Consider the following 131,736-nt stretch of genomic DNA (forward strand, 5'->3'; position numbering starts at 1 on the left):
ATATATAATTATAACCATCTAGATTCTTTCTGGAGCTTAATTTAAATTTTTCATTAAATATTCCTATTTAAGTTGAAATTTAGTTATCTACAACTAACCAACTTAAATCTGAATATCTTTTGAATTTCAAATTTCAAAATTAAGTTGAGGAATTTTAGACATTGGTTATTAAGATTCTTTAGATATTTTTTAAGTTAATATCTTTTCGAATATTAACTTAAAATGAAATATTTTAGATATTAAGTGGTTACAACTTAATTTTTGATATTAAATTAAATTTAAATTTGAAAATATTTAAGTTCTAGATTTTTTCTAATACAACTTAAATTAGATATTTTTTCAAATTTTGTGGAAAAGATACTTAGTCAAATAAGATATTTTCTAGATAGTTATTTCTAGACTACTTATTATTTCTAATATTAAATAGGAAATATTATACATTGTGAAATTAATTATTTATTAATTAATTTTGGTACAATTTATTTTAAGTATATTTTTCCTAGTATTAAACTAGAGATTAATAATTAAGCATTCTCTACACTTAATTATTTATTTCTTGAATTTAATACATTTAATTAATTTGAAAATTAAATATCTAAGTTGATTTTTATCATCATACTTAAATATTTCTTTTTCATGAAATTTAATTAAATAGAAAATTATTTTTAGTTGAAATTTATTTTTTTCAACTAAATTTAAATAATTTTCAAAATATTTTTTTTCTTTATTTTATTAATCAAAATTCGAAATTGCATTTCTTAAATGCTGTAATTTCAAATTTTATTTGAAAAATAGATTAAGTTGTAAATTAATTATTTATTTTAATTAATTTTTGGATCAACTTAAATCAATGATTTTTTCATTTATTGATTAATTTAAAATAAATTGAATTAAAGTATATTATTAGAAATTGAATTAATTAGTCAAAGGAAATCTAGATAGGTGATATGTTTTGCTTGAAGTATTTTTCTAGTGTATTTAATTAAATTGAAAATTAATATTTAAGTTGATTTTCATCATCATACTTAAATATTTGAAATTTTTCTTATATATATTTAATTAAATAGGAAAATTATATTTTTTGTTGTAAATTAATTTTATTAATTAATTTTGGGCCAACATTAAATTAGAATAATTTTACCAGGATTTATTTTTTATTTTAACATGCATTTTTCGAAAATTGTATTCTTAAATACTTTAATTTTTCGAAATGCAATATATATATTTATAGAAAATAAAATTTGAGTTGTAAATTAATTTAAATTAATTTTGTAACAACTTAAATTGAATATTTTTCTAAATATTTATTGGAAATTATTACTAAGATGGAAATAATTCATGTTATTTTCATAACCATCTAAGTAAAATTTATAAATATTAAATTAAAATTTATATTTAGAATTTTTCATTCTAAATTGGAAATTTTAATTAAATAAATATATATTTAAAATAAATAAATTAAATAAAGAGAATAAAAGAAAATACAACTCACTTTAAATAATGAGCTTGATTATTATTAAGATATTCGATCTCCATTGTTGGTCTTACAAAAGTTAAATGTTTTTAATATAACCTCGAGACGCTAGACTTCGCCCCCCTATGGATGGTTATTCGTTGAACGCATTTAACACCGTAAGATTTCATTTGATAAGTGTTTTGTGAGTTTTCGTCTCTATTTAGACTATCCCCTACGGTGACTACTTAGAGATAAACTCATAAAATATGAAACAATGGTGGAAGCTCATAAAATAAGAATAACCTTGACTCTCGCCTACCGGGACAACGTTGGATTCTTATTTTGATAGAATAAAAAGTTGCTAGAATGGTTTCTATTTTAGATGAGCTGACAACTCTATTCAATAAATGATACTTTGACTCTCGCCTAGGGACAACTTTGTATCGGTTGTTGAAAACCTTGGAAATTATTTAGGGTTGTATGTTTTAGTATTTTCACTAGTCATTCCTACTTGCTATATGCTTATAATTTCTGAATTGTGTATGAATTTATATTGAACCATGTTATTTTCTGTTATTAAGTTGTAGTTTAATTTCGAATCTTCATTGTTGGTCTAACTTGGCTTGTTTATCTAATGAGATAAATCCCTAGTGGATTTTCACCATTAGACATACATAATAGTGTTAGATCTCGAAAGATAAATATTGTATATGCGACATCTAGCTGTTCATCAATTGATGACACCTTAGACTAGTATTTTTACGATATGAAACAAGAAGATTGTATAAATAAGATTACTTTGACATTCGCTAATCGAAGCATCGTTGGATTCTTATTTTAAACGAAATTATCCTAATTCCTCTTAGCTTATTCATTTCGAATTAGCTTTAAAAACATATCATTGGATGAATGGTCTATAAATCATTTCATGTCATTTTATATGACGCATATGATTATAATCCCGAAATTCTATTCCCAATTGATATAAATCCTCAATCTTAGAAATCTCCTACTTGTATGGGCAAATCTGACTTAGAGTTTGTATTAGTAGTGGTGGTCCAAGAAAGAATTACTCATTATATTTGGTTGAATTTAAGTCTTTGACTTTAATTTTAGAATCCAAACAGAAATTTTCTTATATTTATAATTCCAGATACAATACAGTTACACTTTCTCAAGTGTTTAATATCCATCTTTTATTAATGGATTCAAACTGTATGGAATATGAGTTAGGTATTCTGTGACCAAGATCCACTTGCAGTATTCTAAGAACTCTTTGATGTAACTAAACCTAAGTCATCAAAAGACACTACCACATTTTTTTTAATCTATGGCATTTGTATCTTGTTCATAGTGGATTTGACAAGATCAATCTCTGCAAAGAGTTAATATGCCTATATCCAGTGAAAGTAAGTTCATCTCATTCGCAGATGGATGTACATTCAAAGGTGGATATGAGTTTTTCGTTGTATTATTAAAACGATAACTCTAGATTATACCTTTTAGCAAGAAATTTGAAATGTTTGAAAAATTTCATTAATTTCTAGCAATGGTTAAAACCATTAAGGTAAATGGTTAAAGATCTTGCGAACTGATAGGGGTGGAGAAATAGTTAATAGATATGCAGTTCAAAGATCATTAAATTGATTTTTGAATTATATCCAAACTTACCTCCCCAGAAATTTCGAGTTGCATGTTAATGATTAGTTACTAGTCGTTGCCTAATTCCTTCTATGGTAATACAATTTCAGAATGATGTAATAGTTGTATACTTAATGTAAAACATTACTAGATTCATGGATAACCTAATCAAAAATCTTAAGAAAAGCTAGAACTGTTAACCATGGTTTGTTAGCTTTTCTAAGTGATTAGGGGTGGACCATCCCATTGTCAATAGATAAGAAAGTGTTTGTTCAAACAAATACTACTTTTCTAAGAAAATGACTAAGTCTGAAAAACAAGTAGCAAATAAAGGAGATATTTAATTCTTGATTCCAAAAGTGTTCTATCATCTTATATAACATATGATGATCCCACTGCCTCTGTTGTCTTGTCACAACCAAAGAGGTTAATACCATTTTCTTAGACATAATTCACGGTACCTTGTCGTAGTGGGAGAGTTTCTAGGAACTCACCTTCTTATGACTTGGGAGACACTAGTGATTAAAATCCATTGTAAGTTTAAACAAGTAATGGATTGTCAAGATAAGAAACTAAGAAGAAAGCCAATAGAACTATGGTTTAATCCATTCACATGGAGTAACCTAAAGTTTTCTATTACAAGGACATAAAGGAAATTTTTGTTTATAAGTCCATTCAATGGACTTAACAAAACTTCCTGTTCCTAGTATTATAGGTTTGAGTTTATTTAAACCTATGGCTTGTGGTATACCTGGTAATTACTTACTCTAATGCAAGCAACTTATTTTAGTAAGATGCTGAAGCATTTTCTTTCTAATGGCAATCTATAGAAGCTTCACAACTTCTTAGGTATAGATTTTATTTATCTAAGGAAAAGTCTCAACTATTCCAGAAAAGATAAAGCCATGAAAGAATTTCTTAAATCAACAGTGAGAGGTCTTAGATATGCTTTTGTATGCCTTAGACCAGACACCTGCTGTTGAGTGGGAGTAATGAGTAGGTATCAGATTAATCCAGGAGAAGAACATTGGAAGACAATCAAGTAAATCTTAAGATTAAGAAGAGGAACTATATGTTAGTCTATAAGAGTGTGTTTAAAACTCTTAGACTACACCATATCAGATTTCGAAATTTGCCTTTGTGCTAGTAAATCTTTCTAATAAGATGGTGGTTACTCTGGGGGTGGAATAGTGATTTTGGAGAAGTGTAAAAACCTATCTGAAGTCTCTAGGTCTACCAGAGAGAGACTGAATGTTAAAGTTGCAGGAAAGGTACTTATTCAGTCTAAGGAAAGTTCTATACATCTTTGGCACCATTCCAAATTGCCTTAAACTAGTAGTGTTAATTTCCTGATTAACCAAAAGTAGTTGCCAAAGGTATGTATAGAATCCAGTATCCCAAGAGAGTAGACATATAGAGAGGAATTTCACATTATCAATGATTTTGTGATTAAAGGAAGAGTAATGGTGGAGAAAAGGTTGTGGTTAATTCAACCTTTCAGATCCAATTACGAGTAGTTTACTACTACTACACTTGATTTGTATATCAAGGTGTTGAGATTATTTGAAACGCACTTTTTGTTTTATATTAGTGCAAGTGGGAGTTTGTTGGGTTTTATGCCTTAAATAAAACTCATTTCAATATAATCAGATTTACTTATTAATATAGATCAGAAATAACATTTAGTGTTGCATGGTTCACATGATTTATTTCATGATTATATGTACATAATGTATGAATTCATCTGAAACCCTTTTCACATACTTGATCCTATTTATTGTGCTGTCAACACATTGGAAAGTAAACATGACTATGTGAATAAAGTTTCCTAGATTTATCAGACATAGGGTTTTACTGATATGACAATCTACAACAGAGTTTACTTGCATTTGGAGAAATGCTATGTTCTTTCCAGAACATTGGTTAAAGTAAAGCTCAGGTTGGATGCATGGAGTATGCATCGGAAAAGACCGATATTGAACTTTGGCTTAGATTTATTAAACTTACCGTAATATCTATTCAAGTCAATATCACCTAGTTGATCCTAGATCAAATGATCTTAATCCTGATATGATTAGGCTCAATCTTGAAAGGCTATTCGTGTTCTTTGATTTGTTAGTTAAGCCTACTTTTAGGTCAGGGTGATACGTACATTTTGGGAACACGGTAGTGCAATTGAGTGGGAGCGCTAACATAAACATGGAATCTATAGCTTCTATCTGGCGAATAGTAAGCAAAGGATGATCTCTTTCGAGCTTGACCAAACGAACATAAATGGTGGAGTACTCATTTCACATAAGCTGAAATATCATTTATACGGGGTCAAGTGTTTTAAGGATAAAATACATGGTAGGGTGTTACGGTAATCTAATCCCTTTACTGTGTAGATCATTCATATAGAGGATCATTGATCACATTAGGATTATAACAATGGATAACTAATGATGTGTCTATATGGTGGAACATATAGAGCATTCTATATACTGAGAGTGCAATTCTAAGTTCTATGCGTGGATTCAACGAAGAATTAATAAGTTAGTGAATTTTAGTAATAAATTCTTGATCTACTTATTGGAAGCTCGGTTATATAGACCCATGGTCCCCCCCACTAGTTGAGATAATATTTCTTGTAAGACTCATGTAATTGGTTTTGATTAATCAATTATAATTCTCAAATTAGACTATGTCTATTTGTGAAATTTTCACTAAGTAAGAGCGAAATTGTAAAGAAAGAGTTTTAGGGGCATATTTGTTAATTATGATACTTTGTATGGTTCAATTAATAAATATGATAAATGACAATATTATTTAATAATTATTTATAGTTATTAAATAGTTGGAATTGACATTTAAATGGTTGAATTTGAAAATGGGCGTTTTTGAGAAAATCAGATGCAGAAAAGATAAAACTGTAAAATTGCAAAAAGTGAGGCCCAAATCCACTAGTATAGGGCCAGCCACTTTTGTAGGAAATTTAAACTGATATTTTCATTATTTTAATGCCAAATAATCCAAACCTAACCCTAGTGGAATGCTATAAATAGATAGTGAAGGCTTCAGGAAAATTACACTTAAATTTTCTATTTTTCCTTCAGAGAAAAACCTAGCCTTTCTCTCTCCCTATCTTTAGCTGCCACTTCTTCTTTCTCTTCCCTCTTGAAATTTCGAAATTTCTTAGTGTATGAGTAGTGCCCACACACAGCAAGTGATACCTCAATCATAGTGAGGAAGATCGCGAAGAAAGACTTTCAGCAAGAAGGAGTTTCAGCATCAAAGATTCAGAGAAAGAGATCCAGGTTCAGATATTGATAATGCTCTGCTACAGAAAGGAATCAAGGGCTAGATATCTGAACGGAAGGAGTCATTTAATTTCGCTGCACCCAATGTAAGGTTTCTTAAACTTTATATGTGTTTAATTTATCGTTTTAGAAAGTTCTTATTTATGATGTTAATAAACATACTTGTGAGTATATCTAAGATCCTGGTAAAATAATTTCCAACAGTTTACAAACTCAACAACGCTCTTTATGGACTCAAATAGGCTCCAAGGGCTTGGTTTGACAAACTCAAACATTCTCTGACAAAATGGGGTTTTCACAACTCAAAATCAAACACCAGCTTGTTCTTCACCAACACAAATGGGAAACTTCTTCTCCTTCTTGTGTATGTTGATGACATACTTATTACTGGTGCTGATCATGTTGGGTTTTGTGCCTTACATAAAACTCATTTCAATATAATTAGATTTACTAATTAATAAAGACCAAAAATCACATTTTATGCTGCATGGTTCACATGATTTATTTCATGATTATGTTTAATGTATAAATTCTATTAAGTCCAGAATATATATATTTGTTCATGATTATAGTGTCGTTTAGCACAGTGGAATATAATCATGATTATATGTTCAAAAGTTTAATTCCCATGATTTGCCAGTTAACTGAATTTAGACTGGCATGATAATCTACGATAGGTATACTTACACCTTGGATAAGTGTTATGTCATTTCCAGGGCATTGGCAAAGTTTACCAGTATCAGATGTATGGAGTATACATTGGAAGGGACCGATATTGATCTTATATAAGATATCATAAACTTACCGTTATATCTTTCTAAGTCAATATCAATGGTTGATCTTAGGTCCATGGATATTAATCCTGACATGATTAGGTTCGATCTCAAGAGTGTTATTTGTGTTATTTGATTTGTTAGTTAAGTCTACCTTTAGGTCTGGGTGATACGTACATTTTGGGAACATGATAATACAATTGAGTGGGAGCGCTAATCATGATATGGAATCTATAGCTTCTATCTGGACATAGAAGTGAAATGATGATTTCCTTCGAGCTTGGCTGAATAAAGATAAATGATTGAGATCTCATTTCAGTAACTATATTAGTTTACTGAAATATCATTTATAGGTAGCTAAGTGTTTTAAGGATAAAATACATTGAAAGGCAGAACAGTAAATTTGTCCATATGCAGTGTAGATCATCTATAGAGGATCATTGACTATTAGGATTGTAACAATGGATAATCATAACGTATCTATATCGTGGTACATATAGAGCGTTCTATATAACTGAGAGTACAATTCCAAGTTCTATAGTGGTTCAATGAGGAATTAATAAGTTAGGGAATTTACTTGGTAAATTCTAGATCTGCTTATTGGAAGTTCTGTTATATAGGCCCATGGTCCCCTCACTAGTTTAGATAATACTGTTTGCACACTTAGTTAATTGATTTTAATTAATCAATTATAATTCTAAAATTAGACTATGTCTTATTTATGAATTTTCATTAAGCAATGGCTTAATTGTGAAGAAAATAAATTTTGGGGTCAATTTGTTAATTAAGAGACTTTGTATGGTCTAATTAATAAATTACATAAATGACAATTTTATTTAGTAATTAATTATAATTATTAAATAAATAGTTTTGGCATGTACAAGGATTGAATTGAAAAATATGGTATTATTGAAAAGAAGAATAAGTGGTTGGAAAAAGTGGCAAAATTGTAACTAGAGATTGGCTCATTTAATGTGTACGGCCAAATGTGATTTTTGCCCAATTTTTTATTCTTTTTTAATCCATATAATTCAACCCTAAGCCTGTTGCTGAAAATTATTAATTACTACGCAAGTGCACGCAATCAAGTAGTATACTCACGCAAGTGAGGTCGAACCACAGGGAATTGGATTAATTACTACTAAACTATACTTATAATTCTATTTGGCAAATCAAAAGTATTTATGATTAAAAAAGGAAGAAAGAAATTCAAGAAACTTAAAGAAACAAGTGAATATTAATCAAGATGAGAGAATAGGGAGACGAATCCTGTTGTTAAGTTACCAATGTTAATGTCTAATTGCTATCCTTCTCTTGAAGTGAATGACAGATTATAAATTAACCTAGCTCTTTTCAGATCTTCTAGGTTCTAAATCTCATGCTCTCTAATTAATCTCTTAATTAAATTAACATGAAATCAGCATTAAGCAATAATCTAAATGTCACAAAGGCTATGTAAATACTTTCGTTTCACATCAAAACCTAGACTATCCAATTTTAGCATTCTCAATTCTCACTTTTCAGATTTCGAATTGAGATCATAAAACATGTAAAAGGTGATCAATCTTGCACATGGAAATTAAACACAAATATGAATAGTGTTCACAATCAAGATGGAGGAATGACAATTATTCATTAACTAGGAAAAACTTAAACAACATTCATCATTCTCCCTAAATAGGAGTTTAGTTCAAAACATCCATAATCAAATCCATAATTAACATTGAAATAGAAAAGAACATAGAAAAATTAAAGAGAAAAGAAAGAACTAGTTGAAGCAATTGATCCGGGTCGCCACAAGCCGCTCTTCTAGCCTCCTCCTTTGTTTCTAGGGTTCCAATTCTGAATCCCCCCTAATTTTCACGAACCCTTACTATTTAAACCAATTCTCATCTTTAAAATTCGTGAAATTACGAAACTGCCCAAAAATCCCGTCATAAGGGTCCCCGTCGCGACTGGCAAAGCCCCCGTCGCGACGGGAGTCCAACTTCAAATTTTTTGAAACTTTCTGCCAGTTCCCGTCGCGACTGGCAAATTCCCCGTCGCGACGGGAATAGGCAGCGACACCAATCTTGGTTTTTCTTCTCGATTCTTTCACCATTTTTCCTCAATTCTTGTACATACTTTCTTTAAATGCCCGAGGACTTGAAACAAAAGAATCAAGCGTAATATAGCCCTAAAACTAGAAACAAAGAGTGAAAACTAACCGAAATATGACCCGAATCTTAGACTAATTTTAGCCTAACAAAGCCCAAGTTGAAATACCATAAAAAGAATATGATGCTCATCTCATCCACTTGACACTTTGTCAAATTAATGCCTTCAACCAAACCAGATGAGAGAGTTCCTTCCTTAGTGATTTCAATACCTCCTTCGTTGTTCTTCACCTATTCGAACCCTTAGTGAATGAGTGACATGTCCACACATAACAAGTCAAGTACTCAATCATAGTGAGTAAGACGGTGGTAAACAAACCCGAAGGAGAGAAAGAGATCCAAGTTCAGATCTTGATAATAGGGGTGTTCATAAAAACCGAAAAACCGAAACCGACCATCAAACTGACCAGACCGTAACCGAATTTTCGGTTCCACGTCATCACCGAATTTGGCGGTCGGTTTCGGTTTCGGTTTTTTTGACACGGCGGTCGGTTTCGGTTCTTGAAATAAAAAAATAGTTTAACCAAAAAACCGTCAAAACCGCCAAAAACCGCCCAAAACCGCCAAAAACCGCCTAAAACCGCCAAAAACCGCCAAAAACCGCCAAACCGAAAACCGCCAAAAACTGTACGGTCGGTTTTATACGGTTATAATTTCTAAACGGTCGGTTACGGTTTTCGTAAAATAAAAACCGTAACCGACCGGTCGGTTATAAAATTTTAAAAACCGACCATAACCGACCGATTTTCACCCCTACTTGATAATGCTCTGCTACAGAAAGGAATCGAGGGCTTGAACGGAAGGAGTCATATTATTTCGCTGCAACCAATGTAAGATTTTCTTAAACCCTTATGTGTTTATTTCATTGTTTTAGAGAATTCATATTTATTTCAATAAAACATACTTGTAAATAAATCTAGATCCTGGTAAAATATTCCCAACAGATCAAACTCAAGTAACTCAGATTATTGACAAATTTCTTTACTATCGGAGTACCAAGTTGCAGACATCTTTACTAAACCTTTACCTATATCCTCCTTCACTTTCTTCAGGGACAAGTTGACACTTGATATTCACCCGTGTCACGTGAGGGGACTATTGGAAATACTAAACAAAGTGATTTAAGACAGTTAGGAAGTTTGGAACAAACTGTTAGTAATGATTCTAACTAACTTGACCTTGACAACTCACAAAGAGTCTGTTATTCAGTTGTAAAAGCTTTGTTGTAAATATATGTTTAGCTCGCTCTTGCATTTTCAACTGAGCAGTATTTTTCAGTTACCATTTTCTTTCTTCTTCTTTCTCTCCAAGATTTCTGTTCTTGCTTTTTAATAGGCTAGAGAAAAAACGTACATCAGTCGTAGTAACGGCAGTAGAATAGGCAAAACCTAGAGAGAACACCTAGGAGGTGCTTTTTTACTTGGCTATGATCTTGTTGTAACTTGTAAGAGTGATTAGTGCTTTACATAATCAACATTAGCTAGGTTGTTGAATTTTTAATTACTTTTCTTTTGTGGTCGATTTATAGCTCATCTACATGACACTAGTCCATTTAGCTCACTTAAATTTCTAAAAGATAAGATATACATTCCTTTATTATCTCTCAAGAAAAAACAACTCCATGATTAGGAATTATTAGGTCCACTCCACAGTACACGCTGTTAAAAGAAAGATACTGTTGAGATAATGCCTAAAAAATAAACTGAAAAACGGTTATTGAAAGTCGTTGGAAGAGGGAAACGTGGGAGTTTTAGGTTTACACACGTGTCTAAAGAATCATCGTAAAGTTTTTCTTTTTTCCTTAAAATGTTTGGAAAAGGAGACAGTCCTAGTGGAGTCGTTTCAGAAACCTACATGTAGACTTGGACACGTACAATCTCCATAGATATTTCGGCCCACAAAAATTAGATATTTTCGTAACATAGCATAGTATCCCAACACGTGGCGCCGTTTGCCCAATTTTAATAATCCAACCGCTGATGTTATATGAGACATTTCGATTGTCTCTTACGGCATTTTGATTCAATTATAGGTCTACTTAACCAATCAGAAACTGACACGTACTTGTTCCTTGGCATCTTTAAGGCAGATATTCAGACAATAAACGCTACGTGTCAATCGCTGTGGTCTCCACTGTAGGCGCCGTTTTATAATATAATCTCATTTACTCTTCTTCTTCTTCTTCCAGTTCAGAGACGAGCTTTTACCAAACACTTTCTTGATTCTTGTAATTGAAAAAACCCATCAATGAGTGCAAACCAGAGGTTGAGACCGAACTCGCTGAGTCAGGGTTCGGATTCATCGTGTGACTCGGGGATACTCAACGAGCGAATACTCGTGTTGGTTTTCGAATCGATTAAGTGGGATATTCAAACGATCTGTTCAGCTGCGTCTGTGAATCGGAAACTCAGAGCATTGGCGGAGCGATATCTATGGCGGGAGCTGTGTGTGTATCGCGCTCCGCGCATGGTAGCGACATTGACGAACGGTGCGCCGGCTACGCGCATGGGCGGGGGTTGGAATACACTCGCGAAGCTCATGTTCTTTTGCTGTGGGTGCGAGTCGTCTCGGCAATTCCGAGTGAGCAAATCGTCTCCGGGTCACTTCGTGAAGGCTTCCCGGTTCTCGAAAACGTCGGGGCGCAGTTTCTTGGTGAAGGATTGCCGGAGCGATTTACTGTTCGTGAGCGACCCTTGTGAGCATCCGATGGGGGAGAAGGAGGACGATTTGGGGATCTACAGAGGGGTATTTCAGGGATTCTTGAGATCGAAGACGAGGGCGTGCTTGCTCAGGCGACAAGTGGCGCTCGAGGAGAGGGTTCGCTGTCCTTACTGTGGGTCCCGCGTGTGGAGCATGAAGACAGCTCGGCTCATCCCCAAGAGCGCCTCTCGCCGGCTTGGCTCGCACGATGATGGGTTAGAGTATTTCGTCTGCATTAACGGTCACCTCCATGGAGCTTGCTGGCTGGTACCGTTATCTGACGACGACGAAGAGGATGATAACGACAACGAATTAGACAAAAACGACGACGATGGCGATTGTGGAGTTCAAGGACAAGATGAGGCGACGCAGGGATCACTTAATCATTGCGATGATGATGATCGGACGGTGGGATATGGGAAAGTGGTTTCCACGCGAGGCCGAGAGGAAGGTCTTCGGGATGAGTGGGCTTCACAAATTGATATTGGTTGTCTTCCCCGAGCTTCTGTCCTCCCGTTGACTCGTTGACCACGGTGTTTGGAAACATAACGATTTTTGTGCTGATGTCAGAAATTTTGAACGATTTCTTTACGTGAGCTAGTATATAGTTTTTGCTCTTTTTAGTTTTGATCTCTGTATCTGTACAAATATATTTTTCAGTTTCAGTGTCAAACTGTGTCGTTTCAGTTCGTTAATGATTACTATAGTATGATATCAAATTACATGTTTTGGTTTTTTATTCAATATCCAGCCATTATTGTAATTTTTGTCGTTTCTCGTGCTTCTTGTCGTGTTGCTTATTTTGTTTGCGTTTTACCTCTTTTAAATAAATGAGTTAAGGGTAATTTAGTCAAGAAAATATTCAAATATTCCCGTAACGTTTATAAGCGGGAGTGCAGCCAGACCAAACACTCCTCCGAGCTTGTAGCAGCCGTTGACGTGTCTCTTTGTCCGAAAAATTTGACCGTAGAAACTTTAATGGCGTTCACTCTTTCAGCTCTTATTTTCCCTAACCTCCATCTTACCTATATTCACATTCTCAGATTCCAGAACCGCGTTACCAGGTCATAGGTCCGTTTTCGATGCATATCTTCCATTTCCCGCTCATTTTATTTATCTTTTATTTTTTTTTAATGAAATTGGCTCAATTTGATTTTTTTCGAGATTGACATTGTATTTAATTTTGGTTATGGAGAAATTTTTGATTTATTCAAGTTGTTTATATATTAGAACTTTAATTTTGATGTGTTTCCCTTATTTGAATCGAGAGTAATTTTGATCTAACTCGCTTCTCGTTCGGAAATCCCAATTAATTTACATTCCACAAGTTCTAGAATTGGTGAATTGTATTTTTGCCAATTATAGAGGATAAATTTATGGCGAACACTTTCTTGATTCGTAGTTTGATTGAATTTTCAGCTTTTATAAGATGTAGGGTTGTCATAAGCCATCCCTTTTACTAATGTGAATTGGAATAATACTAAATTTTTCACACTAGGAAAACCGTTAGTCTTTACTATGTTTATAATATTAACATATGAGCTTTTGAAGAAAATCTTAGTGAGATAGCATATACCAATTCAGGGACAAGATTGATATGCAACTTGGTTTCTAATTTTACATCAGGAGATGGCTTCTCTTCAAGATATTGGTATGTCAGCAGCTATCAATATCTTATCAGCATTGTCGTTCCTTGTTGCTTTCGCACTCCTGAGGCTTCAACCAATAAACGATAGAGTATACTTCCCCAAGTGGTATCTCAAGGGAATTAGAGGAAGCCCAACAAAATCTGGAGGACTTGTCAAGAACGTTGTCAATTTGGATTTAAAGACATACATAAAGTTCTTAAATTGGATGCCTGCAGCATTGAACATGCCCGAACCCGAGCTTACAGAGCACGCTGGACTTGATTCTACTGCGTTCATGCGGATTTATCTACTTGGGTAAGCTCGTATGTAGGAACTATGTAAAAGTGTCTTTGTTTTGGGTAATGATATGTTCACGGTTCACCCAAACATTATTCATAGTCTTACCTGTGATTAGTTGAAAAACTACCATGCCATTGTGTGTAATATTTGGGTTTACACATCATTACTCTTTTGTTATTTTCTTTTTTGGTTGTTGTTGTTGTTTGAGCTGCGGAGGTCTGATTTATCCGTACTGCATTGCGTTGCTTTTTAGTGCTGATTCACCAAAAGCAGAACTAAGATATGATTTTTTTACTCAGCCTTTATATGATCAATGCCAATATATTTGCTATTGCACATTACCTATTGACCAAACATCTTTACTTGAAAATTTTCGTACTGCAGCCTGAAAATTTTCATCCCCATAACCTTGCTTGCTTTTGTCGTTCTGGTGCCTGTCAATTGGACGGGTAATACATTGGAAAGAATAAAAGATTTAACTTTCAGCAACATTGACAAACTTTCAATATCCAATGTTCCACCCGGATCAAACAGGTACATGTATCTATATAAAATCATATGCAATAATCTGGATTTATTTTTCTAAAAGCAGATCTTCGTAATGACTGTTCATGAATAATAATGTACTACGATTCTCTTCAATACAGATTGACATTATAAAATATGATACTTTTGAGGGTAGTTTGGTTAAGCTTTATAACTAACTAAAAGCATTGAATAATTTGTGCCAATCCTGCAATTAAATTCTGAAGTTGGCCCAAGGAAGCTTCAACTTTTGACTTCTGTAGAAATCTCATTTTGTTTATATCATTTTAAAAAGCTCACTTAAACTGGTCCCTACTCCCTAATGTATCTGTCATATAGAGGAAAAGAAAGACATAACTGTATTTCACCAATTCAAACTCTATCACTGTAGTTAACTGTATTCATGGTAGGAAAATCCTGATTATCATTTAATATATTAGTGAAGAACCTTAACTTTTCCTTAACAAAATGAAGTTTTTTTTAAACTCTCTTTGTCAGTTGTTTTATAGAGAGATATACATTCTTATGCTTCATTAGATCTAAACTCAATTTGCTCAGGTTTGTGCAAAACTAATTAATCCAGGTTTTGGGCTCATTTGTTGATGTCGTATGTCTTCTCATATTGGACATGCTATGTCTTATATTATGAATACAAGACGATAGCTTCATTGAGGCTTCGATATTTAGCATCTGAAAATCGACGTCCAGATCAATTTACTGTAAGTTATTTTCTTTCTTTCTTTCTTTTTTTTTTTTTTTTTAAATGATGGCATCTTCTTGTTGTTGTTCTACTAACACTTTCTTTCCCCTCTGTATTCAGTCCTTTTACTATATTTTGAAGAGAGAGGAACACTCTTCTTCTTCGATTTTGCTAGGCTATTGTACATTAATTATAGGAGAAGTTTGACAGAAAATGACAAATCAACCACTAATCCTCCTGTAGTACAAAATAAATTAATCCCTCAAAATTGGAGATTTAAATAAAAGACTAATTACATCAAATCAGCAAAGGGATTTTAAGTCAGAGATTCTTATCTCTTTATTTTAAGAATAAACCCAAAACTAGAAATAAAATAAACATATTAAAATCTTGTGTGGTGGAGATGTGATTTTTAAGTTAGTACACCAAAGAAACTAACCTCTCCATTTACTTAACTTTAACTATTTTGGTACTATCTTTTATTTTTCCAATTTCACGTTACTAGCTTCACTCTTTTCTATTCTTATGTCTGCCCAATTAATAATAATAATAAAAAGGTAGACGCATATAACTGGGTTTTTTGCTTTATTACTGGTAGTAATTGCCAAGTACACCATTACTCTCAGAAAGTAACTTCTTCACATTTTTGCTTCTTGTTGTTCCCAGGTTCTTGTGAAGAATGTTCCTCCTGATCCTGATGAGTCAGTCAGTGAGCATGTTGAGCATTTCTTCTGTGTAAATCATCCCGATCATTATCTTATGCATCATGTATGTAAATTCTTTCATGTTTGTAATTACACGGTGTAGTTTAACTGCTTGAAGGAAAGGTTTTGTGATAACACATAGTTTCCAATTTGACATGTGAATCATGTGACTGATTGAAGAATTTTGATGTATACAGTATACCATTTTCATTTCCCAATGTTTGCAGGTTGTATATAATGCAAATAATCTTGCAAAGTTGGTTGCAAAGAAAAAGAGCCTGCAGAATTGGCTTGTATATTACCAAAATAAGCATGAGAGACATCCTACAAAGAAGCCCACCACAAAGGTTTCCAGCCTGATCTCTGAACTGTATATGATTTGCAACCGTATCCTTTTTAATGAAGTTTTGTCATCTAATATTTCATGATGTTCTATAGACAGGTTTGTGGGGCCTCTGGGGAAGTAGAGTGGATGCAGTTGGCTATTATACTGCTGAGATTAGTAAGTTAAACCAAGAGGTAAGTGCCATATTTGTTGCTATCTTTTATTTCTTTTTCTTTGTAAATTTGTTATATGAAAAGATTGTGTAGTCTTTTAGGCTTCTTTGCTTTAACACTGTAGTAATATGTTTGATCTGGATATTTGTAGCAGTATATTTGCAATTAGTCTATCACTGTTTAATGTCAATATTGGCATTTTATTCAGACTTAATGTTAGAAATACATCTATTAGAAGATACTATTCATTTTCAATGTTATTTTTTTTTTTGTAAGGATTCATTTTCAATGTTATAGATGTATAAATGACTGGTATACAGGAAAATGCAGAAAGAGAAAGGGTTGCCAGTGATCCAACGGCTACAGTGCCTGCAGCATTTGTTTCTTTTAAAACACGATGGGGAGCAGCTGTTTGTGCTCAAACTCAGCAATCGAGTAATCCTACAATCTGGCTGACAGAGTGGGCTCCTCAGCCACGTGATGTCTTTTGGGACAATCTTGCAATTCCATATGTTGAACTTAGTGTCCGAAGATTGCTCATGGCTATTTGCCTTTTTCTTCTAACTTTCTTTTTTATGATTCCTATAGCATTTGTTCAGTCTCTAGCCAACATTGAGGGGATAATGAAGGTTCTTCCTTTCTTGAAGCCACTAATAGAGAAGTGCGTTCATTCTGCATTATGTTGGAATTTTAATTTCTCATTATGTTCAAAATTTAGTTAATTACTTTTAATTGTGCTTCTTTGTGGCTGAAATTAGCTAAAGATTTATGATGATTCCAAATGGCAAAACACACATAAAAAAAGTTATGAGTTCGTTGGTTTTGTTTTAATGGTTGAAGTATCAGATGCTAAAATTTGTTGTTGCAGGAAGGTTGTGAAGTCTGTTATCCAAGGATTTCTTCCCGGAATAGTATTAAAGATATTCCTTATTCTGCTTCCGACAATTCTCATGACTATGTCAAGAATAGAAGGATTTACATCGTTGTCTTCTCTGGAGAGGAGATCAGCTGAGAAGTATCATTTGTTCATACTTGTCAATGTGTTTCTTGGAAGCATTGTTACTGGCACAGCATTTCAGCAGCTTGAGAAATTCATTAATGAGCCTTCAACAGAGTAAGTTTGCATAATTTTTGTATTCCAATTGATTCAGTTAAAGATTTTGTTATTGAAAGGAAAAGGTGTTGGAACGACTGTCTAGCTTAAGTGGTTAGGTATGTGGGTTGTGTGTATGAGGTCGGGTTCAACTGTCCAAACCCCAGCTGGGGTAATTTTCCAAATGGGTTACTAGCTACTGAATGTTTCTTATAGATGATTGATCAAGAGTTATCCTCACGAATCACGATGGATGACTAGACCCATCATCTATAACTTTAAAAGAGCAACATTATCATTATGTTTTCAATGAGTTTACTATAATTTCTTTTGTTTGTCTATTGGGATCTAGAGAGTGTCCTTGGTTCAGCTTAGATGATGTGCCACTGGCTGTAGTATTAAAGCCAAACTTACAATCTCAATCTCTTATCTGCTTTGGATCCAAGTGTTTCTGTCCTTTATATTTTCTTGAGGTGAAGGTAGATAATACCAATAGCTTTTAGGAAAAATGACATGTTCATCGAATTCTAGTGTGTTAGATTTCAAAGATTTTTTTGAATGATCATTAGGTAATAATCTAACGGAAAAGTTCTTCTGCTCCTACAGATTTACTAAAACTATTGGTGTGTCCATCCCAATGAAAGCCACTTTCTTCATGACTTATGTAATGGTTGATGGTTGGGCTGGGGTTGCTGCAGAGATCCTTAGATTGGTTCCATTAGTTATGTTCCACCTTAAGAACACATTTTTGGTTAAGACAGAGGAAGACAGGGAGCAAGCAATGGATCCTGGTTGCTTGGACTTTGCTACATCAGAACCTAGGATACAGTTATATTTCTTGATTGGACTTGTGTATTCTGTTATTACACCTGTACTGCTTCCTTTTATTGTGGTCTTCTTTGCATTTTCATACATGGTTTTTCGTCATCAGGTATGCCACCTTATCTTTATTGTTTGAATACGTATACAAATACCTGGTTTATGTTTGTGTTATGAATAAGATTAGGAGTTCAAGGAGAGACAAAAATGGAAAGCCAAGAATGTAGGACTATAAGTGAATTTGCATTGACTCTAAGTGGAATTTAACACTAGTTGTCTAACTTTTATTGATGAGAGGCACTTGCAAAGTTTAAAAGGTCCCTTGAAGGTATTTAATGAAATTTCCTGACGAAATGGAAAAACGAATATGGACTAGTAGTACATAATGAATAAGAGTGTGGCAGCACACTAGGTTTCCTGCCTCAATACTTGTTGATGGCATTCATTTCTTTGAACAGTTGAACTTCTTCTTGTTCTGAATAGAAATAGAATTGTGCATTGGTTAGCACTACAGTTTCAATAAAAGTTTCATATTGAACCTTTTTGCTGTTTTACTGAGCACTAAGAAAGTAGGCTGTTCAATATCTACAAATATTGTTTCCTGTGTTCTTTTTTTCATATTGTGATATTGAGTTTTTATTGTCAGATTATCAACGTTTATGACCAAAAATATGAAAGTGCAGCAGCCTTCTGGCCACAAGTTCATAAGCGTGTAATTACAGGGTTAATTATATCTCAACTTCTTCTGATGGGATTGTTTAGCACTAAAGGTGTTGCAAAGTCAACATTGTTGCTTATTGCACAACCAATTATGACATTCTGGTTTCATAGATTATGCAAGGGACGTTTTGAAACTGCATTCATGAAACTTCCATTACAGGTTAGTGATAGATTTACCAAAGAAATGGTCTAGTTTAAGACTTCTATTACTGGTTTGTTTGATTTTTTATGATGGTTTCAGATGCATCTTACTTCACTAGCCTATTAAATCACTAAAGAGGAAGTAATTTACAAAATCTACTTTATGGCTATATTAGTAGGTATGAAGTAAAATGAAAACAATCGAGAGATTCTTTCTAGAAAAGAAAGGAGATAGGAAATGTATCTTTACCTTGTGTTGAAAAAGGAGAGAAGATTTAAATCCTATCTTTAGTTTTTGTATGGAAACTAGGATATGTTCTATTTATATTATAAAATAATCATTTTATCACTTAAATATACATTTCCCTCCTAAAACCAATCCAATTTAGAAAGTAATATTAGCTCAAACTGGAATTTGGAAACTCATTACTTAATCTATTCTCTCCAAAAGTCCTATCCAGAAACTATCTATACTCTGATTCTATTCGCTCAAGCTTCTCCTTCCTTCTCCTTCTTTCGCCTGTCAAACAGGAAGATGTGAAAGGAAGGAGATGAGTAAGAGATTTATTGGATGGGTTTGAGGTGAGGAAATTGTCTGCACTTGAATTGAAGAGTAGAGTTCAGTTGACAAGAAAATCTTAGTGCATGTTTAGCATCATAACTAAAAAACTGTTTTTTGTTTTTAAAAACAGAAAATTGTTTTTAAAAACAATTTGGCTTGTTTGACCTTGTTTTTTAAAAACAGTTTTCAGAAAACAAAGTTACAAAAAACAAGAATTTTGAAAACAATAAAATGTTGTTTTTTATTTTAAAAACCAATTCACTTTTGGTCAATATTGCTTTTAAAAATCACTAACCAAACGTGACTTGTGTTTTAAAAACTTCAAAAACTATTTTTTTGTTCTCATTTCTAAAAACAATTTTTTAAAATAAAAAACAGAAAACAATACCAAACATGCTCTTACATTTCTTCCACTTCTAGGCACGATGATTTTGATCTTCTCAGATACCCTCTCATTCCTTCCTCTCTTTTTTTCTCAAGTATTTTGCTTCTCCTTCCTTCCAACCAAACATAGCCTGAAAACAAAGAATTTTGCTCTCTCCTCAGAATAAGAATCATTGTATCTTGCATTATCTCATGGAGTACAATTAAAGCTAATGAAAGATTTTATAGGGTCTCATAGAAGCTTAGACTACAAATGTATCTGTTTTTCTTTCATAACAGGACCTGATCATGACATTTCATAACAGGAAGCAATGGTGAAGGACACACTTGAAAAGGCTACAGAACCAAACCTCAACTTGAGAGCCTATCTTAAGGATGCTTACGTACATCCTGTCTTCAAAGGTGGAGAGTTAGAGAGACCCGTTGCCATTGATGAAGAAGAGAACAGCCCCCTTGTGGCCACTAAAAGGAACTCTTATCGGAGTAGTAGACATGATTCTGATGCCAGTTCTGAAGTTGGTGTATGAATTTAGATGTATTAACCACTGACAAATAGTCATCATGCTAACTCTCTTTATTTTCTCTTCTTCAAAACTTGGAACATACTTCTGTTTTTTTGTTCATTAACATGATTAATGGTGAGAAATGAGAACAGTGATACAAGGAAATGCGCCTGCTTTTTCAGTTTATAGGCTAGTTTCCACTTCCCAGAAACTATTTTTTTCCCTTCTCCATTTTTATTTCTTCCTCAAATTCCTGAAACATTTATAAAGTTTAGAATATGTAGTCACTTTGTAATTGAACTTTATTGGTCACCAGATTGCTTTAGGGGTAGCCCAAGGCTTGGCTTCTCTTTCTATTTAATTATCAAATTTTTGTCTTTCATATTTAGATAAAAAGAAAATATGCCTCAAAATAAAAAGAGGGAGTAAAAAATAATAAAAGATATTTATTTATTTGCTCTAGTCGTGCTCATATTGATTTCGTGTTGTTAAAAAATCTGATCCGTATTTACAGCACTACTATTATATATTTATTCATTTATCATCACCATTAAATTTATTATCTATGGTTGTAACAACTTTCCTACCTAGATACAATTCTATTCTCATTTTCATGATTTTTTATTTTGTCTTTATTTTCAATACACCCAATAAAAAAAATTGGTATCTCTACAAGTACTACAAGTACTTGTGTAAAGACAAAGAAGCAAATGTCATATAAAACTTTGGAGGAAAAAAAACTAATTTAATAAGCCACGCTAATTTACAAGGATAAGGATTAAAACTATTAAATATTTACAAACAATCTACAATTAAAGGTCCTGAAGATGATAGGCTTTCTCAACCCAGAAGTCATCAAATCAATATCTCCAGAAAGAATTGTAATAAGTTACTTTTTGATAGCTTAAAGGCAAACGAAAATGGTGGTCGAAACCATTAAACATACAACCATACTCTGATTTTGAAAGTGGTAAACTAAAAATAGATGTTCTCTCTCTACAAGGGTACAAATAGTGAAAAGCAGAACCTCAATGGCGGAAGGTTTTCACAACTTGATCAATTCTGCGTCGGCAAAGAGGGCAATTTGTCAATTGTGAGGAGCAGGTTGTGCAACAGCACATATGACCGCACCTGCGAAAATGATAGTACAGAGAAGAAATGGAATACCATGAACAAAATGTCATTTCAACATAAGTTTACTAGAAACTAGATAGAAACAGACCGAGTTAGTGAGTTCTTACGGGACAAAAACAGCATTATAGTCCTGCTCAAGGCATATCACACATAAATCTGGCATTAGAAGATCTTTTTTAGAACCATCCGATCCACTTTCAGCCTTGTCTTCTGAACCTAGGAAAAGAGTTGCAGCATTTTAGTAGAAATATTTAAGCATACACCGTAAGTATTCGTAAATGGAAGACACTAGTCAATCTACCTTCATCGTCATTCGCAGATCTTTTAGCAGCAGCCGCAGCAAGAACCCTGACATGACAGACATAAATGTTTCATTCCATAAAGAGTAGCAGCAGTGATGGTCTACAAAAGAAATAATACAACTTTGTGGTATGCTGTGGACTTGTTAGATACTCATTAGAAAATGTCCATTTATAAATTATAAGTTTTTTACTTTTCCAACCATATTAAAGTTGCTTTAACCAGATTAATTGCCACTAAAAGAAAAAAAAATGTAGTTTAACCAGTACTTGGTTTCTTAATAAACATGACTTGAACTTACCTTCTCTGTAGTTCCCAACGTCGTTTTCTTTCCATAATGTATTGGACGGCATGTTTAGCAATTAGATAAGCACCAAAGGCCGTCAAACCCACAGATGCATACTTGTACCACCTGGTAAATGCATCTTTGTTAATTACACCGATACATAAAAGTACTTAGTACAGTAAGTAAAGGAATGAATAAAGGTCAACCTTGCCCATTTTCCTAAGTTTACGATGAGTTGGTCAAGGGTTTTAGGTGATACGTAAAACGGTCCTTTGTGGGGTTTCTGAATTCGGACAGTTCCAATATCATCTTTGGCAGCCTGATAATAGAATAAATTGGATAAGAGAGAGGCACACATTGGTTAAGGTATACTTGCATCAGAAGCTTAGATTATAAACTAAAATATGGAAGTTCACTAAAGGGGTTTTATAATATAACTGAGCAGATTTGGGGAAAATGTTTAACAAACATTACAATCTTCAAAATACTTATTGTTATTTTTATTTATTTTTTAAACTAAGATCCCCATTTGAACTACCCCTTGAGCAAGTCACATGCCTAACCATTTGAACTACCCCACTTGGGTCGAAATACTTATAATTTCTCTCATATGGACATCCTCGATGTTATATTATATGATATTGAGTGAATGTATATATGCTCAGTAGCAATCAACAGCACAAGGGATATCACACCAAGCAGAACAACTTGAACTAGAATTTTTATGTTAGCACTAAAGACATTGGTATAATGCACTAACTGCTCCATGAAATGTAACACTCCTTGGAAAAAGGCAACAAAGATTAAAGATCACCTCTTAAGAGATTAACGCTGTTCAAGACATCAAATTTGTTATCAGATTTCCTTTTTTTGGTTCTCTATGGAATCTTTTTATAAAAAGATACAATAACTTAAGTTTCACTCCAAGCAAGGGAAAAGGAAAAGCATTTAACAGTTTCATATTACCCTACTGCATACCTCACCAACAACAGTCAAAGAAGTACCAGTTGGAAGTACCCGCTCAATACGTTTAACTCCAAGCATCTACAAGCACATAAATAGCAGAAAGTTCAGTTAACCAAAAGAGAGTCTGAGTATGTGTGTATGTGAAAAATTAAGTAGACAATTACTAATAAACAAGACCTTGAGGCCTTGGAGATAATCTAATGTCCCACGTACAAGGGATCTCCCTGATTCTTCAAACACCTCACTCGCTACTGGCAACACAAAACCTGTGGCAGCTCGAGCTCCCAACACATAAGCACGAGCAGTCCCATCATCCTGGTCCAAAAAATTGATGGAAGAAAAAAAAAATTACTCCATCTATCAACACTACTTTAATGAATCATGAAGCAAAGCACACAAACATGAAGGAATGAGAAATGAGTGAAAGAGAGAGCTTCTCACCAGATACCATGGAACCTCTTTACTCATGGATAACATTAGAGCAGAATCCTGTATCCATGAACCGGCATCATTGTGTTTCAAAAAATGTTGTTCTGCCTAAGTAAGATAAGAATTAGACTGTTAGTGATACAATAATTAAACTGAAGAAAATACCAAAGTGAGAACATATGTTGTAATAAAAGTGTTGTTTTTCTGTAATTACTGTTTCCTCCACAATAACTCCACGTAAACCACTGAACTCGCAGTTGATAGGGCTTTCAGCACTGACTCTCCCGGAAATCGCAACAACCAAAGGTAATACACACTCAGCATCTAACAATTGTGCTGAGAAACAAAAATAATGATTTAGAAATTGTATACAAGCTAAGACCACCATAAGAAGAACAATTATTTGCTGTTTACATCCAAAATGCAATGAATTCTAAAGTTGATGATATGCAGTTTGTGGATGCAGGGCCAGGACTACAACTCAAGTCTGCAGCCGAAAATGAATAAGCGCCCAAACAGTGTTCCACATATCACCCGATTAATAGCAGGCTTGCTAAAGCAAGCAAACACAAAGAACTTAAACAACCAAATGTAAGGCACAAATCAACAACATTAGTTTATATGCCGTTGCCATGAATGTGAAACTCAAAACTTATATGTGAATAATTTAGTTCCAGTACTACCAACCTAGTCATTACAACAAAATAATGACAATAATGAACTTGTATACAAAAGAAAAAAAAAATGAAAAGCACAAAACCTAATTCTTTCAACTGATTGACCCGAGTGACCGATTTCAGAAGCTCCGCATCCCTGCAAATTGTCAGAAATACGAAACAAAATCATAACAAAGAAATTCCAATTACCCAAGGTGTAGCATTACTCTAGAATTTTTCAAATTTTTTGCAGCGTTATAATTCATAATAGCATTAGCAAATTAACAGTGATTGACTGACCTGCCACTGCTCCTGCCGAGAAGGTATAGGGCAGCTGCACTCAAACAGCAACTTAATCCACCCCATGGAAGCATGTTCGATCAGCTCAATTACTAAACCCTAATTTTCTAGCCTTTCAACTAAAACATATGACCATATGTTAAAGCTACAGGTGCATCAATGGCGATTTTCATCCAAAAACTGCCACAATCTGATAGATTTCCAATAGTAATATATGTTATAGATAACGTTAATATTTACATAAAAGAAAGAAAGATTTGATCTTTCTTAGCTGCAGCGAATCGGGTAGATAGAAAATAGGGGAATTAGTGAGGCAGAGAGATGAAAGAGGGGAACTTGTTGGATTGATTATGGAATTGGAATTTTGTGTTTGGTTGTGAAGAAAAAAGAAAAGGAAAACAGAAGAAAATTGGATTGGATTGGATTGGAAGGAAGAGAAGAGATTCGAAGGCTCCTCCGTTGGTAGACTGTGTTAGCAAGCTATCCTCGTGCTTGGGGGGCTTGGAGTTGGAGGAGTGGCCATTACAATTTCAGAAGAACAAAATAAATTTTATTTGATTTAATAAGGACAACAAGTTATTGCAAACTAATAACTAAGTATGAGGTTTATTTATTTGTGTTTGCTACTGACGTTTTCTATTTTAAGCCAATCATTCTCAATTTTTTATTTATTTTTACCACCAATAAACGACAAGATTTTTACGTTTTAGTTTCGCTTCTAACAATGTTATGTACCACTATTTATCCATTCTTCAATCTACAATCAAACATTCTTGTCTTCTCACCACTTATTAAAAAAGATAAATAATTTTCAAATGGCAGTGGGAATGAGATAATAAGAATGAGGTTTCTTCTTAAAATTAATTGGTAATGAAAAGAGTGGCTATTCATTTTATATATGATAATTTATTTTTACCCATAAATAATATAGGACTAACTCTAATACACTATTCTTGGGTCTAGAAAGTGTGAGGATAACGAACAACCTTTAAGAAATCACAAGACCCTTTAAGAAACCACAAGGTTGAACGTGACATTTGAAAGAATTCTACAAGACCAAATATCGAGAAATTTGTAGGTGTACATGTCGTGAAATTTGTGGATTTCGAAACAAGTCAAAGACTCAAAAACTGGAAATTAGTATACATTGGTCGAAAAGTCCCAAATAGAAGTTAAAGGGGAGACCGAGGAAGTATCTTTTTGGACCAGCAACACTTTGGCTCACAACGGATCACAAATGACTTTTTGAACTAGTGACACTTTGGGCTCACAACGGATCACAAGTGGCTCTAATACCATGTTAGAATTTGGGATAAGGTAAATGAGATTCCATCTCAAAACCAATTTCACAAGGAGTAGCTCATTCTTCTTATATATGTCAATTTATTTCCACACATAAACAATGTAAGACTAATTCTAATATATATTTACATCAATTTTTTTGACATATATTTTCATCAATATTTTGTATTGTGTTGAATATATAATTATAAAAATTGATACAAAATTTAATACTTTATTAAAAATATAAAAATAATAACTTATTATATAAAATAATAAAAAATAAATGTAAAAATTTATAACTTAATGCAATAACTAAATTTAGTAATAAAATATTAAAAATGATAAAATTAAGTATAAAAATAGTGTATTTCTTATAATATAAACTTTGTATCATGATATATTGTAATTCAAATTTAGATCAACCTTTATTATGTGACAAATTTAAATAAACTTTTAACAACCCAATTAAGCAATTTTTTAAAGTGAATTATATTTTAGTAATAAATCATAAATTTGCATCTCCAATCTTAGTCTTATTTGTGGTATAATTTTTCAACATCATGTTTAGAAAAGGGGTAAGTTGAAAAATGCCTCTTTTATTTATCAATTAATCAAATTTACCTCTAATTTTATATTTATTTGAAACATACCTCTTTTTATATGTATTGTACTGAAAATACCCTGACATAAGAGAGTCACATGGAAAATATTTTGAAGTGATAGGGGAAAAATTGGTACAATGTTTAAAAAAAGAGGTAAAAATGATAGACTTTAAAAAAGAGGGTAAAAATAAAAAAGGATAATATAAAAAGGGTGTAGAGTGTAATTTCCTCATTAGAAAATAGGATAGAATTAGATTAGATTCAATATTTTTTAATGAAAGGATTTGCTTAAGTAATTAAATTGAAATTAATTAATTTAATCCTATATCAAATTCTCATTGGCCTATAACAAAAAAAAATGGCAACTTTGTATGAAATCTACTTTATTATAATTTATTAACAAAAATTTATTCTTATATCGTTTAATTCAATGACAAATGAATCAGTAGGTATAATAAAAAATTAAAAATAAAACTATTATTGATTAAAAGCCCACAAGTGTGTCACATTACAAATACTTATCAGTATCACTTTTGTAGCGTAAACTCTTATAAATTTGCGACTGCCAACTATACTAATACTATACCAGATTCTATGAGGTCTAAACCACTTAAGGCTAGCTCAAGTAGTCATAGGAGGGTGCGTGTGTTGGAGATTCTGGGTTCGAGTCTCAAGTTATGCATTGTAATATATAAACGCTTAATTCAAAGAAAAAAAAATTCTATGAAGTCTAATTTTAGTAATTTATAAAATGCTAATTTTTTTTATTTTAAAAAATACGATATAGGATTTAGCTGAGGCAAGCAGGAAGCTTATAAAAAGGCCACTAAGATGGCTAGAAAAATAGAACCCGAAAAAAAGAGATAAAAGTCTCCTCCCATCCCATTTAAGTTTTCAAACTGATAATTTTTTTTCCTTTACATTATCCATAGCTTGATTACTGATCAACAAACAATAAACATTCTACTTATTGATTACTAATCTGCTTATTGATTATTGACCTTCAACAATAAGCATTATTAACCTTCCACAAATACATCCCACTTACTGTTCTTCAATAATCTATCTACCCCTTACACAATTATACCACATAATATCCTGGTTTTGTTCATTAAATACCCATTTACGAACTAATTTAATCTGAGCCACTATGCCTAAGGTCAAATTTTCTACTCACTAAGAGGGACATTATCTTGTAATCTCTACCTATTAATAATGAGAATGCAATATTTTTTGAAACAAAAATTAAAACTTTTATTAAAACAAATCAGCTAACAAAATAACTTCTAAATCAGAAGAGACAGACCCCTACTGAAAATACTATCAGCAATTGTCATGTTTCCTTATATATTATAAACATTTCTTTTGTTGGGTTATATACATTTTAAGCTATATATTGTATTAATACTTATGTATTATATTATTTTGTTCTTATTATTAAATATTTAGCTAGAAACCAAGAAGAATATTACATTCAACCGAATGAGAATATGAGATTGAAGAAGACAGATATTCCTTAAATATTTTCGTCAAGTTAAATATTTCAGTTTTTTTGTTGTTGGTGTGCTTGACATGGGTAAGACGGCAAGCTAAAGGTAGTTTGTCTTTTTGCTAAGATGTTTTCTATGGATAATGTTTTTTTATTTATTAACTTCTATGATAATGTTGAGCTTAAATTTAATGGACATAAAAATAAACAATACAGCTAGCTAATACAGTAAATACAAAATTCACATTTAGATCTATACAACCTATGCGATATATGTTTGTAAATGTACAATATTTTTATTTAATTTATTTGAGATGCATGGTATATGAAGGCAGATAAATAAATATATTATAATATATGTACATACAGAGCATACATATTGTTTATGTTAAAAATAAAGTGCTGCTAAGAACTGAAAACATCAGACCACATAAGGTGTAAATTGGAAGAAAGAGGTGGATCAGTGAAATTTCCAGTCAATATTTGTGATGAAACATACTGATTTGCAGCTTCGGTGTAATGATTCCCATCCCAATTAACATACTCTGTTGTATTACTACATGGTGTTGCTGTCACCATGCTCCCATTTAGGCTCTTGCTTACGCCACAAGCAATCCTGCTGTCAAAATTCAATGGCAAACCGCCATAGCCACAGCAAGCTGCTATAGGTTGTTTGAATCCTGTACCCAATTCAAATTCAGAACACAATAGATAGTTTAATCCAAACAAAATTATTAAAATACAGTTCTAAAAAAGTATGTACATTATAAGGGTTCCCTGTTCAGCAATTTTCATAAGGCTAATTAGGATTTTTACTCCCTAAACTTTAACATGTACTAAATTATGTCCCCTAAACTTTTCTAGCCGTTAAAAATTCTCCCTGAACAATTAAAATTGTTAGATTTAAGGACTTTTGTCAAATTTCATTCAACTTTACTATTTCAGTGATTTATGTACTAAATTATGCTCTCCAAACTTTAATATCTACCAAATCATGCGCATCAAACTTTGACTTATACTAAATCATGTCTCCTAAATTTTCACCCATGTTAGATTTTTTTTACTAAAATTAGACAAAAGTTCTTAAATTCAACAATCTCAATAGTTCAGGGGTATTCTTAACGACCTTAAAAATAAGGTGGCATGATTTAGTACATGTCAAAGTTCGGAGGATAAAAATCTTAATTAACCTTTTCACAACAGAAGGGCTATTAGTTCTTTTCTATTTTCTGAAAATAAAGGGCATATTTAAAGAAGGAACAAGATTAAATAATAAAATCTCATGCAAGAAATATTGAGAAAGCAAATGTGAGAGCTTACCAAACTGGGAATAGTTTGCAGTGAGGTTATATTTTATTGAGTAAATGTCAACAAAAGTAACCTTTGCTTCAGGAAATTGTCCCCTGAACTTCTGACAAAGATCATGCAGTTGAGAATTGAAAGCATTAGCAGCGTTATTGTGAGAGGTAACACATCCAAATTTGTCCAGCTTTGATGGGTCTTTACCAAATTGATCAACAATTCTTGGTAAGCATCCGAAAGGACTAGTGTTGTGTATCCAAAAATTTCTAGCGCCCTCACTGTATAATCTCTGTAAGAATGGAAAAAAGGCAAAATAAAGTAAAGGAATGGGGATGAAAATTGCTTCTAATTAAGATCTTAATTCTGCCTTTTTGAGAAGAAAAACTACCTTTAATCCAGTCTCGAATTCTGATAAGAGACTTGGGATTGAAGCAACTACTTGGTCTTCTGATTTCGAATAAAATGCACCATCAAGATCGTTCTGTCCCATATCAAACATGTAGAGACCGTGCCTGAAGTAATTTTCTGAAGGAAGAACTCTGCGAAACCTACTGTCTAAGTAAAGCCACACATGATTTGATACCAATAAATAACACACACACTTAAACAAAAAGATATGCCACCAAAATTAATTAGAAACTGGATAGAGTTTGGTATTTGAAATATTATACCTTTGGCCAGTAGTTGAAGAGCACGGTCCTTGAATCTAACAAATTCAGACACCTGAACCCCAAAGGAGAACGGGCTTAATGAAGCTGCATTGGCTGGAAGTATAGTGGATCCTCCAGTGGCAAAATTACAACCCTTTTGGAAGCTTGGTGCACCGATTGAATCCAAATATGGATTTAAAAAAGGTAACTTTAATGAATCCACTGCACCATGCAGTCAATTAAGGAAAAATATATCACATCAAATATGGATTTGTAAAGTCTAGGACGCATTTCCACAAACAGTTATCGTGCATGAGACCAGAGTGATCGTACAAGAAGTAAATAGAAGACATAAACTTACTAAGAAAATCAATGATGAGACGGCCATCGCAGAAGCGGCCAGAGGGTTTGAGGAAGTAGGTTTGGCCATAGGGTTGCCCAACCGGGAAAGCGATTCCGGCAGCAATTCCGCCGGTGTCAGAATTGGAATCGCCGAAGTTGAAAACCGCCGGATATGTAAAATCAATGGGGCTTACGTGAGGTAATAAGTATGAAAAGCTTAATGCCAATGTTAGAATCAAAAGGGTTAAGAAATTTGTAGTAGCCATGAAATCGGATGGTTTTTTGACCTCAAACGATTTGGACTCATAGATTTTCTTATAGTGATTAGCAGACTTAGTTTGGTGAAAACTGGAAGATGGGTACCTTGTAAGTTTAGCTAAAGTGATAGTTTTGAAACTTTACAATCATAAATTCAACAAGTACAAGCCACAGGTTACTTAAAATGTAAAAATGTCAAAAATATATATTTATTTTTTAATTTCTATATATATAACACACATTTTCATTTCACAAAATTTACACATGCATATGATTTTTGTTTATTTATGATATTTAAAAAATGAAAATTCTAAACGTTTATATAGAAAAACAGTTCCAACAATCCGGTAAAACGCAAAAGGGACCCGTTACTTTTGTCTTTTTATTATTTTTTTTTTTAAAAAAAGAGTGATATAATCTTAAAAATCACACAATTAGTGTGTTTCTTAACGTCATTAAGTTTTTTATTCTACTATTTCAAAATGCATCCCATAATTTTTTAAATATAGTTCATTTTAATAATTTTTATTTTACATAAAATATATATTTTTAATTATATTAATCTTTTTTTTTAATTTATATTCTTAAAAAGTATATTTTTATACTTTCTAAAAAAATATTTATATTTATCAAACAAAAATAAATTAAATTTTAAATATTATAACAAAAAAATTAAAATAAAAAATTATACACAATTTTATTAAAAAAAATAAAAAAAATTATACTATATATTTTTTATTTTAATATTGGATGGTATTGGATGACTATTGGATTGAATCAGTCGGTTGGATTCATTGGATTTACATGTAATTTAAGAACCGACCGATCCAATATTGGATTTTAACCGATCCAATCCAATCTTGATTGGATATTCAATTTTTAGCAGTCGGTTGACATTGAATCAGTCGGTTTGTCTTTAAATTGGATCATTTCTACACAACCCTAACTCGAGGAGAGAGAGTAAGAAAGAGAGATCAATGAGAAAAAGAGAGAAAGAGGAGAAGATAAAAAATTAAATAAAAGATTTATTTATTTATTTATTAATAATTTTATAAATTTAAATTATTCTTTTTAATTTTAAAATAAATTCATAAAAATATTTTTTTTATATAATTTTTTAAATAATTATATTAAGTGGCATGTCAATAGTTAAGTGACAAAAGTTAAACTTGTTAGAATTTAGCAATTTAGAGGGTTTTATCCAAAATTTAAAGTTAAAGAATTAAGTACAAAAGTAAAATAATAATTGAGAAAATTTAACTAAAACTAATCTAAAAAGAATTGAAAGTTTATTAGTATCAATTATTTTTTTTTTCTTTTTCTTTTCTGGGAGTGGTGGACAGCATCGGGAATGACATGTTGTTTTTCATGGTTAGGATAGGAAGCGAGAAAAGGATATTTTGGTAATTGTCGTTTCTCATGTGTAAAACCCTCGAAAAATCCCAATAAGCCCTAAACCCCTAATCCCACTTCTCATCCGCCCCTCTACGCGCGGACCCATTTCCATTTCCATTTGGTTCAGCCTGGTTTCGACAATGGCTTCGGTCGCTCTCCGAAACCCTACCTCCAAGCGCCTTCTCCCATTTTCATCTCAAATATACTCCTGCTCTAGGGGATCGGCTCACACCGGTCTCTCTGTGTCCGAGTCGATCTCTGCAAATGACAAATCTTACTCTCCGATGCCCTGGTGGAGATCTATGGCCACCTTCACCAGAACGTAAGTTCAACTTCTGACTCTTCAGTCATCTATTCAATCGTGTGTATATGGTGATTGGATTATTAAAAGTTTTTGATGTTGTCGCTATAGTGAATTGTTTGATTTTTGGTAACTGTAACTAGAATCAGCTCGCGTTAATGGTAAAATGGGATTGCTTTTGTGCGGACTCGTAACAGTTGCTTGTAATGGAGGATTGGATGTGTACTGTGAATTTTTCTTTTGTTTTGACTAACTAGAATTACCCAAATACTATTCACAAGGTCAATGTTACCTTTGTTATTGTATCTGAATCCAGCTTCGAGAAGAAATGTGGATAACTGCCAATTCTAATTCTGTTTGATGTTTTTTTCTAACAGAAAACCTCATGTGAATGTTGGAACAATTGGGCACGTCGATCACGGAAAGACTACTCTAACTGCCGCAATTACAAAGGTTTGGCTATAAATGTTTGTGATAGTATCACCATGTGGGTCTGTCAAATTGTATGTGATGTGTTTTGTTACTTGTTTAAATCATCAGCAGGTGTATTGCATTTGTGAGTCGTCTTTTTAGTTTTAAATTTTCACCCTTTCATGGACAAAACCTGAGATGTTTATGTGATTTACCTTAGGTACTGTCAGAAGAAGGCAAAGCCAAGGCTATTGCTTTTGATGAAATTGACAAGGCTCCAGAGGAGAAAAAGAGAGGAATTACAATTGCAACGGTTAGCGTGCTGTTTTGCTGCTGCTGATTATATCATCTATATATGAGTCTGCTATTTTTTAGGCTGGACTTTAGTGTATATTTTTATATTTTTATTTTTCTGTAATTGATTTTCTCTTGCGACATGTGTGTTCCTCCAATTTGCAGGCCCATGTGGAGTATGAGACTTCTAAGCGACATTATGCACATGTTGACTGCCCTGGACACGCTGATTATGTCAAGGTAAGCTCAATAATAGAAATAACTGAAATGTATATGATTTTACAGTCAGTTTTTTTTAATGCAACTGTTACTCATGTCGAGGATCAAAAATTGAGATATGATGACTACAAACTCTTCCTGGAAAAAATCATATATATATATATTATGTGTGTTTTTGTTGTTACAACTTACAAGTTCCATTAGTTGTTTAAACTTGTAATGCAGTGTGAATGTCCTACCGCTGGACATTCTCATGCTCACCAATGGGACTATTTAATAAAGCATAATTACTGTACAGAATATGATTACTGGAGCAGCACAGATGGATGGTGGTATTCTTGTTGTATCTGCCCCTGATGGGCCAATGCCCCAGACTAAGGAGCATATTTTGCTTGCCCGACAGGTGGGTATCTTGTTATTATCACTTTATTGGAGAGGATAGTTTAGCTACATGTTTTTCGTAATGCAAATACGATATTCAACAATGCATATAAAGATTTTCTGAATGTATTCAATAGGTTGGCGTGCCATCACTTGTGTGCTTTTTGAATAAAGTTGATGCTGTTGATGATCCTGAATTGTTGGAGCTAGTTGAAATGGAACTGCGTGGTGGGTATCTTTTAAAAATATTAGCCAGACCCAATGCCATACTTCTTCCCTTTAATCATTTACATCTTATTATTATTGCAGAGCTTTTGAGTTTCTACAAGTTCCCTGGGGATGAGATTCCTATTATTCAGGGTTCGGCTTTGTCAGCCTTACAAGGCACAAATGAGGAGATTGGAAAGAAAGCTATTCTAAAATTGATGGACGCTGTTGATGAATATATACCTGACCCTGTCCGCCAACTGGATAAACCTTTCTTAATGCCAATTGAAGATGTTTTCTCAATTCAGGTAAAACCTGCGTGTGCTTTATTTAGGCTTGTGTATACTGACATTTTTTTACAAAGTAGCAGCCCCATAATTGTGTTCATAAGTTTGAATGTTCGAAGCGTAATTATTAGGTGGTTTCCTTTAAGATTGGGTGTAATCTTCATATCTAGTTTTCTATTTTGTAATGCTACTGTTGTTGCTGTTTACTTCTGATAAACAGTTACCGAAGTTTATCACGAATGTCCTCTAAATTTGTATCTTAAGCTTGCAATTGAGGATTGGGTGGGGTATGCATGGCTCTAGCCCACTCCTTACATTGCTTAAAATTATTTATGATGTGTGGTGCGGTTGAGTATATCATGTCTTTTTGACTATGAAGTATTGGCTTTTGTTTTTGTATAAAAGGGACGTGGAACTGTGGCAACTGGGCGTGTTGAACAAGGAGTAATTAAAGTCGGTGAGGAAGTTGAGATTCTGGGGTTGAGGCAGGTACATATTTACATCCAGTTCTATTATTTTTGGTGCCGCCAAGCATTCTCTTGATATCTCCGTGAGCCCTGCGCTTTCTAAGAATGGCTGGTCTGACATGATTTTCCTACTTTAGGGTGCTCCTCTGAAAACTGTGGTTACTGGTGTTGAGATGTTCAAGAAAATCTTGGATCAAGGACAGGTAAGTGGCTAAATAAGATACGCATTATACTTAGGTGTTTCTTTTGCTTGCGGTTCCATTTAATGATTGATTTTGGTATTTAATAGGCTGGTGACAATGTGGGTCTTCTTCTTCGAGGTCTAAAACGAGAAGATATTCAGCGAGGACAGGTATATGGCATGAAATTACACCTCAGGAATTTATTTAGAGTATTGCATAAACTTTTAGTTATAGAAATTGACTACTTTGAAATTACACCTCAGGAAATCTTAGGTTGTGGTATTGCATAAAATTTTAGTTATAGAAATTGACTACTTTGATAATTTTTGTTAGGCAGGTTTTGGTCCTGGTAGTTACGTTGCTTGAATGTTGACTAGTGATCAGTTTGTATTACGTTAAGAGGACTAATATTTCAATATTATATATAGTGGAAAACAATCTAGTAACTACTGTGTTAGATATAAGGATTACCATATGAAATATCTTATGTTTCTAATTTTTGTTATCATATTGGATTGTAAAACATTGTAAGATTGTTTATTGCCCAGGTAATTGCAAAGCCAGGATCTTTGAAAACATCAAAGAGGTTTGAAGCAGAGATATATGTCCTCACAAAGGATGAAGGTGGGCGTCATACTGCATTTTTCTCAAACTACAAGCCTCAGTTTTATATGAGGACTGCAGATATCACTGGAAAAGTAGAATTGCCTGAAAATGTTAAGATGGTTATGCCTGGGGACAATGTGACTGCCGTTTTTGAGTTGATTCAACCCGTTCCTCTTGAAGGAGGTATGTTTTCATATTCTTAAAAAAGACGTACCCTGCATGCACTCTAATAAGTTACCCTATTCACTGTCTTTTGCCTTTGATTAGTGTCATATTTCATTTGTTCATTAAATACCTGAAAATTACACTCTTCTTGAATGTGTTTATTGTTAAATGGTTCACACAATTTTCTCATATGGGTGCATCTCCATTCTGTGGTGTGACATTTTAAATACTTTTTATGTCTCGAGTTGTGTACAGTTGTCATGAAACATTATTTGATGGACTAGAACATTGTTGGTTGAACTTGACAGGACAAAGATTTGCATTGCGAGAGGGAGGTAGAACTGTCGGTGCAGGAGTAGTATCAAAAGTACTGAGCTAAGAATTTTGATGCGCCCGGTCCTTTTTATGTTGTCTGTATTTTCATTAGCAAAAAGGGGTTGATAAACAAAATGGAATATTCAGTTGGACAACATGCCATGTGGTAATTGCTTATATAGTCCACATTTGATGCGGTTGTTAGATCTAGGCATTATCAAAGAGGATGTTTGATGTTACAAATTCGAGTAAATTGAAGGATCGAGGAATCTCAGGCATGACCTTTTTGCATCTTTTTTGGTTATTTTTGTCATAAATAATTTTCCGGTACCGGTATACTTGACCATTGTTGTACCTGCTTGTAGCATGGGATCTGCAATTCAATTTAAGATTCAAATAATTTTTATTTTTATGTTACTTGGCATTATCAACGTTTTCATGTGAGAAAACAGCTCTCTTGGGCTTGGAATTGGATTATTAATCATCACTGCCACTGATGGTGGTGTAATCATCAAGGCAAATTATATTCTTTTGGTTTCAGTAACATAACGAATCACTTGTCTTTGTAACAATCCTATTTGCAGAGATAAAATTCTCTTCTACCTTCGGCAATAAAATGAACACTTTTAAATAAGGTTATGGTTAAGTGTATGTTGTGTTGGATTATGATTGAATAAACATGAGATACGATAAGTAGACCCAAAATATAAAAAGAGCCATCATTCTCATTTTTTCTTTCAAAATGAAATTCGTTTGTATTATATTACTAGTCATTCTAAAGTTTTGTTCAGTGATTTCAAATTTAAATTTAATGAGATCAGCGTAATGTACGATCTCTATACCTAGTTTCATAAGTGACTAGGGTTTTCCACTCAGTTGGGGTTGTCACCAGCTTGGGAGCGTGACTTGCCGGGGCCTGACCGAGAGGATCAAATGCTTCCTTCTTTAATGGGAAGTGATTCCAAGGCGACAACGATGTGCTCACTTCGGTTTGTGACTCCTAGGCTCTAGGGCTTTGCTAGTCCTTCAGCTCCTTTTCCAACGCTGGTTTGAGGTGTGGACCGTGGTGGAGCTTGCGATCAGGTGGGTTGTGATTGGTGCGACTCAATATCTCTTCTGTGGCATCATTAAAGGGTGTGCTGATGTTCTCCTTCGGCAGCCATTTTTGTATTGGTTGTTAACAGTCTATTGGCATTTGTTGTGTTTGATCATCTTTTTATTGATTTGTTAATTTTTATTTTGAACTGGGTCATATTTGTTAATGGACGTACCACTTTTGTTACTTAGAAATAAATATATACATAAAGTTCTAAACCAAACTCGATAATATTGACCTTGTTCAATTTATTCCTGTTGCAAGTTATACAACCTACAGAAAGCCAAGCTTGTGATTCCCTATCTATAAATACTTGTATACAAATTTATTATCTAGTGATATAATTTAACTCTTAGAATATTGCGATGGCATTAGTGGTAAATATTTTAGTTTAAATTAAAATATGTGAGACTCGTTACTCAACTACAACAATAATCAAGATGCGGTGGGGGGTTGTACAGCATAGGGTGCCATACAACAAAGCTCAATTTTTTTAACACCATATTGGCCTATAGAGCTCCCTACATTAACACTCTATTAGACTAGCATCTTAGTTAATAAAGATATATTAACATGTTCCACCTGAAAAGGAGGAATACCATGCTCAAAACTGATATTACTGATTATGGTCTGTAACAAAACTATTAATCAATTAACCAAAGTTGGTTAAACAATACACAAAATCTAATTATAAAACATCAATTAATATGTTGCTTACTGGCTGCTGATCAGACAGAGGTCAGGTCATCCTCGATCGAACTCTGCATCATCTCAAACTTACCTAGAATTCTTTCGAATCCCCCTTCCACTTATGTTTCGTTAAATTTTTAATTTGAGCCTCTTCATCTCCACCACATCAATTCCAAATGAGCTTCACCCCAATCTAATCATCAACCAGCTATACATATACATAGCATATACAGTTACTCTCACATACACAGCTAGTCATCCTGATCTTCTAAGTTCATCAAACGATTCACCTTCGCCCTGAATTTTACTTCCTCTAACGCTTAAGCGAATCTCAACAACGCGACTGCCATCAGAGTTGCAGCTCTGAAATAGATATCTTTCACACTCTTATCCACTTTGTTCATCACTTCATCTTCTTTCAACCCCATCTTCCCTGCATTCTTACTGGCGTAAACAACAGTGTCCCTCAGCCTATTAACTGCCCAGGAAAGCCAAACCAGGCCAAATCCTAATCCAGTGCTGACGAGTCTCGATGAGCAAAATGGTACCTTTGCACAAGCTAATTTACAGACAACAGAGAATAAGACAGCCAAGCCAGTACCAGCAATACCGACTGAGAACTGAGTCAGGAGCTCAGGAAGCTCGGGACCAGATTTTTTCAATGAAAGGAAGGCACTCTTTCCATGCTTCTTCTTCTCAGTCATTATAGATAGAAGGTTTTCACATGCATGGAAATAGTTCTTTTTGTAGAGATCTCGTACTCTGCCCACCCTTTTACCGCTCTTCTTTTTTTGTGACTTCTTTACCTTTCCAGGACTGTTGAGCACACGGCAAAAATTCGATTAGTAAAGACTCAAAACTAAAGCCAACATTGGTGATTGACAGACAAATGAAGAAAATAAGTGCATATTTCTACCTCTTCATAGGAGCAACAGTTGTTGCATGGAGCTTTAAAGAAGATGCATCAAGAATAACCCCCACTGCAGTGCTGTCCAACCTGTTTTGCAGAATTGATTGCAGGTGAGGTTTTTACAAAGAAGAAAAGGAAAACCCAGAAAGCAACAATACATTTAAATTTAAGAAAATTTATATATATGTACATATATATATAAATGATTATGTTAATTAAAAAGATTGTTGCAGTATGATCAAAAGTCCACAAAATATTCTCCGAGAAAAAGGGGTTGGAGGTAGCTGGCAAAACAAGTAATGCTTTGCTTCATTTAACCAATTTTTATACATGCCTTTCATCATGCATTTCCATGAACAAATGCATCACATAAAATTACAAGAGAAACATGCTTTTTTATAATTGTTTTCAACTAGATTATCAAAAAGTTATGTCAAATGCTGTAGTAAGCAGATAAATGAATTCACAACCATCACCTCTAGCAAAAGGTCAACATAAAAATGAATTCCAAAGATGCTTTTATAAATCTAATTGTGCAGAGGGTAAATACACATGATTAAATATCTGCACTGAAAAGAAATTAAATTAAGTTTTTTTTAATGATACGTACCTACTATAGTGCGGGACAAGCATTGACTGTTTTTTCAACTTAGCTGGGTTTTTGGGCAAGTAAAACTCAGCAACAACCGAAAGTAGATCCTTCACCTCAGTCCCCGTAACATTGAACAGGACTTGACCATCTGGTTGAACTGTAATTTTTGAACTACCCACCAGATCTCCAACAAAGTCCAAAAGAGGCTTTTGGGCATACAGTTCAGAACCAGGGTAGATAAGAGGCGTTACTTGTTGATGTGAATCAATTCTTAATGCTTGTAAGCCCATGATCTCAGAAAGTAAAGTCAAATCCACTCCACCTCCCTCTGGTTCATTTACTGCAGACATGAGGAATTGCAAAATTGTTTCGTGTTTTCTACAATGTTCTGCAATGCTAGAGCTGAAAAGCATGGAACTTGGACAGCCATCTGCAACAAGAAGTAGGAAAATATAAATAAAAAATAAACAAACAAGGCAATGCAAGAAGACAAAATAATAGTATGATTATGAAAATAGGAGATAACTGCCTAAATCAATTGTAAGGCAGTCAGTCAAATCTTAAATACTGAAAAAGAAACTTTGAGATAACTTGCCAACAATGTTTCTCACGTTTAGTTCTTTTTCTTCAGCTTTCAAATCTACATTAAATCTTCCTTTTGCAACCTCTTAAATCATTCTTGTACTATGATGGACATCATATAAGCAATCAACTTCTACACATACCATAACCACAAAATAGATGCCCCAAAAAACAATAAATATACTAAGCAAGGGACATGAAGTAAGTCCAATAGAATTTGTGGTATTTTAGGTAAATAATACTATAGAAAAAGCATATCCAAACAGCAAAAGCATTTAACAAATGAGTGACACAATGAAATGGTTCATTTTCATACCTTGCACATCAGAAAGCATGGTCCTTTCACCCACAGAGTCAATCTTGACATACTTGTTAGACTCGGATAACCCGCTTATGGGTTTCCATGGGTCCTCAGACTCTTGTGGTCTCAGATTGAGGGATCCGAGTCTCATGGTCTCATGTTTTGGTCCATAATTCGACAAAAATGGTTGGAAATCCTGGGTTAATAAAACAAAACCAGATTAATTCAATACAGAAACAAAACAATTAATCATGGACTGGACAAAACAGATTAGCAGAAGCAGGCTCTCAAAGCAAACATCTACATATTTGCATACATAAATACACAAACACAAAACAGATGAATCCAATGACCCCTTAATGATAATAATGGCAATCAAATAATGAACCAGCACAACAACCAGATAGAATAAAGAGAATTTAAACACGAACATTAGAAACCCAAAACAATTTCATAATCTTAGGGAAAACCAAAACACATTAAGCTAAAGTCTTTACCTGAATGGCTCTGCTCATGCCCTGCTCTTGGTGTAAAACGACTCCACCAGGAGGGTAGCCATAAGAAGCCATCAAACAAAGCTTGACAACCATGCCAAAGGGGAACTTAGTTCAGAAAACAAGTTTCTGAAACCAAAATTCTACCCTTATGTGGCCTTTTCTCAACTCACCCTAAACTTATCCATCCCTGGACCTCAAAATTCAAAGGTTTTCATAGTTCAAGCCTTTTGGGTGGCACCCATAAATAAACAGAAAATTCCAAAAACTAAAAACTGGGATTTATGTGATCCAATTGCCTGATCTAGAAAAATCTGATTTTTATTCCAGATTGTGTGGTGGTAGCACAAAGGGCCTCAAGAATCCAGGTTGGATTGTTCAAGAAAAGACAAAAAGAGGTCCTTTTCTACCTAGGTGGGATGGGATGGACCGTTGATTTTAGAACTTTTTCACTTGGTCGATCATCCATTATTATGTATTGATTTAAGTATGTCACCATGACGTGAAATCCAATATAAAGCTGAGGTAGAAAAATATTAGAAAAATCTATTATACTACAACCTATTTTAGTACACCTTTTATCTTTTATCCTTTGATTAGTTTAGATGGTCTAAAATTAGTATTTGAATTTTGTTTTTGGCTAGGTAAATTATTAATTTTTTTAATTTACAAAATAATTTTAAATAACTACAAACAATTAGATTATAACTAAAAAAAATCACATAGAAACAAATAAAAAATATACTAAAATAATCATTCCAGTGTGTATACTGTAGAATTACATATATATTATTGATAAAATTTAGTAATCCTATCCCAACTAGGGGTGTTCATCCGATCCAATCCGCACTTTTTTGGTCAAACAACATCCAATCCGCACTAAGTGCGGATTTCATATTTTAGATCTGATCCGATCCGCATAAGAGTTTAAATCCAATCCAATCAAATCCGCAATAGTGCGGATTAGATCGATTATTTTAGATCGGTTATTTTTTTAATAATAAATTATTTAATATTTCATAGAAAAAAAAATTAAAAAAAGACTATTGTTTATTAATCTCCAATAATAATCTATTTCCATCTCTATTTATATACAAATTAAACCAATATACATATATATATATCAATATATATATATACTTATTTTTAAATTTGCACTAAACTATATATGTATCTAATTACTAAAATAAATAAGCTAGTATATATATATATATTTAAACTTTATGTGTGTGTCTATGTGAATAAGAATTATTTTTCTTATGCTTTTTATTACAAAATAAATAAAATGCACCACCTCAATATATTACTAAAAGATTGAGAAATTAGAAGTTTGTGTCTTTTTTTAATTAATATATATTACATATTATAATTTTTTTAATAATATATATAATTAAGTGTGGATTGGATTGGATCGGTTACTTTTTGAGGTCAAACAACATCCAATCCGCACAAGTGCGGATTTTAAATTTTTCAATCCAATCCAATCTGCACAAGTGCGGATATCCGCATTTTGCGGATTGGATTGGATTGGATCGTGCAGATTAGATTGGATCGGATATTTTGTGAACACCCCTAATCCCAACCTCTACTTAGTTATATCTATCCTCTTTTTTTAATAAAAGAAAAATGCGAAAGAAACTTTATAAAAACCACTAAACAAAAGATTCCACCTCCCTGAATTAAAAATACCAAGTTCGAAGTTGCCCAATCAACCAAAATATGCACTTGAGTAGTGGGGGCAATTTATTTATTTTTTGTTTTTTTTTTTGGTAAAAGTAGCTTATTAATAAAAAAAAATTCTTATTTTTATAAGAAAAAAATATAAATTTTTTTAAGGATATAAATAAATATGTGAATAAAAGTAAAAATAATTTTTTTATAAAATAAATATATAAATATGTGAAATAAAAATAAAATTATAAATTTACAAGAATAAAAATAAAAATATATGACGGTAAAAATTAAAAAAAATATATTTTGTTGGGGCAAATATAAAAATATATAAAAAAAAGTTATGCAAAAAATTAATTTATTAAAAGTTGAGTGGGTCATGTGCCCCAAATGACCCCATTCCCCTCCGCTTCTGCTTGAGCATTTAAAGATCGGGGATCCAGTTCACAATCACACCTAAAAAAAAAAGCAAAATCAGCAACAACAACCAAGAACTCGACCTTTACCTTCTAGCATGGTGCTCGCCACATGATAAGACCCTACGCGAGGTTCAAATAATTAGAGAAGAGGGCTAGGCTCTTACTGATAGAAATTTATATGAATAATATAAAGCATATGAACGATTGTATGAAATACGAAAAAAATCGAACATATACACAATATAATTATAAAATTGAAATACCTCAAACTATTGATTCTTTGAGCTTCAGTCTCACACGATAATCTCCAAAAGAAAATAAAACTTATTGTGGGTATTCATGATTCCAAGCTTTTTCTAACTCTCTTAGATAGATTTACTGTGTTTCACATAATGAGTAGTGAACTTGGAGACCGGTACGCTAAATTTATAAGTGAGATACTGTTATATATTTGTTATTTAACAAATATATAATGAAGATTAAAATGTGGCATATTATATATTAATATGAGATTAATATATATTATGTGTTGGAGGTTATATCATATCATATATAGTATAATAATACACATAAAATTGTAACATATGAGGAGTTACAAATCTTAAAATAGATTGTAACCTAAGGATCAAAATTGATAAATATGTAATTATGTGAGTTGTTACATATGGGAGTTATGGAATTAATGGGATAAGTTTCTAGCTGTTAGAAACTGTTACAATACTCAATTATATCATTTAAATCGGTATTAGGACGTTGGGAAAAGATTTAACTCGGAGAGAAGTTACATTTTGAGTTCTCTGAAAACAGTTGTTTAATAGTTATTTTTATGTTGTTTTATGGTTGTTTTCGAACATCTGGAACCAGATTTTTGAAAACGTTTTTATCCCATTAAACACAAATTAAAGTGTTGGTAACAGCCATGTGATGAAAGGATTTGATTTTCAAATGTGATCCTCAAAACACAATAAATAGATGTCTTGAGTTTACTTTGGGTGAAGAAGTTTCTATAAAGAGAGCACATTGCTAGAAACACTATAGGCTTGATAAATCCATAAAGCTATTTTCATTCTTTCTTTTCCCTAAGTGCTTGTGGTAGGAGGAAATAAGCTTTTGGATAAAGGTGTAAGACCTTGTTCAAGTTTGGTGATTCCCCTATTATACACTTATGGTGTATGTGGTGTTGAGATTGCTCTCACATCTCTTTTATAAATGTGTTATTTATATATTGTGTCTCATGTGTAGCTTTTTGCTTTGAGTTGTAATCCCTCTCTTCATCTCTATTCTTATTTTATGTGTATATTTTGTTTAGTGTTGTAACATTATTTATCTATATTTTTGTCCTTTGTATTATTTATCATAGAGTTGTAAATTTGTTGGTTTGATATTTCTATTGGAGCACAACAATTTTTCAACAGATATTTCATCAGTATTTGTGTCATATTAATTGTGAGAATATTTTTACAATTAATTCAAATAATTAAATTGAATAACTGAAATATTTGGTAAATAAATTGTTACCATAATTAGAATATTCTTAATTAATTATATTTTATAAATCAAATCATTGATCTATTACTATATATAAAATATTCTAACATTCTTCCACTTGTCAATATTTAAATTAATTTACCACTTATAACCCAACGATTATCCTTAGATGAGTGCTAATTATAACTTTCTATTACAACCTCTTAGTGAACTTCTATCTCCAAAATCATATGCCGAAATATTTTTTTTTATTGTGGTATTCGTTATAGTTACAATATTATCCCTGTAAATTTTAAGAAATTCATAATAGTTAATTTACAGTATCGAAAATAAAGTTCTTAATATTCCAGTTTACCATGTGTGTTCAAAAAACTTCAAACTTATTGTCGACACTGTAAACTATTAAAAAATTTACAGGAATGATGTTGTAATTATAACGAACACTGTCATGAGAAAAAAAAATGAACAAAAATATTTCGACATATATTTTCAGGCATAAAGGTTGACTAAGAGATTGTAATAGGAGATTGTTATCCTTGCTATATAACAAACATATAAATCATGGCAATATATCTTCATTGTATGACGAGTATTATCTTTCATGTATTACGATATATTTATTACATAACAATATACTTAATGCAACAATATACTTAAGCAAAAAAATCCTAAACCTTATGTTTATTCTGGTCCTCTAAAGATAATTTTCTCAAATGAAATTAAGCTGCACATGAATATGAGAAAATATCGAAAATAGAGTTTCATTGAATAATTTAGTTGTACAACGAAAAACTCTATAAGGAAAAACTGAATCTCATATTTACTTTACGATCCTTGAATTTATGTTGCGGCATGCCTTTAGTCGAGGATACTGCGATCATCCAATTCAGTCTTGCATGCTTAATGACAACTTATGCTTCTTTATGGCTAAATAGTCAATGTCGATATGCTAACTTTGACTAGAACTATTATAGTTCTTATCCATAAATACTGTAACTGAATTTATCGCAAAATTTTCTTATAATAGTCTGAAAATATAACTCTAAACTGTTGGCTTAGTATGAAACTCTATAATACACCATACTAGATATATTTTCAAAACAATAAATGTATCTAACTTTTATAATGAAAAAAAATAATTAAAATTCTCAACGATACAACTTACTAGTAATCTTAAAGACGTAATTAAATATTGATTTACATGAATCAACATAGTAATGGAGTTGGAATCTAAATAGGTAACTATATTTTCAGATTGTCAATTCATCTCAATAAATTATGAATGTAGTCTTTAATATATCTCAAGAAAGATATTTCATCATTTTGTATAAAGTGGTCTTAACTTAAGTTATTCAAATACTACTTAATATTCCTAAAAAAATGGCAATGCTAAGTCTTATGCAAACTCTTAGACATACATTAGACTTCTAAAAATAAAAACTTGACAACGTAAGAGGTCTCAAGAGAATATAATTTTAGGATCCCTTAATAATGAAATGGATTACTATTTATACGAGAAAAATACATTAATTAACTTTCTCTTAACAATTAAGGGATCACATAATAGGGATTTGATTTGGATAACTAAATGAGGATATATTTATGGCAAATATTCTTGAATATCTTATTCAGTGTGTTATCCTTCTCAGAGGATCTGGCTTTACTGGATAATAAAAATTTTTGCGGACGACAATCACGAGTAGGTTCTGTTTTCTGGATGAATTCTTTCTCAAGGCATAAACTTACCTGTTTTAAGCATAGAGTTCTCTGGTCGGGTCGTTGGGGAAAAATTATACATCCAGACTTTTTCATGTTCTCCACGTGTCACCATGTTGGAGGCCACATCACCCTGTGCAGAATTCGGATAACATTTATAATAAAAAAATTATTTTTATTTATTTAATCACTTTAGGCCAAAAAAGGCTACAAAGTTAACCCTCTTCCTTAGAAAAATCACCAATAAAAATTTACCAAGCCAAAACCTTTGAAATTTTTCTGGGTTTAGGTACATTAAAAATTAGCTCTCTGTAAATTTTTAAACCATTTGGACAAGTGCAACTATAACAAACTATTTTTACAATTCAAGAACACATACTGTCTAGGGACAAATTTTTGTACTAACTTTGCATAATAAACTGTACCAAACTATATATAAAGAATAAAAATCTAATATTTTCACAGGTGAATATTACATGTCTTAGAAGTCTACAATAATTTTCCCAAGATATGTCCCCAATTATTTTTACAAAAACGTTACTTAACCCGGATTTCAAAAAAATGGTGTAACCATCAGTTTTGTAAAAATCATAACTGGTTCATTTTAACACATTTGTAAGTGATTACAAAGCTAAAAATACTCTACTCAAACCAAATTAAAATAAAAAAAATAATAGGGGAATTACCCCATATACTATTTTTTTAATTTTTTTTTTTAAAAAAAAATTACGGTTTGGGTTTCTAAAGTGGTTGCAACGCTAGTTGCAATAGGAGTTTCTATACAATTTTTTGTTGCAATTTAGGTTGCAGGGCTAGTTGCAATAGGGGTTTCCATTTAGAATTCTGTAAAAATGTAAAAAAAAAAAACTGTTTTGAAGTATAAAAATGAAAAAACCCCTAAAATAATAATACGAACTATAATTGGTGGTTTTGATCCGTTGGAAGTCAAGTCTCAAAACTGTTGGAAAACACTTTCAAATCGGTTTGGTAGAAACTTTGGATTTCTACCAAACCAAGTACACAACCCTAGCATGGCATCTAACATAAAAATTAGAAAGATATATAACACATTGTGTTAGTTCCATTTTTGGCATATTTAATTGACAAAAATATTTTATTATTTATTGTATATTTTCGGCTGGTATACATTAATATGGTTTCCTATTTGGTGTATTCAAACTTGAAAGGAAAGTTGTCTAGCTTTCCTATTTTTGGAAAAAAGGTAAAAATGGTAAGTTTGGTTACCCATTTCGTTTTTATCTAACCAGCTGTGTAATCTGATCTTGTGTTGAGTTTCCCATTTTCTTAGATCAGGTTTCTTGAAGAGAAAACCGGAGCTAAACTTTCCTTTTCTATAAAAGGAAAGTTGTAATTACTGCCCACGATTCTGTAGGTACAGAAACAGAAATTCCTGGACTGATTGAAGAATTATTTTAGGGAAGTTTCTAGTGGGTTGAGGTCTTGTTCAGACCGAATGTAAGCTGTCTATGAGATGTATATTCATTATAAATACATCCTATAGCTGCTAGGTTTTGTATCTCTTTCACACACTTAGAATTGCTTTCATATCTTAAGGAAAGAGTGTCTTTGTTTAGTACCTCTCTTGGTACCTCTCTTGTATCTTTGAATTTCATTCATATCTTTAGAAAAGAGAGTCTTTGATTTGTAGAGAAGAGTTGTTATACTCTTACTCTGTTTATTTGTTGTTTGTATTGTCTTGAGTCTGTATTCAAGTCTACAACGAAGAAGAACATCGATGCACCTTCGGAGAAGGGTATTTACAAGCTTTCGGGAGATTGCTTTTGAAGTCTTGCATCGGGAGGATACAAGCACACAACCTTCGGGAGATGGTTGTATAGGCTTTCGGGAGATAGCCTTTAAGCCTTGAATCGGGAGGATTCAAGCACTCTTCAAGGTGATCGAAGGGAGTTCGAGCACTTGGAGTTTTATCAAGATTCGGTTAGTAGGTGGAATACATCAAGCTTGCGGCATACAATAAGAGGGAGTCTATTTATGCATAAGTCAATTACTTTGTATTTTTGATACCGATCTAATGAATCTTATCTCTGGGCGTGGCCCCGTGGACTAGTAACAATCTGAAAGGATTGTTGAAACCACGTACAAAAATCTTGTGTGTTTTTACTTTTATGCACTGTTTGTTTTTCTGGGTTTCTCTGGAGTTACAGAGTTGCATTCTGTAACTACAGAAAATCGTTTTCGCACAGCTTTATTATTCCGCATTTAATTAATCATTTAATTAAATAATCAAACTGGGAATATTAAAATACGGAATTTCAATTGGTATCAGAGCAAGTCACTAAATTCTTAGTGAGATCTTGAGGTTATTCCGTTTAACTTGTTTTGTGTGAGATGTCTTTGTTTGCAGAAGGAAGTTCCATCTCTAGACCTCCTCTATTGAATGAGTCGAATTATCCTTATTGGAAGGTCAGGATGAGAGCTTTCATCAAATCGCAAGATGAGAAAGCATGGAGAGCTATTCTTACAGGATGGTCTCAACCTACTGAAAATGATGAAAAAGGTAATACTCAGGTAAAATCTGAACTCAGTTGGACCACTGAAGATGAAAAAGCGTTCGGTTATAATAATAAGGCTTTACATGCTATTTTTAATGGTGTTGGTGAAGGTTTTATTAAATTAATATCATCTTGTGAATCTGCAAAAGAAGCATGGGAAATCCTTCAAATTCAATTTGAAGGTACTGCTGATGTAAAACGATCACGATTTACCATGCTTCAAACTAGATTTGATGAATTGAGAATGTCAGATACTGAAACTTTAAATGATTTCTATGAAAGATTATCTGACATCTCTAATGAGTTTTTTGCCTTGGGAGAAAAACTAGATGAATCGTCTTGGTTCGAAAAATTGTTCGAGTTCTTCCTGACAGGTTTGATACAAAATTGCTTGCAATGGAAGAGGCGAAAGATTTTGGCAAAATGAAGGTTGAGGAACTCATGGGATCTTTAAGAACCTTTGAGTTGAATCAACAAATCAAGAAAAAGAGTAAGCAAAATCTCTCGAATGAGAAAAGCAAAGGTATTGCCTTTAATGCTTCTGAAAATATTGTTTCTGATGATGAAAATGATGATGAAATGGCTCTATTGGCAAAAAATTTCCAAAAATTCTTGAAATCTGGTGGAAATAAAAAGTTCTTTTCAAAGAACCCAAAAGGTAACATTTCTGGTAACATTCCCTCTAAACCTTTTCCATCTAACAATAAAAAAGGTATTAAATGCAGAGAATGTGAAGGTTTTGGTCACACTCAATCTGAATGTGCTAATACCTTAAAGAAAAATAAAAAGGGATTGAATGTTACTTGGAGTGATGATTCTGAGAGTAGTGAGGATGAAAAAGAAAAAGTTGTCCTAACAAGTGTTTTGTCAAGAAATTTGCAGGAAAAAGGAAAAAGCATTTGCTTGAACAATATCCTGATCAATGACAACAAGGAAGAATCCAGATCCGAATCAGATGAGTCAGAAATTGATGAGGATTCCATGATTGAATCCTACAAGGTAATGTTTGGTAAGTGGTTGGAAACTAGTGCTGAAAATCGCTCCCTGGTTAAAGACAATAAAATTTTGTGTAACAACATTAATGAGTTGGAGGATAAACTCAAATGTTGTGAATCTGAATTGTCTTTAAAAGAGTCAAAAATTATCTCTTTAACCAAGGAAATTGATAACATTAAAAAGAATGTTAAAATGTTAAATCCAGGTTCCACCATCTTTGAAAAAATTCAAAAATCTGGCCAAACCAATCATGCTGGGCTGGGTTATGTTTCAAATCAACCTGTGTCTAATACCACTAATAGTTTTGTTTATGGAAGAACTGTTTCTGCCTCGCAGTCTCGTCTCGACAGCAAAGCACTCTGTTGTTACAGAAAAGAAGCAGCACGGTAAGTTTGACAACTTCAAAGGGAAAGGAAGACGTTTCATTCCTATTTGCCATTTTTGTGGAGTAAAAGGTCACATTCGACCTAAATGCATAACCATGCATAACATGTTTAAATCTAATTACATTGGAAATAAACATGTTTTACAAAAACAAAAATGGGTTGTCAAAAACAAATGCTTGGTAGGTTCTACTTGTTTTAAAACTGTTGCTTCTAACATGTGGTATTTTGATAGTGGTTGTTCCAAACACATGACAGGTGAAAAAGAATTTCTTGTGAACATAAGACCAATGCACTGTGGAGAAGTTACATTTGGTAACGGTCTTACTGGTAAAGTCATAGGAATGGGAACTCTCAAGTTCGAAGGGCTTCCTAAACTAAAGAATGTCATGTTGGTTGAAGGACTAAAAGCTAATCTACTTAGCATTAGTCAGATTTGTGATCAGGGTTATACTGTGAGCTTTGATAGCAATCATTGCTATGTATATAATATTCTTGATGAAATTGTGTTACAAGGGCTGCGATCTAGTGATAATTGTTATACTCTCACTACGCATGCCACTTGTCATTCTGTCATTGAAAATGTTACTGACCTATGGCATGAAAAACTTGGTCACATTCACTTTAAAAATCTGAAAAAATTATCTGTTTCAGGGATTGTTCGAGGATTACCTAAATTAGGTAAAGAGTCATTGGGAAAATGTGGTCCATGCCAGTTAGGTAAGCAACTGAAAATTTCTCACAAGAGTGTCCCAGATGTGAATACTTCCAGAGTTCTCGAACTCTTGCACATGGACTTAATGGGTCCAATCCAGGTAGAAAGCTTAAATGGTAAAAGATATATTTTTGTTTGTGTTGATGATTTTTCTCGATTCTCATGGGTGGATTTTTTGAGAGAAAAATCTGATACTTTTGAAGCTTTCCAAACTCTGTGTTTGAAATTACGAGTTGAAAAAGATTGTAACATTGGCAAAATTGTTAGGATTAGGAGTGATCATGGTAAGGAATTTGAAAATACCGTATATGATGAATTTTGTAAAGCTAACGGTATTTCTCATGAATTTTCTGCTCCTAAAACTCCTCCACAAAATGGAGTGGTTGAAAGAAAGAATCGTACTCTAGCAGAAATGGCTAGAGTAATGTTGAATAGCAAGAAGCTCACAAAGCGCCTTTGGGCCGAAGCCATTAACACTGCTTGCTATACCATCAACAGAGTATTCTTGCGCCTGTGTACTCACAAAACACCATATGAAATCTGGAAAGGTAAGAAACCAAATGTAAGTCACTTTCATGTGTTCGGATGTAAGTGTTATATTTTACGAGATCGTGATTACATTGGTAAATTTGATTCTAAAAGTGATGAAGGTGTTTTCTTAGGATATTCCACAAATAGTAGGGCATATCGTGTGTATAACATGAGAACCCAAACTGTTATGGAATCTGCTAATGTTGTTGTTGATGATCTAAAAGATTTTTCTGAGTTTTCCACAGAAGAACAGATTGAAGATTTGCTTGAGAAACCTGCTGCTGAGGAAAAGGAACCTGACGAAGCTTCAGAAGCAGTCGTCGAGGTTACTGTGCAGGAATCTGTTGCTACAGAAAATCCAACAACAAAAGAATCCGAGTATCCTTTAAATTCAATCACTGATCCAATACAGAGGGAACCATCCTCCAGGGTTAAAAAGAATCATCCTTCAGATCTCATCCTTGGAAACTTGGATGAGAGCATGGTTACAAGAAGAAAATATGCCAATATAATTCAATTTTTATGTTTTATTTCTTCTTTAGAACCTAAATACGTAAAAGAAGCTTTAATGGATGAAGATTGGTTTTTAGCTATGCGGGATGAGCTTCATCGGTTTGTTCGAAACAAAGTCCGGAAAATGATTCCAAGACCACCGTTTGTGAACATCATTGGAACCAAGTGGATCTTCAAAAATAAGAGTGATGAGTTTGGCACTATCATTCGAAACAAGGCAAGGTTGGTTGCCCAAGGATACACTCAAGTTGAGGGTGTTGACTTTGATGAAACATTTGCTCCAGTAGCTAGACTGGAATCGATCAGGTTACTTCTTTCCATAGCTTGCATTCTTGGTATTAAATTGTATCAAATGGATGTCAAATCCGCCTTTTTGAATGGGCTGTTAAATGAAGAAGTGTATGTGGAACAACCTAAAGGGTTTGAGGATCCACATTTTCCTGATCATGTTTATAAGTTAGACAAGGCATTGTATGGTCTAAAACAAGCACCACGTGCTTGGTATGAGCGTCTAACCGAATTCTTGCTTTCTCATGATTACAAGAGAGGAAATGTTGATAAAACACTTTTCATGAAAAACATTAATTCGATGTGATTGTTGCTCAAATATATGTTGATGATATTGTGTTTGGCTCTACCTCTAACTACGAAGTGCGGGTTTTTGTTTCCCAAATGCAAAAGGAGTTCGAAATGAGTATGGTAGGTGAACTCACTTATTTTCTCGGTCTTCAAGTGAAGCAATCAGATGAGGGAACTTTTGTCACTCAAAGTAAGTATGCAAAGAATTTGGTGAAAAAGTTTGGCCTTGAGAAAGCCAAACATACCAACACTCCCATGAGCACAACTTTGAAATTAAGCAAAGATGAACAAGGAGTAAAGGTAGATCAAACTTTGTATCGAAGTATGATAGGAAGTTTGCTTTATCTTACTGCTAGTCGTCCTGACATTTGCTATAGTGTTGGTGTTTGTGCACGTTATCAGGCTAATCCCATGGAATCCCATCTTTCTGCTGTGAAAAGAATCATTCGCTATGTAAATAGCACCATTGATGTTGGGCTTTGGTTTTCAAAAGACACTAATTCTAACCTTGTTTGCTTTAGTGATGCGATTGGGCAAGGTAATGCCGATGATAGAAAAAGTACTAGTGGTGGATGTTTCTATCTTGGAAACAATTTGGTTTCATGGCATAGCAAGAAGCAAAACTCAATCTCTCGTCCACGTTGCAGAGGCCGAGTACATTCTTTGCGGGTAGTTGTTGTACCCAATTGTTATGGATGAAACAAATGATGGCAGATTATGGATTTGATTTGAAAACTTTAACCATTTTTTGTGATAACACTAGTGCTATAAACATTTCTAAGAATCCTGTTCAACACTCTCGCACTAAGCACATAGACATTCGTCATCACTTTATTAGAGAGCTTGTGGAAAATAAAACTCTTGTCTTAGAATATGTTGAAACTAGCAAACAAATTGCAGACATTTTTACTAAAGCTCTTGACTCGGTCCGATTTATTTCTCTAAGGAAATCCTTAGGGGTTTGTACTGTTTAATGCTTTTATTTTTCCATAATCCTTGATATTTGAGTTGTCTTAGAGTTCATAATGTCTTGTCTTTGTCCTAGAAGAAAATTTCAACTTTATAAGAATTTCAGTCATTATTTTATTGCTAATGTTGTAATATTATGATGTCATACAGGTTTGTCAGGAAAATTGTCCACTCCTCACAGGAATATTCAGGTTCATCAAACAGTGTTATGTAAGCTACCATTTTCGAATGATGTTGTTCAAAAAAAAAAAACTGTGTGTTCAAGCTCCATTGGATGAATAGAGCTACCTATCTCAATGTGTGAAAGCCATCTCTGAGTAAGTTGGAACTATGTAATTAGGAGTTATGTAGAAGATACGCTACCATTGAAAAGGGCTACCATTGAGGTAGTGTGACAGCGTCTCCTATGGGTACAATTTATCAGAAAAAGTCTTTTTGACAAATTGGGCAATGTTCCCTGCTTACACTTTCACACACTAATGCTTGACACAGTTTGTGGTAAAATGTGTTTATTCTCGAAAATGGTGTTATAAAGCTATTACATACTGTTTGATGTGCTTTAATATTCTTGGTGATGGAGTCAATTTTTCCTGTGAACTGGTATGACCTCATTCTATTACTTCATTAGTTTGATAAAATAATTTCTGATTATTCTTATGAGTTTGATTTTTTCATCAGGGACAAAGACAAATGGACATTGTGAATTCTAGTTGCAAAAATATCAAGGTTATTTTTCTGTCTTTTAATTAAAAAAAAAATATAAAAATAAAAATAAAAAAAAAAAAGGGTTCGTGATCGAGTTGGTGAGCTTTGTTAAAAATTTTTGTTATTTTTTTTTGTTATGTTTCATTATGTTCTTAGACACAATTTTTGCTCTTAAGTGGTGATTAGTGCTTTTTGTGTCTTGGTGTGTTCTCTTGTTCATTATTTGCATTTTTTCTTTGGGGGGCATTTTTTGAAAAAATAAAAGAAAAAGGGGGGCATAATTTTCGAATTCTTGTATATATTTTTTCTTTTATTTTTTTTATTTTATGGAAACATGTTTTAATTGTATTTATTTATTTAGAATGTTTCCTTTATTTGTGGAGATTTGGTCTTTTTGGTGTATATAGGAAACTTGTTCTTAAATAATTAATTTTATTTTTGGTTTCCTTGTTGGTGGCATTTTCGGATTTGGTAGGGTTATTATTTCTTGGATTTTGTGGGAAGATATGGTTTCCTTTTTTCATTTAAGGAAACATTGACCACTTTTGAAAAACCTTTCTTTGGTTTCCTTTTTTTTTCTTTCCACACGTGGGTCAAAGGTAAGGAAGTTATCTTCCTTTTTCAGTTTTTTTTAATTTGGGCATTTAAAATTGAAAGTTATATATTCTCAACTTCCCATAATCCCACGATCACCACTCTCTCTTCTCTTTTTATTTTTTCTCTCAAAGGCTAACATTGTTCAAAGTGTAAGAGGGATTGTGTTCTAGGGTTTCAAAGAAAAAATGGCCAAAACTAAGAATGCCCAACCATCCAAGAAGCCCACTCGTGGATCTGCGTCTGCTTCACCGGTGTCTCCGCCTGCGCCGCCTGCACCAGCAACCGGAGCTTCTGGTTCGTCTTCTGCTCCGACGAAGTCTGCCAAGAAATCGAAGACCCAAGCTCGAAAATCAGTGGCAAAATTCTCATCTCCTCTTGTTGGTGCCTCTCCTATTGCTTCTCCAACACCTGGGTTGGGTGATCATGATGAATCTCATTCATCCGATCACACATTGTCGAAGTCCTCTTCTTCGAATGGTGCTCCTAATGTCGACCAAGCTTTGGTGACTTTGCCCACGGTGAGTTCTCGAACAAGGTCCAAGGTTTCCACTCCTTCAAAACCTGAAGTGGTTAAACCTAAAATTGCATCCAAAGGGAAAAAGGTGGTTTCTTCATCTTCAAAGGGCAAAAATCTCAAGGAGAATCCCCCTTCGGTCTCTTCCTCGGATTCTGAACCAGAAGAAAGTGAGGAGGATCATGATTCAGAGGGCTTGTCCGATTCAAGTGAAGAATTTGTTCCCAAAGATCTTCCTGTTGTTGATGATTACGGATCCGAGAGTGAAGAACCGTAAACCGAGCCCGTCACTACAGAATACGCTCCGGTGCCTCCCGCCGTTCCAAAGAAGGACAAAGGAAAAAGGCCCATTGTCTCTAATCCTGTTCTTCCACAGAAAAGAAAGAGGCCCTCTGGTATTTCTCTTGATAACTTCAAGCCTCACTCTCATTATTTTTGTTATAATGATCATGCTAGAGATATGAAATTCTATGAGAATAGGAATTTTACTGTGGAGAAAAATTTTAATGTTATTGCTCATAAACCTTTTGGAGTGTATAACATGTTGAAAGAAAGACAATGGGTAGATACCTTGATCGGTTTTGATGGGTATGTGGATAGAATTGTGAAGGAATTTTATGCTAACATCACTGATGAGTTTCTCGATGAGGACTCTTTCATGTTTGGCAAAGTTTTTGTCAGAGGACACTGGTATTCCTTCACTGTGAAGGATGTTGCTGAGGCTCTCAATTTGCCTATGGGAATTGAGCCAACTGATGTGGAGTTTGATCGTCAAAAGGTGTTCGGTTATCTCTCTGGTGATAATGAAATTGAACTCTCCGACACCATGCATATGTCTCAACTCACCTATCAACATGCTGCTCTCATGAGGTTTGCCCTATCCAATTGGTTTCCTTGCTCCAATCCGGTAAATGTTTCAAATGAACTTGCTTTCTTTTTATATAAAGTTTCAATTGGTGCTAAAATTGATTTGGCTGACATGATTTGGGAGCAAATTGTCTCTCTTCGAAAGGGTAAGAAACCTAGGCTCAATCTCATTTTTCCTCACTTAATCTATAAAATTTTATCTGATCAAGAGGAATTGATTCTTGAGAATGAATCAATTGAGATGCCTGCTGTTGGAACCACTTTCAAAATTCCTGAGAAGCCTCCTCAAGGAAAAGCTGCTCAAAGAAAGGCTCGGTCTGCTTCCCCTGGTCTTACAAATGATCCTGCTGCTGGATCTGCTTCCACTTCTGCTCCTACAGAAATGGCAGAATTCAACTTGCGGTTGGGAAGAATGGAGACCAGTCAGGCCTTGCTTCTTAGGAAGATGGACAGCATCATGAAATACTTCCGACCCAATGATGATGAATAGGTGGTTCAATCTTTTATCTTTTGTTTTTTATTAATGTTTATTTGAACTTATGACTTTGTCCATGTTTGTTTTTGTTATCTTTGGCTCCTTGATAGACAAAAAGGGGGAGTAGTATTATTTTTTGGATTCATTGAACTCTTTGTTACAACTCTGGACCCTTGGTTTTAGGGGGAGTTGCTTGTTTGTGGTTTAACACTTTTCCGTTTAAAAAGTTGTTTGTGGTTTAACACTTTTCCATTTAAAAAGTTGTGTTCTTCGGTTTGCAAGCTTTTCCGTCCAAAAAAAGTTCTATGTTTTATGTGTTAGAGAGCTTTCATGCAGGGGGAGTATTTTCTATACTCTTGTATCTTTAAAAAGCTATTTGCTTTGGTTTCTAACACTTGATGCAGGTTTTCTCATAATAAAATGTTTTGTCAATCAAAGTGCCAAAGGGGGAGATTGTTAGTTCCATTTTTGGCATATTTAATTGACAAAAATATTTTATTATTTATTGTATATTTTCGGCTGGTATACATTAATATGGTTTCCTATTTGGTGTATTCAAACTTGAAAGGAAAGTTGTCTAGCTTTCCTATTTTTGGAAAAAAGGTAAAAATGGTAAGTTTGGTTACCCATTTCGTTTTTATCTAACCAGCTGTGTAATCTGATCTTGTGTTGAGTTTCCCATTTTCTTAGATCAGGTTTCTTGAAGAGAAAACCGGAGCTAAACTTTCCTTTTCTATAAAAGGAAAGTTGTAATTACTGCCCACGATTACGTAGGTACGAAACGAAATTCTGGACTGATTGAAGAATTATTTTAGGGAAGTTTCTAGTGGGTTGAGGTCTTGTTCAGACCGAATGTAAGCTGTCTATGAGATGTATATTCATTATAAATACATCCTATAGCTGCTAGGTTTTGTATCTCTTTCACACACTTAGAATTGCTTTCATATCTTAAGGAAAGAGTGTCTTTGTTTAGTACCTCTCTTGGTACCTCTCTTGTATCTTTGAATTTCATTCATATCTTTAGAAAAGAGAGTCTTTGATTTGTAGAGAAGAGTTGTTCTACTCTTACTCTGTTTATTTGTTGTTTGTATTGTCTTGAGTCTGTATTCAAGTCTACAACGAAGAAGAACATCAGTGCACCTTCGGGAGAAGGGTATTTACAAGCTTTCGGGAGATTGCTTTTGAAGTCTTGCATCGGGAGGATACAAGCACACAACCTTCGGGAGATGGTTGTATAGGCTTTCGGGAGATAGCCTTTAAGCCTTGAATCGGGAGGATTCAAGCACTCTTCAAGGTGATCGAAGGGAGTTCGAGCACTTGGAGTTTTATCAAGATTCGGTTAGTAGGTGGAATACATCAAGCTTGCGGCATACAATAAGAGGGAGTCTATTTATGCATAAGTCAATTACTTTGTATTTTTGATACCGATCTAATGAATCTTATCTCTGGGCGTGGCCCCGTGGACTAGTAACAATCTGAAAGGATTGTTGAAACCACGTACAAAAATCTTGTGTGTTTTTACTTTTATGCACTGTTTGTTTTTAAGGTTTCTCTGGAGTTACAGAGTTGCATTCTGTAACTACAGAAAACTGTTTTCAGTACCAGTTTTATTATTCCGCATTTAATTAATCATTTAATTAAATAATCAAACTGGGAATATTAAAATACGGAATTTCACATTGAAATATAAAACTAAAAATGATAAAACTCTCACTATATAAAACATCCATGAACACTAACCAAAACTCTCTCAAAATCTAAAGATTTACCTCTTGTAGCTAAGGTTTTGGGTAGGGTTTTGATGGATCTTTTGGGTTGATCTTTCTATGATTTTACCTATGCCCCAAGCTTGGTATTTTTCTATCAAAGATAATGTAACAACTCAGAATACATAAGAGAAAATGATGATTAGGGTTTCAGCCCTATAGATGAAAAGGAGAAGAAGAAGACAACATAGTCTTACCTCTTCTTAAATCTTATAGTAATGAGCTTAGAACCACGAGGAGACCTCCAATGGAGCTTTTTCCTTCTAGTGAGAGGTATTGAACAAAATAAATACAAGAGCTGAGTGATGATAGAGAATCATGGTTGGAAAAAGAAAGGAAACATAATAGAAAATTACATATAACTTACCCTAGAATTCCCTTGATCATGTTAGCTTATGGAAGCTTCAATGGAGCTTTCTTTGAAGAGGGATCAAGAGAGAGCTTCTTTGACTTTCTTGGAGATTAATTTCTAAATTTTGAAAAAATGAAGAGTGAGGAGAGAGAGGGGGGTTCGGGTGGCCTAAGAGAGGGAGTGAGAAAGAGAGGTGTAGGTAATTATGAGTTAGGACCATGCATGAAGAGGAAAATAAGATGAGGAAGTCATGCATGGCTTCTAAATTCTATCATTATTGAAATGGACCAATGAGAAACCACTCCTATCACCGGCCCAACCATGAGGGTTTTAATTTCCCTCTTAAAATTAGATAATTGGATATTTTTGCCAAAAAAATTAGATATAAGTGCATAAAAACTCAAAAATATCTAGTATTTATACAATAAATTTTGTTTATTAGAAAAAGAAGAAAAGAATTTTTTTTGTGATGAGAGTGTGTTTTTTTATATACATAATATATTTATTTTTAATTATTACATTTATTTTATTATTTAATTTAAGTTTGATTTTATTTCTTTATAACTTGATTTAATTTTTTATTTTTGGATTAAACTATTTTTTTCTACTTTAAATTAATTTATATTTTTTTATTGATTATGTGATCTGTATTTTTTAAGAAGAGACACGTGACGTAAAGTGGAAGATAATCACCCAATTAATTATCGTATAAGCCTTTCCGATTGTAGAAGGACAACTGAGACATGGAATGGGTCCAGGCCCAATGAAAACTCAAGGCCCTACCTTGAGACACAATTTCTTCCAGGACCTGGAAGCCTTCTCAGCCTTCTCAGCCTTCTGGGACTCAAACGGGACAAAGCCCTCTAAGCTTACAAGAAGAATGTCAGATGCCTATCGTGAAGTGGAAATTGGATATCTCCCCTGACGTGTTTGCCTTTCTGACACAGGATCAGATATTGTCCCTTGTGTCAGACCATAGTAGTGCGCGCACCTCTACTACATACACCCATTTTGTTCGATGACTCCTCTGACTACTTTGTCTGTCAGGCGTGATTTCCACATGACAAGTGTCTAGTGCTAGAGTGGTCTCAGTTGTACGGAAGCTTCGCCCCATGAGAGAATCTCTTCTAATGGGCCAAACAATCATGTATTTTGTGTATTTTGCCCTAATAGTGGGCATGCTTCTACATAAAACCCGAACGAGTCATGAGTATGCCAGGACCCAAACTCTACCCTATATAAACCCCCTTACCACTTTATGCAAAGGGGATGAAAAACCTAATCGAAACTCTACTAAAATTACTTTCTAAACTTTCTTCTTCTTCAATGGGAAATCTAGAGAGATTGTCATATAGCCAAGGTTAGGGTTTTCATTGTAAAACTTACTTGTAATACATTTCCAAAGCCTAAAAGGCCAATATACTGACTAGATAAGGATAATTAACGTCTGATCCACGTAAATCCTACATCACATTTACTTAATCGTTATTTAATTTCTTAAGCTTTCACTTATTTAGTTTCTGAAAATCTCGGTAAACAAATTAAAATATATGTTTTGTAATTTTTTTACATTTTAAAATCAATATAAACGGGTTTTTTTTTTAAAAAAAAAAAAAAATTGACCAATCATTTTGTGTTACGTATTTGTTAGTTCATCACTCAACATCTTTGTTAGAATGGATACTAACTAATACCAACGAAATAATTATTGAATGCTTTTGTTGTGAAAAAAATAGCTACTAAATCAATAGCAACTTATAATATTGGGTACTTTTACAACCATTTTCTCTAGCACTTGTACGAATCTCTAATTTAAATTTAGCCTTAATCAATTCATGAAAAATTAAACAATAAATAACCAAAAATTAGCGAAAACATACCAAAGTTTTAGAATCAATTGTACAAAGGTTATGATCTTATGAATTTCCAATCAAATTTTTTGGGAACCTTAAGTCTATTGATAGTGGGAATTCAAGAGTGAAATGTAAAGACCGCTTAGTTTAATTTGGAAATTAGCAGTTAATCACGTTTAATTATGAAATTATTTATAGCTATTTAAATAATTATTTATACTGTTATTATTGAATTCAGAGATGCATTTTTATGTCATTTAGTAGTTTTCATAATTTTGCATTTCCGGTGCCTGGTAACATGGAACTCGGTGTTTGGCTCAGTAAAATCACAACTTAGTATGTTAGTAGTTTGGGACGGTTGATTAGACATTGGGAATGTCGGGAATGGCCGAGAATTTAGAATTTCCCAAAAATACCCCTTTAGTGTTATTTATGTGATTTTTGTGTGAAGGGGTAAAATGGTCATTTTGCCCCATTATTAGTTTGTCCTTTAGTGGACTTAGAAAATAAATTTATTAAGTGTTTTATTATGTTTTGTTGGCTGAAATAAAGGATATGTTTTTGCATGTTTCTCATTTATTCAAAGTTAGGAAAATTACAAATTTCTCAAAAAACACTCTCTCTTTTTCTCTCTCTTTTTCGGCCCCTTGAGCAGCAAGAAAAGAGGATTTCCTCTTGGATTTCAAGCTGATTTTTGGCATTGATTTTGACCCCTTGTTGTTGGTATGTTTCCTCTAGCTTCTCTTTTAAATTTTCTTGATGAATTTTGATGAAAAGGATGTGTTGCATGCTTAGTTTTAGGTCATTGTTGTTGTTGGGATGTTGTTGATATTTTCAGAGATTTAAGCTTGTTCATTTGAGGTTAATTAAGCTACTTGTGGTGCTTGATAGTTAGGTTTTTTAAAATTATGAATTTTCTATGCAAAAGCTTGAGTTTTCAAAGAGAAATTGTGTGAATTGTTGCTGTAGTTGTTGCATGAGTTAGGTTTTAGTTTCTGCAGTTTTTTATATGCTTGAATATGAGTTTGAATCATGGTTTGATGCTTGTTGGAGAGCTTTAGCCAAGTTTGAGTTTGAAACTCAAAGCTTGGAGCTCTCATGGCACTTTTTGTTTCTGTGCAATCTGGGTGAGTTTGATGCTTTAGAATTGTTCTATAGGATGTTTAGAACAGGTCTGGAAGGTCTTGTGTGATTTGGGTTGGATTTGATTGAGTTGTGAATTTTTGAAAAATTCCTGCGAGGAACCGGAATTCCGGTTGTGCAACCGGAATTCCGGATGAGGGTTCAGGAATTCCCAGAACCGGAATTCCGGTTGCAGAACCGGTCTACCGGTTGGGGAATTTTCAGGAACCCTAGTTATCCTCGTTTTTATGTTATTTGGGATATTGCCATGCTTTTTATCGATAGGGAAACTTTTAGTTCCTAGTTTAAGTCCCCGGGAAGTGATTTAGCGTATCACTTATAGTGTTGTGATTTTTATGGTTTAGGAGCCTGTAATCCGCCGCGCAGATAGTTCCAAATCGGGTTGACAGACACCTGAATTCGGAATCCAGGTAAGATTAGTATAACAGTATGCATATGTAGATTACATGTTTAGCGTGCATGTAGGAAGCCTGTTAGATTACATTAGTTATGTATGTTGGCTTCGAACCATCCGACTGTGTCACGTCGGTACAGGCTGGAGTATGACCAGCAGCCGGAGTATGACCGGTTCGACCGATTAGTCGACACCGTATCACGCTCGGTACATGTGCCGGAGTATGACCAGCAGCCGAAGCATGACCGGTTCGACCGATTAGGCTGATACTTAGGTTGGTGGTTCCGTACTATTTGACGTATCACGTTGGTACAAGCTGGAGTATGACCAGCAGCCGGAGTATGACCGGTTCGACCGATCAGGCTGTTACTTGTCAATAGTACCGTCCCTATGAACGTTCAGAACTCAGTACCGTGTTGGACACGGCAGTTAGGGGGACTCAGTATCGTGTTGGACACGGCAGTTAGGGTTATGGTAAGGGGTATGGGCGTCTGATCATGACCGGGATTTATGTATGAGTATTATTATGCTTTTCTTACTGAGTCTGTCGACTCACAGTGCTATGTTTATGTGTAGGTAAGGGCAAGGCTAGAGCTGATGGACCGTGAGCGAGCCGGTGAAGATTGTACATGTCGGGGCGGTTAAACCTGGAGCGTACGATCATCGGGACAGCGAGGCTATTTTTGTAATTAGTCGCTAGGCGACAAGTATTTTGTATAATCAGTAAACTTTTATAAATGGTTTTGTAATCGGGATCCCGAGTCTTTTGTATAAATATTTTACAAGTTTAATTAAAAAGCAAAAAAATTTTAATTAATCACGTTTTCCATAAACCTCGTTGATTAGCAACGAGCTGCACAGTATGTTTAAAAATCACGTAATACGCCTATGCTAGTTAGGGTGTTACATGAAAGTACTGCAAATTGTGGAATATCACCTATTACATTAATAATTGTCTAAACAGTTACGAATATTTATTGACTATTTCTAATTTAGCTCCTAAGTAAATTAGAAATTATACTTGTGGTATCCACATATTAAAATCATAACAATAATGTTCTTAAGTTATAAATTTTATTACAAAATAAGCAACATAAATTTAATTCATTTATACGATAACTTAATACCCATTTATATATATATGACCTTTATATAAATAAATTCCTAACAACATGTATTATCTTTATTAGAGTGAATAGTAACTTATACCCAAAAGTATACATAATATTAGGTAAGTTCGTCGTGAAAAAGAAAAAAAAAATAGGTACTAAATAAGGGTGCACATCAAGTGGATTTTAATGAGTTTTGGATTTTTGAGTTTGAGTTTCTCAGGTTTGGGTTTTGGAATCTTGTTTTGGGACCAAACTCGCCCATATGGAGATCGAGTGTTTCAGGTTTTGGGTCCGATTGGGACGAGTTTGGGTGGGTTGGGTTGGATTTCGGGTTAGGCTAGGCTTTTTTTTTAATATCACTTTTTTAAAAAAAAAAAAACTACAAAATAATACAATTATACAACATATTATTATTATATATACATATTCATAAGCTAACACATTAACAATTTAATACACAATTACAAATTCACAATAAAAAATGAAATATATAATATAATTATATAATATATATACATAAAAAATAAAAAATAAAAATGCTAATCGGGTTTCAGGTTTTGAGTTTTTAAAAAATATTAAATTTGAACCCGGCCCGGTACAGAATCGGGTTACACCCAACCCCAGTACAAAACTGTGTTACACCTGAACTCGATATACTAAAATTGAAACCCATTTTTTCAGGTTTTTTGGGTTTCGAGTCAGGTAGATTTTGGGTGAGTTTCAAGTTTCGAGTATAAATGTGCACTCCTAATACTACATCACTATAAATTATAAATATTAAGTATTTTTATTGCACAAATATTTCATTAATTTATTATTTTTTAATGAAGAATGCCTCAAAAGAGAGTATAAAAAAAATATAAGAAGATGAAACTAATTATTATAAAGAGTAGATTTTAAATTAATAAAAAAAGTATTATGTTAATGTAAGCAAAAAAAAGTACAATCTGTCCAAAAAGAAAAACATTTGGTTTGATACATCTACACAAAAGTATCATTTTACGTTATTACCTCTAAATATTATTTTCAAAAAATAATTTTATTTTAAAAATAAGAAAAACTATTAAAATATACATCTAACATACCTTGAAAAAGATGACAAGAGGTAAAAAAAAATTGTCCTATTTGAGAAATTGTACAAGTCCCCACTATAATAATACACTACTTTTTTTATCACTCCAATCAATTTGAAGATTCTCTTATATTAAAGATTCAAACTTATTGTTACATTTTTAATGTCTTGAACAGTTGCCTCTGTGACCATTAAATTTATAGAGCAGCCTACTACTTTGGTAGTCTTCTCTTCTCAATTAGTCAAACTTATTTACTATTCTCTTATGCAGTCAATGTCTAAAATTAATTCATGGCTCTTGTTTTTCTTTTGATAACTCAATGCCTCGCTCCTAACACCATTCAAGATTTCAACCACTTGTAAAATTATTGCTATGGAAAAAACCAACATACCCTTTTCTCCAATGACTATGGCTATCATATATCGGACCCCAAAAGTGGAAATTCACTTGGAAAATGAACCTTGGCATAAATGTATATAGAAAACAATTTAGGGGGACATTGAGGGTCAAAGGTGGTGTAAATGTCCTGATTTGCCAATGACATGTACAAACTATTGTCAGATGAATTTTGTGGTCAAATTACGAATATAAGACCATATGATATGATCCATAACTTATACATTGGAATTGAATAGAGAGAAATGATAAAAAACACTATTGGTGTTTACTACTATGTTAAACTAGTATTAGGTTAATTTAAGTTGATAGATATTTTGTTTTATCTATTAATCAAAAATATTTTCATATTATATTTAATTAAAGTATACTTATTTTTTAGTGGATTATCTAATGTACCTTCACTCTCCATTTAAGTTTTACATTAACCTAAGGGCTATAATAAGAATATCATTTATAAAAGAATATATCTTAAAGAATATCAAAATAGAGGTAAAAATTGAAATAAATAAAGTAAAATAATTATACAATGCAATTTTCTCATTAAATATAAATTTTTTTACAAAAATACTAGACTTTGGGTAAAAGTTTACAATTTTACTATCACACAGATTTTTTTTTACAAAAGTACTATCTTTTTATAAAACAACTATAAAACATCAAAACAAAACAATTAAAATAACAGTATAACAGCTAAAAAATAACCGTGGAATAATTGTAAAAATTTAGCACAATACACAATATAAAATTTATACAGTATTTTCAAACAAAATTTGCAATAAAAAAAAGTAAAAAAAGTTAAATTTTCGGTAGTAGTAGTAGTGTTGGACAGAAGATAAACCATTATTAATAGTGCCCCTTTATTTTATTTATTTTTTATTTTTTTTGAACATTTCTTGATTTTTTATTTTTAGAGAAGGACGACTCTTCTTGAGTTTGATTGGTAAATATGCATTGTTTGTATATATTTGATTAATCGGAAGAGCACTTACATGGTGGAACCAGAAATTTACGAAATATATCTAGTACACCTCTTTTAAAATGGTATTGGAAAGATTATTTAAATGAGTTTTTAAGTTTAATTGTTTTTCATGACTAGGTAAGTTGTGTTATTTAGAATTATTTATAAATTTTTAAAAAAATTAGAATGTGAAAAATAAGGTTCAAACAATTTTTGGACAAACTTTGCCATCTTGCATGATCTTTGCAGAAGTCCTCGTGAATTTCTCTGATAGTATCATTGGCTTCTGAGAGAGGTACAAATCGCAGTAAAAGTATAGAATATCTTTTTCTGTAATGTTTACCATCCACTAGTGTGTATCTTGGGATTGTGTATAAGAGTTTGCGTGCTTTAGTTTAGTTTTGTCTACTAGAAGCTCTCTATTTAGTAAGTATTTGACAATAGGGGTCATCTACGTGGGACTCGCATCTATTATTTCTACATCTTACTTTTCAATTTTGCATATACTTGGCTCGCTTAACACCTCTACTGGAACCAAATTTAAATTGTCTAAGTCAAACTGTAATGCCAATTTTGCTAAGGCATCAACATTAGAGTTTCGTTCTCTCGAAACTTGTTCAATTTTAAAGTAATCAAACTTTTCCAAGTTCTTCCAAACTTCTCTTGGCCATCTTTGTGCCTTTTGCCTAGTATTCACACAATACTTGATTTACGACCAACTATGAATCATTAAAACATTGGACTGACTTGGCTTTTAAGGTTTCTGCGATCCGTAATCCTGCCAACAAAGTTTCATATTCTATCTCATTTTGACACATCAAATTAGAATCTTAGTGCATAATGAAACTTGAAAATTTTCAAGTGACACCATTATTACCCCTGCCCCGAACCGTTCTCATTTGAAGCCCCATCCACGAATAGTTTCCATACATCGTGATCATTTCCTAGTCTTCTCCTAAGTTTATTCCTTCCACCAAGAAGTCGGCTAAAGCCTGACCCTTGATGGTGACCCTAGAATGGTAGGTAATTTCAAACTGTCCCAACTCAATCGACCATTTTATTAATTTCCTAATGCATCAGGTTTTGATAGCACTTGTCACAGTGGTTGGTCCGTGAGAACTTTTATTAGTTTTAAGTTTTTTTTTTTTAACTATTTTAAGTTATTACTATATACTTTTATATATATTTTATTAAAATAATATATTAAAAAATATTAAATTTAATAATAAATACTTAATTCTAATGTTTCTTTTGCATTTCTATTTTTTTTTTCTTTATCTTAATGTTCCAAGCATTTCTTTATTTTAAAGATAATATTATTTAAACAAAATTATTATAAATTATTAAATTCTTATACAAACAATTTATATTAAGAATATTAAGAATGATGTTCAACTCATATAAAAATGTATTACATATATTTATATATAAAAGATAAAAAATTAAGAAACTAAGTTGCAGTAAAGATAAAAAAATTAGTTCACAATTGGCAAAATTATATTTCTACTTTACTTATAGTACACTAGCTATTAAACTTTTAAGAGTTTTCTATATATTTTAGAGAAAGTACTTTAAGTCTTTAATAATAGTTTGTTTTTTATTTTTTAAAAAACATTTAATCCTTTACTCTTAAATTTTTCTTATGTGTTCTTAAAGAAAAAAATTATAACATTGCCTAAAAATTAAAAAATGAAATTTGACAGTAGCAACTGCAACTGCAAATGTATTTTTATTTTTTTTCAATTACATAATTAAAAAATACAGTTGTAACTGTAATTTTTCATGCTATTGATAATTTTGTAAAAAAGATTAACAGCCTAAAAAAAATTAGACGGTAAAAAACCTGGTACTTTGTCCATATAAAATAGTCATAGGAAACGTGGCTTTGTAGTGTAGCGAGTACACCATTTTTAAATGTATTGGCGAGTGGGATTGCCATTGCATTGCTATTAGGCATTAGTGGTGTCTAGTACTTTTGCGACATGTCGCGTTACGATTGGTTAGCGATACTCTATTATATTAAATTATAGAGAAATGCTAAAAGGCAACAGTGGTGTCTAACACCCTCTTATGTGTCAATATCGCTATTGGTACAATTAAGTATCGGGTCTCATATAATTTAATATAATAGTTTTTATAAAGTATCGCTAACTAATCGCAACGTGACATATCGAGAAGGTGCTAGGCACCACTGGTGCCTTATAACACTGCTCTATAATGAGACCCGATAGTTAGTTAAAACAATATCCATATTGACATACAAGAGGGTACTAGACACTTTGCTTTTAGCATTTATCCTCACTCTATATATATATATGCACTCATCATTTCTTGAAGGAACCATTCAAGAACAAGATGGTCCCCCGTACATGTTAAAAAAAAAATTAAATCATAATCATTTCTCTCTCTTTTTCTTTCTCTTTTTTTTTTTTTTGAAATAAAATCGTAACTCGTATAAGTAGTTATCGAAAGAACTCTATATAAGTCATCATCATCAGCGAATTCTCTTTTCTCACTGTACCGGGATTTTGTTTACAAATATTCATCTTCCACAACTCACATCACCTTTCCCAAACAAAACCCTAGATTTTCTCACCAACTCCTCTTTTTCCCGTTAAGATAAAAGAATCTTCGAATCCCACTTCCTTGTTAAACAATTCGATTTTTCTTCTGCTTCCAATTTTATTAATTCTTTTGATTCGAAGCCCCAATTTCACATTTCGTATTCTGTAAACCCTAGATCCCAATTTCTATTTTGGGAAGTCTTGTTTACGTGTGTCTCTTTCTTGTTTTCTTCCTTTCTTTCCTCGGACTGGGCATGGGTAAAGTGCTCCGTGAAACCGGTAAGCCCTCATCGTCGTCTTCTTCATCCGCCGCGGCTTCTCCTCCGGCGACTACTACCTCGACTTCCATCACCGAGACCGTGAATGGTACTCACCATTTCAAGATCAATGGGTATTCTCTTTCGAAGGGTCTTGGGATCGGGAAGTATATAGCTTCTGATACTTTCAATGTCGGTGGGTACTCGTGGGCAATTTACTTTTACCCCGATGGAAAGAGTGCCGAGGACAATGCAACGTATGTGTCGCTGTTTATCGCGCTCGCTAGCGAGGGAACTGATGTGAGGGCGTTGTTTGAATTGACACTTATGGATCAGAGTGGAAAGGATAGACACAAGGTGCATAGCCATTTCGGGAGGATGTTGGAGAGTGGGCCTTATACGCTCAAGTACCGCGGCAGCATGTGGTGAGTGCATAACTTTTCTGGGTGGTTTTTATTGCAAATTTGCAATTGCTTGAAAATTTTCTTTTTAAGGTTTTAATTGCGAACTTTTGGTTTTCTTCAACGCTTTGCTGGCTTGATTCTAAAATAATGATAGATTTCCTAGTCTGACTTTGATCTGAGTGTTCTTCTTTCTTGTTTGGTTATAATATTGATTATCATCTAGTTTATGATGTAAAGAGAAAGATGCAAAACAGAGAGAAGATTAGAAAACTGAAGAAAACAGCTTCGTATTCGTCAAAAACTGATCTCGTAGTACAAGTCATCAGCAATTTATAAGCTGTTGTCATCCCAATGTCAGAACATGAAGTTGAAACAAATGTTATAGCAAAGCTAAAAACTAATCTAGATTTAATCGCTAATTAATACATTAGTTTGCTAGATTCCCCATTGCACTTGCTATATTCCCTTTGGCTTCTAGCTTTTCCCTCTTCAGTGTTGCCAATACTTGGTTTATTGTTATGATGAATTGAGAATTCATTTTTTTTTTTGGTAAAGCCTAAGAGCTTGCAAGAACCCACATCTCAAAACCCAATCATGGGGCTAAAGAGTGGAATTGGGAATACAATTTTGATGGGTTTTTTTGGATGCTGCAGGGGTTATAAGCGTTTCTTTAAAAGAACTGCCTTAGAGACTTCAGACTATCTTAAAGATGATTGTCTATCTGTAAACTGTATTGTTGGTGTTGTGAAGTCACAAACGGAAGGACCTAAGATCTACTCCATAGCAGTACCACCACCCAACATTGGTCAACATTTTGGGCAATTACTGGAAAGTGGGAAGGGAACTGATGTTACTTTCGATGTAGATGGAGAAAAATTTTCAGCTCACAAGTTAGTACTAGCAGCTCGATCACCTGTATTCAGGGCCCAACTTTTTGGTCCTATGAAGGATCAGAACACCCAATGCATAAAAATTGAAGACATGGAGGCTCCAGTCTTTAAGGTTTGACTTTAGTTTTCTGTATTCATCATTAGAAGTTCTTAACAAATACTTCTCAGTTTTTTCATTATTTTTTATGGTTGATGGGAACTCATTGATTTGATCAAGCACTATTTATATTAGTCATAACTATGGATTTTGTATGCCCTGTCATAGACTTCGAGAGAATATTTTGATGAGATAGGTTGTTGTTGTTCATAATTTCAGTCTTTGGCGCTCGTGCTGTTCTTTTCATTTCTTTAAATGTTTATGTCAATCTTCTTTTCTTTATCTAAGAAAAGATTGAGTTGTTTTTGTTCCTGTTAGCTTAGTTATTTAGTTTTTTTTTTTTTTTTTCATTAACTATGTCCTTAATAAAATTATTGTGGTTGAAGCAAGTAGTTTTTCAAACTTTTACAATGCTATGCATATAACCATATATATTATGCTATGTATTATATATTTTTGGTATTTTGATCTTTTATTTTCATTTTTTACCTGAGTAAAGGGAAGAGATGGATTGGCAGTGCACTGTCCCCATGATTCTCTAGCCTTCATTTGTCGAGGTACTTGGTGTATTTTGACAATTAAGCACGAGGAATAACATGCCAATTTTACTCTATTTTCCCATGTACAGGCTTTACTTCATTTTATATACTGGGACTCGCTGCCTGACTTAGAGGAGCTTACTGGCTTGAACTCGAAATGGGCTTCTACTTTAATGGCTCAGCATCTACTTGCTGCAGCAGACCAGTATGATTTGGAAAGGCTCAGGTTACTAAGCGAGGCAAGTCTCTGTGAGCATGTTGCTATTAACACTGTGGCAACAACGTTAGCTTTGGCAGAGCAGCATCACTGCTTCCAGTTAAAATCCGTGTGCCTCAAATTTGTTTCAATGCCTGAAAATTTGGGAGGTGAGATCATTATTTGCACTAGAACTTTTAACGAGTTTGCGTTTGGTTAATTTCTGGTAGACAGCATTGCTTGGGTTTAATTTTGTGTAGGCATTTTCTCCTACATTGTTGCATGCTAATCATATTTTATTTTGATATATCATATACTTATTGTAATTTTTGCTTTAATCAGCTGTGATGCAAACCGATGGGTTCGACTACTTGAAGGAAAGCTGTCCTTCCGTCATAACCGACCTTTTGCAATACGTAGCCAGTGAGCATCACTCTACTGTATTCAGGCTTGGGAATGAGGCTATTCTTGATGGCAGCGATATAAATGGTAGGCGGGTGAAACAAAGGCTATAGAAATTGTATGCCTTTTGTTTTTGCTGGTTTTTTTTTTCACCCAATTTTTGTGTAGGCAAAAAGATGGAAAAGCAAAGAGAGCAAAAGAGAGAAAGAAAAAAGTTGCAAAAATTATTTTTAGGATTAGAAATAATGTACCTAGCTCTTTAGTTTTATCATTGTATTGAATGTTGGTTTGCAAATGTAATGTGGATGGTTTTAATTTCCTGTATTGTTTCGAATTACTACTCGTAGAAAAGAAAAAGAAAAATGTTCATAATTCTTGCATTTCATTTTCTAGAAACAGGTTCTTTAATGCAATTACATTATTATTTTGACTGACAAGTTAGAATTCAGAAGGGAAAACATGTACGTTACATTAGAAAAAAAATGTGTACAACAGGGCAATAGTGTGATTGGGACCTCTAAAATTAATTGTATTTGGCATGTTTATTTAAATTACATTAAACTCTTTCCAGTAGGCTGAAAGATGAATATCATATTTGATGACGAGATAGTGCTTGGAACGACATTAAATTATTATTATTATTTTTTTTTTTTTGAGAAATGAACAATTTTTTTTTGTTCTTAAAAGTTATTTTTTTAACAATGAACATTCATTGAATATAGAGTTTGAAACATCATAGAGAAAAATGGAACTAATCCATCATAATTAGTTTGATATCTATTCTGAGTGTATGAACTTTTAATTTATATGCGACATACATAAATAAAAGATATCCCAAGAAAATTGAACTACAAACTAGTAAAATCCTCTAATAAAGATCCTAAGTGCATGTTTGGCATCATAACTAAAAACTGTTTTTTTGTTTTTAAAAACAGAAAATTGTTTTTAAAAATAATTTAGCTTGTTTGGACTTGCTTTTTAAAAACAGTTTTCAGAAAATAAAGTTACAAAAAACAAGAATTTTGAAAACAACATTTTAAAAACCAATTCACTTTTGGTTCATATTATTTTTAAAAATCACTAACCAAACGTGACTTGTGTTTTAAAAACTTCAAAAATTATTTTTTGTTCTCATTTTTAAAAACAATTTTTTAAAACAAAAAACAATACCAAACATGCTCTAAATGATCAAAAACAAAAATAGAATCCCTTAAAAGAAAGCATAAGTTACGACTAAATAATCACATTCATGAGTACTAATAGGCAATCCAAGTTCAAGAGACCAATCCATTGCATCTATTAAGATAGAGCTCCATTGCATCCATTAAGATAGAGCTTAAATGATTACTGCAAAATTGAACAGTCGCCGCCATTTAGTTGTGACCAATTATCGTCGCGACCAGATTGGGCTCGTCGCGACCAGAAGGGGGTAGGGGCTAACCCTTATTTTTGGGTAAAGCTCACTGCAATGAACGTTAGTCTGGTCGCAATGTCTAGGCCTAAAAGACCTAAAATCCCAATTATTTGACCAAATTCGAAAATATACAATTATATTTCAACAATTCATGTAGCTAGTTTAAAGGCTCAAATCTGAGTATAACAATATATACATCACACTCAGAGCAACACCTAAACATACATGAATTCACAAGTTTTAACTCAAAAATCTAAGAATCAAAATATAGTTCATACTCTCGTATCATCACTTTAAGAAAAATCAACACAACCTCAAAATAAACAAATTCATGCTCAAAAACATAATCTTAATATCAGAAAGAAGCACAAATCAAACTCAAGTTTCAGGTCCAAAATAAATAATTACAATTCCTCAAACAACAATCCAAGCTTCTTACAAGAAACTCACCAATAATTACTAAACCTTATAACATGCAATTCAACTCATAGACAATCATGCAGTTCAATAGCAAACGTAATCAAAGCTTTAAATCAGAGAAACCTAAAAGAATAACTACCTCAAATCAATTCTTGCAAGCTCAAACACCAATTCACACCTAATTTCCTCTTCAATTTCTTCAAGATTCAATCAAAATTTACACAGTTGGTTGAGAGAGAGGGTCAGTTAGAGAGAAATCCAAGACCGAAAATTGGTTTTTTTATTTCAATTAACACTTACCTAAACTTGCATTTTTATTTTTCTAATAAAAGATGGTCAAAAAACCATTTTGCCTGTAGGGTCAATATTTCACTTATAACCCATTTATGGAAAATTCAATAATTCTACATGTATATTCACATATTCATATTATTCAAATTATGCCATAATCATAAAGTTCATGAATTTTGGATCCTGAATTTGGTTCGAGCCAAAATACCCGATTGTGATTATACCGTGCTAAATTGTAAAAAATCACTTGTAGTAAGACAATATGAACATACTATATAATAATATAATCCATTAGCACAATATATATTAAAATTATGATTTTTCCTTCTCGGGTCAAAATTACGAAAAAATGTCGCTAACTGATAAATAGAGTCTTGAATGCAATAATTCTCAAATAATTTCACATAATTAATTCTACAATAATATAATTACTCTACTATAATTAATCCATTTCAATTAGGGTTGCTAATCTATTTATTAATTCTAAAATATTACAATATGGGTAGGATTTTGGGCATCTTTTCTTATAATACGTTTGTCTGAAACCGACTGGGCACTAATGCTTTTTGGTTGAATTATGTGTTTTCCTTTTTTCTAGTCATTAGGACTGATTTATCTAGTGTCTTTTCTTCTAACCATCTAGCGTTGAGGGTCAGAAGCGATACTGCTCCTTTCGTTGCAAAAATGATTGATTTATTTGCTAGTAGCATTTGCGAGCTAACTTCGGTGAAATGGGTTGTGCATCTAGCACAAACCTTGCTTTATTAGCCCATGCTACAAGACAGTAGGCCACGAGGGTAAGACTCATTTTATGTATTTGATATCTATTGCCACTTTCGGTTTCTACCAATATGTTCTAACACTTTGTCTCTTTTACTTTTGGTGTACTAGATGGTCGTTCTTGCCGAAAGGGCGTGTGACTCTGCCCAATCTGCAGTGGTGGAGCTGCATAAGCTTAGGAATGAGAACAAGAACTTAAATTCCAAGATTAAAGAGGCGTTCATCTTGGCGGACCAATAGGCTAAGGAGAAGCTTAAGCATTGTGCCAACGAAGTCACTACCTCTTTCAAAGAACAAATTCTTGAGGTTGACACCATAGCCAATTATAAAGCAAATAAGGCCTTGAGTCGCGCTAAACTTTTGGATGCTCAAGTTCAAGCTAGGACCAATGATCTTAATGCAAAGCAAATTGAGGTCAATGCAAATGAGCTTAAGATAAAGGATCTGAAAGATGAATCTAATGAATGGAGGTGGAAGGAAAATTCATTGGAAATCAGCCTAGATGTAGAGAAGGTCTAGAGGAAGTCACTCCAAGATTTGGAGAAAGCTTGGGCCAGTAAAAGGTGAAAGCTTCCATTATTGTGGGGGCATTCAGCATATTGGCATTTTATTATCCCAATTTCATCAAGTAGTTAGAAAGGCTAGCCCTCAAGATCTAACATGAGAATGAAGAGAAAATGAGGGTTGCTCTCTAGGAGGCTGTTGAAGTTGTGGAAGAATATTGAAGGCGGTATATGGATCAAACTCTAATTCACACATTCCACTATTTGTGGAAGAAAGATCCCACTATTTTGAAGATTCTCGGGGAAGAAAAGGAATCTTATCAAGCCGAAATCAGATCTTTAGAAACTGCTGAATCTTCTGAACCTCCGGCTACTGAGGACTATAACAAATCCAAAGATGCTGCTATTGAGGTTAACCTTGCCCAACCTTTGTCAGATCAGGCATAATTCTAGAATTTTAAAATACCTCTCTCTTCCTTATATATATATATTTATTTACGGGTCATTGGTCCCCTTTTAGTATTTGTAGAGACATTCTAAATGCCTTAACTGCATGGCAATTTGTAATAGCTTTTAGATTCTTTTTCATTCCTTTACTTGAATAATTTTACATCACTTTGCCTCACGTAAGTGCTTGTTGTTTTCATAACTGCTTTCAGGCAACTTTGGATGTCTTGAGTTCTTGGTTCCAATGGCCTGAACTCCAAGGCTTAAGATTTAGTTAGGATCGTTCTAAATTTCACGTTATGTGTCCCTCGTGTTAGGAAGTGTGGAGAAGAGAATCCACCTTTTAAGCCTATTACTACTTAATTCCAAGGATTAATACTTAGGACTTTTGATTCTAGCTTTTTCTTCCAAACACTCACATCTTCCAAACTTAGGATCTTTTTGCGAAATGAAAACCTTAGTCTGCTGGCTCCGAGTGATTAAAAGGCTACACTTACTCCCGGTTCATTGGGTTCCAGTTCTAGAGGTTACATGCTTAAAGACTTTAGTTTGCACTTTTGCTCCCGAACCAACTTGACTTAGCAAGTTATTAATCTTAGGTACGGTGGGAGAGTGGCTTCCTTCTAGCTTTAAGAGTTTCTAGTTTCAGGCAAAACTTTATTCTTCCGTAACTAGTTTAATATTGATTCGCAATTACACCAAGGTTTGCTAATTTAAAATGTGGTAAGAAAAGTGTTGAATATGTTTCCAGATTCAAGCGAGCTTTCTATTCCCATATTTTTAATTAACAAAACAAAATGATACGTGATGAATTTATCTTTCTCAAAATGTGGTAAGAAAATAGCTAAAAATGTTTAAAATTTCAGGTAAAGTTTTCTAGTCCCACTTTAAAGACATAAAGGTATGAACAATTAGCTTGAATATGGCAAGAAAACAACTGAAAATGTCAAAGATTCAGACAAAGTTTTCTACTTCCACATTCCATAAGTTTTAACAATAAAAGTAATCAGTATAACTTAAACATAACAATGAAAGGACATTCTACACTTTCAGGGGTACATAGATGTATATCCTACCCTCAAGTGAGCTGAGAATTTGGACGTCTCCAAATTCCTAGTCACTTGTTTAAGATGCATCTTAAAAATGAAAGTATAATGCATTCTTTTGAATAATTCTTCAGATTTCATTTCATTATGCCTGGAGGCGTTACATAAAGAAGAAAAATTATAAAAATACAACCAATAGAAGAATATGCTTGACGCAAGTGATCCACATTCCAAGCTTGTGGAATCTTTGATCCATACAGTCTTTTCAATTGGTACGTACTATTACCCACTTTATGTTGGATCTTGTAAGGTCCCTCCCAGTTTGGTCTGAAGACCCCCACTCCTAGTTCCTGAGAAGCTGGGAATACTTTTCTTAAGACGAGATCTCCAACTTTGAATGTTCGGCCCTTAACTTAAACATTGAAGTGCCTAGAAATATTTCCCTAATACATTTTAGTTAGACCTGAGACTGTTCTTGGAGATCCTTGATTAAGTCCAAAGACTCTTTAAGCAAAGCGTGGTTCTAAGTTAGGTCATAAGTTTCTTGTCTGCGCGAAGGAATGGTGTTTTCAATTGGGATGCCTGCTTCCCATCTATAAGCCATTGAGTAAGGTGTGTGCCCCATTGAAGTTCATTCTGTGGTTCGGTATGCCCAGAGAACTCTAGGAAGTTCTTCCAGGCAATGGGCTTTGCAGGCCTGCAATTTTTCTTCAATGTGGTCTTTAAGATCTTGTTTACGACCTCCACTTATCTATTTTCCTATGGTCTGGCCACAACTAAGAAGCTTTTGATAATCTCGTGTTAGACACAAAAGTCTGTGAACTACACGCTGTCGAATTGCTTCTCATTATCTGAGACAATCTTATGTGGAAGGCTGAAACGACACACTATATTTTTGATGACGATATCCAAAGCCTTCTTCAAGGTGACTATATTCATGGGTTTTGCTTCTACTCACTTGGTGAAGTAGTCTACAAAAACTATGGCATACTTGACTCCTTATTTTCCAGTTGGTAGAGATTCCACTAAGTCGATTCCCCAAACAGCAAAAGGCCAAGGACTATTCATCAAAGTGATTTCTATTGGCAAAGCTCGTGGAACCTTTGCATAGTGTTGTCATTGTTCACAATTCTGAACGTACTCAATGCAATCTTTCTTCATTGTTGGATAGAAGTACCATTGACGAAGAATCTTCTTTGAAAGGCTCGATCCGGAAGTATAGTCTCTTCCTTCTTCTCACGGATGCACCTCTTGGTCTTCCTTGTTCGGGTGCACCTCCTTAACTCTCTAGAGGGCGTTGTCTACTCCATCACCTAGAAGGCTGAAAGGGCTTTCGGGAGCAGGAGGATCTCGTCTCTAAGGGCGAGGCTCCTAGAAGTGTGATGGGCTTGAGCCGCACTTAGGCCCGCCTCCGGTTTGTACTGGGCTTTCGTATGCTGGAAGGCTCGAGCCACTGATCACATGGATCTTAATACGCCACATGTCGTTTTTCTGAAAACGTGAATAACAAAAAAAAATTATGCATAATTAAAAAAATGAAAAGAAATTAAAATAATTATTGGAACACAATATAATGTAGATAAATTATAAAAATGTTAAGAGTTATTTTTTAAAATTAATTTGAGTTTTTTTTTTTTAAAAAAAAAATATTGGGGTATTTTTTTATAATTTTGTGAGTTGAAAAAAAAAATAGAGAATTACTCCATATAATATATAGGGTGATTCTACAATGTACCCCCTTAAAAGGGATGTACTGATGCACCCTTAACTTGTTTCGGCATCCAGAAGAATTTTTTAGTCTAATTTTTTTTCATATTCATATACGTTATAGCTATTTAAGATATCCTACAAAATTTTAAAAAATTCGGAATAATTTACAATATAGAAAATAATGTTCAAACAGTCTATTTTACACGCGTATAAAATAAAATAGTCACGCGTGCAACACACTGTTTGAACATAGTTTTCGGCGTGTTAAACTTTTCCGAATTTCTTAAAATTTTGCAGGATGTCTTAAATAACTGTAACGTACATGACCATGAGAAAAAATTTGACTAAAAAATTATTTCGGATGCTAAAACATATAGGGGTGCATCAATATATCTATTTTAACGGGTGCATTATAGAATTTTCCTAATATATATATTTTTTTAAAAAAATGGATAGTTTGGGTTCCTCCCATGAATTGCTATATAAATTTTGGTTGCAATTCAGATTTCTTTGTTAATTGCTATATGGATTGTTATGTAGATTTCTATAAAAAAAATTGAAAAAATAAACTATTTTAGAGTTAAAAAATAAAAAAAATCCTTAAATAATTTTAATATTAATGGAGCTTACGTTACTGTGGTTCCGGAGGAGAAAGAGAAGACAGTTTTCAACTTCTACTCTAAAAGGCCACAGCGATCGCGAACTCTCTTTCTCTCTGTGAGAGCTATTTCCCGCCAAGTTTTAAAAGCTTCATTGACCAGTCACTACTGTCCGAGTCTACTTTAACATCCATGGAAGTGGACTCCGACCCAGACCTTCTCAAAGCTCCGTCGACCAGGTCCGGCTCCTCTCTCTCTCTCTCTCTCTCTCTCTCTCTCTTCCATATCTGCAAATTTTGAGCTGAATCATTTCTTGATATTTCCTACTGGGGTTTATGGGTGTTTGAGATGCTGGTAATCTCTAAGTAGTAATTTTCTTAAGTTTTCATAAATGGGTATTAGATCTAGTTGCGTTTACTTGTAATACAACCCTGAGTGTTTTTTTTTTTTTTTTTTTTTTTTTTTTTATTTAGGGAAAATTTTATTTGTCATTTCTTTATTTGGTGGCCTACCCTGAAATCATATTTTATTTGAAACTATATTGAACCATATTTTCCAGGCACAAATGCTCTGCATGCTACAAGCAATTTAAGAAAAAGGAACATTTAGTTGAGCACATGAAGTGTTCATTCCACTCTGTTCATCAACCTAGATGTGGGGTGTGTAAAAAGCATTGCAAGTCTTTTGAATCACTCAGGGAACATCTCACTGGTGGGAATATAAATATAATCAAATGTTTCTTTTGAATCATATTGTTGTATTGTCTTTTGCATTGCTTTTCATTGATAAAATTCTCTCATTTAGGTCCATTGCCAAAGTCAAATTGTTCAACAATTTATTCCGAACGGGGTTGCAATCTATGCCTCAAAATCTGTGATAGCCTCACTTCTCTCAATGACCATAAGAAAATTTGTTGCCTATCTGCACCTGTTCCTTTAGTAAGCCTTCCAGTATACAAACTCCTCTGGGATAACTTTTTTATCTGTTGATTCATTGTTCTAGTATTGTTAAGTCTATTGACTTTACTGGACATGTACTTAATCATTTCAGGGCACTACTAAGAAGTCGGATGCAGAATCTCAGATTGAGGTTTCAAACTCTAATGATGTAAACCTAATTGGAAGTGGTTCTAAAGCGGTAGCTTTAGACTGTGAAATGGTAGGAGGTGGAGATGATGGAACACTCGACGTCTGTGCTAGAGTCTGCCTCATTGATGAAGATGAGAATTTGCTGTTTCATGCTTACGTGCATCCTCTAATTTCTGTCACTAATTACAGGTACTTGTGTTGTTGATTATGCTGCTTTCTTTCTAACGAGTTTATTGGGAAATTCCTTTTTGTTTGAAACTAGGATAAACTCTAGCAATTTCTATGTAGAGGGTACCCAGAAGGGACTCGAACTCTGATGCCTGACCATTTGAGCTACTCCTCTTAGGTAGTTTTTGGGCAATTCCATTGTGTGCTGAATACTCACATAAATCCCTAATGGTTACAGATATGAAGTAACTGGATTAACAGAAGAGCATCTGAGTAATGCCATGCCACTAAAAGAAGTGCAAGAAAAGATTTCACAAATTCTGTACAATGGAGAGTCTACTGGGAGTGAATGGTCGGATGGTGCTAAAGCCAGACTTCTTGTGGGACATAGTATAAAGCATGATTTGGATTGCTTGAGAATGAATTATCCTGATCACTTGCTAAGGTATTTCAGCATTACGACTCTCTAATTAAAAAGTTATGGGCAGTAATTTATCTTACAGATGTTTGTAGGTAAGCTAAGCTTGCACCAATATGATCATGTGTTGTTATAAGCTTCTAGTACATATTTGTGTTGTTGCCTGAAATTGGCATTTTCTTGTCTAACGGATACTTATTTTATACACAGGGATACTGCAAACTATCGACCATTGATGAAAACGAACCTGGTTAGCCACTCTCTGAAGTACCTCACACGAACATATCTGGGGCAAGTTCTATGAAACTCAACTTCTTTTGGTTGTTATTTTTGTTGATTATGGAACAACTTTAATGTGCTTTTTCAATTAACTTCACGTGAATCTTTTCTTCTTCTTCTTAACAAAAGAAGAAATCAATTTTAATCTCCATTGTTCTATATCCTCAATCATTGCATTGCATTGGTTTTTTGAGTCACTAGTAATAAGCTGATGCATTAAGCAAATGCAAAGTGCTGTGGTTCAAGTGCCTCTCTTTCTTGGCTTTCCAGGTATGATATTCAATCTGGCACGCACGATCCATACGAAGATTGTGTGTCTGTAATGAGACTTTACAAAAGAATGCGTGATTTAAACCACGAAGAGAGCATTGAGGCATCATTTTCTGTTCACCGTACCGAAAGCTTCAGAGTTGATCTGAGTTCATGGACCAAAGAACTGGAGACGATGACACCAGATGAGCTTTATCAAATGTCCACATCCAACTACACGTGCTGGTGCCTAGATCAAAGGCAGAATGCAAATACCAACTGAACTCTTACTCTATCCATAGGAAGATATATGATGAACTCTTGAGGTTAGTTACTCAAGTTTTGTTTTGGCTCAGATTAACGCCAAATTAAATATCATTAGGATATTACAGATCTTGTAATGCTGGTGACTTTTATTTAATTTTATTTGTAGTGTATAGAGTTTGTAAATACACATTGTGTGGTTCCCTTCCTTTAACCATCGCATTGCATTGGTTTTGACTTTTGAGTTAAAACTCTCTTCTATGATTTAAATTTTATACATCTTCCATATAGGATAGGTGGAAAAGAACAGCATTTTTTGTATTTGTGCCATAAATAAGAGTACATAGGGTGTTCATTGGACCACATCCAATATTTTTAGGCCTATCCAGATCCGATCCAATTGTATATTGAATGTTAGATTTTACCATTCAATCTGATTCAATTAATTTTAGTCATCTAATCGATCCAACATTAGATCGATTCTATCCGTTAGATGTATTTCATATATATTTATTGGTTTAATTCGGTTTTATCCAATATTTTAGACCTAGTTTTTTTAGATTGGATCGGATCCATCTAATATTTTAGGTCCAGTATGCATTCGATCAATCCAATCCAAGAAAAAAAGAATTAAATTTTAATGTTAATTTTTATATATACATATATATTTTATTTATAACAATATAAAATCTAATTACTCATTCAAAGTAAATGAAAATACTGATTAGTTTGATTGGATGTTGGATGTATTGGAGTTTTGGACACCCCATCCAACATCCGATCCGATCCAATTTGATATTTAAAATTAACATCCAATTCGATCCGATCACAATTGGACATCCAATTTCGACGATCGATTGTAATTGGATCGATCGATTCTCATTGGATTGGATTGATTTATGCACACCCTTAAGAGCATGCACAACATTATTTGTAATCTCATAAATATTACGACTAAATAATACCTCAAACTCTTAAGGATTATATCTAATTTAGTGGTTCAAATTTTAAGACACACGTAAAAAGTATAAGCAAGTAGGGCCGATTGCAACTATAAGCAAGACCTTATCTTATATCCTAGGGCTTTTTAGAAAAATATTTGCTTTTAGGCAAGAGTTTACAATTTTAGTGTCATCTTTTTATAAAACAATTGTAAAACAATAAAATAGAACAATTAAAAACAACAGTTGAACAATTAAAAAACAACCATTAGAACAACAATGAAAATTTAACACAGTACACAGTATAAAAAAATGCATAGTATTTTTGAAAAAAAATTCCACCCCACCATACAAAATAAAATGAAAATTTTCAGTATGTGGTATAAAAACTCATATATCCTATAATGAGAATAATGTAGCATACACGTTAAATTTAATTATTTTTTATCTATAAATTAATTTTAAATTATTTATTAGTAGAAATTACATAAATTATAGGAAAAATTTATTTTTTTATGACATAGTTTTTTAATTCATTTGAGCTATGGATTTTTAACAATCTTTACCTTTTTATGGGTTAATATATACCATATTTTGGTTAAAATATTTTGAAATACCATATTTAATTTGCTTTCCAAAATTCTCGCAGTCAATTAAATCCCTTCATATTTCTCTTCATGCATCATTCTAAGAGAAGTGATCTCATCATTGGAGAGCTGATAATCACGAAGGATCTCATCATTGTTGACATCCAGCTCCCACTTGAGGTGTTTGGTGGTGGAACCGATGTTGCTTGTAGAAGTAGTACAAGTGGAGAGAGCCTTGGCAATCTTGTCGCAATCATCGGCGAGTGCATCGACCTCGACCTCGACCTCGACGCAATCCAAGGCATTCTGAGCAGCGACGAAGGCTTAAAGATACTTTTGGTTGATGGAGAGAGATCGATTGTAGATCAAAGATTGCAGCAAAAATGAGGTGTTTATTTACGTAGAAGGAGGAGAGAGTGTTGAGAGAGACCAACAGACCTGATGACTAGTTCTCGTGGTTTCCAATACTTTTTTCAAAAGAACTGCGAGTGAAAAACTAGGAGTGTCTGCAATTTTTTTTTCGAGTCTGACAAACTGAAACCCAACGATTCTCCACAACCACAACTTCATTTTTCTATGGGTTTGAAAAGATTTTAGCAACCATTTATCCAAAGTGCAATCACACTATCTTCATACTTGGTTAACTACTCTAAAACTTATTTTACACTCAATTATATATTTCATTGTTTAATAAACAACCTACTTTTTGATTCAATATTCACCAACCACTTGAATACATGTCCATTAAATTGCATCTTAGTTCATAAGCTTTTCCCATTCTGGATGAGCATACATGTTCATCATTACTTAATAAGACAATATTTTTTTGTAATTTCAATAGTCACCTCGTATAACAGATTGTCCATTCGGTCAAATATAAGAGTATTCTCTATCATTACTGCATCACCATGAATAATTTAAGAAATCTTCTTTACCTTAGTGATATCACTATTCTCCCTAACGTTCTGTTATACGTTATCTTTGTAACGTCCCTACTTCAAGCTTCTATTGGGCCTTCTCTTCACGGACTATTGGCTTTTATATACAGGTACGTCACTCTGGCTACGTCCTGGATTGATCACTGACCCTTCAGGTCAACTCGAGTGTTCCTAACGTGCTTTGTTCTGACTCGCAAGCTTCTTGAAAAAACTTCCTAAGAACTCGCCATTCCTGAAATGACATCACCTCAGATCAAGGACTAACCGTAATTTTTTTTTCGTGATAGGCTACCAAAAACAAGATACACCTTGCTAATTTAGGTAGTCCCAATCAATCCATTCAAATCCCTTACAACTATGTAGTCCCATACCTACATAGTGTCAGAATCATCATATACGACATTCCCCAAGGCGATGTGAGATCGTATAGCTCCCAGTCTATTCCTATAGATCACGGGACTCTGACTGTCACAGTTTGACTCATGCCCCGTTTGATCTCATTTTTCCCCCTTCGTAGTGAATAGGTTAACCCACATAATCGTTGCCTTTAATTCATCTAGGATTCCAGACAATACTCATAAATTGTCCCACCTTTACCAATACTAGATCACTTCTAAACAAAAAGATTCTTTTCTCTGAATCAATTAAGTCGATGCCTGCATTGGCTACTCATGTCCCATGTTTCGCTTGGGAATAACATCAAATTTAACTCATACTGTCATTCCTCTAATCTGTCTACCCTGTCAAATGAGCTACCACTAAATAACATACATGCACAGTCCATTCAGATTTCTCTAACTGAATGCATAATGTTTAATATCAATATCAATCGAAACAATACTTATAATATTGCCCATAAAATTCTAACTTGAGTCGGTCGAAGGACCGATACCCGAGTCCCCTTGAGTCATAACCGGCACTTGGGTTGGACCCGTATACTCTTCTATTTTAACATCAATCTTTCTTAATTGTGGGCAGATTCTTTTCAAATGACCCGCAATTCTACAATAAAACAAGATTTGGCTTTACATTGGCTCAAATGGTACATTTTTGCATCTTAAACACTCAGGATAAGGTCGCCATTTTTTAGTCTCACATTGACCGCTATCCTGGTCACCTTAGAAGTTCCATCCCACGATTGGTGGTTTATTTAGTTTTTGCCTTCTGATCTGCTCGTAAGTTGGTTCCATGAGTTTCACCGCATCCAGTGGTACAACAGGAAGTGTCGGTGGTACAGGAATAGACACAAGACGAGCATGTTGTTCTCTTAGATCTTGAATCTTTTTCCCCTTGTTGTCTAATCATATCCTGCATAGCAGAATTTACATGTTTCCCGTATTGCAGCAATAAAGGATTCTCTTCCTTACCATTTGTCCCGAGCCCAGACAGCTCGCTAATCAGGCTATTCGATTGCCCTTACTGTATAATGTGTCACACATTTAATCCACATCTTTCAAGCATTTAAAACTCATCAAGATATCAATATCAATATGCATGTACCATATACATATTCTTATCATAATCATCACTATGATACCTTTCCCAACATACTTTATGATAGTCTAGGCAGGTAATCTAATAGCAAATAATATAAATATTTGCTATATCATGAGTCGACCTTTCTTCACAGCAATTGTACATATTCGACCAGTCTTTAGGACCTTTAAAAGTATGGCAGCTCTGATACCAAGTTATAACGCTTTAATTTATAGGGACACCATGTGTGTGATTTTATAAACTAATTTAATACTAATAGATTTATTTAATTATTAAAAAAAACGTGATAATATTAAAACTTGACTAAAATAAAACATTAAAAACGGGCATCATAACGACATTAAAAATGTTTTCTAGGGATCCCCATTATGAAAGGTTTACAAAAAGACTATATACGACGACAATTCAAAACATAAAATCAAAATACGCAGCAGATACAACCTGAAAATAACTCTTGGCAACTCGGCACACATGCTGATATGGTCAACATGTACATTGCTGGAGAAGATTGTCACCTCATGGTTGATCTAGCTTTTCTTTGCCTTTACCTACACCACATAGCACCCGTGAGTCACAAGGACTCAACAAGAAAAGTAATAACAATAATCATATAGTTTATTATTCGGATATTATCATTTATACTTAGACAATCAGAATCAAACAATCACGCATTACTCATAAGATGAAATCCAAATCACTTTTAGCATCTGCCACGAATAACATTAGTATTAAGATATTTTGTAATACAAAACTATTATACCAATAATAGAAATTATATTCATTTAATAATATAAATTATATATATATGTTACCTCATAAAGTAACAATCTTCATTATATCACATTATCCTTAAAAAATTATTTATAAGGTAAACAAATACATTTAAGGTGCAAAATATAACTACAAATAACACCCTATCCATATCAAAAAGTGAGACTTTTTTTTTTTTTTTTTTTTTTTGAAAATGAAAGTCATTTTATTAAACGAAAATCTCCATTACCAAACTAGGCAACAACTCAACTGGAACAGTGTCCAAATTGAACAGGTGATCAGGGTGAGATATTCCTCGCAAAGGAATGAGCCGCTACATTTGCTGATCGTTTTACAAAATGAAAAGAAACATTACGCAAAGAACTTAACAAATTCCTACAATCACTAACAACTTTGCCAAATAAAGAAATCATAACCATAGCACTATGGACAGCTTGAACAACTGAAAGGCAATCCGTTTCTAAAGTCACATGAAGCCATGAATGATCCTTGATCCAACTCAATGCCTCCCGGACTCCAATTGCTTCGGCCACCACAGGAGAAATCGAGTCATGAAACAACTTTGTACCGCCTTCAACAAAGAAACCGCTAGAATCTCTAGCCACAAAACCAACTCCATAGGTAGAGGAATCATTAAACACAGCCGCATTGACATTCACCTTAATACTATTAACACTTGGAGCACTCCATTGCTCAGCCCCATCCCTCGGAATGAACCCAGTGAACAACAACTCATTGTTTGAATTCTGAGCAACACGCCATTGATTAAGATAGTTTGTTGCAGATGCAATGATGCCTTCGATCCCCATAACTTTGTCTTGCCAAACTTTATCATTCCTAGCATTCCAAATTGCCCAGCACAAGGCCACCAACAAGTTTGCATTATTCAAATCAAGTATTTCAAAATGATACATGCACCAACCCAAAAAAGAGAACTCCTGCTGCAATATCGTGCCAATACCCACCCGATCTCACACAGCTGATGCAACTGGACAAAATAAAAGAGCATGTTCAATGGTTTCCGGAGCCATATTGCAGACCGAACAAGTGGAATTCACATGTACTTTTTTCGATTGCAGCTGGGTCATTGTTGGGAGACAACTTTTTGTTGCACGCAATAACAGATTTTTTATTTTCGGTGGGGTTTTTCGCTTCCACAGCTTCCTCCAAAACTTGTCTTCGACTGAAACATCCAACCCAAACTCACCACTAAGTTGTTGGAGAAGCTTATATGCACTCTTCACTGAATACAACCCAGAAAGATCAAGCGACCAGTTTAAGGTATCTATCGTTGGTCGAGACAGAACAGGAATAGACTGCACCGACAATCTATCATGAGGCAACAATAAATCACTAAGAATAAATAAAAAAGTGAATCTTAAGTGGTGTAAATTTGGATTATTAACGGCAAACTACACAAATTTTAAAAGAAGAAAATCAATCAATTAGTATATTAGGCTTTGTTTTTTTGTACAAGAAAAAGAAAATTTAGGTTAAGGTAGTAAAAGTAAAGAAAACGACACCTATTAACTATTATAGGCTTCTTCAATATAATTATTATTATTTTTGCTAAGATCTTCTTCACAATTCAAACCAATTTTCAGGCATAGACAATGGAATGCCCCTCTAGACTGACTTTTTTTTTTTTTTTTTTTTTTTTTTTTTTTTGTATAATATAAAAATTATTCCCCTCACAAAATCCCAAATCTTTTTTTCTGAAGAAGTGAAAAAAAAAATAATAAAAAAATAAAAGCATAAATAAAGCAAATTCGATTGGCTATTTCCCTCTTTTTACTCTTCCATTTTCCATTTCCATTCGAGTAGCAGTAGAAGAAGTAGTGGCGAGTTCTCAGATTCTAAGGTCTCCCTCAACCTCGTTGAGGAGGAAGAAGGAGAAGTAATAGAGTAAAGTTTTGGTCTTTATAGAGAGAGAGAGAGAGAGAAACTAGGGGCCATGGCGGTGTCCGTACAGAAACCGACGAGTCATCTGTGGGACACCGTGCTGGAAATCACCAAGTCAGCTCAAGAAAGGAACATCGATCCTCATCTCTGGGCAACGCAAATGAGTTCGAACCTTAAGTCGGCTGGGGTTCCTTTGCCCTCCGTTGAACTTGCTCACCTCCTGGTTTCTCACATCTGCTGGGCTAATCACGTGCCCATCACGTGGAAGTTCCTCGAGAAAGCTTTGACTGCTATGATCGTCCCTCCCATCCTCGTCCTTGCTCTTCTTTCCGCAAGGTATCCCCACTTCTCTCCTTTTTCCCACCAAATTTATGGGACCACTGATGAATGGGTCTGTCTCTGACTCTTCCTTTAACTTGACCATGCAGCTCCTTTTTTTCTTTTTCTTTTTTTTTTTTTTGGAAGAAAAATTTGTTTTTGTGGTGCATTGACATGGAGTTTGTCAAATTCTCTAAAAGAGTTGGCTTCTGTACTTCGTGGAAAGCAAATTCATCTATCTATCTATATATATGATGCATTGTATTGTAATGGCGTTTATTTTCTTAGTCAATTACAACTGAGATTCGGATGTCTTGTGGCATAGTTTATCAAAATCTTTGAAGGGTTTGCTTTTTCTTCACTTATTATTGATTGGTTACTATTGATATCTTATACTTTGTTTGTTCTGTAAAGGGTCATTCCAAATCGACAGCTCCATCCCACGGCTTACAGGCTTTACATGGAGCTTCTTAAGAGACATTCATTTTCATTCACCTCTCAAACAAGTGGACTTTATAATCAAAAGTAAGGGTTAGAAATAGGATATCGTTTTGTTGTTTCTTACAAAATAGAAAAGAAATTGTGTTTATTGTTTGACCTCCTTGCTCAGAGGGGTTTACCATTCAACCTAATTGTCTTTTCATAAAAAATAAAGTTAAAGATGCTGTTTTTTTGCTTAAAGAAAAAATTAGTAACTTTTCTATTGGTTTCATTTTTTATTTTATGTGTTTGCAGGATCATGAAGTCCATTGATGAAGCTCTACATCTTTCCCAGTTATTTGGTCTTCAAGTTGCTGAACCAGGGGTTCTGGTTGTTGAATTTGTCTTTTCAATGGTTTGGCAGTTAGTCGATGCAGCATTAGATGATGAAGGGTTGCTGGAACTCACCCCTGAAAAGAAATCTAGATGGCCAACCAGGCCACAGGATATGGAAATAGATGGTCAAGATTGCTTTTTTGAGAAAAGAAGTGACAGTGAAGTCTTGCACAAAGCAAATACTACAATGGCTATTGAGATTATTGTAGAGTTTCTTAAAAACAAAGTCACCTCTAGGCTTTTGTACTTGGCTCGTAGAAACATGTAAGAACCCTAGATACTTACCACACATTTTCTTTTAACTCTCCATGCATGCTAGGCTTTATTCTGCTACATGTTTGTATATTTAGAATAATTTTTGTAGTTACATTGAGTAGCTTGCTATATTTTTATAACCCGATTTTTGCTTTAGACCATCGCACTGGGGATCTTTCATTCAGCGGATGCAGTTTCTTGAAGCAAATTCATCAGTTTTGCGGAGTTTAAAACACATAACTCCCGATGTCTTTACACAATTGACATCTGATACTCGTAGGTTACTTACTCGTGAATGCAAAACAATATCACAGCATGATTTTCATGCAGTCTTGGCCTCTGGAACTACACTATATTCTGCTCAGCAATCTCATGGAGCTACTTCTTCCTCCTTTTGGCTTCCCGTTGATTTATTTCTTGAAGATGCTATGGACGGGTCACAAGTGGCAGCTACAAGTGCTGTTGACACTCTCATTGGTGCGAGTCAATTTAAACATTCCATATTGTTAATACGTGGACTGAATAAACTGTTGATTATAAATACAAATCAGTGTTTTGAAACAATATTCTTCTTGCAGGCTTGGTAAAGGCGTTGCAGGTAGTTAATGGTGCCACATGGCATAATACATTTTTAGGTTTGTGGATATCAGCACTTCGCCTAATCCAAAGGGTGAGAATTATAGCAAGTTGTCTTCACTGTTGATTTTATGATGATGTTAATTTTACTCGAGACTAGACAATTTAGTCTGTTTGTCTCTATGCACATGAGCATCACATTTGATGTTTTTGGTGTCAGTTGTTTGTAAATGAATAGTTTGGTGGAGCTTTGGCACATGAACTGCAGACAATTTTTTGTTTTGCACAAATAGCAATTAAATTTAGGCAAGTGTCCTGCCGTCATTTTTACTTGAACAAGCAAACGTTTTAGACTTGGCTCATGTACAACCATACCCATGTGGCTTGCACAGCTTTTCCTTTATATACATATATTTGTATATAAAATCATGCTTAATGGTTCTCTTATAAGCCTGAAAATCAAGTATTGCGTATGGAAAAAATGGGAATGTTTAATTTTTAATTTTTTCTTTAGTTTTTTTTTAGTTCAATTTCAAGATAAACATTGATCTGCTTTGCTTTTTTTCATTTTTTTTAGGAAAGGGATCCTAGAGAAGGTCCTGTGCCTCGTCTTGATACCTGCTTATGCATGTTATTGTCTATTTCAACGCTTGCGGTCACTAACATTGTTGAGGAAGAGGAAAGTGAAGAGATGGAGGAAGCTGAACAATGCTCTACTAATCAAAGGATAGACAAACAGTCTTTTGGACAGCGTCGCAAGGATTTAGTTACCAGCTTACAATTGCTAGGTGATTATGAGGGCTTATTGACTCCACCTCAATCTGTTACTTTGGCTGCCAATCAGGCCGCAGCCAAAGCAATGATGTCCATTTCGGGTCTTACTGTCAGCAATGGGTATTACGACTGCAGTGGTGGGAATGACATGCCAATAAATTGTAGTAAGTAATTGTATGTTGAAATACATTACATTTTTTTAAAACTTCTGTTCATATACGGGGATGCTTTTCTTTGGCACCTGGTGCACTAGTTTCTATGTTTCTCTTTCATCTATGTTTTGTTTATCAATCTATAAATTTCAAAGTTACTTTTTTCCCTTTATAAATAAATTAATTTGACTTGTCCAGTGGTTTGTTTTATTTTAACAATCTGCTATTCTCTATTTCCTGATTTCGGTGTCAGCTTAGATTTGCTGATTGTATCCCTGCTATATTTAGTGTTTTCTATTCACTAGAATTTGTGGAAGGAGCTCCTTCCTTTCTATTTTCCCTTAGTGTCTGTGTGGTTATAGAGCAGCAAGCTCTTTCCTTGGACACTTGCCAGCCTTTCTGTTTTTGTTATTTATTTATCTTTTGTTATCCTAACGTATTGTTCTGTCTTGCAGTTGGCAACATGAGACATCTAATTGTTGAGGCTTGCATTGCTAGGAATCTACTAGACACTTCAGCATACTTCTGGCCAGGCTATGTTAATGCAGGCAGCAATCATTTGCCTCGAAATATGCCTGGCCAAGTGACTGGCTGGGGAGCTGTGGTGAAGGGGTCCCCTCTAACTCCACCACTCGTTAATGCTTTGATTGCAACTCCAGCTTCTAGGTATGCTCCTTTTGTCTTTAGTTAAATCCTTTTTTTCTCTAGAGAATCTGTAATGGTGGAGTAATTACTTTATTTTGTTGATACCACGTTTTTGAACCAACCTTGCATGCATGGCTGATTTTGAACAGACTTTTCTAAATCTCCTTTTTCCAAGGCTAAATGTAAAATTTGTATCATTAGAGTGATTATGATATTCATCTATAATATGATATGAAATAAACATTTAACTAACCTTAAGAATTTCATTTAGCATATTTGTGGCAAAAATACTTTCGTTTCACTGGAAGGTTGCACGTTACACAATTTTATTTTTTGACGACAAAAGTACCTAAGATCAATTTTTAGTTGTACCGTAGATACCTACTCTGCGACAAATATTTTTTATTAGTATGATTATAGAAAATGAGAATTTGTAATATGTATATATTTTGGGTGAAAAGAAAAGAGTAATTTGCGGCATAAATATCTAAGTTTAACTTCTGGTTGAAAATAAATACCTAAGTTTAATCTTTGGCGGTAATAATGCCTAAGTTATATTTCTGGAATTCTATAGGTACCTGACCGTTAAATGTCAAGACATTATCCTGTCATTTTCTTATTGGTATATTTAATTCTTTTTAAAAAAAAAATTAATGAACTTGACCTATCAAGGATTGTTACGTGATAATTTAATTAACACTTAACAGTCAGGTACCTACCGAAGTTTTAGAATTATAACTTAAGTATTATTACTGCCAAAAATTAAACTTGGGTATTTATTTGCAACTGGGAGTTAAACTTAGGTATTTATGCCACAAATTACTCTTAAGAAAAATTGAAGTTATACTATGTCTTTAGTTTCTACTATATCTAGAAAGTAAGGTTTTAGAAAAAAAATTGAATTCCTCAGTTGAAAAGAAAAAAATTGTATTCTTAGGAGAGAAAGTGAATGAATAATTAATTGCTCTCACAAAGTGAGAGGTTCAACTCCCTTCTAACTTCTAAGTATCTAAAGAGCAATTGCTGTAGTTTTTCTAGTCCCCAAATATGGTAGGGCTAGGTGGGATCTTAGTTTCAAACAAAACAAAAGATTAATTATTGTAATACATTTTTGAATCATGTGTACTTGGTATTTTTTTAAACATCCAACTAAAGAAAACAGCCACCATTAGATTATGATCTAATCAAGATAAATGGTTAGGGAAAAAAATCATTACATATGGTGATATATATATTTTTTCTATCAATATTGTAGAACCCAATTTAAAGAAATAAACAAAAGCTTACTAAATATAATAAGGGGGGTTATGTTTACATATTTATCTCAAGTAAAATGACTAAATTGTACTCTTTTAAATCTTTAATTCTATTTGTAAAATTTTAGGCTTAGTTAGTATACCCAATATCTAATAGAATTTAATACTCTATTTTTTCTTTAAAAAAATTTGTATAATTCAAACCTAATAATAGGAACTAAATGGGGTGATGCTATATGAATAAATGTGTTTTCCTATTTATTGAACGGGTGTATTTTTGTAATATTTATTGAACTGGTGTTTTTCTATAATATTTCTTGACCATGATAGCCATCATCTCAGTTACACCCTTCTTTTTATTGAAGCCAGGTCTTTGAGATGTGTGTGTGTGTGTTTTTTTTTAACTTCGTAAATATACCCAATACTATGGCAACTGAATTTAAGCTCATGGATTTGATGGAAGCTTAGCAGAGATTGAGAAAATATATGAGATTGCATTGAATGGTTCAGATGATGAGAAGATATCGGCTGCTAACATTCTTTGTGGGGCATCTCTTTTTCGTGGTTGGAGTATTCAGGTCTTGGTGATTTTGTTTACTAATGAAAAAGGCAGACAACTTAAATCTAATCTCCCACTTTTTAGCTAGTTCTCTAAAGTTACTAATGTATATACTTTTTATTTTTTGCAGGAAAATGTGTGTCTTTTTATCATAGGATTATTATCACCTCCGGTTCCTGCAGATTACTCAGGAAGTGAGAGTCATTTGATCAGCCATGCCCCACTCTTCAATGTTCTTCTGGTTGGGACATCGTCAATAGATTGTGTACAAATCTTCTCCTTGCATGGCTTGGTAGGTTATAGTTAGAAATTCTCTTGCTGATATCCGCACTTAAATGTTGTCGTAAGCTAAAAATCGATTGTAAACAAAGTTAGAAATGATATATCCTCTGTAAAATAAATAAATAAAATTAAACTACAGTTGGTTTCTTAGACAGGATGTCAAGGACATGAGTTTAGTCTTTTGCCTTGGCATTACGGGGTAGTAGGTTTACCAGTCTTGTTTCATAATTTTGCAACGGAAGAAAATTCATTCTCCTTGTTTTTTGAATTGACATGGTAATTATCATTTGAGACTTCAAGTCCTGAAGAAACTTGTTCTTTTTGCTCTTTAGGAGACCTTTCTGCCATATAAAGTAATAAAGCGTAGTTGAGAATGAAGTTTTTAAACCTTTAAATTTTACTTGTATTTATTGTCAGGTTCCACTACTTGCAGGAGCATTGATACCAATTTGTGAGGTTTTTGGGTCTAGTGTTCCCAACATCTCAAGGACTCTTCCGACAGGGGAAGAACTTTCTTGTCATGCAGTTTTCTCAAATGCATTCACACTTCTACTGAGATCATGGCGATTTGATCATGCACCTCTAGAACATGTGATGGGAGATGCGAGGACGACAATGGGATCCCAACTGAGTCCTGAATACCTCTTATTGATTCGAAATGCTCGTTTAGCATCTGTTGGAACATCAGCCAAAGATCGAATTACAAGCAGGAGAATTTCTAAACTTATCACCTTTTCTACTGAACCTATAATATTGGACTCTTTTCCAAGATTAAAACTCTGGTACCAGCAGCATCAAAAATGTATTTGTTCTACACTCTCTGGACTTGTACCTGGGACCCCTGTTCATCAAATTGTTGATGCACTCCTAAGTATGATGTTCAGAAAAATAAGTAGAGGCAGTCAACCATTAACCCCTACAACTTCAGGAAGCAGTACTTCATCAATCTCGGGGCCTGATGACTCCTCAATTAGACTCAAAGTGCCTGCTTGGGATATCTTGGAAGCAACGCCTTTTGTGCTTGATGCTGCTCTTACAGCTTGTGCTCATGGACGACTCTCTCCCCGTGAACTAGCTACAGGTTTGTCAAAAAAAAAAAAACATTGGGGGTGTGGGGGTGGTTGTAGTAGTCTTTCAAAATTGATTTCTATTAGCCATTTTAAAGGGTTGCTTTGTTGAATGTTTATTGTTTTTTAAATTTATGGGATGTTGATCTGTTTCCTACTTTCTCAGGACTGAAGGATCTTGCTGATTACCTTCCTGCTACTTTAGCAACTATCTTAAGCTATTTTTCAGCTGAAGTAACAAGGGGGATATGGAAGCCAGCCTACATGAATGGAACTGATTGGCCAAGCCCTGCTGCAAACTTGTCCGCCGTAGAGCAGCAGATTAAAAAAATGCTTGCTGCCACTGGTGTTGATGTCCCAAGCCTCTCTGTTGGTACTCTCACTTTCATGTAGCTGAGCTCTGCAATTTTAATTTTGTTAAAATGTCTGTTATTAAATAGAAAATAAAATAAGTACTGATGTGGGACAGTTTCCAACATTCTCGAGTGAAGTTGCAGTCTGTTGAAATCTTAATGCTGAAAATTTGTCAGAATCAATTAGCTAACACTAAACTTCTCATCTTATTACTTGCAGGAGGAAGCTCTCCAGCCACACTTCCGTTACCCTTAGCTGCCTTAATAAGTCTTACAATAACTTATAAACTTGATAAAGCTTCCGAACGGGCCCTCCAGTTAATTGGGCCAGCTACAAATTCCCTAGCTACAGGTTGCCCTTGGCCATGCATGCCCATTATTGCCTCATTATGGTCACAAAAGGTAAAGCGTTGGAGTGACTTCCTGATGTTCTCTGCTTCGCAAGCAGTCTTCCACCATAACAGTGATGCTGTTGTTCAACTTCTTAAGAGCTGCTTTTCGTCCACGCTCGGTCTAAGTTCCTATCATATTCACAGCAATGGTGGGGTGGGTTCCCTTCTTGGCCATGGCCTTGGTTCTTTCTCAGGTGGCATATCACCAGTTGCCCCAGGGTTTCTTTACTTGCGTGTACATCGCTCAGTTAGAGATGTTATGTTCTTGACAGAGGAGATAGTTTCACTTCTCATGTTCTCAGTTAAAGAGATTGTAAGTTGTGGACTACCAAAAGAAAAAGTAGAAAAGTTGAAGAAGACCAAAAACGGTTTGAGATATGGGCAGGTTTCTTTAGCCACAGCTATGTCACGCATCAAGCTTGCAGCATCTCTTGGAGCTTCATTGGTTTGGATCACTGGCGGGCCCAGCTTAATTCAATGTTTGATCAAAGAAACCTTACCCTCATGGTTTATAGCAGCACAAGGATCATCAGAGCCAGAAAACCAAGAAACAGGATGCACATTATCTGTTCTCGGGGGATATGCACTTGCATATTTTGCTGTGCTCTCTGGTACATTTGCATGGGGAATCGACCCAGTATCACCCACTTCAAAACGTAGATCAATGATTCTCGGAGCCCACTTAGATTTTCTCGCAAGCGCACTAGCTGGGAACATCTCATTGGGTTGCGATTGGGCTACTTGGCGAGCATATGTGTCAGGGTTGCTGAGTTTAATGGTGGGGTGCACGAAGAATTGGATGATGGAAATCGATGTGGATATACTGAAGAGGCTAAGCAAGGGTTTGAGACAATGGAATGAGGAAGAATTGGCTTTGGCCGTGTTGGGGCTGGGCGGTGTTGGAGCAATGGGGGCTGCAGCTGAACTGGTTATCGAGAGCGACTTTTGAGCTTTTAGATGGACGGTAGGCTATATAGCATGAAACATTGATTTATTAACACGTACGTAAGTGTAGTTTGTTTTGTTATATCCTCCTTAGGATCTTTTTTCTCTTCCGAAATTTAGCTCATGTAAATTTTAATCAGGTTCAGGTTAAACATGTTTATTGGAATAATTATTGAAATATTCTTTAAATCAATCCTGCGTGACAATTATTATTCACCTTCATTGTATGATTTTTTTGGAAGAAAAATCTCAAAACTCCAACCTAAAGAGCAAGGGCTCTAAAAAAAAAGGAGGGAGAGGGGGATATCATTAAAAATTCATGGCTGCCACCCTACTTTACTAGTTGCTGTAGGTAAAACAAACTTAATAAGATTAGATCATCTCCAACGGGAGATGTAAAAATTGTACTATATTTGACATAAAAAGTAATTTTGTCGTGAATTTACATCAAATTTTAGCTTTGTGCTCAATGTATAATTAAAAAATTTTGATATAAAATTTAATATCTAATTAATATTTTATTAAAAAAGTAAAAACTAATAATTTTATTATCAATTTTATTATTATTTTAATATGTAAGTAAAAAAGTAATATAAATGTTTTATAATTTAATATTATAATTAAATATACTAATAAAATAATACAAATGACATAAATATAAATAAAAAAGTAGTGCATTTATTGTGGTGTAAATTTTAAATGTTGTGTCAAATTTGGCACAAAATTTGCTATCAGCTAAATTTACATCACTTTTTAGCAAACTATTGGAGCACACTTTTTATTAAATGAGTTATATTTTAACTTTCTACTACTTATTTACATCTCCATTAGAGACGCTCTTATGTGCAACAATATTAAATGTCTTAAAACAATGAGACAGACTCACATTATTAAAGAGATCTAAATTACAATAAATATATCGAAGAATTAAGCCTAACGATGAGTCTAAATGAACATTATTGTTAATTTTTTTAACTATATTAAGACAATCAGTCTTAAAATGAACATTTTCCAGACTAAAACAATGACATTGGACTGTTGCATGACGACAAACAAGAGCTTTAACAACTTCAGCCTGAAAATGTTCAATCATGTGCTAAATAGCTGAGATAAAGACAACTCCATGAGTATCACGAATAATCATACTCATACAACAAAAACCTCCCGCCACATCTAAAGCTGCATCAATGTTGACCTTAGAAAACTCGCCAAAAGGGGATACCCAACGAGGCACAATGAGAGGAGAAGAAGAAGACACGAGCGACCTTGATCAAACCCTTTTAGACTCTAAGGAGGCTTTTGATAATCACACAAAAAATTATAGGCCTAATTGACAACCAACTATGGAGACATCAGAGAGTTATTATGCACCATTTTATTTCTCCTATACCAAACTCTCCACATAATGACAAGAGCTATAACCACTTGAGAAATTGGTAACATGTCTACGAAAAGGTAGATAAAATTAATAAAATCAGTACAAGTAACCAAAGGGTCTCCGAGATTAAACTCACAAAGTTTTCGGCAATCTGAAAGAGTAGATCATCCAAACAAAGCATGATGAGTGGTCTCCTCCTAGACATGTCACAAAGGACAAACGCCATCAGTAAGCATACCATGCTTGCTCAAATTAAACTTGAATGAGATCCAATTGTTTGAAATTTGCCAACGAAACATTTTAACTTTGGGGAGATTGTTAAGGCACCAAAGTTTCTTCCACTATCCTGAAAAAACATGTGAAGGAGAAGGTTTATCACGCTCTAAATAACAAGTAGCAAACTAATAACCACTCTTGATAGAATAGAAGCTTGAAGAATCATGGCCCCAAATCAATATACGATATATTTTTCAACCCTAAAAAATCCTAAGTGCCAAACTTTAACTCTCTCTCTAACCCACACACCACTTTCTCTCTTTAGAGAATTGGTGTATTTCCTCTCATCTCAGTTCACAGTATCTCATGACTTGAGTACATACTGTGATAGAAAATTCATTCATCTAATCAATCTTATAAGCCCACTCTTATCGTGAGTGTTGAGGATGATCTAGAAGACCTGGTGTGAAGTCTTCATTAAGTTCATATTTCTTGTAGATTGGATGATCAAAAATACATAAAAAAAGAATCAAGAATACACTGATAGACATCAAGAGGTAAAATACTTTTTCTCATAGTTTAGATTTAATTTATGTAATTATGTTGAGATTTTGGGATTATGGTTCATATTAGATTCAACTAAAATATTTTTATAAAACCACCGCTTCTACTTTCGACTCTGATATGGACCATAAAAATACACAAATGGTATCAGAGCCTGTTAGGCTAAAATTAGTCTAAGTTTCGGGTCATATTTTCGGTTAGTTTTCACTCTTTGTTTCTAGTTTTAGGGCTATTTTACGCTTGATTCTTTTGTTTCAGGTCCTCGGGTGTTTAAAGAAAGTATGTATAAGAATTGAGGACGCGCGGTGAAAGAATCGAGAAGAAAAACCAAATTTCGTGTCGTTGCCTAATCCAGTCGCGACAGGCAACATTCCAGTCGCGACGGGAACTGGCAGAGAAGATTTTGAAGAAAATGAAGCTTAACCCCATCGCAACGGGGGCATTGCTAGTCGCGACGGGGACCTCAATGACGGGATTTTTGGGCAGTTTCGTAATTTCACAAATTTTAAAGATGAGACTTGGTTTAAATAGAGGGAGCTCGTGAAAATTAAGGATTATTCAGATTTGGAGCCCTAGAAACAAAGGAGGAGGCTAGAAGAGCAGCTTGTGGCGACCCAGATCAATTGCTTCAACTAGTTCTTTCTCTTCTCTTTAATTCTTCTATGCTATTTTCTGTTTCAATGTTAATTATGGATTTGATTATGGATGTTTTGAACTAAATTCCTATTTAGGGAGGACGATGAATGTTGTTTAAGTTTTTGCCTAATTAATAAATAATTGTCATTCTTCCATTTTGATTGTGAAAACTATCTATATTTGTGTTTAATTCCATGTGCAAGATTGATCACCTTTTACATGTTTTATGATCTCAATTCGAAATCTGAAAAGTGAGAATTGAGAATGCTAAAATTGGATAGTCTAGGTTTTGATGTGAAACGAAAGTATTTACATAGCCTTAGTGACAAATAGATTATTGCTTAATGCTGATTTCATGTTGGTTTAATTAAGAAGTTAATTAGAAAGCATGAGATTTAGAACCTAAAAGATCTGAAAAGAGTTAGGTTAATTTATAATCTGTCATTCACTTCAAGAAAAGGATAGCAATTAGGCATTAACATTGGTAAACTGACAACATGATTCTTCTCCCTATTTTCTCATCTTGATTAATATTCTCTTGTTATTTTAAGTTTCTGAATTATTTTATTGAAGTCATAAAAAATATTGATTAGCCAGATAGAATCATAAGTATAATTTAGTAGTAATTAATCCAATTCCTTGTGGTTCGACCTCACTCTTACTACTTGACTGCGTATACTTGCGTAGTATTCATAATTTTCGTAATAGAGCCATCTCTATAATTACATAAATTAAATACTATGATGGGTAATTATGCATTTATACATATATAATGATATATTAAGAATGGATGTTCTCTATTTTGTATTCCTTTTATTTTCTTCTCCCCACAACACCCATCTCTCATTCTCTACTTCGAATCGTCTTTTTCACATTCTTATATGCCGAGTGCGATTTTCTTCCCCATTCGAGTCCTCAAATCTTATCTTTGTTGGTCAATTTTTTTTTCCTTCAAAATTTTAACCTTGGGTTTTGTGTTTCAACAATGGTGGTGGTATGATATTTTTTCTTATTCATCTATGTAAGTAGATATAATTACATGTAATATTTAAAATAATAATTTGGGTTATTATAGAGTATTAAATAAAACAAATTTTTATTTTAAAAACAATTAAAAAAATTATTAGAACCAATTAAATATGAATTACAATATTTTTAAACTTTACATTGGAAATATGAAAAAGAGAGTTTATTTTAATTGGGTGGAATCACCATTCCTTATGGCCAAAAAAAAATCTTGAATTAAATGCAATATAAAATGAAATCTTCCATTATGTCACCTCAACAAGTTAATTTTTCAAAGTTATTAGAAACTTATTATAGCAAGTTACCTATTTTATTAGGTCATCATGATATAATAAATTAAATCTAACACAATTCAATTATAATTTTTTTTTAATATATAAAATTTAATCTAATTTTAAATTTATTAATAAACTAGTTTTATTAAATAATTATAAATACCTTTAAATATTTTAAATAATATAACTAATATTTTTTTTTATAAAACATGATTAACTAATTGAATTAACAACACTTAATTTAAATTTAAAATAAAATTTATATAAACAAATAATTATTTAATTTTTTTTATACTTTTAAATTAAATTTAAATATTTAAAATTATTTTTTGAAAATAATAATAATTAATTAATTGATTTAGCGAAGTTAGTTTTAACCATGAAAAAAAATCATTAAACTAACAAAAAAATTGGGAGTTCTATTTGCACCCCATAAAATAATAAATACACCTAATTATTAAAAAAAATATAAACTTAAATAATTTTTAAAAATTACTCTTAATATTTTTTAAATTTTTTTTTCTCACATTACTTTATCTTAATTTAAGTACTTATTTTGATTTTATTTTCATAATCTTTTCTAACTCATGTATATATTTTTTTTAAAAAAAAAAAAAAATTATATAATTTTTCATTTTAATTTTTTTGTCATAATATTTAAAATATAATTTATTTTTGTTTGAACGGTATATTTTTTAAGAATATGAATTGGAAGAAAAAAATTAATAAATATATATTTATCAAAAATATATATAAATAAATATATATTTAAAAAAACTGATCTATAAACATACGCATTGAAATGAAAGCTATATATGAAATTAGGGTTAAGATTGTAAGAAATGATTGGAATTTGGAACTATATCCAATCCAAAAACAGAGAAAGAATATACTAGAATTAAAGTTTATGTTTTCACACTGTAATTAAGCATAGAATAATTGGTGGTTACAAATTCCGAACACAGAAAGCCTATTAATTATTCTCTACCTATGCTTCATCAATTAGTCTTGAAGTTAGCTTGTTCTACAAGAAATTACTCATTGAAAAGAAAATGCTTCTTCCACTTTATATAACGAAAAAGAGTTACGACTTTGCAAAAACTTAAACCAAAATTATGGATTGGTACCTGAAAAACAAAAAAAAAAAGAAAAAAACAAGATTCTTCTCAAAAGGAATTCCTCGTGGAAACATGTCAGAGAGATTGGAAATTCATGCCATTCTCCTCGTGCTTCTATAACTCTTAGATAATCTTACATCGCTAATATATGGAAAGATAATAGAATCTGTAAGAGGAATGAGTTGCTAATTAATTTTCAGATGAACCTAAATGACTTTAGACCTGAAATCTCATTCACTTTATAAGAATAACATAGTAGTTGTTTCCTTCTCATTATTTATTTTTCAAACTTACGAATCTAATACCCAAAAGCCAATTTATCGTTAACCAATTTTAATTGGCATATAATTGCAACTCTAAACCATATTCATATTATGTAAAACAGCTATAAATAAAGAATACTTTGAATAAATCTTAAAGTTCTAACTAACACGTTAATCATCACTACATAAATATTGAGTCATATTATATAGTAGTTGAGGATAACAGATACAAAAGAAAAAAAAGTAAGCAAGAATATGATCCCAAACACAAATTCACACGAAAATTTATATATTATATATACATATATTTATATATTAAAGAAAAGTAAGATAAATGAATGGTTATTTTCTCCCAATCAAAGTTTTTCCACGAGAAAGAATCTCTTTCTTTTTTGGGTCTGTCATTTCCCATTTACACACTGAAAACTTTTATCAAATACATACTAATTAGATACGATTATAAATCCCTCTCTCTATAAATATATGCATACATATTATGTATATATATAATCATGTAATATACCCCAACAAGCCATGTACATGTTTTTGTACTACTTGTAGTTCACTCTAAGCTTAATTTTGTCACCCAAAACTTAGACATATTTGAAAGAAAAGAAAAGGTTAGTTAGTATCAATGGAGAAAAGGACTACTTCCACCGTTATCACCATTCATGACGACACAGACTCATCATCTCAAGAATTAGGAGTATGTGGAAAGCTGTTGACTATGATTCGCCGTATCTCATCGCGACAAGCCTCGCCGGTGATGACCCCACGTGGCAGCAGCAGAAGCAGCCACCGCAACCACAGTGCCGTGAAATTCATCGACATCGTAAGCGGAGGATCACCCCCCACCACCAAGGCCAGTACCACCACTAACACCGTTTTAGTCCATAATAAACGTAAGCATAGTAATAATAATAAGGCTAATAAGGATGGTGAGAAAATCCCAGAAGAGAAAATTACTACTAATTTTCATGATCATCTGAATCACGAGTTTGATAAGTTTCTCAATCGAACTAAAAACAGTTTCAAGGCTCCTGAGGTTGAGAATAAGGTGGCATCAGCAGGGGAAAACCATCATCAACAACAACAGCATCATGGGATTAAGAAGAAAGAAAGTTTTAAGGATCATATATCGGATTATATTCACCGAACAAAGTTTATGATAAGGTCTCATCCACCAGGATCAACTACTATGTCCCATTCAAAACAGAGTACAAATAATAAGAATTAATTAAGGTTATGTTGTATTATATAAACAGAGTACTTAATGATAAGTAATGATTTGGTGGTGGGATGAGATTGGGAATATTATGCTTTATGTGAAATTGTCTACTTGCTTTTAATTTGTTATTCAAAATTTATGTATCAAATAAAATTTGTCATTTATATTTACTTCTTTTTGTTGAGCTGTTATGAGAAATTTTATTAGTTTAAATTTGAGAGGTAAACAATAGATTTGTGTTGTTCAATGTCACACCATCAAAACTGTTCGAGTGCATTGTAATTGAGTAATCAATACAATAGTGCATTGTAAGTGACATCAACTTTGTTTGCATTATGCTTTTTATATTTAACTAGATATAAATATTAAATTATTAAAATATATATGTATGACATAACATTGCTGTCGTAGTATTTTGAATAGATTTGTCATTCATAATCTACTTTAGTTTATTTATTTATTTTTTTTTGTTTTTTGTTTTTGGGTTAAATAAAGAGCATCAACTATATATGAAAAAACGTAAATAGAAGCAGTTTTATTTATACAAATATTATAACAACTATAAGATGCATCCAGTAAGATGCAACAAAGTTGTCTCATTCATCATCAATATTTGTTGAATTTGTTTCAGTAATATTGATATTGTCCAACTAACAAAAAAAAAAAAAAAAAGAAAGCAATTACGATATCACCATCACTATTTGTAATTTTCAATTCTATAATTTAGCAATAGAGCATTTTGAAAACAGTCTCAAAATCGTTCTCTATCATCACAAAATGGTGATTCAAAGAATGCCATCCCCAGTACTAAAAGACAAGTTACAACTTCTCCAATAAAGAGATCAAAAAAGTTGAGCCTATTGGTAGCAACTTGCTACTAAACTGTTCCCAAGTGATCTCTATCTAATGATGCCACACACATTTTCTCACTCCATCCTTTAACATCACAATTAATCTTGATCTATTATTGCAGAGGTGGAGACCAAAGGAGCAAACTGAATCAACTAGAGGAGAAGGAGAAAAAACAAGAGCAATTGCAATGAGTGATATATAGAGTCAATATAATATTTAATGCTACTTATATTATTGTTGTGTACTTTATTTTTACGGGCCCGCCATATCGTATCCACCATAATCATAGCATAGAGAAACAACTCATCTATACTGACACTCTTTGACTTCAGGTCCCATAAAAATTTGATCCAAGCTTAAACTCGAGCACTTGAATTAATAACCAGCATAATGCCCCAGGAGAAGATCTCCAAAAGTGGAACGTTAAGTTGTCCTCACCCATCCCACATAAAGGACAGGAGGCATCTTCAATTTGCATTCTCATATTTAGAAATTGTACCTAGCTGCAATTGACCTCGTTAAAAATAAAGTCAAAAAACCATGTTGGACCGAAAATGGGCCAATAATCGGACACCATTGGGTCCTATCGGACCCCATCGGACCCATTCAACAAAATGCCCTAAACCCAATTTTTGGACCTCCATTGGACTAACATCGGGCCCAAATTGGGCCCATCGGACCAGACTACAAAAATTGTCCCAAACCCATTTTTTTGATCCCCATCGAACTAACATAGGGCCCATTGGACCATACTAAAAAAATTGCCCCAACCCCCTTTTTTAACCCCATCGGGCCTTTATCCCTGTCATCCAACCTCACAGCATATCGGACCACCATCGGATGGGCATTGGACCCCATCGGACCAGGCGAAAAAAAAAAGCACAAACTAGAAAAAATCCAGAATTCACAGACAACAACATTACAACACACAAAATAGTAAAATAACAGCAACAACCCACAGATCAAGCAACAAAATAACATTCTAAATTAAATATAACTACAACAAACAAGATTTTAAAAAAAAAGAATTATTTACCTATTGATGCTTCGTATATGGGAGCTTGTAGTGTTGTAGCTTGTAGCTTGTAGTGTATAAATGAGTGAAGAGAAGAAAAAAAAAATGGTGGTGGTGGAGTATTTTGGCTGGGAAGAAGATGGGAAGAGAGGAGTTGATGTAATTGGGGAAGGTATTTTGGGAAAAACAATAAAGTTGTCATATGTTGAAATTTTTTTTAAGGTAATGTAAGCATATTTAATCAAATTTTCCATAAGATATTCTTAAATAAAGGTTCTACTGTAGTATTTTTGACAAGTAAAATAAATGATAGTTGGTATCTTAATAATCTATGTCTTTATTATTGTTGTTTTTTTAAAAATTTTAAATCTTTGTCTTATTTTATTTTCTATCTAACAATTTTTATTAATCAAATAGAACTAAAGAATTAATTGATTGGTAATTGATAATAAATCTTTGTATAAACGATACTTTATTTATCATTACATTACTTGTTTCAATTGCGTATACTTGCGTATCAATTTTACCAAACAAGAACATTCATCTTCAATTATCACAAGCTTCCTAGCAGTGAGTCTGAATGATCCAACATCTTTCTCACATTAAAATGACTCATCTAATGGCGGACCCAAGATTGAATTTTAGGGTGGGCTTAGTTATACATTTAATATAATCCAAAACAATAAATAACTAGCTAAATTTAGGGAGTAGAATGATGATTTAACAGTATCTCTCTATTCTAGTGGTCATAAGTTTGATCCTAGTTTGAACTTTGTATTTCATTTATTTTTTTTAATAAATAAAATGTTGATACACGTAGAAAAAAAGGGGCAATTGTTCTATTTAACTACTGTGTATATATGAAAATAACAATTGTATATTAATGTATTTATAAATCTTAGCGTGGGCTTTAGCCCTCCCTCAACACCCCTAAGTCCGCCTATGCTTCTAAATAAGTATTGGCATCTCTACGATTATTGTTGGCAAGGTCTGGTCCTCCCAATGATCTAAGATCAAGAGGAAAATCTCTTCTAATACTTGGTAGTCAAGCTTACGTAACTTGAATGGTGTGGTTCGTTCATTGATTTCAGATGTAAGTGGAAATCCAAATATAATTGTAGCATGCCTTTATTTTTATTTTTTTTTGGGTAATTTGCGACCAAACTTTCTATATTTTGAGGTTCGTTACAAATTAACCCTCTTACTGAAAAAATTAGGGCTAAACTTCTCAAACTCCACAATCATTTTCCTCTATAGTCTTTCCGTCCATTTTGGTCTGTTAAATGCTAAAGTGGACTGCCACGGTGATACAAGTGTACACCTGGAAAATTTTCATTAGTCCACCTAATATTAATAATTTATGTATTAAAAAATAATTTAAAATATTCATAAAAAGATGTATATTTGAATCAAATTTTATTTGGAGGTAAATTTAGTTAATATAGAAATGGGAGAAGTCGAAGAATATCCTATTTTTTATATAATAACAAAATTTACATTCAAATAAAATTTAATTCAAATATATCTCTTTTTATAAGTACTATACCTAAATTATTCTCACACACTCACATAACTAAGACATAATTTTAAACATAATAGATTTGTGTTCTTTGTAGATGGATGTGTAGGTTTGTGGAAAGTTAGAGCAAAATTTTGAATAGGGGTAAAATTAGTAGAATGATTGAAAAAAAAATATATTTTTTTTAAAAAAAAAAGTAAAAATTGAATCAAATTAAAAGTTATTATTATGAGCTATTAATTTTATTTTATTTTTTGAAATCATATGAGTTATCAATTAGATAACTTATAAGAAATTAATCAAATTATGCGTATGTGCAATGGAATATAATAAGGTGTGTATGTATCATGCAATAATACAACTTTTTTTTTTATTAATTTTACGATGTTTAAAATTAACATAAATTGGACCAAACGATTCCTAAAACGTCCTTTGAATCTTTTTTGCTCTCTCCCTGAGAAGAGCCTTTCCCTGAAGGAATACCTCCCAAGCCTGATCTAACCATGGAAGATCTGCTTGATCAAACAGGGAACCTTCGAGTCGAGGATGAGGATGGATGGGAAGTTAACGAGGAGAGGGAGTCTGAGGTAGGAAAATCTTGTTTGTTGGGGAGATTCTGTTCAAACAAGAACATGAATAGAAACCTAATTAGGACAATCCTGGGAAGGGTTTGGGGGTTAGCAGAGGTTGATTGGGGAGTGAAGATTAAAAAGGTGACTACTGAAGCCTCCTTCCTGATTTTCTCTTTCAAGAACGAATCGGATTTGTCGAGAATTGTCAATAAATCACCTTGGATGCTGAACAATGGAGTGCTGATTCTTCAACGTTTTTCAAAGCTACCGTCTAAATGGGAGGAGGAGATGAATCGTTTCCCTTTGATGGGTAGAGTTTTGAATCTTCCTACTAAAGCAATAACCAAGAACAACATGCTACGGTTAGCATCAATGGCGGGAGAGGTTATTGAAATCCAAAAGGAAGAGGTAACTAAGATTACCGTGAATGGTTATTTTTGGTTTAAAGTTTGGATTTCGATCGATAAACCGTTATGCCCAAGGTTTCTTTATTCGAATTCTGGTGCTCAAATTTGGTTACCATTCCGTTACGAAAGATTGCCCTATATGTGTTTTAGCTGTGGGAAGATAGGACATGATTTCAGGTCTTGTGTGAAACATCCTGTGACAGTTGTGAATGGTGAGGATCGATCTTCAGCTGCTTTCGGTGCTTGGTTGAAAATTGATGATAAATCTCTGGGGCAAAAGAAAATAACGGCAAACACAGATGCTGGGGACAATGGAATTAATTTCATTCAGCCTGCTGGAAGTTTTAAGGGGAATAGAGAATTGGAAAAGTTTCAATCGGTGGAAGTAAAGACATGGAACTCTGGCCATACGTCTGGGGGAATTCAAGAATCTGATTCTACTCCAAGAATTACCAACCAGAATTCTCTGCGTGGGGAGGTACCGATTTCTAAAACTTCTTTTCCTTTTGAATTTGTGAATTTGATGGATAACTTTGATGCCAAACGGGTAGGAAAGGATTTTGAAAAAGAAGGAGGATCAGGGGTGAAAAGAAGAGCGGACAGTTGTGAGATTTGGAACAGGGGAACCGGATTAGTCAATGAAACAGGAAAAAGATTTCACAGAGAAGACAAAGGAGTTCAGGAAAGATCAGAAGTGCTTGTATCTAACAAAGGGGAGGAGTGGATAGACATCCCTATCACCTTGGACAGGAGCTTCGGGAGTGAGAAATCTGGCCAGAAGGGAGGGAGGAAAAAGAGAGTAGTGGCAAAGAAGAATGGACAGGAAGCTCGGAAATCTCGGTGAAGGATAAAGCATCAGTGGACATTTCTAACTCTTTGGATTTGACCTCTGGTTTGATTTTGGAAGCGGCGCACTCGGTGGAACCGAGTCACCGAGAGCAATGAGTATCATGTTTTGGAATGTTCAGGGGCTTGGGAACCCCTGGACATTGAAAACTCTTTGCTCCCATGTGAAAGATTATCATCCCGGGATGTATTCCTTTCCGAAACTAGACTTAATGAAGCAGCGATGGAAAGAATTCGAATTGTGTTGGGATTTGAAAGTTGTTTTGTGGTGGCAACCAAAGGAAAAAGTGGTGGTCTTGCCCTTTTATGGAAAGATCCTTTCAAATAAGTTAACATAAAGTCCTTTACTGTTTCCCACATAGGTGCCATTGTGGAAAATGGTCTAGGCTTTTCTTGGAGGTTTACGGGGTTCTACGGTAGTCCCGATCCGGGGGGAAGGAAATTCACTTGGCAATTAATGGAGAGACTAAGAGATTTGATTCAAGGAGCATGGGTTTGTGGAGGTGACTTCAATGAGGTTCTTAAGGTTGAAGAGAAGAAAGGGGGCTGTTTGAAAAATGACTCTCAGATTCGTGATTTCCAAAGAGCCATCTCGTATTGTAACTTCAAGGAGATCAGGATGAGCGTGGGGGAGTTCACTTGGTGTAATGGGGGTCAACAAAGTCTGGTTTTTGAAAAACTAGATAGAGTTATGGCTAATACAAAATGGATTCAAAGTTTTTGTGAGTCTTCCGTCACCCTCCTTCCTTGGTGGAGTTCGGACCATCGCCCCATGATTCTTACTTTCAGCCATGTGAAGGATCAAGCAAACAAGACGTCAAATTGGAGATCTCGGTTTCATTATGAACAAGCTTGGGCCGAAGAGGAAGATTGTGGTAGGATTGTTGAATCAGTGTGGCTTGACAACTCAAATTGGGGTTCTCCTCAAAGGGTTAGGGGGCGTATTAATGTTTGTGGAGAGGCCCTAAAAGAGTGGAACAAGGATAAGAAGGCGGATCTAAAGGCTAGAACTAAGAAACTTAAAAAGGATTTGAAACACCTTTCTACTTTATCGGGAGAGGAGGATTGGAAAACCCGAAGGACAATAGAGAGAGAACTGAATGCTGCCAAGGTAAAGGATGAGATCCTTTGGAAATAAAGAAGTCGGGCACTTTGGCTCACCCACGGAGATTGCAATACTAAATATTTCCATCATAAGGCTTCTCAAAGGAAAAAGAAAAACATAATAAGTGGCTTATTTGATGATCAAAGAAGGTGGTGTACGAAAGACAATGAGATTGAGGACATCTTAGTTCGCTTCTACTCGGATCGATTCTCCTCTTCAGACCCCTATCCAAACATGGAAGAAATCCTCGCTCGGTGTGTCTCCAACCGACTGTCTTTTCACGATAATGCAATGCTTATGGAAGAATTTACAGCGGAGGAGGTTAAAGAGGCTATTGGGCAAATTCATCCACTTAAAGCTCCGAGGAAAGATGGTCTCCCGGGGTTCTTTTACCATAATCATTGGACTAAAGTGGGCCATGAGGTTATTACTACTTGCCTAGAAGTGTTGAACAAGAATAAGGACTGTAGCAGTTTGAATGACACTCTCTTATGCCTCATCCCCAAAGTGAAGAAACCAACCATGGTGGGCGATTATAGACCTTTGAGTTTGTGCAATGTTGCATACAAAGTGATCTCCAAATGCCTTGCTAATAGAATGAAATTAAGCCTGGACAAAGTAATTTCGGAGAACCAAAGTGCTTTCATCAAAGGAAGACAGATTCAAGATAATGCCATCCTTGGGTTTGAAAGTCTACATTGTTTGAAGAAGGGTCGTTTTGGAAACGGAAGGAAAATGGCTCTCAAGTTGGATATGTCAAAAGCCAATGACCGGGTCGAATGGGATTTTATAGAGGCGATGATGAAATGCCTGGGTTATGAGGAGAATTGGATTGTTAAGATTATGGGATGTGTGAAAACGGTAACCTTCTCAATCTTGTTAAATGGTGAGGCTCGGGGTCATATTGTTCCAAAGAGAGGTTTGAGACAAGGAGACCCCCTCTCTCCCTTCTTGTTCCTCATTTGTGCCGAAGGATTATCATGCTTACTTAATGACGGTAGCTGAGCCAATAAGTTACATGGGCTTCGGTTTGGCCTCATGGAGAAAAGATTAACACATCTGCTATTTGCCGACGACAGCCTAATATTTTTGGATGCAAACATTGAGGAGGGGGCAGCTCTAGGTGAAGTTCTTCGTCTCTATTCAGCTATGTCTGGTCAATGCATCAACTTCAACAAATCAAGCTTATCTGTGGGTAGAAAAATTCGACATACAGATGGTCAAAGGCTTGCTAATTCACTGGGGGTCACCTTTATAGAAAACCATACTAAATATCTTGGACTACGTGCATTTCTTGGAAGGAATAAAAGAGAAGTTTTTGGTCAGATTCGGAATAAGGTGTGGGAGAAACTTCAAGGTTGGAAGATGGGTCTTTTCTCTCAAGCGGGTCGCGAGGTGTTAATCAAATCAATAATACAAGCTATTCTGGTCTATCTAATGAGTTGTTTTAGATTAATAAAGGGGCTGATCCGAGAGATTCAAAGTCTTATCGCTCGTTTCTGGTGGGGATCAACAAAAGATAAACACCAAATTCACTGGGGCAACTGGGATAAACTATGCAAAGATAAGTGGTTTGGGGGTATGGGATTCAGAGATTTGGAGGACTTTAACCAAGCCTTACTTTCAAAGCAAGGGTGGAAGCTTGTTACCAACCCGAATAGCTTGTTTGCTCAAGTGTTGAAAGCCCTCTACTACCCGAATTCTGAGTTCTTAACAGCTGGCCTTAGGAATTGTTGCTCAAATATTTGGAGAGGAATCATTTGGGGCCGTGAGCTTATTTTGAAGGGCTCTCGGTGGCGTGTGACGGATGGTAATAAAATTAGAATCAATGAAGATCGTTGGATTCCTAGAGAGGCCCCTTTCCTTCTTCGCACTCCGGCAATGGTTCCCCCTAACGCATATGTGAGTTCTCTCATGGATGATGCAGGTGAATGGAATATAGAGACTCTCAAGGAAACGATGCATGAAGATGACATCCCTTGGATTTTAGGAATCCAAACTCGAAAAGATGGTGGGGAGGATGACCGAATGTGGCACGATACAATCAATAAAAAATACACGGTAGATAGTGGAGACAAGATAATTCAAATGGAGAAGCAGGGGGCAGAGACTTCAAATAAATCAATAGTGAGGGGTGGTGGAAGACGATATGGCAATCGAATTTAACCCCGAAGATGAAGAATTTTAATTGGAGGGTGTGTCACAACTCGATTCCATCTAAGAGTGTACTGGCTCGTAGAGGCATTCAACTTGATAGCTGCTGTACGGGTTGTTGGAATCATGAGGAAACCATTGGCCATGCGTTGTGGAAGTGTCCTCGACTGAAGAATGTTTGGCGATCTGCGGGTTTCTAGCATCTTTTCCCCAGAGAACTTGAGTCAATGTCTGATATGCTTGCCTTTCTCATGTACATGAAAACAAATTGTTCTACAGAGGACTTTGAAGTTTTTCTGGGGTTAAGTTGGCTGGTCTGGAGTCAAAGAAATCAGCGCATTTTCCAAAATAAGATTGTTGCAATGGATAGCTGGATTCCTTGGGCTCTTGACTATATTTCTCACTTGTTGCAGAAGGATAAAGATCACACTTAAAACATCTCAGTTAAGGCGAGTAGAAGATGGACAGGCCCTCCGCTAGGAACCTATATGATGAACTGTGATGCTTTAGTTTGTCCAAACACACAGGGTTGCGGCATTGCTGCTGTGATCAGGGATAACGGGGGGTGTTTGCTGGCGGCAGAAGCTGGGGTTCAGACCGGCCAGTTTTCAATTTTAATGGTAGAGGTTTTGGCTATAAAGCTGGGACTGAATTTGGTTCAAAGAATGAAGGCTAAACCATTTTATGTTAGCTCGGATAACATCACAGCCACCAAACATCTGAAGTCGAAAACTGCTTCTCGGGCCGACTGGGGGGGTTCCTCTGTTGGAGATTTTCTCCTCAACTCTTTTAGATGGTTGTGTGGGAATTAATTTTGTGTATAGAGATTGTAATAATGTGGCTCACTCTTTAGCAAAGTGGGCTCTTAATCATAGATGTAATTCTTTTTGGTCAGAGGATATTTCCTTTTGTGCTGCTGCGTTTTTGATTGCAGACATGCCTGACCTGATGTAGTTTTTTTGTTGCTGAATAAAGTATTTCTTCTTCAAAAAAAAAAAAATTAACATAAATTGCATACAAATAAGTCCAAACGGTGACTAGTAATTAGTTACTAAATTATTCTAACAGTTTGCAGCTTAACTAAAGTCCAAACCTTTCCACCAATTTATATCACTTTCTCACATTATAATTAGTCTCCATCAATAGCTTTTGAATTTAAAAAATTAAATTGTATAACTTTTCTTTACACACTTAATTAGTAATATTATCGAGTTACAAAATGATTAGTAACTCCACAAACATATGTTACCAGATAATTACACTTAATTGGTTTGTTACAAGTTTTCTATCCTCTCAAATCTACGAGATTTCAAAAATACCATGATTCGAAACTTATGCAATAAACTCATTCCCAAGCATAAAAGAATATTATAAGAATAGCCAAAAACAAAATAGTTGGGGTATTTTTGCTCAATCCCTACCTCAAATTCAAGGGCCAAGATGCAAGATGACCCTAAATCTAACAATTAAGTTAATAAATGTTCATTTTTTAAAAAAATTAACAAAATGTCCTTTTAGTTAAAAATTTGATGATAAAATTACAATTATAATCTTGAATAATTAAGTGTTTGGTATAGTTATTTTGCACAATAGTATATCGTTTTTATGTGCAATAATATATTAAAAAAAATTGAAAGGTAGTATATATATATTTTGAAATTACTGAAAGGTAATATATTTGTTTAAGATTGTAGTATATTATTTTAATGTGCTATGATATATGATGAACGAAAGACGGAAATTAAAAAATATGGAATATTAGTTTAAGTTTGAGGTATAGTTATATTTCACTAGAAAATATTATCTTTATGTTCATTAGTATATCATGAATGAAAGAAAAAAAAACATGTGGAATATTTAATTAAGTTTTTAGTATATATATATTTTCCACTATATTGGTGGTATATTAATTTTTCATTATAGTATTTATGTTTATAATTGCAGAATATAGTTTTTATATGCTATTATATATCGTGGAAAAAAAATCATTTAATAGTATATTAGTTTAAGTTTATGGTATATTTATATTGGTCTAAGGTATATCATTTGTATGTAATATGTATATAGTGAAGGATATAAAGAAAAAAAAAACTATTATATATTAATTTAAGTATGAGATATAGTTATATTTGACTGTGATATATTGATTTTATGTTCATTGGTATTTCATGAAGGAAAGAACAAGAAAAAAAAACTTGTGGAATATTAAATTAAATTTTTTGTATAATTTTTTTTTCACTATGCTGGTGGTACATTAATTTTTGGCTACGGTATATCTATTTATGATTGTGGTATATAGTTTTTGTATGCTACTGAATATTGTGGAAAATAATTCATTTAATAGTATATTAATTTAAGTTTGTGATATATGTATATTAGTTTAAGGTATATTATTTGTATATCATACGATATATTAATAAAAAAAATTAATTATATGGTTAAATAACATATTAGACAACAACAACAACAACAACAGCAAAATCTAAAAGAATAAAATATATAATGCCTTTTATATAATGAAAAAATAGTTGAAAAAAATTCAGTAGAGAGGTTTTGATTAATTATTTTTCATAATTTCTATTAAAGGAATAAAACATATAATACCTTTTATATAATGAAGGGTATTTTAGGTATTAAAAATAAAAAAATAGCATTTACTTTATTATTTTAAAAAAAGGACATTAATTATCTATAGAGTTAGAAATAGAGCCATTTAGTTACATTTCTCCAAATTCAATTTGTTTGGTCCTTTGGTCAATGAACTAGTGATTGTTGAATTTAGGCTCTTTAATTCATTCAAATCTACTATTCTAGTTAAAAACAGAACAAAATATAAAATCTTTCAAATCTCAACTTTTAAATACCATACATCTTAGATTCCAATCAATCCAAACCATTAAGTAATTTCTTATTTTTATCCTTCGTTTTATTGTCCTTCGTAGCTTATTTTCTTTTACAGCCTTCGGATGTTATCAATGAACAGTAACCTTGGACAAATTTCAACTGTAGAGTAGATCCTACAGTTGACAATTACAAACTAGTTAACTTAACAAAACTAGTTAATCTGCTTAGCAAACTGGCTTAGGTTGGTTCACAAACAAAGTGGCCCAATACAACTTGGGCTACCTTAATCTGACCCATTTTGTCTAGAGCAGATCAAAACCTTGCTTCAAAAATCAAAACCACTAGAGGTACCCAAAGTAACATTCACTAAGGCCCACTGATTGGCATAAATTAGCAACATATACAGTTAAATTTCATGAGTGATGAGTTGTAAATAGGGTTAAGTTGAAAAATGCCTCTTTTATTAATAAATTAATCAAATTTACCCCTAATTTTATATTTCTTTGAAACATACCTCTTTTTATATATATTGTACCCAAAATACTCTGACATAAGAGAGTCACATGAAGAGTATCTTGAAGTGACAGGGACAAAATTAGTACAATATTCAAAAAAAGAGGTAAAAATGATATGCTTTAAAAAAGAAGGTAAAAATAAAAGAGGACAATATAAAAAGGGTATAGAGTGTAATTTCCTCTTGTAAATACGTGTGTATTATGTCGTTCCGGCCCATACCTTGAACAATAGGGTGTGCATAAATCGATTCAATCCAAAGATAACCGACCGCCAAACATTAGATATCCAATTATGATTGGATCAGATTGAATGTGATTTTTGAATATCCAATTGGATCGGATCGGGTGTTAGATGGAGTGTCTAAAAATCCATTACATCCAACATCCAATTAAACTAATTAGTATTTTCATTTAGTTTGGATGAGTAATTAGATTTTATAATGTAATACGTAAAAAATATATATACATTAAAATTTTACTTTTTTTTTCTTGGATTGGATGGATCCAGTCTAATCCAATATATATTGAACTTAAAATATTAGATGGATCCGATCCGATCCAAAAAAAAATATTAGTCTAAAATATTGAATAAATCTAAATTGAACTAATAAATATATATGAAATACATCCAACGGATAGACTGAATTTTAAGTCTGGGTACTGACTTAGTGGCAATCTTCTTTCTCTACTCTCTCTTCTAATTTTCTTCAGATCTGAGATGCGAAAATTATCTGGATGGAAACCTGGGTACTAACTTAGTGGCAATGACATCACAATTAAGGAGGGGGAGATCTCGAAGGGTTGATGGCAACGACCATGCTAGCAGATTTGGGCAACAGTGATCTTGTGAACGAATTTGGGCGATAATGACGGAGATCAAGGCAGTGGCGATAAAGTATTGATCCTTGTTATGCTATCGATTTTATAAAGATTAATTAGTTATTTTTTTTTTCTAGATTAGTTGTTTTTAGGAGAGGGTTTCATTGTAGTTGTAGTTGGAAGATGAAAATATTTATATTATTTCATTTAATATGTTATAATTATTATTTGTGTGATTTTAAAATTTGAATGTTAAAGTTTTAAAAATCATAGTTGCTGATGATTTTGTGTTTTTTTTCTTGGATTTGATGATTGTGAATGGGAAATTTCATTTTTTGCCCCTAATAAAAATCCCAATATCAAAATTCTACCCTTCACTAATTTGTACAAATTAATTCCATTGATTACATGAACTTCCCACTTTACCCTTTTTTAAAAAGATAAAAAAAAATTGTTAAAAACTAAAAAAACTTCCCTTTCTCTCTTCCCTCTCTCTTCCTCTCTCTCTCTTCCCTCTCGTGCACCCCTCTCTCTCTAGAAAAAAATGAAAAAGCTTCCCTCTCTCTCTTCCTTGTCGAATGTTTATTTCTCGGTGGGCAGTGTTAGAAAACCGGAGCACACCCCAATCACTCAAGAATCTTACACCATTATAATGGATAAGTTGTGTTTTAAGCATTTTGTTAGATTTTATGTAGTTTGTGTTCGTTATGGTGCCGTTTGGTAATATTTTTGTTTTTTAATTTTTTAATCACAAAATGAAAGTAAAACTTTTGTTTTTTAAAAAATTATTTTTGAAAAATAAAAATGCGTTCTGTAACTACTTTTGTTTTTCAATTTTAAAAACAGAGAACAAAAGTGTGTTCTGTAAAGTTCATTTTTATTTTTATTTTTTGATTTTATTTAAGTCGGGTCTAGGTCCGGGGTCGGATTCGGGTTCAAGTCAAAAGCCGGGTTCAATGCCAGGGCCGTTGGGTCCGGGTCTGGTCGTAATCCAAAAGATTGATTAAGAAAAAAAAACTGTTTAAAAAAATATTGAAAGTGATTATTTTTGTTTTTAAAATTTTGATTTCTAATTATAAAATTGAAAAGTAAAAACAGTTTTATAGAACATGTTTTTGAAAAATATTTTCACTTTTCTACTTTTAAAAACAAAAAACTGATTAAAAAAGTGTTACCAAACGGCACCTATATGTGTCGTATTTGTTGAAACTGGTATTTTTTGGTTTGAAATGGTAGATATCTTGCAGATCTAGTTTTCTGTCGAAATTTGGGTTTTCCAGAAGTTATCGACAGTTTACCGATAGAATGTCGATGCTATGTCGATATCATGCTAAGAAAGGTCAGGGATGACCATTATTTTTTGTAAAGTTTATTTTTATTTTTATTTTTTTATTTTATTTAAGTTGGGTCTAAGTTTGGGGTTAAATTCGAGTTGAGTTAGAGGCCGAGTTCAGCGCCAGGACCGTGAGAGGATTTGGGTCCGGGTATGGTCGAAGTCCAAAATATTGATTAAGAAAATAAAAATTGTAAAAGAAAATATTGAAAAGTGAAAACAGTTTTATAAAACATGTTTTTGAAAAATATTTTTACTTTTTTAATTTTAAAAATAGAAAATTAATTAAAAAGTGTTACTAAACGCTACCTTAATTAACAATTAACAACAATTTGTAAATTTAGGAGATCATATATATATAACTTCGAATCTCAGGAAGCAAATAGATATTTTTGATTTATGCCAAATTAATTAAAATTGCTTTGAACAATTAAAATTTGAGTTAAGGACATAAGGTCATTGCCCTGCCAGTACTAGAAGACGGCTCTATCACAACTCGTAAGGGTGATTTTTAGCTAAGTACCCAACTCAATTTTAAATTCAATCCATAAATATAATATTAAATAGGAGAAAATTTATAAAAAAATGTAGAGCTAGTTTTCTTAAAGTAAAAAATACAAAAATGAAAAACAGAGAGGAAGATTCTTTTAATGAAAAAAGAAAATGTCAGTGTTAGTTAAGTTAGGCCTGAAATTAATATGATAATACAATATGATTAAAATAAATAAAAAGTAAACGGAGTATATAATAGTGATGGTCGGGATATATATATCGAGCATGCTAAGTGCTAATTAGGTAGCTAAATTTTTTGCAGTTTATAAATATTCTCTTTTAAAAAAAAAAAAAAAAATCTATATTTATAGATCCAAATTTTAATGTATACATTATAATATATATATACATTAAAAATGAATACAAAATAATATATGTCATGTATATGCACTTCAATTCCATGTCATTGCCCCCCTATCTCATAATAAGTTGCTAAAATGTCTATAGTCTATATTTTTAATGTGTATAATACTAATACTAGTCGCTACCTATATGTCCACTAGTTATTTATTTATTTTGAAAGGAAGTGCAGGAAATAAAATCAAAGATATTAATGGTGGAATTTGTCTTAACTGTAAACTAATTATTGTGATTTCTAAAAAAAATAAAAACTAATTATTGTGTGAATTTAAATAATAGATTTTCTGTTCAGTGGAAAATGTTAAAGGCCACAAATTAATCAATATTCCCATAATCATTTATTTAATATTTTCTAATACTAGTATTAAATTAATTATATTTGGTGCTGGGATCTCAATATACACCGTATTGCTTCATGTATAAGGAAATAATATACCTATATATAGAGAGCAATAATTGTAGTAAGGGTGTTATTTTTGCGTCAATTAGGGATATTTATTGGACCACATCTCCAATGTTTTTAGGTATATTCAGATCCGATTTAATTATATATTGAATGTTAGATTTTACCATCCGATCCGATCTAATTAGTTTCAGTCATTGAATCGGTTCTATCCATATATATTTATTGATTTAATTTATGTTTATTCAATATTTTAGACATAGTATTTTTTTAATCGAATCGGATCCATCTAATATTTTAGGTCCAGTATCTACTGGATTAGACTGGTTCCATTCAATCTAAGAAAAAAAAAGTAAAATTTTAATGATAATTTTTATATATACATAGAGATGTTACGTATAACAATATAAAATCTGATTACTCATCCAAATTAAATGAAAATACTAATTAATTTGATTGGATGTTAGATGTATTGGATTTTTAGACACCTCATCTACCATCCGATCCGATCCAATTGGATATTTAAAAATAACATCCAATCCGATCACAATTGGATATTCAATGTTTGACGGTCGGTTGTAATTGGATCGGTCGATTCCTATCGGATTGGATATATTTATGCACACCCCTACCTCTACTAATACAAAAGATTAAGGGTGTCCCTATATTATTATTTTAAATTATAAATTTTAAAATATTATTTAATGTGTGTTTTGTTTTGTTTTGTTGTTGGAGAAACATAGTGTCATTTTTTTATATGAAATATTAATTAGTTTTTTTAAAAAAATAAATAAAAGAGAATTAAATAATTTATAATACCAAAAATAAAATTTAAAATAAATAATTGTACGCATATAAAAATAAAATAGAACATCTGTTTTTGACACACAAATTATCTACTATAACTTATAACTACAATGTATAGTGGTGTATACCATCATATAAAAACAATAGATTATAATATTTGAGGTAAATATTATTTTGGCTGTATTTTGTAAAAGGTATTAATTAGACCATTTGTTTTATTAAATAACAAAATAGATATTGTATTTTTCAAAATAGTACAAATGAGACTCTAAATTAATTTTTTGTCAAATAAAATTTAATAATAATCCGATCTAAATGTGTTATAACAAAACTATTTGTATTTTCTGTATCTGTTCGTGTTAGAAATTGTTTTCAAGTTAGTTATGTTAAGAAAAAAAAGTTGTCCAAAATTAAACTCATTGTCTTATTTTTACTATTTTGGAAAAAAAATAATTCATTTTATCATTTAACAAAACAAAAAGTTTAACTAATCTAATTTTTACAAAACACAAAGTTTAAAATAATATTTGCCCTAATTCATCACTTCTTTATAATTATCCATGATATATGTATAGAATATAGATTATATAACACATTGTGATCTAACTTATTAGCAACTAGAAAATAGTCAGCTAAAAAAATTAGAGTAGCAGAGGTCAAGCCGTCCAATTAATAAATTAGTAACAAGTAATATGAAATTATTATTGCATATGTTTGTGTTGTGTTAATTCTATTTCCACTGGTCACGCATGCAAGCTTTGCTGTAATTCAAAAGGACATTATTAAAGAGAACTGTATTTTTCATTTACAAACATATTTTAATTTAACAAATTAATTATGAGCATTGTTATTAGGCACTAGCTAGTAGTGGCTAGCATTTTCTCGATATGTCGTGTTGCGATTGACTAGTGATACTCCTTAAAAGCTATTATATTAAATTACGTGGCACCTGATACTCAGTTAAACCAATAGCGATATTGACACATTAAAGAGTGTTAACTAAATACCACCGGTACCCTTTAGCATTTCTTAAGATTATTTTATAATCAAATAAATTGATTCCAATTATAGAAGTACAAATGTGTAATGGTGTCATATTATTATTAGCTTGGTAAACGGCATTGCGCATGATCATTTGAGTCAAATCTTTATTTTGTTCTATTTTTATTTTTTATTTTTTGTAAAAAAATAATAATAGCTAAGGTCCAAGTACCTACATTATTTATGTAAAGTGTGTGAGAGCATAAATGAATGATCTATTTATATAGTTTTACTTATTGACTTTGATAAGTTTGTGACGTGATACTACTAAATCAACACAATTATTACATTTGGGATCTGAAAGTTATTAATAAAGGGGTTCTTTGTAATAACTATTAATTGAGTCATTTTTGGAATTGTTTAACAATCACTGACAGATTTTGTGTATGCAAATTAAACAACATATTATATATAAAAATAATTTACATTAATCAAGATTATTCAGGTGCTTCGACAGACTGAAATGTTTATTCTAAGTAAAATAATATTGATTCTCTGGGTTTTTTTATTAGGAATATATAAACAAATAATTTCCCTTAATTATATTCGCATGCTGTCTACGTAAGTTTTTTTTTTTTTTTGTCAAATTGTCTGAGTAAGTACTTTTACCTCGTTAAACAATTAATGTTGCTTTCATGCCCACATTTTTTTTTTTTTTGTTAAATTAATAAATAAAAAGGGAACAATTATTATATATGCAAGTGGAGTCTTGTTAATGCATGCAATGCAATATTAAGACATGGGACCATTTTTAATACGAAGTTAATACATTAATAAAAATCAAAGATTGCTATTAATTATGTTCGAAGTGAAAAGTTGAAAGTCAAATACTCAGTCCATAATTTGCATGCCTCCTTGTCCACATTTTAAAGTTAGTTAACACATAAATTTCACAACCATATTATTCATAGTCTCACAAGATTTTTTAGACTAATCATCAATTTTAATTTTTTCAAAAGAAAAATATCAAAGAAAAATCCTTGATATCATGATCCATTGCTTCGTGCATCGAATCAAAACATGGTTATACTTTTGTTTTTGTTACATCTAACTTAACCCAACCCACATACAATAAAGGGTCCAAAACGAATATATATATATGAGGCCCCTATATATATCTTATAGATTTCGCTTCTTCTTTTTCCCCACCTAACAACCGGTTGTGATTAGGCCACGTGGCATTAATTGATGCAACATTTAATAATGCTATACTATAAATGGGGCCAAGAGAACAACTAACTCTTGTGCTTATTTTGGATGGTCCATACTACCATAAATTAATGTGTTAGATATACATCTAAGTTGTCTCTCGTGGGTTATATATCTACCGTCCAAACTCACGTAAAGTTATTTAAGCAAGCACATTAGGACTGTGAGAAAGGAAAAAAAAAATGGGTGCCTTTTTGCTTTGAATGGAAAAAAGAAAAGGGCATCTTATCGTTTTGGTTTCCAATATTTTTGGTACAATCCTATTTTGGCGTAATTTTGGGTAAGATAATAACTAATATTCTATATGTTTCTATTATCCTTTTTTTTTTCATTTTGTTACACATAAAAAGAAGAAAAATGATGCTATATAAAACCTTATCAACTAATGGCATGTTTATTAAAAGAGAATAAGAATCAATTATATGGGATTGATTCCTATTCATTTGTTTACTAAATTTTGGAATGGGAAAAACTAGTGAGGACACAAATTAAAAAAAATAATAGAAAAGGTTCCTATTGTTATAAGGAATATATTTTTATTTTCTTAACTTACTTTATATTAATTATATTTTTATTAATTAAAAATAAAAAGATAAATATGTCTTTCAAAATTATATAAATAAAAAATAATTATATATTCTAATATAAAAGTAATTTTATCAAATTAAGTCATTCTGATTATTTATCCTGATTATGTAAACGCGATTGATTTTTTTAATTAATTATTTTGGTTTCAATTACAATTTAATAAAAGTACCATAAATCTATAAAATAATGTATATAAGACCCTCAAATATTTTGTGGTGGTGGTTCCCACATAACATGTAAATATGTGACCTCCTATGTCTAGGTGACACATAATCCATGCCAAAAACCTAATGGAGCCAATACAAGATATTGCACAAAAAGAGAAAAGAGATGTTGTGTTAACTAATTGGATCAAATGGTATTAAATGATAACAAAATTCTTATGATCTAAAAGGCATCAAAAATGGATTCCAAATTAGAATATGCTTTTTATTTTTTGGGTTTCGAACTTTTGGGTTACCTTTGGATGTCGATTGATGTACATACACGTAAAGATATAATTGGGGGGGTTTTCTTAATTAAATTTATAGTTGGAAAAATACAAATTAAATTATGCTTTGAAATGGAATTTGACTTTGTACGAGGCGTTTTTGATGGGTGTTTGGTGGGTAAAGAGTCATGGGACGGTCTCCATCAAAATGGCACACTTTTTGGGGTTTTTTTTTTGGCTTTGGAGGCTCTCTACTTTTAACATGGACCTCTCATGTGCCACCTTGACTTTAGCCCAAAAAGGGCAATGGAATCAGAGCTTTTTTTTTTTTTTTTTTTTGTTTAATTTTCATATAATAAATAAATAAATGATTTTCACTCTCAGGACTCATGAGCTTGGCTAGCTAGCTCACTATTAGCCAACCATGTCCATGGATACACTATACTCTTATATTTGGCCTTTATTATTATTATTACTTTATTGTGATTCTTCTGGTCACTAAAGACACTATAACAAAAGAAGAATAAAGAGTCGTAAAAAGTATAGCCAGGAAGAGTTATACGTATATTTAGGAATAAGAAAATGACTGGTTTTCGTACCCCGCAAAAGACACCAAATAAAAGTGTGTGTGTGTGTGTGAAATACACCACAGTAACCACACAAATTAAGCTTGTCTTTGTTTATGATACACTTAAAGTATACATATTTTTTACGCACAATGTAATTCTATATGGGTGGGTACCTACCAAATTATATACTACTAAAATTGAATACACATCTTTGTGTGTAAAAGTTATGTACAAGTGTGTCTCTATATCATTAATTAATCTATATTATTACACATGCATGTCTAAAATGTAGCACTAAAAATATTTTTAATCTATTTATTTTTTCTCATATTTAGTTGACTTAATATTTATCAAATAGTCAATTTACAATTTTTTTTTTAAAAAAAAGCCAAATAATAATAATAAATTATCTAAATGTTGCTAAGAGTTCAGCAGCGAACCATGTGATAATAGGATTCATATTGTGTTATATTATTTATAATATAATAAGTGTAGATTAAAATGTAGTAATATATATTATTATGTGAATAATATGTATTAGGTGTTTGGTAAATAAATTGTGTAACATATAATTTATTTAACCTAAAATTGTAACCTACACTTTATAACATGGAGAAGAGTTACAAAGTTAATTGCTTTTGTAACTTCTTTTGGTTGATCATAATATTGTGTAATAAAAGAGATGTTACACAATTTGATGATAGGATTCAAATGGTTTGAAATATAGTTGTTACAAACTATATTAATGCTCATTATATGAGAGAAATGAGATGGTGAGTTTGAATTCTAAGTATGATCACCTAAACACTATATAAAGGAGTCTAATGTGCTCATTTGTGAGAGAAGAAGTTTTCTATCAAGAAAGCACTTTGCTAGAAAACCCTAAAAGGCTTGATAATTCCCAAAGCTATTTCCTAGAGAGTTCCCTTAGTGCTTAGAGATAGGGGGAAATAAGCTTTTGGACAAAGGTGTAATACCTTGTTCAAGCCATGGTGATCCCCACTAATCTACACTCAAGGTTGTGAGTGAGTGATCTTCTTTTACTTCTTCATATTATATATATGTATGTGTTATATAATATTGTGTAATCTATCTTCTCTTCTACCTTTCATATATATATATAATATCTATATATTGTATATTATATATTGTAACATTTATTTAATCTCTTTGTTGATCCTTGTATTATATTGCAATAGTGTTGTAATGTCTTGATTTTCTTCCATTGTTATAAAATCTCTAACAATCAAAAGCTTATCCCTTTTCAATGGAAGAGGTGATAAATCAAGATTGTGAGAATACAAGGATAAGAGATTTTATGTGAAAGCCATTCATGGGTGAGCATGATGGTGAATATTATGTGATTTACTATTTTATATGATAGTAATATAATATATATATATATATGAGTTATATATATGTGACATATATGTGATTATGTGTTTGTATCATATTAATATATATAGTAGTATATAATATGATATTTAAATTTTATATCATGTTATTATATGTATATATATGAGATATATAATATATAACATGTATATGAGTTATGTGTATTACATATATGATGAGATATGACATAATATATATATTATGAGATTGAATATGTAGAAATAATTATTTCTATGTATTTATATGAGACATGCATATATAATATATGTTATATATGTGTATATAATATATATATCATGTATATTAATGTGTATATATGTGTGAGGTATGTAACATATATAGTTGTGTAATAAATATATATATTATGTGTATATGATATGTATATTATAGTATATATGTTATATATATATATAAGATGTGTAACATATAAATTGTAAATTTAATATTGATATTATGTGTATGTTACATATGAGATGTTGATTAGTAACATACATATTATCTTAATATATGAGTTACATAGAATGATAATAATTTTGATAGTAATAAAATAGTGTTTATTATTATTGTGAGAATTATTATCATCTATTTTGTGAATAAAGAATATTTTAAATTCTTTTTCAATTTGGTGGTGAACATCTCACTTTATGAGATAATAAAAGATGGCTTTTGAGAAGTTACATCTTTTATTGGATTATAAGAGATAATCATCTCATATTATGAGATAAGAAAAGTGAACTATATGAGAGTTACACTTATGAGAATTGTCTTGTCATAGCAAGAACAATAGATTAAAAGGGGATCCAAACTTGTGAAATGAGCCATAAATTAGAAGAGCAATTTTGGACTCAAAAGTAAATGAATCAATGTGGATTCAAAAAAAAATAGTGAAGCAATTTAGAATCTTAAATAATCAAAGTTGTGAACAAAATTGATGAGAATTTTGTTAACTTTGGTATAATTTTGGGCTAATCTCAATGAGGAGATAACTTTAAAATTATGGTAAAAACAATCACATTATTTTATGAGTAGTAATGTGAGTTTGACATTTTAGATTTATTGAGAAAACTAAAAATGTCAAATGATATTTTTTAAGGTGACCTTAAAAAGTCATTTCAAGAGGAAATACACAAAAGTGATATTTTATATACACTATGCTAGAAATGTGGGGGTGAGCCACAATGTGATGAGACATTGTTGATTAATCCATTTAATTTTGAATTCAAATTCTAAATCAAATTTGGCTATGTGCATATGTAAAATTTTGACATATTTTTGTGTCAAATTTTAGTGAAAATAATTTCAAGAAAGAAATTAAATTTAAGAGAAATTATAGAGACAAAGTGGTCTTCTATATTTTTAAAATCAAGATATTATCTTGATAGTGAAATTTGAAAGTGTGGGGGTAATACTCCAATGTGAAAAGTTTAAGACATGTTTGGTGTCTTAAAATAAAGTATAATTTAGACATGTTTGGTGTCTAAATTAGTGTTTAATTTTGATATGCATGGTATCAAAATTATTGAGAATTTGAGTTGTGTGAAAATTAATCTTTTATGATTAAATTTTCAAAGCTTAAGTACTTAAGGAGAAAAGTGGTCACAAAGTGAACACTATATTTTTGGCATGCATGATTCACATGGAATTAATAGTGAGAGGTTATAACAAATCGCTTAATCTCCGTACAAGATTAAAGCATGAATTTTCGAGGGATGGGACCTAAACTCCCTTAGCGTTTTGCTCATTGATGGTAACCTATCTTAACACTAGTAAAAATCTAGTCTTAAGTTCAATAGGTAATAACAAGTCAATAGAGTGAATGTGGTACTCAATTGTCCCATCTATGGATGAGTACATGTTGTAAAATTGAGGGTTAAAACCAAAAGGTTTTTTAATGGAGCTTAAGCTTAAGAAAACTCACTTAAGCTTAAGAAGTGTTTAAAGAGTGGTGAGACACTAAAACTCCACCTATATGGACTAGAGGTGGTGCCGCCTCTTATGAGAATTGGGAGTATTCTCTAGAGAGTCCATGAATTGGAATTTTGCACATGGCCATTAACGGTGCAAGAGCGAGACATGCTGTCTCAAGTGAGCATTAGCGAGGGTGTGTGTGTTATCACCGGTTTGTACTAAAGGAATAATGGTTCAATGCTACGGCAACCAAAATTTCATCAAACTTTGTGGTAACTACACTAAGGTAAAATTCAAGTCGAAAGACATTTTACCTAATGCACCTAAGCAAGACTTCTTTAAAAGTGTGTATTTATTCAATCAAAGTGGGGGAATGTTATATTTTGATATAATATTTTGATTGATTAAATAAATGTTACAAGTGTGTTCCAAGTGTGTCACACATTTTAATCTAGTGGGGGATTGTTATATTATTTATAATATAATAAGTGTAGATTAAAATGTAGTAATATATATTATTATGTGAATAATATGTATTAGGTGTTTGGTAAATAAATTGTGTAACATATAATTTATTTAACCTAAAATTGTAACCTACACTTTATAACATGGAGAAGAGTTACAAAGTTAATTGCTTTTGTAACTTCTTTTGGTTGATCATAATATTGTGTAATAAAAGAGATGTTACACAATTTGATGATAGGATTCAAATGGTTTGAAATATAGTTGTTACAAACTATATTAATGCTCATTATATGAGAGAAATGAGATGGTGAGTTTGAATTCTAAGTATGATCACCTAAACACTATATAAAGGAGTCTAATGTGCTCATTTGTGAGAGAAGAAGTTTTCTATCAAGAAAGCACTTTGCTAGAAAACCCTAAAAGGCTTGATAATTCCCAAAGCTATTTCCTAGAGAGTTCCCTTAGTGCTTAGAGATAGGGGGAAATAAGCTTTTGGACAAAGGTGTAATACCTTGTTCAAGCCATGGTGATCCCCACTAATCTACACTCAAGGTTGTGAGTGAGTGATCTTCTTTTACTTCTTCATATTATATATATGTATGTGTTATATAATATTGTGTAATCTATCTTCTCTTCTACCTTTCATATATATATATAATATCTATATATTGTATATTATGTATTGTAACATTTATTTAATCTCTTTGTTGATCCTTGTATTATATTGCAATAGTGTTGTAATGTCTTGATTTTCTTCCATTGTTATAAAATCTCTAACATATTGTCGGCAGGGCCGGCCCAAGCATTTTGAGAGCCTTGTGCAAAATTTTAAAATTGAGCTTTTTTTTAAAGAAAAAAAAACTGTGTGTATTAAAACTACAATTCTATTACTAGTTTTTTTTTAAGATTTGTTCATAAATTTTTAATTATAAATTTTTTATTTATGTGTATATAATAGGAAAAAAACAGGAAAAAATAGGTCTTTTCTTTAAAAAAAAAAAAAAATGGGGGCCTTGTGCAATGGCCCAAGCTGCCCAATACTTGGGTCGGCCCTGATTGTGGGACGCACCATCTTAATCATTTTTGGAGCTTATTAGTTCAGAAGAATAATAACAGATTGGTCATTTTTGGGAGGGTCCAACTAGACGAAGGGTATTTCTTGTCTCTTCTACTTCACGAGTAAATTCGACCCGGAAAAGGACACGGGAGGACATGCTGAGTGTAACACACTTGAGGCTAAGTACTGTTTACACATTTAATGCGGCATAGGGAAGAGCATCTAACACCTTACGCTAAACAGACATGCTTAAGGGTTTAAACTCATAATTTTCTGATTTCACGATACCTCATAAATGAGTTTTCAAATCATAAACAAGAGATAAGTTAAATCCCACCAAACACCTATAGACAACTCAAATACGTTATGAAACATTGAAAAGTAGGCAATCATGCCTTAAGATCAAATTTGAGAAATTGTACAAATCATGGTTCATACAAACACAACAATGGTGACCTTTCACCACCATTATGAGCCTATAAATATCTTAATGATGTATAAAAAAAAGAGATTGGAAAAATTATATGTAATAAACATTCCCATTAATAACGGTGACTTGTGGACTAAGGCTCATTAATGCCTCAACCAAGTAAAAATTATCTTCTCAAATACTCATTTATTGCTTCAGACAACTCTAATTAATAATTACCAAAAACTTTAGTCAATATTTTGGTGGTTTCATTGAGCGTTGTAAGAACCAAAAGAGGAAATCATAAATAGCCTCGTGGTACAATGGTGATGACAAGGAACACTTCACGTCTACAACAACCTAATAACACAAAAGGTCCAGAAGAAGAAGAGACAACTTCTAGGGTGGATGCTGAAGGAGAATGAGACACTAATGACCCCAAGAATATGAACCAAAAGGAATATGAAGAATACAATGAAGATAACTATACAAAGCTAGTTGAGTTAAGGCAAAAGGATGTTGACCATGAGGCTAAGTTGAAAAAGAAGAAAGAACAAAATAAGAGAATACACGAGATATTTATTGCCATGAAAATGGCAAGGGAAAATGCAGGCATTCACGTGGATCTGACTGCAGTCCTATCTGTACAAGAAAAGACATGAGAAGAGCTTTCTCAGCCTAAGGGGGCCAAAAACAGAAGAATAGGGAGCCTAGTCTCATCATGTACCCTACAAAAAGACCTACTCCAAAGGGGAATTCTACGGCTGTATTTGAAAAGAACAAAAAGGCCCAAGATCAACGAAAAGTTTGTTCTGATCTCCCAAAAAGAAAAGTTCCACAGGGGGTAAGTTTCCCAAAGGGAAAATTGGCCCCAAAACTGTGGAGATCGGAGGAGCATATCTATGCATCAAGAGATGAGAAAAAAAGGGATCTGCCAGGAAAGATCCCCCAGTCGATTTGTGACATGAACTCAATGCCAAACACGGAAACCTCAGGGCACGCTTTGACTAGAGAAAAAAAAAAAAGTTGCTCCAGCCTCCAAAAGTATCCTAAATGAAGGACTTCTGGCAAAAACTTGCTATCCTCCAGAAGGACATAGCAAGGGTCTCTCAGAGTCAGATTGTGAAGACCGAGAGCCTTGTGCGAGGAATATACTCGAGGCGAACTCCTAAAGAATTTCAAGATACCTAAAATGACTATGTATATGGGTGAAACAGATCCAAGTGATCACCTATCTAGATGCAACAGAGTCATGACGGTCATGAGGGTCAACAATGACACCAAATGCCTATGTTTCCCACTGACATTGGGAGGGGCTGCAGAAGAATGGTTCAAGAAGTTAAAGCCCAGCTCTGTAGATTGTTGGAATAAATTACAAAATAATTTTAGAAGACAATTTGCTACAACCATGAAGATAAACCTTGAAGTCAGTGTCTTGACTAACATCAAACAACTACCTATGAAAACCTTAAAGAACTTCATCAAGAGGTTCAAAGAGGAGGCTTCAAAGACAAAGAAATTAGATGACGGGCAACGGTTAGCTTTATTGCAAGCTGGTATATTCGGACGGAAATTCCCTTTGGGAATGAATTACAATATTTGTGACTAATCCAAAAGTATTAGTCACAATTTATTATGATTAAAAAAGAAATAATAATAACTTTGTATTTAAATATTATTTTTTAATCACAAATAATTTTTTATTAGACTAAAGTAATATTTATTACTCTCAAAAAATAATAATATTTATTTTTCACAAAAAATTTATATTGCGACTTAAATATGATTTTTTTTTTTTTTACTCCAAGGGAGTTTGCTATTTTCTTCTTCTTCTTTTCTTTCTTTCTTTTTTTTTTTTTCTTGAAAAGGTTTCTTCTTCTTTTCAAATATATATATGTTCACACAAAATGATTTTATTATATGTAAACACAATTAGTCAATTAAATATAAAGTGTCAATTTATACCAAGAAAAGTCTCCTACAATTCCATTGAAATGTATGAATGAATCAATGAATGTTTGATAATGATGTAAGTTAAATTATATATATATGGAGTATAGTTCCATCAACAAAATTATATTTTTCAATTTGCGTGTGGTATTTGAAGATATTTGTCCTATGTGTATGGTCTACCAATCACAATTTACATGATGACATACATCTATGTCTTATAAAATAAGAGTAATAACATGTAAAGTAAATTAAAATAGAGATAAAATACTGCTATTTTTTCCCCTCTGATCTTTTTTTTTTTTCCAATAAAAGTTTCTTTTAGAAAAAGCAAAAATAGCAATGCATGGGCCATATGTGGGATATAAAAACCATGAAAATAAAAAAGTACATCAGTAAATAATAAATATATTTGTTCTCTTTAGAATATGTATATATGTATGTAGATGTAGTACTCATATATCTTCAATTTCAAGTTTACAATTTGTTATATAACAATGTAGTGATAATTGCTAATGTGAGCAAAGGAATATGTGTGATATTTATTGAGGAAGCTTCTTCAACTTTTGTGCCAAACCATTAAAAAAATAAAAAGGAGAATCGGACAATTTCCGTATACTTAAATTACTTGATATTGACAGCGATGCTCTTTAATCGCAAGCCTAAAATCCTAAAAGGTACTTTTTCCTATACATAAAATATATAACCATAAAATATAACTTAATTAGAATTTTTTGCTCCGGACTAAATTATATCTTTTAAATTTTTCTGACTGTTAAAAATTTTCCGAATTTAAGAATTTTGTGCAATTTCATTCAATCTATTAAATCATTCTTTAGACTTTAATATTTATCAAATTATATCTCTCGTATTTTGACATGTGTCAAATCATACTACTTGAACTTTCATCTATATTAAAATTTTCTTATTAAAATTAGATAAAATCTTTAAATTCAATCATTTGAATGGTTAAAAAAAAATTTTAACGACCAAAATAATTTAGTACATGTCAAAATAAATTCTGAAAATAAAAATACTAATTAGCAAAATATATAACATATGGTTAAAAGTAAAATAATATACATTAATACTGAAAAGAGAAATGGAGAAAATTAAGATATTCGACTAAGCCGGCTAAAATAGCCGTTGAGAATACAAAGAAGATTAGAAGAGTATGGAGATGAGCATAGTGAGCTTCGGTGGCGCACAAGAAAGCGAGGAGAGGGCCCATGAGAAGGTGTTGGGGTGTGTAGGGACCCACACACGTTTGGGTTCGTCGTCTCCAAGCCAACAAAAGAGCGCTCCCAAGTGGTCCCCGCCACCATGAACGGACCTCGCTTTTTCGTCCATTCTATGATCTCTTCGCCCTTTCTAATCTTTTACCACACTCACCCACTTCTTTTTCTTTTTATTTTCACATAAAATGCATCATATTATAAAAGAGACATAATACAACATATACATACATTAAAAGCATATTTAGCAAATTTATAAGCCTCGGTATTACCAGACCTATTAGCATACCTAATATGAAAATTGGACACAAGAATCCTAGTCCCCTAGTCCCACCTAAATTACAATAAAAATTAGAGACAGCCTGTTGCAGAAGTTAATTTATGCTGTAAATTAATGTGTATTGTGCTGGTCGACTCAAATTTTTGTGTGTTTTTAAAATATGAGTAGTATTTTATAGAATTATAAAAAAAATCCTATCGTGCTAATATTTTTAGAGTTTTTTGCGGCAAAATTTTTTCAACTATAATTTCACTTGTATTTAATTTTTGAAGTTTAAATTTTGACAGTAAAACTCTCTAAACTACTGAATTAGTAGTAAATTTAAGGTGTCATTTGTTTAACTGTTACTATGGACAGCTTATGTATGCACTCTTATCCACGACACACGTTTATATTGATACACTTAATATTATTATTTTAAAATTAAATAAAATTATAAAAATAAAAATAAAATATTTTAAAAAATAATAAATATTATAAATTTTGAAATAATTTATATACTTTTAAAATAATAATATTAGGTGTACCAATATAAATTTGACACATGTACAAAAGTGTACACATACGTATTTTATATTGGCAATTAACTGTAAAAAAATAGATAGCACCTTAAATTTGTAAGCAGTTCAGTAGTTTTGAGAGTTTTACCGTCAAAATTTAAGCTTTGAAGGTTAAGTGCAAATAGAGTGATAGTTGAGAGTATTTAGCCGCAAAAAACTCATATTTTTATAAGGTAGGTACAACACACTCATAGGCCCAAAATTTTTGTATCATGCTTGAATTTGTGTCGTATTTTGCTCACGTCAGCTCATTTTTCTCAATAAGTCATTCCGTTTTCATATTAGGCTCAAATTGGTATGTTACTGTTTCACATATTTTTTACAATTAATAAGCTAATTATTAAACTATATATATTTTTTATAGCTTCAGTTACCTTTATATAATTTTTTTAATAATATTTTACAGATAATCATTGTTGATCTCGTTTTTGGCCAACGATAATGAATCTTAGTTGTAATCGACAAGTAGTATAATATATATGTAATATAGTGAAATAAATGAAGGCACAAAGTTTTTATAGAGGTTCGGCCCCGAGCAATTCGGTAATAGCCTACTCCCCTTGAT

At 33.0% G+C, this 131,736-nt stretch overlaps 11 protein-coding genes across 15 annotated transcripts; 8 read left to right on the forward strand and 3 right to left on the reverse strand.

Annotated features, from left to right (window-relative positions):
• Positions 1 to 11,211: 11,211 nt before the first annotated feature.
• Positions 11,212 to 12,766, forward strand: LOC115703242 (EID1-like F-box protein 3). The gene has a single exon (XM_030630763.2). The coding sequence runs from the start codon at positions 11,573 to 11,575 to the stop codon at positions 12,551 to 12,553; it is 981 nt and encodes a 326-aa protein (XP_030486623.2). The 5' UTR covers positions 11,212 to 11,572; the 3' UTR covers positions 12,554 to 12,766.
• Positions 12,767 to 13,566: 800 nt separating this feature from the next.
• On the forward strand, positions 13,567 to 20,960 carry LOC115703162 (CSC1-like protein At4g02900). 3 transcript variants are annotated; one of them, XM_061107092.1, is made up of 11 exons: positions 13,567 to 13,968; positions 14,338 to 14,487; positions 15,062 to 15,197; positions 15,845 to 15,946; positions 16,110 to 16,229; positions 16,321 to 16,401; positions 16,701 to 17,041; positions 17,249 to 17,494; positions 18,080 to 18,404; positions 18,939 to 19,172; positions 20,405 to 20,960. In XM_061107092.1, exons 1-11 carry the CDS (start codon positions 13,655 to 13,657, stop codon positions 20,624 to 20,626), a joined length of 2,271 nt encoding a protein of 756 aa, XP_060963075.1. In that variant the 5' UTR covers positions 13,567 to 13,654; the 3' UTR covers positions 20,627 to 20,960. The 3 variants fall into 3 exon arrangements, with proteins under 3 accessions (XP_060963075.1, XP_060963076.1, XP_030486564.1); XM_061107093.1 differs by lacking the exon at positions 14,338 to 14,487; XM_030630704.2 differs by lacking the exon at positions 13,567 to 13,968 and having other exon boundaries at positions 14,384 to 14,487; positions 15,037 to 15,197.
• Positions 20,961 to 21,326: 366 nt separating this feature from the next.
• On the reverse strand, positions 21,327 to 25,253 carry LOC115703223 (E3 ubiquitin-protein ligase SP1). Of its 3 annotated transcripts, none has more exons than XM_030630753.2 (11): positions 24,674 to 25,253; positions 24,478 to 24,530; positions 23,932 to 24,053; positions 23,730 to 23,825; positions 23,502 to 23,603; positions 23,301 to 23,366; positions 22,529 to 22,641; positions 22,338 to 22,448; positions 22,038 to 22,084; positions 21,844 to 21,952; positions 21,327 to 21,733 (listed from the first exon to the last, which is right to left on the reverse strand). In XM_030630753.2, the coding sequence occupies exons 1-11, from the start codon at positions 24,745 to 24,747 to the stop codon at positions 21,631 to 21,633; spliced, it is 996 nt and encodes a 331-aa protein (XP_030486613.2). In that variant the 5' UTR covers positions 24,748 to 25,253; the 3' UTR covers positions 21,327 to 21,630. The 3 variants fall into 3 exon arrangements, with proteins under 3 accessions (XP_030486613.2, XP_030486607.2, XP_030486598.2); XM_030630747.2 differs by having other exon boundaries at positions 21,844 to 21,946; positions 23,466 to 23,603; XM_030630738.2 differs by having other exon boundaries at positions 23,466 to 23,603; positions 24,674 to 25,252.
• Positions 25,254 to 28,324: 3,071 nt separating this feature from the next.
• LOC115703212 (GDSL esterase/lipase At1g54790) lies at positions 28,325 to 30,894 on the reverse strand. The gene is made up of 5 exons (XM_030630730.2): positions 30,362 to 30,894; positions 30,022 to 30,222; positions 29,739 to 29,905; positions 29,369 to 29,639; positions 28,325 to 28,728 (listed from the first exon to the last, which is right to left on the reverse strand). The coding sequence occupies exons 1-5, from the start codon at positions 30,606 to 30,608 to the stop codon at positions 28,454 to 28,456; spliced, it is 1,161 nt and encodes a 386-aa protein (XP_030486590.2). The 5' UTR covers positions 30,609 to 30,894; the 3' UTR covers positions 28,325 to 28,453.
• Positions 30,895 to 31,890: 996 nt separating this feature from the next.
• LOC115703190 (elongation factor Tu, mitochondrial) lies at positions 31,891 to 36,247 on the forward strand. The gene is made up of 12 exons (XM_030630714.2): positions 31,891 to 32,317; positions 32,674 to 32,749; positions 32,928 to 33,020; positions 33,167 to 33,241; positions 33,519 to 33,623; positions 33,739 to 33,829; positions 33,911 to 34,116; positions 34,501 to 34,584; positions 34,700 to 34,765; positions 34,852 to 34,914; positions 35,293 to 35,533; positions 35,824 to 36,247. Exons 1-12 carry the CDS (start codon positions 32,136 to 32,138, stop codon positions 35,892 to 35,894), a joined length of 1,353 nt encoding a protein of 450 aa, XP_030486574.2. The 5' UTR covers positions 31,891 to 32,135; the 3' UTR covers positions 35,895 to 36,247.
• A 1,266-nt stretch (positions 36,248 to 37,513) lies between these two features.
• LOC115703200 (uncharacterized) lies at positions 37,514 to 87,342 on the reverse strand. Its single transcript, XM_030630721.2, has 6 exons — positions 87,300 to 87,342; positions 40,499 to 41,015; positions 40,017 to 40,197; positions 39,137 to 39,548; positions 38,533 to 38,613; positions 37,514 to 38,432 (listed from the first exon to the last, which is right to left on the reverse strand). Exons 2-6 carry the CDS (start codon positions 40,589 to 40,591, stop codon positions 37,937 to 37,939), a joined length of 1,263 nt encoding a protein of 420 aa, XP_030486581.2. The 5' UTR covers positions 40,592 to 41,015; positions 87,300 to 87,342; the 3' UTR covers positions 37,514 to 37,936.
• Positions 67,499 to 70,938, forward strand: LOC115703147 (BTB/POZ and MATH domain-containing protein 2). Its single transcript, XM_030630651.2, has 4 exons — positions 67,499 to 68,463; positions 69,096 to 69,444; positions 70,058 to 70,334; positions 70,507 to 70,938. Exons 1-4 carry the CDS (start codon positions 68,036 to 68,038, stop codon positions 70,677 to 70,679), a joined length of 1,227 nt encoding a protein of 408 aa, XP_030486511.1. The 5' UTR covers positions 67,499 to 68,035; the 3' UTR covers positions 70,680 to 70,938.
• Positions 77,802 to 80,493, forward strand: LOC115703138 (RNA exonuclease 4). Its single transcript, XM_061107094.1, has 7 exons — positions 77,802 to 78,015; positions 78,336 to 78,487; positions 78,581 to 78,714; positions 78,827 to 79,053; positions 79,271 to 79,477; positions 79,661 to 79,741; positions 80,000 to 80,493. Exons 1-7 carry the CDS (start codon positions 77,969 to 77,971, stop codon positions 80,259 to 80,261), a joined length of 1,110 nt encoding a protein of 369 aa, XP_060963077.1. The 5' UTR covers positions 77,802 to 77,968; the 3' UTR covers positions 80,262 to 80,493.
• LOC115703127 (mediator of RNA polymerase II transcription subunit 33B) lies at positions 86,584 to 95,484 on the forward strand. Its single transcript, XM_030630629.2, has 12 exons — positions 86,584 to 87,214; positions 87,611 to 87,721; positions 87,932 to 88,276; positions 88,425 to 88,744; positions 88,846 to 88,937; positions 89,421 to 89,781; positions 90,225 to 90,435; positions 92,134 to 92,248; positions 92,360 to 92,521; positions 92,929 to 93,592; positions 93,745 to 93,951; positions 94,152 to 95,484. Exons 1-12 carry the CDS (start codon positions 86,931 to 86,933, stop codon positions 95,270 to 95,272), a joined length of 3,993 nt encoding a protein of 1,330 aa, XP_030486489.2. The 5' UTR covers positions 86,584 to 86,930; the 3' UTR covers positions 95,273 to 95,484.
• A 5,594-nt stretch (positions 95,485 to 101,078) lies between these two features.
• On the forward strand, positions 101,079 to 102,146 carry LOC133031922 (uncharacterized). Its single transcript, XM_061105699.1, has 2 exons — positions 101,079 to 101,646; positions 101,774 to 102,146. Exons 1-2 carry the CDS (start codon positions 101,379 to 101,381, stop codon positions 101,911 to 101,913), a joined length of 408 nt encoding a protein of 135 aa, XP_060961682.1. The 5' UTR covers positions 101,079 to 101,378; the 3' UTR covers positions 101,914 to 102,146.
• Positions 102,147 to 109,326: 7,180 nt separating this feature from the next.
• LOC115716873 (uncharacterized) lies at positions 109,327 to 110,454 on the forward strand. Its single transcript, XM_030645788.2, has one exon. It carries the CDS (start codon positions 109,327 to 109,329, stop codon positions 110,452 to 110,454), a length of 1,128 nt encoding a protein of 375 aa, XP_030501648.2.
• Positions 110,455 to 131,736: the final 21,282 nt, after the last annotated feature.

The sequence above is a fragment of the Cannabis sativa genome, chromosome X, assembly GCF_029168945.1.
Source record: "Cannabis sativa cultivar Pink pepper isolate KNU-18-1 chromosome X, ASM2916894v1, whole genome shotgun sequence".
NCBI lineage: Eukaryota > Viridiplantae > Streptophyta > Magnoliopsida > Rosales > Cannabaceae > Cannabis > Cannabis sativa.

Excerpts from the sequence above, each read along its gene's own strand:
- LOC115703242 (XM_030630763.2), top strand. The coding sequence starts at position 11,573 with ATGAGTGCAAACCAGAGGTTGAGACCGAACTCGCTGAGTCAGGGTTCG.
- LOC115703162 (XM_061107092.1), top strand. The coding sequence starts at position 13,655 with ATGGCTTCTCTTCAAGATATTGGTATGTCAGCAGCTATCAATATCTTA. Across the intron at positions 14,488-15,061 it reads GTTCCACCCGGATCAAACAG|GTTTTGGGCTCATTTGTTGA; the intron begins GTACATGTATCT and ends TAATTAATCCAG. Across the intron at positions 15,198-15,844 it reads GACGTCCAGATCAATTTACT|GTTCTTGTGAAGAATGTTCC; the intron begins GTAAGTTATTTT and ends TGTTGTTCCCAG.
- LOC115703223 (XM_030630738.2), bottom strand. The coding sequence starts at position 24,747 with ATGCTTCCATGGGGTGGATTAAGTTGCTGTTTGAGTGCAGCTGCCCTA. Across the intron at positions 23,826-23,931 it reads GAGTTATTGTGGAGGAAACA|GCAGAACAACATTTTTTGAA; the intron begins GTAATTACAGAA and ends TATCTTACTTAG. Across the intron at positions 23,367-23,465 it reads ATTATCTCCAAGGCCTCAAG|ATGCTTGGAGTTAAACGTAT; the intron begins GTCTTGTTTATT and ends ATGTGCTTGTAG.
- LOC115703212 (XM_030630730.2), bottom strand. The coding sequence starts at position 30,608 with ATGGCTACTACAAATTTCTTAACCCTTTTGATTCTAACATTGGCATTA. Across the intron at positions 30,223-30,361 it reads TCTCATCATTGATTTTCTTA|TGGATTCATTAAAGTTACCT; the intron begins GTAAGTTTATGT and ends TGCATGGTGCAG. Across the intron at positions 28,729-29,368 it reads TGCAAACTATTCCCAGTTTG|GATTCAAACAACCTATAGCA; the intron begins GTAAGCTCTCAC and ends AATTGGGTACAG.
- LOC115703190 (XM_030630714.2), top strand. The coding sequence starts at position 32,136 with ATGGCTTCGGTCGCTCTCCGAAACCCTACCTCCAAGCGCCTTCTCCCA. Across the intron at positions 34,766-34,851 it reads AAATCTTGGATCAAGGACAG|GCTGGTGACAATGTGGGTCT; the intron begins GTAAGTGGCTAA and ends GGTATTTAATAG. Across the intron at positions 34,915-35,292 it reads AAGATATTCAGCGAGGACAG|GTAATTGCAAAGCCAGGATC; the intron begins GTATATGGCATG and ends TTTATTGCCCAG.
- LOC115703200 (XM_030630721.2), bottom strand. The coding sequence starts at position 40,591 with ATGGTTGTCAAGCTTTGTTTGATGGCTTCTTATGGCTACCCTCCTGGT. Across the intron at positions 39,549-40,016 it reads CATGCTTTCTGATGTGCAAG|ATGGCTGTCCAAGTTCCATG; the intron begins GTATGAAAATGA and ends TTCTTGTTGCAG. Across the intron at positions 38,433-38,532 it reads ACTGTTGCTCCTATGAAGAG|TCCTGGAAAGGTAAAGAAGT; the intron begins GTAGAAATATGC and ends TGTGCTCAACAG.
- LOC115703147 (XM_030630651.2), top strand. The coding sequence starts at position 68,036 with ATGGGTAAAGTGCTCCGTGAAACCGGTAAGCCCTCATCGTCGTCTTCT. Across the intron at positions 68,464-69,095 it reads AAGTACCGCGGCAGCATGTG|GGGTTATAAGCGTTTCTTTA; the intron begins GTGAGTGCATAA and ends TGGATGCTGCAG. Across the intron at positions 69,445-70,057 it reads TGGAGGCTCCAGTCTTTAAG|GCTTTACTTCATTTTATATA; the intron begins GTTTGACTTTAG and ends TCCCATGTACAG.
- LOC115703138 (XM_061107094.1), top strand. The coding sequence starts at position 77,969 with ATGGAAGTGGACTCCGACCCAGACCTTCTCAAAGCTCCGTCGACCAG. Across the intron at positions 78,016-78,335 it reads CTCAAAGCTCCGTCGACCAG|GCACAAATGCTCTGCATGCT; the intron begins GTCCGGCTCCTC and ends CATATTTTCCAG. Across the intron at positions 79,742-79,999 it reads CTCACACGAACATATCTGGG|GTATGATATTCAATCTGGCA; the intron begins GCAAGTTCTATG and ends TTGGCTTTCCAG.
- LOC115703127 (XM_030630629.2), top strand. The coding sequence starts at position 86,931 with ATGGCGGTGTCCGTACAGAAACCGACGAGTCATCTGTGGGACACCGTG. Across the intron at positions 87,215-87,610 it reads CTTGCTCTTCTTTCCGCAAG|GGTCATTCCAAATCGACAGC; the intron begins GTATCCCCACTT and ends TGTTCTGTAAAG. Across the intron at positions 88,277-88,424 it reads TACTTGGCTCGTAGAAACAT|ACCATCGCACTGGGGATCTT; the intron begins GTAAGAACCCTA and ends TTTTTGCTTTAG.
- LOC133031922 (XM_061105699.1), top strand. The coding sequence starts at position 101,379 with ATGGAGAAAAGGACTACTTCCACCGTTATCACCATTCATGACGACACA. Across the intron at positions 101,647-101,773 it reads CGTTTTAGTCCATAATAAAC|TTTCAAGGCTCCTGAGGTTG; the intron begins GTAAGCATAGTA and ends AACTAAAAACAG.
- LOC115716873 (XM_030645788.2), top strand. The coding sequence starts at position 109,327 with ATGGAGAAAAGATTAACACATCTGCTATTTGCCGACGACAGCCTAATA.